The sequence below is a fragment of the Mauremys mutica genome, chromosome 21, assembly GCF_020497125.1.
Source record: "Mauremys mutica isolate MM-2020 ecotype Southern chromosome 21, ASM2049712v1, whole genome shotgun sequence".
NCBI lineage: Eukaryota > Metazoa > Chordata > Testudines > Geoemydidae > Mauremys > Mauremys mutica.
Window position 1 is genome coordinate 2,826,570 of NC_059092.1, and position 141,342 is coordinate 2,967,911.

Consider the following 141,342-nt stretch of genomic DNA (forward strand, 5'->3'; position numbering starts at 1 on the left):
TTACTGAGAGGTGGGTTAAGTTCAATATAGTTGATCGATGGCTAACTGAAGTAGGTCACTTGCAAAGAACTTTGAGTACCTGTACAAAAAGTGGTAACTCTAAGTGCAAATGGTTATCATCCCATACCTCTGTTCTGGCAGGGTGCATGCTGCCCAGCTGCAGCTGAATGCCCTTGCAGGGTTGAGAAGAAAAGCACAGGCATTAGGGAATTCTTTGGATCTGGTTCCTGCAAGACTAGTGCCTCTAAACGCATCTGTTGGCCACTCTTGCTAATGGACCAGACCAAAACCCTGGGTTCATAGTCTGAGGTCGGAGGTTTGGAATCTAAAACCAGATCTGAAATTCACACCTCATTTCCAACTCTACCATAAACTACTTTATTATAGAGGATTTTGTTAGCTCAGCTAGGGACCTGTTGGGAGCCAAGACCCATTTTTGGATCAGATAAGAACCAACTCAAACTGTGCCCAAAAAATGCAACTTGCTGAATTATTTGTGTAGTTGTTGACATTTATCTCACTCCTGTTTCCTGCTTCCAGGCATAAGTGAAAGCAGTGAAACACCACAAGAAAATCTGTTCACTGGATACTCCAACCCAGCCAGAGGGAGGACTGGCTGGATTTTCGCTTCAAGTTTTGGAACAAAATGGAGGATATTTATTCTCCCTCTGAAAGAGGACAAAATGATACCATGCTGATGTGTGTACTATCAGAATTTACTGTAGGTAGACGGAGAGGCAAACACTGATACTGACCCATAATGTCCAAAGACCATGTGCAAATGCCATTACTGTTATATTCTACAAACACACAGGGTCCTCAAAAAGCATCTTTCTTAAAAAGAATTTTTATCTGGATAGTGCATGAAATCCATCCAACTCACCATTTTCCTTTCAGGCATGACAAATAGTGTGAGCAAAAGTTATTGCAATAATTCCATCAAACCCCGAAACTGACAATGGAAAGCCAGGAAACCTCTTTGCCTATAGGGAAGATATAAAATGGTATGGGCCATGCCAAGACATTTGTCTTTGTGAAAGCACTCAGAGAGGCTGTAAGAATCCAAGAATAATTTCTTTATATATGGGAAAGATAGCTTTCCCCTCTGAATTACAGAGAAGCATCAGGGAAGGAGGAGACTGGGTCAGATTCTGCTTTCACGAAGATGGGTGAAAATTGGTCACTGGAGCCAGTCCTGTGATTTTACACTGGTGTAAAACCAGCGTGAGATCAGAATTATGGCTCTTCTATGACAACCCCTTTTGTGGTCTCTCTAAATAGCTCTGAGATGCTTTTTATGAAGAAAAAAAAGAGAAGATAAGAGCTACTGTACAGTGATGCAATCAGAGGTCTTACTAGTCACTGAAGAGACCCCCGGTTGTTAATGACTATGTGGGTATGAACTGTACAGTTTAGAACATGGAGCTGGTGTGGTTTTTCTTTTTTCAGTGTCATTCCAGAGCATGTGGGATACAGGCTGGCAAAGAATAGTTGTTGTACTCAAGTACCCTGGTTTCTAGGAGGTTCTAGCTTTGCTGTTTGTGGGTATTTACAAGAGCAGTGGGTTGGGCCCATTTTATTCAATATAAAGGCAAAGGAGTCTGGAAAAGGGATAGTATCCAGTTTGCTGATTTTTTTTATGTTATGATCCTGGGGAAAAATTAAAAGTTACTTTTAACTTATGACCCTTTCACTAGCCTCCTTGCTGTCTTGGGAAAGGAAACAAATACTACACAGTATCCAGGTGAGAATTTGATTCTGTAAAATCTAAGGCATCTTCCTGCTTTTGCTTCATGCATTTGGAAGCATATCTCTAGTTAGTCACACTTGCTGGATTACCTTGGGCCTTATACTCATGCTTTTATTAACAAGATTGTTTGCCATACAAGAAGCTTTGTTTAAATGTGAATCATGCATGACTGGAATGGCTGCACATAAAATGAAAGATGCCAACCATCAATTACCTCTGTCCTCATGGGAACCTCCAGCTTCCAGCCCTTACTTTAAAAAGGGAAACGAAAAACCTTGCTATGATAATTAAATATATGGCTCTAAACCACTTGAATGATATTGTCAGTATGGGAGATATACAACATCCTTTGAACATTTCCACTTAATATAAGGATTGGCACCAGTGAGATGTTCCCACTCAATAAAGAGATCTTGGCGTCATTGTGGATAGTTCTCTGCAAACATCTGTTCAGTGTGTATCAGACAAACAAGCTAACAATATTAGGAACCATTAGGTAAGGGATAAATAATAAAACAGTAAATATAATGCTATTATACAAGTCCATGGTACGCCCACAGCTTTAATACTGTGTGTAGTTCTGGTCATCCTCCCCTCCCCTCAAAAAAGATATATTAGAATTGGAAAAGGTGCAGAGAGGGGCAACAAACATGATTAGGGGTATGGAGCAGCTTCCATGGGAGGAGAGATTGGAAGACTGGGACTGTTCAGCTTGGTAAGAGATGGCTGAGGGGGGGATATGAGAGAGGGCTATAAAATCCTGGCTGGTGTGGAGAAAGTGAATGGGGAAGTGTTATTTATCCCTTCACATAACACAAGAACCAGGGTCACCCAATGAAATGAACAGGCAGCAGGTTTGAAACAAACAAGAGGAAGTACTTCACACAACCCGTGGAACTCGTTACCGAGGGATGTTGTGAAGGACAAAAGTAGAACTGGGTTCAAAAAAGAATTAGCCACTGATGAATCTATCCTCCGTGAACTTACCTATTAGCCAACATGGTCAGGAATGCAATGCCATGCTCTTGGTGTCCCTGTCCCTAAGCCTCCAACTGCCAGAAGTTGGGACTGCACAACAGGGGATGGAGCACTCAAAAGTGCCCTGTTCTGTTCATTCCCTCTGAAGCACCTGGCACTGGCCACTGACAGAGGCAGGACACTGGGCTAGCTGGCCAATTGCTCTGACCCATTCTGGCCATTCTTATACTCAAAACTCCAAAGTAGGTGAAATTAGACCCCTGAGCAGTTCTCTTCACTTCGTGTCTTTCCCTTTAAGATGTCACTGTCGGGCACCTGTAATTTGTCATTTAGGTGCAAGGCTGAATTACACTGTTTCCTATTAGGATAAGTCTAAATGGATCTTTAATGATAGCACACCGCTTTTCTACAGCTTGAGAAGCTGTAAATTAAGCTGGCCATCTCCGTGTAAAACCTCTGTCAGCTCCCAGATCTGTCTATTTCAGGCTGGGTGGTGGAGATGTTTAAAAAGGTCTTTGCAGAGGTGAGGAACTACTTTAATTACTAAAGACAACAAGGTATTTAGGCATCAGAAAATGACCTAATTGTTGCATGTGTTTGGAGCCGATAATCAATACAATACAAAGTAATAGGATACATTCTAAGCCACATGATGCTGCATTTCACAAGATGAGAGAATGCAATGTTATATCCCTCAGATGGTTCCAACCATGTGGGATACAATGAGAGCATGTGCAAAATCCCAAACCAGTTAATCCCAAAGCAGTTGTCTGTTACATAAGTTACAAAACTCAAACACTAGAAAGCAAAGATATGAAGACTGAAAGACATCTTAATTCACAGACAGATTACTCTGATCAGGTATAATGAAATGCATATTTCGTCACAACAGAACAATCTTAATCCTGTCCCATGGCATTTTGGGATTCTTTTTATTTATTAACTTTATCTCAGTTTTGTTATATTAAAGTTCTCTTTTAAGGGACTCTTCTAAATTGCAGACATATGACAGTGATAGGCACCTACATAAAATCATAGCCAGGAAATATCAATTAATATCAGCTAACAGCGGAATATTTGGTCAAATGCTGGTCTTTAAGAATAACCTTGTATCTGTAGATCAATAGTACAGGCATATAACATTGATTTATGATAAGATTGTGTCTGTGAACTTTCATTCGATGCTATTCAATATGCCATTAACCTGCACCTATGTACCTCTGTTTTATTTTCAGAAGCATTGTGTGTTGTGTTTGTATGTTGGACCAATTCTCCAACCTGGTACGGTACAAAGCAGCACTCATAAGGCTGTGCATGGGGCCTCTCATGTACAAATACCCTCCACCAGTGGAAAGCTGATGAAGGTGCTCGGCGGCATTCTGTGCCAGCTGCCCGGCAACCCTGATGCGTGCCTGATTAGTGGAGCAGGACTCTATTATGGCAGATCCTCCACTGCGGAAAATTAGAGCAGCAGGGGGAATAATCTATCTGCTGCTGAGTCTGGGCAGCCAAGGATGAGGGAGCTGCATGCAATTGCCATTCTCCACATCTGAACACAGGTCAAACAGAATTGAGCATCCTGGCCATTCAGTTTACTAGTGAGAACATTTTAATGTTGGGTCAGATTTAAAATTGTTGAGCTGTGATGAAATATCCATGTCTTTCTCCTTGGGAAGAACATATTTTACTGTCTGCTACTTTTTCTACATATGTATTTGTACATAGGTGGTGCATTTATAGCCTTATTACCATGGCTCACCTCACCGTAATTCTGGTTTACCAGAGTGGAGTCACTGATCAACAGAACTATGAGATTGAAGGAGCCAGGCTAGGATAGGAGACCAAAAATGTAAGAGGAGGATGGAAGCCTGGGTCTCCCTAACAGTGTAGTCTCTCAGGGAATGTTTTAATTTAAACATGATAAAGAAAACAGACTGTCCATTCTTATGTTTTCTCCTGGCCTAGTGATACAGTGATAGAGAAAACCCATTGGAAATGGCTGATGTTCACTTTCAGTCTTTGAATAAAGAGGAGCTTTCTGAAAGTTAAGGTCTTGTTTACACATTAAGGAGCAGTGGAATTAGAATGGATGCTTAAACAGTCAGTGCCTGAAATCATTAGCAGAAAACCACTGCAAACAGAACATCCTTTATGGTTATTAAAAGATTGAGTTTACATGTGGCTTAAGAGGAACAGCCTTGGCTTTGGCACATCAGAGGTTTGCAAGAAAGCAACTCTGCAAAGGTGTCAGCAAATAGGTGATAGCACTGCCTCCAAAGGCTGAGATTTACCAAGATGAGAAACTCTGGGTGCCCAAATTAGAGAGTCCTAATTTTCAGAAAGTGCTCAGCACCCAGTGTGAACACCAAGCCCTGTGACAGGATCTCAAATTGGGCACCTAGTCACTTCTGAAAATCTTAGCATCAGGCTTTGCTGTGTCAAAGAACAGCCATGCAGTCAGTTACGCCGAGGATGCCTGGCATCTTTTCTCATCGCACCAACATAACACTAGTGAGACAAACAAACAAACATGTCCAGTATTTTATGTTCTGGAGTTTCATATGGAATTAAAATGAGCATTGAAGAAAAAGGAAGAGATGAAAAGTTTCATCAACTAGTAGGTTTCAAGTTAGAGCTTTGAACCCCATCCCTACTGCCAACTGTTCAGGGGGCTTCTCTGATGTTGCCTGTACTCTGATTAAATCAGCTTGAAAACCTCCATCAATTGATATGAGATAGCACTGTGCAATTTTTACATTAAAATGTATTCTTTGAAGATTGAAATAAATATATCGTTTCCAGTTAATATGATGAGTAGAAAATGAGAAGCATTGCTCTGCAGCAATATCCAGATATGTTGATACTTTGCTTAATTATTTCTAATTTCATGTATTAATCACTATGTATTTGCAGTACAGAAATGTGTATTGATTTCTACTGCTTCTCCAGTGGTTTCTGTACACTGGGGGTACAATGACCAATGACCAGTGTTTCACTGTAATGAAATTTGTTCTCATCATAAATTACATTCTACAGCTGTTATTGTCTATGCCGATTAGCTAATACATTACCCCAAAAACATCAAACACCTTAAAGATTAGCTGTTTGTAATGTTTAAACAATGCTAATAACATTTGATTCTTAGTAACATATATTTGTGCTTCCAACCTTTAGTGTTTGCTGTCCACAACATCTAATTGTAAATGTATCAATGGTTTAATGTTATTATTGATACTTGCTGGGTAATGCTCAGTATTCCAAACTATCTATGAAATCTTTCAAATAGCAGTACACGTCAGAAATATGATACATCATAGACAACTGGAATAATTTTCTCCTTGTGGAATAGTTACATACTCTTCCGTTAATATGGCATTCACTGATGCACTTAAGACAATGACACAAGGTTGGACATGGGTTAAGTATCAGAGGTATCTGTTATAGAAGAAATTATTTGTTAATGAATAACTTGTTTGAATTGTGATTATTACAATTAAATGTACCACTTGCAATTCACTGATATTCATTGCTTTGATACAAAGGTAATAAGGAAATCCATGTGGATAGTCCTTGCCCCATCATAAATTAGAATTGCCAGCCATTTATTTGTTATGCTGATTAACCTAATACCATACATCTCCCCCCCCCCAACCCAAACATCTTAAAGAAATCCAATTTAAGCCTCAGAGAACTGTATAGCTCTTCTGGTATCTATGGGGTCAGAAATAGTAACCTCGGTTGCTTTTATAGGAGTTTTCTGAGAGGAACAATATTGCCTCCTGGCCAAAGAATACCTAAGGAATTTCACATACTGTGGCTTACAATGCTTGCTCTCTCCTAGGTGGGTTAGTCCCATATTTGGGGGGAAAAAAGAATTTGCTAGTGTAAATGTGCAAGTGGTAGCCAGCTTCTCTGAATTCACTGAATCTTGAGAGAAATTGTGAATTCTCCATTTCCCCAATGAATGGTTTGATTCAGAGCTGCCCAGTAATGCTGGAGTAAAATTAATGAAGAAGAAACAACATCAATGACAACAACAACTCTGGAATTCATTTGAAATCCTCCATGCAGGTAAATATTATTGTCGTAAAGTTAAACCATGGATTTAGATACCGATTTATTCTCAGCCTCCAAGCAAGGAGTGATAATTAGTACTTGCAACTTAAAACTGGCCTTTAATTAAATGCAGCGCTCTCAGTAAGAACAGTGATGAAGAGCTATGCTTCTAAGGTGTAAGTGCACCAAGAGCCTGGAACAACACACACAGATAAAAGCATTGAGCTCCATCTGTTAGATGACCATTCCAGAGCACAGCTCTCTGGAAATTCTTAAGCTAGTTTGAAAAACTCTTCCATAACCATGTGAGTGAAGCTGAGAACCTCTGCAGAAGGTTATCCTTATCCTTATCATGGGCAGCAGAGGGATCTATTAGAAATTGCCAAGACAACTTAATTTATTGCAAAATTTCAGTTGCTCACAATTGTAATATAAAATGCTGCTTAATTCCATCCACAGGGAGCCTACTGAAAGCAGAGATGGGATGGGGAGCTGCTGCTGTGACTTCTTGACTATGGTTTCTTGTTCCTCACTGTAGTACTGATGTCCTTGCCAACATGGGGATAGGGAGACACGGGACAGAACACATCCAACCATGGCTGCAGCTCAAAGTGCCTCAGCAGATTGCACTGTTAAGTGCAGCCACGCAGGTCTCCATGGCACTGGGTGTACAAGGGATGCCTGGCTTTACTATGGCAACGGTCAATTCTGAAACAGTTGCTGCTATTATGGAGGCAAAAAAAATTGTCCTCCCACCTTCACCAGAAGTAGCCTAAAAGAGGGGATAGAGGGTGTGGCTCCATCCAATCAGCAAGCCCATTGTAGCCTGTGGAGAGACCCAGTCATGCAACCTGATACAGATTTGGGCTCTGATAGGTCAAGAAGTGTGACCTGTGCTTGGGAGAGCAGGACATGAATGCACCAGCTGGCACTGTTAGGGATGCACTCTGCAAACTGGCAAAGAGGTTGCTTTGTATGCCTTTACCCAGAATGCTCTTCTCCCTGGCCATTATGCACAGGACTGCCAACCTCACCCTCCCCTCCCAAACCTGAAAGTTAGTAATTTCAAATATCCCTGAGTGCTACTGAGCCTGATTCTACAACCCATCTGCATGAGATGTGTGTATTTACATCAGTATTCCTAATGAATGCAGGGCATGCATCTACATTGAAAATTGCAAGAGATTCTTCCATCATTGTTAGCTCACTGGGGGTGATCCACCAGTGGTCACAAAGGCAGCTAATGTAGAAGGGATGCCAACATTTTGATCACCTTGTCCTCTAGACGTGCTCAGAGCAGGGTCAGGAGAGACTGTGGTTAAAATGGTAGCATCCACACATGCATTGTTTACAACAGCCAGTGTTATTGTCACTGGTGGAGCTGAACTTGTTGTAGATCAATGTTGGGACAATTCTCATGATGGACAAGTCTGATGGGTCTATCCATGTAAGTAAGTACTACTCATTGTGAGCGAGGGTTGCAAAATTTGGCCTTTAGAGATTGTGTGAAAGTCAGTTTGTCTTCAGTGCACAACCATATATTGTAATGAGAGCAGCCATCTTACACTTCAACTGTTAAAAATATTATGTTCATACATATGAAGGTTGTCCTTCTGCATGTCCTGCAGAGTAGTATGTGCCTTCTGCTTCCTGAGCAAAGCTACTCCACTCAGCTACCAACAATGGGATCCCTCTGTTTCTTGCTATTCTAAATAACCAAACAAGCAGAAAATAGAAGAGACTAATATTAAAAAGGCACTTAGAATTTTAATCAAGCTTTAGGGGGAAAGAAAGAGACATCTAACATGCCACTTTACACAGTTGATAAAATGTTTGACATTTACTGGTGTCGGTAATGAATCTTGTCTAAATTTTCCCTTTTAAAATGCCACTCCAGACACTTTGTCTGTGGGGTTTAGAAAGCACTTGTCCTACAAAGTGTTATCATGACTAAAAATATTAAACTATAGTTCCATTCAATCATACCAGCCGTATGATTTGGCTGAAATACAAATCCCCACTTCTAATGCAAGAAGAGAGCTCTCAATCTAGTACATGCAGGGAACTGGAAGAGACAGATTATTTTTCTGAAACTGTAATGCTTGCAGTAATGTTTTTACTTGTGCACTGCCACATAATGGACAGATGCTGAAGGTACACAGGAGGCAATTGAATAAATATGTCTGGCTAACAGGAAGTGGCTTTGTTTGTGCCATAAGTAGGATAATGTTGATGCCAAGATGTAATGCTGGAGCATAATGCCATTTGTTACTTCTTTGCCTTTGTTCAGATGGATTTGCTCTCCCCGACCCCCAGCTCTCTCAGTACCTCACTAAGTATTGCTTACTAGTTCGGTCTTTCTTTCTTTCTTTCTTTCTTTCTTTCTAGCAAATGGCATAAATCAGTCAGTGGGCAGGAGAGTGAAACACAACTAAATGCCAGGCTTAATAAATCCATAGACATTTAGAGATTGGGGAGGAAAACCTAGTGTATCATCCACTACTGACACAAGATTGTTACCTGTAGTCCATTTTGGAGTGCATAGACCCAGGCTACTTTTAAATGTGTCAGGATACATTGCTCCAACCTCTTTCCATGTCTAGAACTCACTTTTCAACAGTGCTTTTCTAGCAACTAAACTCAATGCCCCTTAGTGCTGTTTAATGACCTGAATTCAGTTATTTGTCCAAGGATCCTTCTGAACAGCTCTTCTCCCACCTTTCTCTTTATAACTCTCAAATGCTTGCACCCAGGGTGTCCAAAAGTTATTTTAAGTTTTCCTCCTCAAGGGTGATGCTGGAAAAAGAAATTTATGGTATTCTCCCAAGCTCCACCCATTTATGAATGGAAATGAAATGCCAATCACAGCAAACTATGCAGATATTCATTCTGTGGGACTTTCCTCTTCCGTTTCACATGCTTTGACTAGTAATGAAATTAGTTAGCAGTATTGACATTTAAATTCTTATTCACCTTTAAACTAGGCACTCCATTGAGACGTACAGTAAGAGCTCCCCCATCTCTCAGAGCTATTGTTTTGCTCTCTCAGGCATCGTTGCATTGGTTTACATTTTGTTCACATTTGAAAGTTACCTTTGAAACTATGGGGCCTAGAGACTTAATTTTTCTTTTCCTCTCAGGTTAGATTCTGGAGCAGAGAATGGCAGCGCACAGAGGTTGGCTCACTCAGTGGCTATGAACAGGCCAAATCCTCATAACCCAGAATATTTGACCCTCCATAAGGAAAGGATAGATATTTTGGAAATAATAATAAACTAGTTGGGGAGCATTTTTGCTTGATCTGAGGTCTGGTTATAACCATGTGCCAGGTATTTGGGGTTACGAAAAATAAACTTCTTACGTTCCTCACCTGTAATAAAGATTGCTTATCTGCTCAGAGGCTATAGATTTATCTTTATACCATATGAAGATAGGCAGATAGGTTAGAGAGATAATACATGGTATGTATGTAAAATCTCCAAGGGAAAACAGATGGTGCAGAATGAAACCAGATCCAGAGCACATCCTCTTCTGCAGCTGCTACCCACAACACAGGCTTTTCAAAGGCACTTAAGTCAAATCTGTCTGATTGCTCTCACTTCAACCTCCTCTTCTTATTCCTATGAAATAAGTATGGAGAAGCCTCTTCTGTCTAATGAGAACGCTACTGGGTTATCAAAAAGCAAAAGCAGCTTCCCACTTGCCAGACCATTGGGGTAGAAAAATAAACGCCTTGGTTTTCTGATCCCAGATGAATCTCAAACACAGTGCAGAAGGAACTAATCCAGCTCCCATTGAAGTCAATGAGAGGTCCCTCAAAGACTTAGAAGAAAGTTGCATCAGGACCAGGGGCGGCTCTAGGAATTTTGCCGCCCCAAGCACTGCAGTCAGGCTGCCTTCGGCGGCTTGCCTGCGGAGGGTTCGCTGGTCCCGCGTCTTCGGCAGGCGCGCCTGCGGGAGATCCTCCGAAGCCGCGGGACCAGCAGACCCTCCGCAGGCAAGCTGCCGAAGGTAGCCTGCCTGCCGCCCTCGCAGCAACCGGCAGGGCGCCCCCCGCGGCTTGCCACCCCAAGCATGCGCTTGGCATGCTGGGGCCTGGAGCCGCCCCTGATCAGGACCATAGCTGGCAACAAGCTAGAGAACCTGTAGTTGTTTGTTAAATTTGGTTTTGTACTTGAGTCTTCAATGGGAGTGTGATCAGGGCTTGTATGTATGCTACAAGACACATAGAGGAGGGAGGGAAGGAGAAACAGAGGGAGAACAAGACATAGGGAAAAAATTCATCTCACTTTCTCATTTTTTTTCTCATCTGCTTCTCTGTGGGAGATCTTGTCCACCATCTTGATCTTGCCATAGTGCTGAATGCTAACAGGACAAGCCTGAATCCAAACCTAGCAATTCCAGCTCAGATTCCCAATACCAAAGCCCCCTTCCCAGAGGACCCAGTGCCCTGTTCAATCCAGCATGCTGCAGACATCTCAACCCTGTCCTCTAGTTGAAAGTTTGAAACAAATAACCTTGACTCTTCAGCTCTGCTTGCACAGAATGTGGAGCATGACAACAGCAGATACTTTATATTTTATCAGTAAATGGCAGTTGTCTTGTTTAAATACAGCTTATGCTCCATGGCTACTAAATTACAGTTTATCTAAGGAGCATTTATGTTCCTCTCCTGGAAGGACACTGCAGAGAGAAACATATAAGCGGCTACTTCCTTGGCACTGCCACTGTGTCATGTGCGTCTCCTCATGTGGAGGATTTAATTTTGGGGAGGATGGGGAAGATAAATCAGTTATGCTTTGGAAGTTAGAGCATTTCTCATGGGCATGGTGTATAAAATGAGGTTTTAATAGCTTTGAAATTGAGGTTCCCTGTGTCAATAGGACAAGACACTCCAAGTCAAATGACAGATCTATTAGGAGAAAAATCTAATATTTTGTTAGTCAGAGGACAGAAAACAGTGTCTTAAGACATTTCTATGGTTTGAAGTTTTCTGAAATGTTTGGTAGTTACCAGAGTCTCCGTCTTTCTCTTATTTCTTTTAGGTATTAGCTGTGGGAACAGAACACTTAACCTTTCCTTCCAGGACATGGCTTGGAGTTCCTCAACTTAATTCATATATTATATAAGGAAAATACTTGACACTTCTAAGTCACCTTATATCGGATGCTCTCAAACATCTATCAGTTAATTAACCTAATAGAGTCCCTGCCATGTGGTATATATAATTTTTCCATCTGAGAGATGGGTAGACTGATACACAGGGAGATGTTGTGACTTGTCCTATGCCACACACTGGCTGGAATAGAATCCCATATCTCTGCTCTAACCACTGAACATTGCCACCTTGTTAGCACTGTCATAATATTCAGGTTCCACAATTTGTTTCAGGGATAAGTATAAGGATATTCCTGGCATCGTTAGAAAAATCCATGAGAACAGTGAAAGCAAATGAAGAAGGTAGAATAAACATCACTTATTTAGTTCCGAGGTTCTAAGAGTCTTGCTAACATTTATTCTATTAGCAATCTTTGAAAAGCAAAGTTGTTAAAATTAAAACACACCATCAACATTAAAAAAACCAGAGTGAATTATTTGAAGGGGGAACTGAAATGTGACACAAATTGACACGCTTTCAATCCAAAGTGTAAACAAATTGCAGAGATGGCTCTCATTGTAGGAGAGCCTGAGTCTGATCCCCCTTTTACTAATTAACAACACAGCAAAACCCAATTAAAACAAAACCAAGAGAGCTCTTGTTGCTTTCTGTTTATCCACAGACCAAGGATAATGCAGGGAAATGAACTGGAAATGCTCTGCACAGCGCCTCGGCAATTCATTTGCAGAATCAGCATGCTGTTTGTATCCTCAGAGAACCTGATCAGCCCCCTATGGGCATTTGGAAATCTAGCTGGCTTTCTTCTGATTTACCCATGAGAGTTGGCTCCCGCAAACAAACAAGGTGCACTAGCCTTCAGTGGGGGCTGGGAATCAAAGCAAAGGAATCTTCTGGGGCTGTGGTATGAACAGGCCAGAAGGCTACAGCCAATTAACGTAGGCTAGCAACCAGTACCCTGAGATCCCCCAGCTATCAGCCCTCGCGGCAAGTGGAACTGAAACAGAAGCCAAAGCAGAGGCCTTGAGTGACCAGTTTATAAACAGACCACACTGCCATAGCCAATTAACAGACTGGCAAGTTATTATCTCACTTATTTGTTTATCTCAGCATCTGCATATCTTGATTACCACTTTGTTTAAGACCAAGGATAATGAATTAGGCTGCTCTGAACTCCTAGTGCATTGCTCTAATTAGAGAATTTTTACACTCTAAGCCGGCAGGCAGGCAGGGGGATTGGGGACACAGCAGGGGAGGGGAACATACTTTCTTCCGATGCTCTGTAGTTCACAGGTGCCCATGTTCTGCAGGTAAGGGGTGCTCGTGAGCTGTGATTTTCAAAGGCTGTTCCAGCCGGTGATGGCACACAGACTCGGCCTACCTGAAGACAAGTGTCCTTCCCCTGTTCTATGCCCAAAGCAGGGAGCCAGGCAGAGATTGTGTCATGGTCACTGGATATCAAGAAGAACCCACACCACCCCCAGGAAAAACAGGCCATCAGACACCCCAGCCCATCACATCACTCCTGCCGTGCCTGCTCTGACCAGCTGCAGGTGCCAGGGAAGGGGCTATGGCAGTGCACTTTATCCCCCAAATGACCCATTTTCAATCCAAATGCTCAGGAACCACCCTGCGTTGGCAGCATTTCAGAGCAGGGAGCGTGCTCTCTGGGAGTCTTGCCTGCCCCAACCCACCATGGAGAGGCCGCAAAGCATCCAGCCTAGCAGGAATAGCCTGCTCACCTGCTCAGGTGCATATGGTGATGTGCCATCAGAATGATGGAGACACCTGAACCTAACACTTGGAAAGATGCAACAGCCATTTTAGTGCGTGTGAGAGCATTATCGTGTCAGTATTATGTCCTGCTGTCAGGGTTAGTGACAGGGGTCGGGAGCCAGGTTTTCAGAGGCTAATTTCCATCTCCTTAGGGAAGAAGAGGCAAAATAAGTCACAAGAAGTCTCTCTCCAGGCTGGGCGGGAGCAGGGCCTGGAAAAAGGGCACTAGGAGTGAAGCAGGGCTGGGGAGAGCCAGAGGAGCAGGGGAGCTCCAGGCTGGCAACTCCCCAGGCTCCAGGGCCTGGTCCAAGGCCCACAGAGATGCTGGGAGGCAGAGGAAGGCAGCAGGTCTGCACCCCCTTGCCTGTGATGAGTGGCTGACACTGCAGTCTGCCCCAGGGAGTGGGGGCTCAGTGATGACTGGCAATAGCCCAGACTGAGGCAAGGTGGGGATTAGAGGGTTGGGGGTTCCCCAGAGAGGGGAGACCCAGAGACAGAATGTGGGGGTATTGCCAGGGGGCAGCACCCCAGATAAAAGGGCACCGAGGTCCAGGAGGGACACGGGGCCAGCTACAAGCAGGACACCGGCCTGCAGAGGGCGCTCCGGAGTGCTGGGAAAAGAGCTAATTCCCTGAGAGACCAGCAGGAGGTGCTGCAGGGGTAAATCCCACATCCTTACAAGACTGTAATCTCTTTGGGGCAGGGACTGTCATTTATAATATATTAATACAGTGTCTAGCACAATGGGGCCTTGAAATGCTATTGCAGTACATGTTTGTTAATTAATAATGATCACCTTAGCCAAAGAAAGATGGCTTAAATCCAGTCCTAACACTAAAAAGCAAAGCAGCATCCCACACTTAGAATCACAGAATATCAGGGTTGGAAGGAACCTCAGGAGGTCATCTAGTCCAACCCCTGCTCAAAGCAGGACCAATTCCCAACTAAATTATCCCAGCCTGACCTTCAAAACCTCTAAGGAAGGAGATTCCACCACCTCCCTAGGGAACCCATCCCAGTGCTTCACCACCCTCCTAGTGAAAATGTTTTTCCTAATATCCAACCTAAACCTCCCCCGTTGCTCCTTGTTCTGTCAACAGAATATACTTCAACAGAACCTCCAGGTTGGTTTTGTTTGCTGGGGGAGTTTTTTCTCCAACATTTTGGATGTCTTTATTTTCCAGAGGGCACGGTGATAGTCTCTCTCAACCACAGCCTCATTCTTTTGTGAATATTTGTTTCACCTGCATCTCCCTCCATGGAGTATCAGCATACGTGCCCCACATAGCAGTCTAGCTCTTGAAGTCTCTCTCCAATAAGTCATGTCAACGTATGCCCTGAAAGCTGATACAGACAAACTGAGCAATAGTTTGGAGAGAGAAAGGGGAGGGCAAAAAAACCCCAGACTCAACTGGAAGAGATGTTGCTTTACATCAAATGAGAAAAAGACAATCCTACGGAGATCTTCTCCCTGACATGCACTAGAATTATTGATGACTTGTTACTAACTGGGATGAACGTGCGATAATCATTCCTAACTTCATATTCAGAGATCATTACCATCTCTGGCACGTGGGGCATGAAAAGTGAGTCTTTGAGACTCTGCAAGCTAGTTTAACTATTCATAGGAATTGAGAGAAATTGCTATGGCTGGAGCAGCTTCAGATGGGGAATGATGATGACAGAGGAACCAGCTGACTCCTGTATCAGGGATGCTTAGCCAGTATTAACATGGGATGAGCACCTGGAGTAGAGGGATCCATGAGTATGCAGTGCAACCATAATGACTTCTCTGTTGCACCTGCTTCCAGGCTGTCAGAACAGTGGTCCTGGCTGGGGCATCCCTACACCCCAACATCCCTACACTGCAGCTGCAGTAATGGCCTTTGGCAGCCAACATAAGTTGGAGTTGGAAGCCAGCCCAGCACAGAGTTTTCCCAAAACTGCAGTAGCACAAAGGTGGGAGAGTGCATCCCATTTGAGCTTCATCATGCACTCCCTGGCTGGAGATAGTGGGCCATATAATTTAATGAATATATAGCCCTTACGAGAATTTACACTTGAAGCGTTTTCCCAAGCCGTTCATTACTGTGTGAGTATGCTATCATTTCAGCTACAGGGAAGAGAAAACAAAGGAGGGATTGTATATATTCCCACCTTGATGCACATTAGTTCTCCTTGCACCATGGTGATATGATGAGAACATATCCCTAGGGAGCCTGGAGGGGCTTTAAGTTTATGTAGTGAGATAAACACAGCTGCAGCCCAGCTGACTGTGAAGTTCTGAATTCCTAGCAGGCAGCAGCGCAATAAAATCTTTCATTTCTATAGCGTGCCAAGTGTGGAATGAAAACACTTATGAACTCTGCGTGTCCACAAAGAGACACAGGACAAAGTCTCTTGATAGATCTACAATCTAAATTCTGTTATTGGCCTTTTACCCCTTGAGTACAATGGGTCATGTCTCCTCCATCCTGTAACAAAACACCCATCTCTCTCTGGGCTTGATGAGTGAAGATGGTGATCTTGACCCATTAGTGACAGCATGATAAGTTTGGCTAAAAGTCCAGAGCCTGAATAGTCCGAGAGAAGCTGTTGTATATGTCAACCCATGGCCTAATGTTAGAGTGATGCATTAGCCAAGTCCATCTAGCACCTTTGTCCTGAGTGTCTTGGAAAGCATCCATGAAGAAAAGCAAACGGGGACCCTTGTTATGTCAACTTGTTGTTATGTCTCTGCTTATTGAAACAAGACAGCACTTTCCCCTATCTGTGTCAGAAGTAGTAGGAGCTACAATATACTTGTCTAAATTGAATGCTGCTGTCATGGGTGCACTTACTGATAGGGTGCTAGGGTGCCTCCTCCTGGCTGCTATGGGGATTCGGGCTTTCCAGGCCCAACACCCTGTTCTGCTGCTCATTGCTGTCTCTCTCTTTCCCTCATGGGGGGTTGTGAGGATCAGCTGTTCAGTGTCTGTAAGCGACTTTGAATGTGTAAATTATAGAAACGCTAAGTGTGATTGTTAGCACATACTCTTCCAAAAACCCATTCAGCAGCGGCCCTGGAGGGCTGGGCTGCGTGCAAGCGGTATCTCCCACTGCACCAGGGAAAGGAGACTTTGTGCCTTTCATTGTGTTCCTTTTTCGAAGCTTACTGAGCAGGGACCCTATGCTGGGCCCAGCACTCACCCAGACCTCTGCTCTGCAGTGTCTGGGTGTTTCAGCAGGCCGATCCCCCAACAGTCTGCTCTTTGGCACAAACAAATCTTCCTGGAGACATGGTAAAGTTCTCTTCCCTCAGGCAGCTTCTGTAAAGCTGTGGGACCGGCTAGGCCCACTGGCGAGGGTAAAGGGTACAGTCCTATGACAAGGGGATCTGCAACAGGTCCTCCCTTCCCTCCAGCAAGAGTCGCTGGGCAGTGCTTGGCTGAGAAGTTTTTGCCTCTAGCCAGCCCTTGCTCCAAGATCTCCTGGCTGGAGATCTGCTCTCCTCCTGAGCTGCTTTGCCACCTGCTGATATGGGCTTTTCCCTCTGAAGCCTCCCTTCAGTTCTGATATCGCTCACAGGTGCATGCCCCTGAGCCCACATTAGCTCCTTAACCCTGTGTTGCCCAGTGTAGGGTCTGTACAAACCCCGTTGCCAACTCTGTCCACATATCTATTCAAGGGACACCATCATAGGACCTAATCACATCAGTCACATCATCAGAGTCTCATTCACCTGCACATCTACTAATGTGATGTATGCCATCATGTGCCAGCAATGCCCCTCTGCCATGTACATTGGCCAAACCGGACAGTCTCTATGCAAAAGAATAAATGGACACAAATCAGACGTCAAGAATTATAACATTCAAAAAGCAGTCGGAGAACACTTCAACCTCCCTGGTCACTCAATTACAGACCTAAAAGTCACAATTCTCCAACAAAAAAACTTCAAAACCAGACTCCAATGAGAAACTGCAGAATTGGAATTAATTTGCAAACTGGACATGATTAAATTAGGCTTGAATAAAGACTGGGAGTGGATGGGTCATTACACAAAGTAAAAACTATTTCCCCATGCTAATTTCCCCCCTACTGTTACTCACACCTTCTTGTCAACTGTTGGAAATGGGCCATCCTGATTATCACAACAAAAGGTTTTTTTCTCCTGCTGATAATAGCCCACCTTAATTGATTAGTCTCGTTACAGTTGGTCTGGCAACCCCCATTTTTTCATGTTCTTTGTGTATATATATCTTCCTACTGTATTTTCCACTGCATGCATCCGATGAAGTTTTAGCCCATGAAAGTTTATGCCCAAATAAATGTGTTTGTCTGTAAGGTGCCACAAGGACTCCTCGTTCTTTTTGCTTATATCCAGAATGTTCTTCTCAGCCTGCAGAACAATCACCCCGAGCAGCTAGCAGTGGTTCAGAACCTGAGCTCCCCTTAGGCCTTCCATTCCTGACTCTGGACAGATCTATGGGAGTCCAGAGGTTTGTTTTGCTCTGAGACAACCCTCTTGCAGGGACCCCGGGAGATGGCATTTGGCAAGACTATTTCTCATTTGACTGCAGGCTGGAGTCATACATGCAGGATTCCGATAGGAGACATCAATGATTTATACACTGAATTATGCCTTCCACACACACTTCTTTAATGTATGGAAATGTCACATTGCTTTAACTATTACACTGAACTTCTGTCCTCCAATAAATGGCTAATTTCCTTCCAAGGATAAAGTAGTACATTATTTTTGGCTGACCAATTTAGCTTGGGGCACTCTAATTTTTTCCCATCTACTCCGAGGACACATACTTCACCATGATTGCCTCAGAGCAATGACAGAACAGGCACATTTCTAATGACTGGCATAGTCTGTACAAAATACATTAAATATATTAAGTCTGGCACTGGCTGTGTCTCAGGAGATACTTGCAATGCTGCACATGGGAACATATTCCATACTCGCAGCTCCTTTCCTGGAGCAGCGGCTATGCTTTGCTATTTCACTCCGCTTAGAATATTCCCTGTCCCCCAAACTGAGGTGGGGTGGAGGGCACCAATATTTTCAGGCAATTCATATTCATGCCCAACTGTGCAATGCCCTGAAATCCATTGTAACCTGGGGAAGCATGTGTGGGTTGCAGATGGCGGCCAGCCTATTTGACAGCATCAGACCAGCTGAGACCTCACTGCAGATCGTATGAGATATTTACAAATGTACGGCATGGAAATAGGGCGGCCTGTGGGCAGATGCAACCCTGGAATCTAGTAAGTGAGAGGAAAGGGGGTAAGGGAAGGAGCTTACCCAGCTCAACAGAAAACGTCAATATGGCCAAACACTACAGTTTACTAACGTCCCACCTGTATAAAGGTCCAGATCCTGAAGTCTTGATTCAGTTTCTATTCAGGCTGAAGCCGATGTGGTAGGACTTAGGAGCACAAGCCCTGCTGAGACTCCTCCTACATCACTGAGGTTCTCACGACAATTCCAGCCCATTCCGACAGAAGTTGGTCCAATAAAAGATATTGCCTCACCCACCTTGTCTCTCTAAATTCCAGCCCAGGGCAATTGTGCCCAAGAAAGGGGGTGAATAAGATGCTCAGGGTTTGGGCAACTAGAAATATTATTCCTGTACTGCTCTCCCTCGGCAGGGAAATCGAGAGGGCTTCTACCAGCTCACTAGCAATTATTTCACCCACCACTGACCGGCAGTCTCCTCTGGGGTGAGTTATAACAGCCGCACAGGAGTTTGATTCAGAAAGTGAGGGAGAATGATATCATCAACGGAGAGTGGAGGAAGAAATTAGCTCCACAGAATGTAATTACCCAAGTGGGAAACTGGCCAGCCCACTGGCAAGAACATGCCAACTCTTGCTAAAAGCACTGTGGGTTAATTAATGACCACAAGAGGTTTACATCCGAAACAGCATCGGCCAGATTCACCCTGGCATTCCACCCCACAAGTCTGCAGGCCCTGGACGATAGTATGTCTGGCTACAGTAGGTCACAGCAATGCATGCCACTCATCCCCCCACGCATCCAGGGGCCCAGAGCCAGCCAGGCATCTGACAAAGTAGCTGGCCTGCTCAAGAGCTATCCAGGAGTTGCTCCAATTTGTGGTGTAATCTCTACCCAATTCAGTGAGCGTCGTCTGTAGAGTGACCATATTTGCCTATGCTGAATACGGAACACCTGGTAAAATTACTTATGTTCAAGTGAGTTCACTGGCAATCAGAACCACAACGTACAAACGTTCAAATTAACATCAAGTTGACTGAGCCCCTGTTAAAAAGAAATACTGCAGAGTTGGATTCTTTTTATTTACCTTCTTATCTTTAAGGCTTTAGAAGTGAGACACACACACTCCTGTACATGTCTCTTAACGGCGGGGCGTGGGTGTGATCGACTGACCTGACCCCTCACTGCCTGGCGGTCTCTGCTCTCCATGCCTGGCTGGGCCCCCGAGACGGAACTGCCACTCCTGGTAGCTGGCACTGTGCCTTCCTGAGACAATACGTGGGGGGCATGCAGGGTTACATGCCCCCCCGCCCCGAGATTTCTGTCAGGGTTCACATGAGAATGGCCAGCAGCAGCCTTTCGGCACTGTGCAGGAGGGATGGGAGCTGCTTCCAGCCGCAGGGAACGGGGGTGGGAGGGGGGAGGGATGACCTGGCCTGTGTCTTTGCAGAGCTCACTTCCCACCCCCTCACCCCCGGCTGGAAGCAGCTTGTCCCTTCCTACCCGCACAGTGTCGAAAGGCAGCTAACATACCCAAGCTGCTGCTGGCCACCGACAGAACCCAGCCGCCTCCTGTCCCCTGGCTACAGCGGGGGCAGGAAGGGGTTAAGCCCTCAGGCTGCATTGTGCCCCACGGCCCAGGGAACCTGACTGCGGGGGCTTCAGGGAACCAGCCAGAGAGGGGGGCTCAGCAGGGAGGGTGCCTAGGGGACGGAGCAGCCCCACCCTCCCTGGGGGCAGGACCCAGTGCGGTGGGGGGGGTGAAGTGGGTGCTAAGCCCCTGCCGTGGGGGTTACTGTACAATCTGCAGGTTCGGGGCGTGAACAGGCTGGAAATCACTCCCCCATCCCTCCCAGGGCATAGCTGAGCGGTGGAGAGGCTGCCCCAGGCCAGCGCTGTGCGGGGCTTTGGCACGTGCCGGGCTCAGCTCCTCCTGGCCAGCGCCCTGGGCTGGAGCCTCTTGGGCTTTCGCAGGGCACTGGCCCAGCCAGAGGCAGCGGGGGAAGGAAGGCGCCTGCCGGCCAGGCTGCTGGTGAGCTGAGCACTCTGACCAGGGGCTGGTCTCTGCATGGCGCTGGGAGCAGGATGTGCCCTGTCGGGGGGGGGGGGAGATATGGAGGAGCAGCGGGACTGGGGGGGCGAAGCAGGGAAAGGACAGAGACAGGGAAGCACATAAAGGGCTGATGGGTGGGCAGCCAAGGTGACACATAACCGCCATCACCTGGCACCTGCCCACATTCACCACCCACCGCAGCGCGCAGGCAGTGCCAGCCAGAAACGGGACGGGGGGTGGGGCCCTGTCGGCCAAGAGCCGACAAGCAGCAGGGGCAGCGCTGAAGGACCAGCAGAGGGAGCGGCCGGCCCCACGCGCTGCATCTGGAATATTGTGGGCAGTGCTGGTCTCCCATGGTTAAGGAGGATGAATTCAAACTGGAACAGGTGCAGAGAAGGGCTACTAGGATGATCCGAGGAATGGAAAACCTGTCTTATGAAAGGAGACTCAAAGAGCTTGGCTTGTTTAGCCTAACCAAAAGAAGGCTGAGGGGAGATACAGTTGCTCTCTATAAATATATCAGAGGGATAAATACCAGGGAGGGAGAGGAATTATTTAAGCTCAGTACCAGTGTGGACACAAGAACAAATGGATATAAACGGGCCATCAGGAAGTTTAGACTTGAAATTAGATGAAGGTTTCTAACCATCAGAGGAGTGAAATTCTGGAACAGCCTTCCAAGGGGAGCAGTGGGGGCAAAAGACATGTCTGGCTTCAAGATTAAGCTTGATAAATTTATGGAGGGGATGGTATGATGGGATAGCCTAATTTTGGCAATTAACTGATCTTTGACTATTAGCGGTAAATATGCCCAATGGTCTGTGATGGGATGTTAGATAGGTTGGGATCTGAGTTACTATAGAGAATTCTTTCCTGGGTGCTGGCTGGTGAGTCTTGCCCACATGCTCGGGGGTTTAGCTGATCACCATATTTGGGGTCAGGAAGGAACTTTCCTCCAGGGCAGATTGGCAGAGGCCCTGGGGGGGTTTCACCTTCCTCTGCAGCGTGGGGGGTCACTTGCTGGAGGATTCTCTGCACCTTGAAGTTTTTAAACCACAAGTTGAGGACTTCAATAGCTCAGACATAGGTTAGGGGTTTGTTACAGGAGTGGGTGGGTGAGATTCTGTGGCCTGCGTTGTGCAGGAGGTCAGACTAGATGGTCATAATGGTCCCTTCTGACCTTACGGTCTATGATTCTATCTTTGCACCACCATCAGCCTTGCAACCCTCCCCCTCATCGTTGGTGACTGGACCCCTCCCCTCACTCACCACTGGTGGGCGGGCGTCTGGCAAGCAGGGACCTGGCCAGCAGCAGGAACCACCAGTACTGATGGGTGGGGGGAGAGAGGGAAAATATGGGACAATTTGCCTATTTTTAAGAAAAAGTCAGGACACTTGCAGGAGGGCTTAAATGTGGGAGTGTCCCTTTAAAAATGGGATGTCTGCTCACCATAATCATCCGCAAGGTGAGCTCCTAAGGAGCCCTGGCTATACAATAAATCCCTTCCCCAACAGAAGTCCCGCCAGTGGCGCTGCCCCTGAGAACATGGGCAGGGGAGGGGCAAGGGGATGTCGTTTTAGTAACCACCCTCTGCTGCCCAGGGTGACCAGATGTCCCGATTTTATAGGGACAGTCCTGATTTTTGGGTCTTTTTCTTATATAGGCTCCTATTACCCCCACCCCATCCCGATTTTTCTCACTTGCTGTCTGGTCGCCCTACTTCTGCCTGTGTGTGTCTCTGGCTCTGGGCATTACAGCCAGAGGCAGGCATTGTGAAGGAGATGTGCTCCCTCCTGGCTGAGTTCGAAGCAGATTGAAACAACATGCACAGGAAGAGCAACGTATCTAAGCACAAGGCTAGTCTGATGTCTATCACCAATCTTGAGAGTGCACAGTGGGCTGATACAACTGATACTGTGTGTCAGATTACTTCATGCTAAGAATGAGTCCCACCCAGCACTAATTTTCAGCCCACATGCAGATTGTGATCTCACTGTTTTCATTAAAAAATGCAGTGAGATAACACCGTGACTGGGCCATTAACATGGGTTACGACTGACATTTAGATGTGAAAATTGTACTTTGTTCTTCAAAAATGAATCTGAGGGAAAGTCCTTTATAAACAGAAATTGTTCGCCAGGGAATGCCAAGGACTTCACTGACCATGGCTTTAATAAAGCTTTATCTGTGAAGTTTTATTCAAAACTAAACTTCAGACATTGGCTAAAATTATGGGGACACTGTGAACATGGGTTTATAAACTATCACATTTTCCCTCTGAGAAAAGCCAAAGTACAGACAGGACAGGAGACAGCAGAGACTTTAAATGTAATAAATAAGTCAATGGAGCTGATAAAAATAAAGAATGAAATATAATTCAGCCATCTAGTGACAGATCCCATCTTAGGTTTGATATACAATCTGGTGAAACTGTCATTGCTTCAGGAAATTAAAGGATGAGCCCATTAGTAAGGATATTTAAAGATGTTCATATTAAGATTCTGATTTTTCAGATTTATCCAGTATATGGGATCTTGTTCTGTTCTAAAATAATTTTTCAAGGTCCCTAGTTAGTCACACAACAGGAGAAATTCTGTGACTCTGAAGTGTACTATAGGAAACAATGAGACAGAACAACTTCAGATGTACTATATGTCTGTGAACGGTAAAAGTATTTCTGTGGGTTGTTTAACTGGAGAAACGAAGCTTTCCAGGCACACAGATTTCTTCTTGCCCTCTTTTCAAGAGACTCCTAACTTTTCCTCATCCTTGTCTCAACAAAAGCTCACAAACCTCCAGCTTCATTTGCCAGGGATGGACAGAAACCATGGATGGATACTAAAGCAGTGATCACAGCAAAAAGAGACTATTCAGTCTACCCTGCCCATTGAAAGCAAAGTTTAGAACAAGTTAAAATACCTTTTGGCATGTCCCTTCCCTTCTTTCTCTCATCCCCCTGCTCCCCACTCCCTCCTTCCCTCTCTTTAGTTCAGCAGGGCTCTCTACCCCAGGGTAACCATCATATACAGTGATCACCTTCCCTACATAGGAATAATCCAAGCCCGAGCAGCACCTTCGCCCAGTTTGGATTTATAAACAAATCACATGGCAGCTATTCTGGGGAGAAGAACTATGCTGAGATCTAGGGGCAAAGGGGCAGGGGATTTAGTAGGAAGGAAGGAGTTTCAAGAGGGGCCAGGAGAGGGTAGGAGGAAGAGAGGATTCAAAGGGATTAACCTCCTAAGGCAAGCAACCTCCTCCCCTGCTTCTGCAGTGGGAAAAGCAATTTTTATGGCTTCTACTACCGACAGAGGCCTGCTTTTTAATTCCCCATAGCTCTTGTGCATTCTTCCACCTCCACAGGGGAAATGGCTGGTGGCTCTATCTAGCTATACATCCACTGTCACTTGAATTATGTTTTGTCCACCTGCACTTCTTCTCATTTGCAAAAGATGCTCATACAAGTATTTCTGCTCTCTCTCTTACAGCTAGACCTTAACTAATTCTTTTCCCCCCTCTAATTTTATCCTGCTTAAAAACAAATGAAAATTAAAAAGAAGAGGAAAACAAGGAAATTTCAGAATTCTCCATTAATGCAAAGCCACAGTAAAGAACATAAATGCACAAAAGTCAGGAAAGGTGTTATCGTTGGATCAACTTCTGTCGGTGAACAAGACAAGCTTTCAAGCTTACAGAACTCCACGTCTCTCTCACCAACAGAAGTTGGTTCAATAAAAGATATTACCTCATCCACCTTGTCTCTCCAATATCTTGGGACCCACACAGCTACAACATTGCCTACAACATTTAGGTTGTCATAGTAACATAAATAATAGTCCCAAAGCTAAGGAGTATGTGCAAGGGGGGTGAGTTGATGTTACTATGAGAACTTTAATTTTTGCATTACATGATTCTTCAATTCCTCACCTGAATGTTGTGTTAACACAGGTTTTTTGATAGCCACATGTAGGCCTTGGATATTTATTCAACTTTCTAAGGCATTAGAAATAATCACTCTGGTTCCTTTTAGTTTCAGCTATGAAAACAAACATCACTGCTGGCAACACAGAACCAGTGGAAATATACAAAAAGCTAATAAACACAAAGTCCTGAAGTGCCACCCTGTTGAGAATGGAAAGGAGAAATGCAGGCAAAAAAGAGATTGGAATTGGGGGCGGGAGGGAAGACGGGGAGGGGGGCGAACAATGGCACTAAAAAAGGGTAAGATCTCCAGTCCTGGCATGTTGAAAAACTGATGGATAATTGTAATTAGCTTTCAGAATTTTTAATTATAGGAGGGGTATAAATAATCACAAAGCACAGCTTCACTAATGAGAGTCCTTGTGCTAAGAAACACAGGGATGCATTTGTTAGGGAGACTTTGAAAGCTCAGCCGTTAATTAGGTGTCTCACAGCCAGCAGGGTTTCAAGAGAAGGAGAAACATTTGTACATTTAAATCAGGCTCATTCTGAGAGGTATCCAATATCAATTATGGGATAGCAGGGTGCTAAAATAAAAGCATTTTGTAGTTAGTGAATGGATCTGGAAGGCATAGTCCAGGCTTTGCCTTGCTCTTCTGGTGTGTTTTATGGGTGTTTATTTTTGGACCAAGCACCAGTGAAAGACCCGACTTCTATTCTGCCTAGGAAATGTTAGATGAAAGGAAGTGACATTTTCCTCTGGACTCCATTGGGAAGGCCTTTGCTCACCTCTGGACTCACTGGTACATCTATTGGGAAGGATTGGGTCTGTGCAGTGCTAATTTTATTAGAAGAGGGAGAAGGCTTGCTGAGTTTAATTAGCATGTAGGAAGTGAGAAGTATGGTGCAATCGCTAGAGCGGGGGACATGGAGCCAAGATTTCCAGGTGCTCTGCCTGGCTGTTCTACTGACATGCTGCAGTGAACTTGGCCACCTCAGGTTCGCCATCCATAAAATGGGCATAAGAATACCTGTCAGTCTTGGCAGAACTAATTGTATGCATTGACCGGTGTGGTCCAGTTGCAAAGCTTGCAGCCAGTCCCTTCTCTGGCTTATTCACAGGCCTGCTTGAAATGTTTTGAATTTTGAAATTTCAGTGAACAAAAAAGGGGAAATATTTCTCCGATTCCCCTTGCCCTATTTCAGACCAGCCCTGAGTGCCAGAGCTCTGGCCAGGTGCATTGTGGGGGGGCTACAAAAACAACCTCCAAAGCCAGGATGATTCATCAAAATTTTAGCTCCAAAGAGCCGTTTTGAATGGGGACAGATGAACTTCCAATGCTTCTGAGACTCATGTCTGATATGCAGCCATGTGTTTGGATGATCTGAGCCTTCTGAGGCGGAAGATTTGGGCTGGATATCTCACTACAAGAAGTTTTCTTGCAAGATTTGCGGTACTTTCTGATTTACAGCTGAACTGGAAATACCACAGAAGTGCCCGCTCTTACATCGTTTCAGCCATCCTCCTCTGGATGGAGGCTGAACCAGAAATAGCCAGAGGAAGTTAAATAATAGAGGGGAAACAAAATTATCTAAATTTTGTCCAAATGTTGAGCTAGCTTCTCTTAGAGTTTTGAGCTAAGGTTTCAGGATTCTTGTGTTTACCTAACTGGGAAAGTTATTCAACAACAAACCAAGTTGACACATCTATTGCTAGTAGTTCATTTATTTTTCTTTTTGGTAGTAATCAGGCATACAAAAAGATTACAGAGGAGTGAGGGAGCCCCTTTAAAAGCGGTTCTCTTTAAATTTGCAGCTTTCCTCAACACATCAATCCTGACTACAACATCCTCCTTTTGGGGTGCTCTGTTTGCGTCAATGTCTCCCCCAACTTCTGAACCCTCAGGCAATATCAGAGAACATCGCACAAACACAAAGCCACGTGTTCACACTGCCACTCCCCATATTCTTCATGTTGTGCAGATAAATAGAGGGCTTCTTTCTCCAGGGCTTTCAATCTGGCACCTTTCACTAGCACTAAATTCATACATATGAACAAACATAAAGCTCATATGTACACAAAATTTCATGTGCCAGACTCTCTCCAGAGAAATTAAATATACCAGGGCAAAAGACTCCCCGGCAAAGGCGCTGAAAACCTATAAGCAAGCAAGGCTTAGCTCAGTGTTAGCAGCAAAGCTCATAAAACAGCAATATCCTTTTCATGCTCCCCTGCTAAGACCCAGAGGTCAGGTTTTAAAAACACTTTCTTAAAGACATCCATTTCCCCCTATATTTTTAAGCCCTGCCACAGCAGTTTATAGGAGTAATTATATTTAGCCTGTATTTGGCTAAAACTAATGAAGCAATGATCAACAACTCAGCATTTTCTCCCCTGTTGAATAATGAATATTAATTAGGCTGTCAAAAAAGAACCTGTGCTCATTGCAGAACACCATATCTGCATGTAGAAACATAGGAGGGGGGCTTAGCAGTTCAACTGAAAGGAGGATCACCATACCAAATTTGGGGTTTCCTTGACACTGGTTAGTGCAGTCACGTGATCTAGTCTTATGAATGCAGTAACATGATGCAGTCACATGATCCATTCTTATGAAACTAAAGGTGGAAGGAAAGGGAAGATGTGCTGGGTCCAACAGTCCTCATTTTCAGAAGACCATTCCACTATGCCTACTTTTGGGGCACGCCGTACCTACCCAAGCAGTGATCATAAGTATTAATAAAATACTGCATTACCTGATACATTCAAATAAATTCATATAGGAAAATTCTACATCATACCAGCGCTTACCTCTTCAAAAGGAAGAATATACATCATTCCACAACCCTGACTCACACTGAGTTACTTACATTAGCAGACAGATTAAAGATGCAAAATAAGGTCCCAGTTTTCATGGCTGGGGTCAGAACTAGATAATTTTCAGTTGCTTCTGGTGCTGCAGTTTACATAGTTTCTGTAGTGAAAAACAACCTTGGTTTTTAAGTGTTTTATTCTCATATAGTGAAGTGCAGGTGCTGAGTCTATGCATAACTCAGCACAAAAATACTCTTCCTTGGCAATAAGAATGCAACTATTGGTAGAAAGAAATCACCAATGATTCAGATGTAGTCACTATCAGAAAATAAATTCTATGTTACTAAGCAAAACAAAATGAAAGATTTATTTTCAAGATGCACTGTCCAAAATACAGCTTACGTATAAATAGTTGAGACAGAGATCCTTACTAAAATTAGTTCATACCTTTCTATATAAAATTAAGCTCTAGGACATGTTTTGTACCAACAAACGTATCGGACTGTCTCCAGAACAAGGGGCAGTATCTGCTGAATGATGAGCAGTAACTTTAATAGCAGGATTCTTTGCCAACATGCCAAATGTGTGGCTGGAACTAAACCTTGAAGGTACTGCAGGAAATATCCACCTAATCAGTGGAATGCTCATACTGTGCTATTAAATCAGGATGTATTTAGAGAAGAAACATCTTACAGGGACTTTACAAGGAATGTGAGACCCAGTGAAACAAATGTGAAAGGATAAAATCACTAGCATTCAAAGAAATATCTTTGCCCTGTCTCTCATATATAACACCTGTCACGGGAACATACACCTTAAGGTGCTGTACAGCAGTATTAATAATAACTGTAATCTTAAAAAGATGACCCACAATCTGCCATGCTCATCTTCCTTAAAAACCTCATACAAGCACCATGCACAGAATAGCTCATTTTTCCATTGCTGCCACCAGCTCCCGCACACACCCTCCTGTCCAACCTTCGTGTTCTTTCTCACCCCCATCTCTCCTCCTCCCTTCAAATCAAAGCCAAATCTCCACTAAATCCTGCCAATTTCTCCTCTGCAACATTGTCAAAAACAATCCAGTCCTCCCCATTCTCACCACTGAAACTCTCGTGCAGCAGCTGATCATCTGAATCTAAAATCAATGGATCTGCCCTCAGGTACTGCAGCCTCCTCCTTTCTGGCATCTCTGAGAAAGAGAAATACAATCACTGTAGGAGAAAAGCGATGGTGGTGGGTAAAAGGGAATAGCCTTCTGAGTTTTCAGAATAAAAGCCTGATCCAAAGCCCACTAACTCCAATGGAAAGATGCCCAGTGACTTCAAAGGGCATTGGATCTGGCCCTAATATCTCTTAGATTATCTGAAGAAATAAAAGAACAAAGGTAAAGCAAGGCCCCCTCCAATCACACATCTCAGCGGGTGACACTGTGCTACCCAGTATTAAGAAGTATTATGCTGCCTGCCATCGAAAGCCATGAGAGATGGACCATGAAGACTCCTTTTAATTTGGGCTCTTGCATTAATAGAGCTGCAGTGATCCATTTTCACAGAGTTAAACACAATATTAATACAAGATCCTGTACATCCTGGGGCTGATTATACTCTGCTTTTCATGTTTTACACAGACGCAACCTAAAGGGAATAGACTCTGTACAGGCATAAGTACAATCAGGCAAGAGAATAATAGAATGAACTTGTAGAAGCCTGGGACCATATGAAAGTAATGCTCATGATTATAATGATTTCCAGTGTAAGTTCCTTGCATTAAATGGACGGTTACAGATAAATGTCACAAGCACAGAGCTGCATCTTCTTGTGTAGAGTTTACAGATAATGAACTTTTGTCCCATTTGAATACAACTAAATTGGATGCAGTGGAGCAGGGATGGGCAGCACCACACAAGTCTAATGATTGCTTTGAGGTAAAATACAGGCCTGAGACAACAAACTCCAGCACAGACGTGCTCTCAAGATAACCAATTGCGGGAGAAGATGCAGTAATTGTTCTGGTTCAGGAGCCAGCCATTCTCTCACAACTAGATATTCCAGGAGGAAAAACAGCAACAAACCTCTATCCACAAGTCTGTTAAAAAACAGCAGGTGAAAGTCCCTTGTTACAGGCCTCCATTTAAATGAATGCACTGTTTTCATGAGGAATTCGTTTGGGCACAGGAGCACACCTAATGGTAAAATGTGCCTTGTGGTATTACAGGCTATTGAAAGTAGCTATCAGCCTTGCAGTAAAAAACAAAACAACCCCCCCCCACACACACACACCTCCCCCAAAACCCCACATTACTGTTATTAAGATGGTGCATAAAACACTGTGTATGTTACACCAATATTATTGTGTAGGGAATAGAATGGACCTTTTAGAGCAAGTGATGGCATCTCAATATTGTTCAGCAATAGGGACTGACACATTTGTGCAATTAAAACACAAGCATTAATGAATTTACTGGCCAAGTATTTATGATCAGTGGAAACCCCTGGGCCAAAAGGAAGCTCATTGCAAGTTCAGAAATTGGAAGAGGAAACTTAGTGGATGAATGTTGCCTCAGGAAAACATTTAAGTTCAAGGAATGTGCCCCAGTGGTGCTGTTAGGGAGTTTTTGACAATTGCAGGGACTTTAGATAGATAGATAGATAGATAGATAGATAGATAGATAGATAGATAGATAGATGATGAGGTTAAGCTAGTCATTGGGTAACCCCTTTGTAATTCAGTTTATTCATCTATAAAATGGATATAATTCCCACTGGGAGGGTACATGTGGAGACTCTTCATTAACTAGAGATTCTAAAGTCCTTTGAGTCCCTGAGCAATGTACAAAGAGGGCACAATATAATTATGACACATTGTAACAATTTTTACCAAGCAGCATTTAGCAGATGAAATTTAAGCTCAGGAAAGGACAGGAATTGATTTCAGCTTCAGAATCGCAGAGAGAGCTGAGTGCTGATCCTGATATATTTACATTTCATACACGGTAGTGAGCATTAAAAAAACAAACCCCCATGGGGCGTCTGCTGTACACATCTCTGGGCAGAATTTACTGTGACCTAACAATGAAAAATGATACATATAAAGCACAGACAATTGCCTATTAGATCTTATGAAAGATTCTGAAACGTTACCTGCATTCTCCTAAGCTATACATTATTTACCTGCAGTGCTAGACTGAATACAGCTGGAATTAACATCTGCAGCACAGTGGAACCCAGTTTCAGGAGCAACCAACACTGACAAAACAAAGGCTGAGGGTGCCAAGCCAAAAGCCTTGACTAGAGCAAGCTGAAGCCCTCAGTACGGTAAGGAGACAGCAAGTTTTTTGTGCAACAATACACAAAACAATGTTTCAGTGAAACTCATAAATAACTGAAAGGAATAAAATTGTTACAGTGACTAAATGTTCGATGTGCCAGAGAGCGAGCTATAGCAAAGCTATTTAATTCTTCTCTACTCTTTCAGGAGAAGACAAATATTTCATTGCTTTGATTTATTTACTTATTTCTAAGTGAAATAAAATTGTCTGTCTGAAGTTGTGTGTTAGGATTTCTGTGTATGTTTATAGAATAGAATAGGTAAAATCCAGGCCCTGTTGATTGGGATGGGGCCAGGATTTTACCCAATGCATTTGTTTATATATTCAGTAATAATATCTAGTTCTTATACAACACTCAAAGTACTTTAGAAAATTTTGTAAATATCATTATTCCCCATTTTATAGATGGGCAAACTGAGCCCCTGAGAATTTGAAGGGTCTCACGCAGTGGCTGAGAATAGAAACCAGCTCATATATCTCTATATCTGAGAAAGACTTAATGAGATGAGATCAAATTAGATCAGGGCAGGTGGGAAGTGCTTGAATATGTGTTTAAATATTGTACAAAATGGCCAATATTTAGGAAAAGTTTGGCTCTAGGAAATATATAATGTAGGTCTTCCCTTACATGGCGTAAGTAATTTTATTGATTGCCATATATCACCCTTTTATCATAATTCCCAATTAATATACAACAAACATCTGAGCGAAAACAAACAGCAGCTGATGCGCAAATGTATAGCTGGCAGGGGCACTCTTTTAAATGTCAGCAAATGCAATTGGTCAAGTAATCATTGAGGTATCCTGGGTTTGGAATGCTCAGTTCCAGATGAGGCTAACCCATGGCCTTGTTCCATTAAAAAAGAAATACACATGGGGAAGATTTCTCAAAGCTACAAATAAGTGCTAAGGACTGAAATCCCATTAACTTTCAATAGGGGTTAGGTGGCTAAGTAACTGCCATTTGTGCCTTTGGAAATCTTCCCCAGAATGCGGATGCAGATGGACAGCCAAAGAGAGGAGAGGAGTTGAGGATGTGGTGCACAGGGGAGCCAGGATCTGTGCGTTTTACATGCACATGAGGTTGAATTTTCAACCTGTCACTGTCCCACGCACACTAGGGAGTAGAGGAGGGGGCAAGCTGGGGAGGGGGAGCTCAACAACCAGAAGCCAGACCCAAAAAACATGATTTGTTGTTGCTGGGGGGGTTTAATCTGATGACTTTGGGGGGTTGGATTCATGATGTGTGAACTCTTGGGCTGGTGATACTGGCACAGTAGGGGACCATTGCAAAGTACACAGCTCCCTTGAGAGCACAGAACAGAAATTAACCTCAACCTTCTAGGAAACGTTGCTGGGAATCCGAGGAAATCTGCACGTCCTACACCATTTGGAAGCAAACCCTGCCCTTTTCAGCCTTCTGTGCTGTCCATGCGTTGGGAGACACACAGACTCCTCCCCATTCCAGCGGGGTCACATTTCCCTTAGACATCACGCTGCCCCAGAGCTCTCATTTGTATGATCCTCTCGTTCTCTTTAAACGTATGGAAACTTAGGTGGGGGAGGGAAGGTCCCCTGTGAGCATGGAGGTTTCTGCAGCATGAATTATTTTTGACACTAGTTTTGCTGTTGTAATTGCTCATCAGGTTAATTTCTTTGAAGTGTAGAGATGAAATTTCAGTCAGAGTGCTCTGATCCTCTGAGTTAACTGCACTTAAATTGAGAGACGTCGCTGTGTTATATGCACACAGGAGATTTTTGTTCAGGGATTTTTTTCTGGGCTTTTCACTTCAGGACACTCCAAAGAAAATAATAAAATTAGAGGAAACATCCAATGTTCCAATATACATTTGCTCTTCTTGATCCCAAGGTTCTTTGATTTTTAGGTTAAAGCATCTTTCAAAGGAACATATTCACCACAGTGCTGTATATTGTGCCTGATAAGGAATTTCCAGTTGAATGTTGTTTTACATGCTGTATATTTGGAGTGGAGTTCACAGGTGCTAATGAATCAAATCTCCATTACCACGCTCTCCAGCTACACAGAAAAACATAGAAAGTAACCAACAATGAAATGGGCTGCCCTATATTGGGGAATATGGCTGGGATGAAGACCCATCCTTTCTAATCCCCAAATCCCTTGCCCAGTGTTGTAGAGCTATGTTTGCATATTTTATTTGCAGCCAAAATCAAATAGCCTAGCGAGATGATGAATACATATCCGGCATGAGACAAGCCTGCTGAGAAATCTTTTCTGTTCTTGAACATTTTTAAGCACCTGGCCTCTCCTATTGTCATATAGTAACTTTCTCATTTTTGTATCTTTTTATTTCCTGCATTGAGGTTGGAGACCCACTATTATAATGAGTCCTGAGAATTATTACCTTTTGCTTCCCATCTTTAGAAGAAGTGGGTTCTCTCTCTAACCCAAAGTCCTTTCGCCTCCCACAGACAGAGATGGAAACCTACCAGTTTCCAAAGCCGCCAGTGAAAAGGACGAGATCGTCTGAGGTCATTCTCAACCTGAGGACAAACCTTGGTCTCCCAAGGTCATCCTGAGTCTTAGGCTAAACCATAGCATCACACGTGCTTCCAGGCCGTGAAGCTGGCATGACATTCTTTTAAAAAAACAATGTAGCATGCATTTTTGTAAGGGAAAAAAGCTTTATACAGGGTAAAATGGATTTATTTGGGGTTTAGACCCCATTGGGAGTTGGGCATCTGAGTGTTAAAGATAGAAACACTTCTTAAGTTGCTTTCAGTTAAGTCTGCAGCTTTGGGGCACGTGGTTCAGACCCTGGGTCTTTGTTGGAGCAGACGGGCGTGTCTGGCTCAACAAGACAGGGTGCTGGAGTCCCAAGCTGGCAGGGAAAGCAGGGGCAGAAGTAGTCTTGGCACATCAGATGGCAGCCCCAAGGGGGTTTCTGTGATCCAACCCATCACAAAGGGCCAAACAGCTCTAGATTGATTAATTTCCCAACTGTAACAATAAAAGTAGAGCAGTACTTTCCTTTCATAGCAGGCATTTCATCAAATGTCTCCCCTCTCATTAGCGGAAGTTATGTTTTCAGGGTCAGCATTATCTTGTAATTCCTGCGCCTGTGCTCTCTCAGCAAAATATTTACAGCTAAGGGAACTACCAAATGGCTGCAAAATGCCCGTGTAAGTTCCAGACCGTTCTGATAGCTTCCACAATGCATTAGGTACTGTCTGCTCACTTGGGAAGAGGCAGTCCCCGCCGCAAAGACCTTCCAATCTAAGAATATAAGCAACAGACAGAGGCTGGGGGAGAGAGGGATTAGATACATTGGGCCAGATCCCCGGCTGTTGTAAATCACCATAGCTCCATTGACTTCACTGGAGATCTGGCTCAGAGTGACAATAAAAACTCAACTAACCCTAACTCATGCTTTATTAATTGGCCAGCATTCCACACTGGAGAATAAAGAAGGGCTAGATGCCTTGCTGATCCAATATACTAAGCTTTTCTATTTTGTGTGATCTGGGATGAAATGGACACAGCACTGAGGTACATGGCAGGAATCTCATCTACCATCTCTAGCAGGACCAGTTGGACTGGAAGTCTGAGTCATTAGCTCGGCACCAGCTGTTCTGTTTTGTGGGGACTGGCCAATGTGTGGGAGCTGCTGGCGGAGTTGCACTGCAGAGCTGTCATGAAGAAAGACCCTGTTGCTTGCAAAAGAAAAGGGCACATCTGTGCTATGTTTGGAAATGCCGAGATGCAAACAACTACAAGATGGGCTAGGATGCCCTGGAATAGCGTGGGAAGGTTCACTTTGCTTTGGGAGCAAGGAGAACAGAGTAAGGATTCTTAAAGAAACAAGAAGATGATGGTAAACGGGCTGTTATCCTAGCAAAATAATTATCCTTTGCCAGCCTCTTCCATCCAAAGCTCTCAAAGCTTTAAAAATGTTACTGAATTAAGCTTCATAACACCCTGTCAAATAAATATCACTATCCCTGTATTACAAAAGAGGAAAATCAGGGCCAGAGAAGTGACGTGACAGCTCAAGATCACACAGAAAGGCAGTAACACAGCTAGAATTAGAACTCAGGAGCCCAATCTCCCAGTGATGTGCTCTAACCACTAGACAGAGTCCCTTATCTGAGAGATGTAACAGACTCATCTAGTCTGGGGAACAGACAGAGAATGAGATACAGAACACACACTAAACAGTGAAGTTCTATGTGCCTAAAATGTAAACTGTTACCAAAATGTGTTAGGTACAGTGGGGATGTACGTTCCTTACCTACCATACTGTGAATCAGCTCCTTTGCCTTTAATAATAGTGGGGCCGTTTTGAAATCATAAAATCTAATGCACACACACCGGTTGAAAATATCAAAAGACATGGGGCTATGTAAGCCTTTACTCCCTGGCAAACTTGTAACAGCAGCTTTTATTAACATAGCACCAGTCATTTTTACCTCTACTAAAAGCTTGTACATTAATCCTCAGAAAATGCTCAGACCCACCACTAGTTTGTTATGCTTCATAAAAAAGTTAATGGAAAATAAAATGCACTGTTGTGTGTAGATCAATATTGTTATTCTCTTTTGGCAAACTATGACATATATTGTTTTCTTAATAAAAAAAACCCCATAATGCCAACATAGTGGTATTGACTGCAGGGCAGGGAGACTAAGGACCGAAAAGAAGTATTTAATATTCTCCCTGCATGCATGTTCTCACAATCATCCAGGGTAGCATGATGTCATTCACCTATCAGTATTTAAAGACATATCAGAACAATGCTGACATTTCAACTGATAAAGCAGACTTACAAACAGGGCAGGATTTTAAAAGAGCTCAGCACCCAGCATGCTGAATTCCTTTGAAAATGTGGCCGCACTTATTTGCACACCAAAGAGTACCATTTTTAGAATGCCTCAGTGATTTAAGCTCTTTTGAAATTTTGATCCTAAATGGGTCTTTTGCTCTTTGACAAACCTTTAAAGGACCCTGATTTTCAGAAGTGCTGACCACACCCACTCTCTCAAACTCCACCTTTCTGGGTTCCCAAGTTAAGCACCCAAAGACTAAAGCACCCCAAATCACTAGGTTGTTTTTTTTTAAATGTTGTCCAAGGTCATTCTTTTTTTTTTTTTTATAAAGCAGGGGCATGGAATGCAAAATTGTGCATCTAAAATCACCAGAGTCCTTTGGATCAGTTTCTAATTTTGTAATACTGTATCAACGGGTTTGGGGTTTTTCTTCCCCCTAGAGATTTAACTGATAGCAGTACAGTTCCTCATGCTGTGCAGGAAGTTATCACACACATTTTCAAAAGCCATGTGGAAGGTTATCCTTCACCACTGCCGTGTTTCAGAGTAGCAGCTGTGTTAGTCTGTATCCGCAAAAAGAACAGGAGTAACTGTGGCACCTTAGAGACTAACACATTTATTTCAGCATGAGCTACAGCTCACTTCTTCGGATGCATAGAATGGAACACAGAGACATGAGATATTTATACATACAGAGAACATGAAAAGGTGGAAGTATGCATACCAACAGGAAGAGTTTAATCAATTGAGATGAGCTATTATCAGGACGAGAAAAAAAACTTTTGAAGTGATAATTAAGATGACCCATAGAAGGTGTGAGGAGAACTTAACATAGGGAAATAGATTCAATTAGTGTAATGACCCAACCATTCCCAGTCTCTGTTTAGGCCTGAGTTAATTGTATCTAATTTGCATATTAATTCGAGTTCAGCAGTCTCTCTTTGGAGTCTGTTTTTGAAGTTTTTTTGTTGCAAAACTGCCACCTTCAAGTCTGTCACTGAGTGGTTAGAGAGGTTGAAGTGTTCTCCCACTGGTTTTTGAATGTTATGATTCCTGATGTCAGATTTGTGTCCATTTATTCTTTTGCGTAGAGACTGTCCGTTTTGGCCAATGTACATGGCAGAGGGGCATTGCTGGCACATGATGGCATATATCACATTGGTAGATGTGCAGGTGTACGAGCCCCTGATGGTGTGGCTGATGTGATTAGGTCCTATGATGGTGTCACTTGAATAGATATGTGGACAGAGCTGGCATCGGGCTTTGTTGCAAGGATAGGTTCCTGGGTTAGTATTTATGTTGTATGGTATGCGGTTGCTGGTGAGTATTTGATTCAGGTTGGGAGGCTGTCTATAAGCGAGGACTGGCCTGAGGATAGGTTGTAGATCTTTGATGATGCGCTGGAGAGGTTTTAGTTGGGGGCTGTAGGTGATGGCTAGTGGCGTTCTGTTATTTTCTTTGTTGGGCCTGTCCTGTAGTAGGTGGCTTCTGGGTACTCTTTGGCTCTGTCAATCTGTTTTTTCACTTCAGCAGGAGGGTATTGTAGTTTTAAGAATGCTTGATAGAGATCTTGTAGGTGTTTATCTCTGTCTGAGGGTGACTCAGGAGCACTCCCAGGTGAACACCGTGGGTCTGACACCCAGCAGTGGGACCCCTCAGTCCAGCCACCTTAGACCCTGGAGTTCTTGCACATGCCAGGGGTCTGGCCTCTTGCTCAGAGAAGCACCTCTCTTTTCAAACAGTCCCCCTTTTGCCCATGTGCTTTAGCCAAGGAAGTTCTGCGCCTCCACCAGTCAGCTTCTGTGCATTCAAAGTCAATGGCCTTAACTGGTGGAAAACCCATTGTACCTGTAGGGCAGGGGCGTCATTTACTATGAAGCAAGGGAGGCAGTTGCCCCTCCAGAACGTACTTTGCCTCCCCCCAGGCTTTTCATACATCTATATACTCCATTATGTCTTCCACTTCCCCCCCGCCCCGACTTTATATAATATAAGCACATATAATATTCTATAGGCTGAAACAACTGCTCCCTGCCCCCAGAATTTTTCTGAAATGATACCCTCATAGTAAGGGAGAGTCATTCAGTGTTGGTGGCCATTCGGACCTCTGTCCTAGCTTCTCGGCTATAATGTTTCCAGTCTTTGTCAAGCCCCTGCTAAAAATGGATGCTCTAATCTACAAAGGGGAATGCAAGGCCCCATGAAGGTTATGCTACTAAGATTACAATACAAAGTACAGCCTCTGAAACAAAACTGGGTCCACCAAACCACATGGAGTTCACACTCTGACACAGACATACCGGTAACCTCGATCTGTCACATGTCCATAACCATTGATACATCCTCACACGGCCCAATGTTCTTCTTCTCCCTCTACTTCATATATGAATTCTCAAGACAACATCTCTCTTGTCCTAAGTCACTCTGTTATGTTTGAATTTCTACAATTTCTCTTTCTCTTTAAAAAACCACTTAATAAGAACTGCAGATGTTGGGATAAAAAACTTAAACTACCTCATCTTATTGCAAAACTGGGATCCTTATTAGATGCCATTTCTGAAATACCCACCATTCCAGGCATCATGCAGGGGGCAGAGGGATCCATTCTTACAGGTTATAATTGAGTAATTCCCACATCCAGAATGTGGCCTGAAAAGAACAAACTGTTGAGTCCAAAATGCCCCTGGCTTTGGCAGGTGTGGCAGTCGCAATGTTGTGTTCTGACAGCAGCCTTCCATGGGTTTCTATTTCTGGTTCTTTCTTGTTTCTGTTTTAAACAGATACAACCCCAAGCCAGAACTTTGGAGATAGAGCCTAGCTCTTTGGACCCACACACATTTGTTTATTGTAAACCCCATTGTGATGGTTGTGTCTACCATTGTGAGAAGTGCAGAGATGGAGAAAGAGTTTGCTTCTCTGAATAGGTTTGCTGCTGCTGTGAAAGTCAGAGAGATGGGTACCATGCAGTATCCAGCTTATCAGCTGTGGGGATCAGTGTCATGCTAATTACAGGGCTGGTTTGATTGCCTGAGGACCCTCTCTGCCATTTTCCATTTAAATTTGATGGGAGGCGGTCTCTAACTTTGCCTCAGTTATGCTTGTATGATTTTACCAGAGTCAATGGCATGGCATAGGGTGAGTGACAACAGGATTTTGATTCACGGCTTGCAGCCAGTGTTAAATGTTCTTTATGTTTTTTAGGAGTGAAGGCTCAGTGCTGGAATCACGTTAGTCTGTTTCTAACTTTAAGCAGTATGTGGGCTGCAGCGACATGTGGCTTCCACTTAGCTTGAAGGAAAACGTGTGGTTTCTCTGAGAGAAGAGGCGGGTGTGAAAATGAATCTGCCCCCATGGGTGAGGGAAATAAGACACACAGCTCTCTAATTCGATCTGTCCCCAAAGTGCATGGAATTCCGGGCAAGGCTTTTTTTTTCTCTGAGTTGAGGGGAGGATACATATGTCCTAGCTCCTTAAAGCCTGAGGAATCTTGCAATGGTCTCTGGGCAGTCAGCGGGGAAGAGGAATCAGCAGGGCATTGCCTGTCAGTGAAATCTGAAATCACTGCAGAGCAATTAGCACTTGTGTAGTAAATGGATTCTTACTGGACGTACAGGGGCAGGGAATGGAACGGCAACATTTCCTGTTTGGAGACAAAATTTAAAACCATGCCTGGGAGATGCACCCAAGTCCTCAGAGTTAAACAGGATGTATGCGGTCAGAGCAGCTTTCCTCTGCACAATTTGGAAAATGCATTTCATCTAGTCCTGCTGGAATCTCATTTAACTAATGTGCTGATCATCTGCTTGAAACATTGGGTCAGGCTCTGCTCTCACTCAGACCTGGATACATTTAGAATAACTCTATTGATTCCTATTTTTTTTCCCTCTGACTAGATTCTTGGTTCAGTAGCAGAGCCTCCATGGGGTGCCAGTCTAACACCCCAGCTCCATTTGGAAACCTGTGAACCGTGCTCTGATGGATACAACCTCCATCTGCTACTGACCTAGGATGAGCACAAGGACGATGGACACCCTACAAATAATGAACCTGTTCCCATTGTGGCCAGTGGCAAAAGTCCCACTGATCTCAGCAGTGAAAAACTGGGCCCGTGGGTAGAGAGTTAAAAAAGTCTTATTCTCATTTACACTAAGGCCACTTGACACCACAATGGCAATGTCCAGGGGTTTTCAGTGGATCTAACTCACATTTACAGGCCAGAGCAGCCTAAAGGGACCTTAGCTAGTATATAGGGGAAAGGACTTGTCTTTAGTATCCCATTCCTAGCCATTCACTTGCTTCCAACCTCATGTTCTATTAATGTCAATGGAACACCCATTTAATCATCCACAGCAGCATGCAAGGAACACCCTGCAGTGTAGCTGCTAGAAGGAGATGGAAGAAATTACATTTGAGTATTTTTAAAAGCTTGGATTAGAAAAAATGAACAAAGCCCAATTCTGCCTTCAGTATAATCTAGTGCAGATCACCAGTGCCTTAAAGAAAAAGAAGGGCCATCTCCTTGTGCATTGCTTATGCCATAGGCGGGCAAGCTCACAGTGCGGCATGCAAACTGCTTCAAACAAGCTGGAAAACCCATAAGCAGTATTTGCAATATAATGGAGCCCATTATTTGCTTTTCTGTCCTTATAGCTCTCAGACAATGGAGACTTTTACTGAAAAAGGTAGAAAACACTGAAGAATACTTTTGCAGTCTGATTTAAATGACTTAATGATGCTAAAATGTTTACACATATCCCTGAGGCCCTGTATCTCTCTGCATTCCCAAATGATTCTACAGCACACCCAACTTTAACACATCAAACTTTTTTTCACCGGCTTTTCAGATTTCTGTCTTCATAACAGGCATATTTGGGTAGTGGTCTTGCTGCTGTGATTATGAGTATATATCCTCGGAGCTAAAAATGGGAGAGAGAAAGAGGGTACCCTTGTCTATGCAAATAAACTCTGCATTCTGATTCAAATAAAATTATAGGAAATAGAATCTGAAGCATTAGAGATAAAAATGGTAATGAGTTTTAATAGTTCACTTTGATTTCCTCTGTTGCAATGAACTCCAGAAGGATGATATTGTATAAGGGAGATGTTAGCTCCCGAGGCACATATCAGACAGCAATAGAGTTTAAAAATATATATAAGCATCAGCATATCATTATCAGTGTAACATCGCTTGTCAATTGTGATGAATACCTGGTAGGAGATAGCAACAGCCCCCATAACAACAATATAATCAAATCAGTTATTGATTAGTGATAAGATGTATTTTCAGACTGGATGCAGTTCTTGAGAGTTTGGGGTGTAATTTTGCATTAGTATGAAGTGTCTGTAAAATTTTCAACTATATAGCTATTGCAGGAAACGGGCTCATGATCTTCCGTTGAATCCCTGCTCCTCAAAGGCCCCACACCCATCCATCCCAGAAAAGCTGGCTGGGATTCCTGATGAAACCCATCAGTGGTTCTCCCAGGCTGCTGACTTGCTTGACAGGAGTATGAGCTGTGTCTTCCTTACCCCACTGCTCAGAGTATGCATGAAATGTCTGTGAATTACTGACTTGCTGCATCAGGAGAGGTGTGACCAAGCAATGCTCTCACTTGGAGGTAGAATGTACTACTTCCAGGCCACAGGGCCAGCCACAGACAATCAGCTTTCAGCACTGAGCCCCCGTCACATCAACGATATGATTATTATTTATTAGTTGTATTTAGGTAGCACGTAGGAGCCCCAGCAGTGGACCCGGACCCTATGGTGTGGGATGTGGCACAAACACAGAACCAAAGGATGTCTCTGCCTCACAGAGTTTACAATCTAAATTAATGATATGTATACAGAAACTAGGTTAGGGAGGGGTGAACAAATCCAAACTTGTAACCTCCTGTTTACCAATAACATCTCTTATTCCCTCCATTGTGAGATTAGAAACAGTAGCATTAGAGAACAGTACAGCAAGATAATTACAGGTTAATTATTTCTGTAAAGTTTGAGTCACAAGGTTTCTGTTAATCTGACAGTGAAAAAAATTGATAATGTCATTAATTGTTAAGTAAAATCAGATTATTTCAACATGTGGTTACACAGATCACAACTCTACTAAGACAGCTGCAATCTACAGCAGCTCACTCCTCCAAGGGATTGGTTATTGTGAAACAGTGGCAGGAGGAAATTTTGGCTTGAGACCATCTCAGTGAATCTATATAATCCTCTGAGTTTACCCTGGAGGACCCGAGAGCGTTCTGCAATTCAAGGAATTAGATGGCAACATTAGGTACAAAAAGATTCTTCTTGTTCCTTGTTCCTTTTCTCCGGTGAACTAAGTCATTTTACAACAGCTCTTGTGAGGAATCCATGCCTGCCTGAGTCGAAAGGTCTACCACACGAGCTAAGAGAAAAAGTCTATTAGCTTTCAGGTGTAGCACCCTCTGTTAGTGCTGCTAGCTTCTCTCAGGACTTCAGCCATTAGAAGGCAAGGCCATTACAAACTGCAAAGCAGGTCTAATGAAGTCAGGAAACAAAAGGTGAAAGAGAATGAACCAAGTGTTCATTTATGTAATTCTCATGGTACGTGCTGTTAGATGCAGTCCAGTTGTGTATTAACACCGCACAAGGAAGTGCAGTCAAGTGTATTGAACAAAGGTCTAGGACAGGTGCTCCTGAGCAGAGCTGGTTGGAAATTTTCCATCCAAGAAAAAAAATGGAGATTTTGAAATTTTGTCCCAAATCACGATGAAAAGCCAACATTTTGAAATTTTTCATGACATGGCATTATGGAAAAAATAGGTTTCGGTCAATTGAAATGTTTCATTTTGATTAACTCAATTTTAGCAATTTTCCCCCTTTTTTTCAGAAATACAATAAATTTATAAACAAATAGTCATTTTGAAAAGAAAAAGAAAAAATGTCCATTCTGAAAATGTCAAAACAGGACACTGACATTTTCAAAACCTTTTTTTCCCAGTTTTACTCTGAAAACAAAAATGTTGTCAAAATCAATATGATTTCACACACAAAAATCATTTCAATCAAAATAACATTTTCTGACAGGCAAACTTATCTCTCAGCACTGCTGTGGGTCTCTTTTTTGTTGGTTGGTTTTGGGGTCTGATCCAAAAGTGTCCAATGGAAAGACTCCCACTGACTTCAACAAGGTTTGGCTCACTCCTTAGTTTTGATCATTTCTATTATTTTGTAAAAGAGAAACATGCCGTACTGGGATTTTAAGACGTGCCTGACGTGGGTTTGAAAATCCTACTAGGATTTTAAATAGGACTGTTTTAAATAGGGTACAACACAAGTTCAGACATGAACATTTAGGTAACATACTCCCTTGCCTACGCCTACACTACGAGGAAGGGGTGTGATTCCCTGACTTAGAGTGAGTATAAACAGCGGAGTAGCTGCAGTAGCACTGGTAAAGACAACAGAGGCACAGCTGAGCAGTGCCGAGTACAATCCTGCCTGAAACCGCTGGGCATGTACTCAGAGAGAGCTAGTGCAGAATGTGTACATGAGCCGTGGAATCACACCCCTAGCTCCTAGATTTTCCAAATCTTTGGTCTTGAATGAGCTACACATTCCTTCCCAATCAAATATGCCAAGGAGTGGTATAACAGACAGACCTGTATTACACACTTTAATGGGTGTCCAATAGAAAGGAAAGGTCTGAATGGCAGATGCTAATCTCTGTATTGTGAATGCTTTTCTAGAGGAGGGATAGTTCTTCACTGGTGCTTAGACACCATGAATAAAAAAAGATAAAATAAAATAAATCTTAGCTGAATGGATAAATGTTGAGGAGTCCATCTGACAGATTTCTGGTAAGCCCAGGGGTGGGTTAGCTGAACTGGGATGACTGCAAATGGCTGAGACTAGATCAGGATTTGATCATTATGGGACTGACGAAGACTTGTGGTAGGTCCACCATCTAGCCCTGGGGTGCCAAATATGTGTATATATATCACTGGGAGAGCGGAGTTGGATATTGTAGATTAGTTACACTCCTTGGGGTGTAAATACCTGAGAAGAGATTACTGAACCACGCTATAATTAGAGCTGGTTGATATTTTAACATTTTGCCAACACATTTTTGTGAAAAGTTTGGAAATATTTTATGAAAAAGAATACTCCTTTCCCAACCAGCTCTGGGGGTATTTTTGTCACAGATCTTTGAGATAGATTCTACCACCTTGTTCAGGCTGAGTAGCCCCGTGCTCTGTGAGAAGCTGGACTCAATGGGACTATGGGCAGAGTAAGGGTCATGTCAGCATGAGGTAGGGTTGCAGACATAAATGAGAATGTGTTCCCACTGGAACGCTGGGGGAACTCCCATTCACTTTCCTGTGTGAGGAATCTTGTTCAGATCATTTTCTATATTCTTGGCAAGGATGAAAGAACTTTGGTGAGGTTTAGTTTGTGCAAACACAGCTAGAGACATGTGACGTACAGGCAGCATGAAAGATTTGCAGCATGAAAGATTTACTTTCGCTTCATGCCAGAAATAGTGTGAACCACAGGTGCCGACTCCATGGGTGCTCCAGGACTGAAGCATCCACAGAAAAAAAAATAGTGGGTGCTCAGCACCCAATGGTGGGCCCTGCTGATCAGCTCCTCCCCCTCCCTCCAGCGCCTCCCACCCGCCGATGGGCCCCACCAATCAACTCCTTCCTCTCCATCCGCAGCGCCTGCAGCCCACCGAAGATCAGCTGTTCAGCAGTGGGCAGGAGGTGCTGGGGGTGAGAGGGGGAGGAGCAGGGCGGGGAGAAGTGGAGCAAGGGTGAGGTGCACTGGGGGAGGGGGCAGAATGGGGTAGGGGCAGGAAAAGGTGGGGCAGCAGGGGTAGGGTTTGGGGGGAAGGTGTGGAGTGGGGATGGGGCCTGGGGTGGAACATGTGAACCATGGCTTCCTTCTCGGTATTTTGGCCCTTCAGGATCAGATTCTTCATGGACACTGAACAGGATTTGGTGGTGGAGAGGAACGTCTCCAGCAATTTCAGAAACTCTAACAACTTTGAATTCAAAGATTTGTTCTAAAAATGGGGAAAGGTTTGGTGGGAGTATTGGGCCCAACTCATCTCTTAGCTGTTTACTTCAGTGAGCATCGAATAGGTGTGTCCGGGGGCAGAACCTGGCTCTTTATGTTCTGTGAATCGACAAGCAGGCAGGCAACAGAGAGAGAGATTGGAAAACAGGTTGGGAGCCCTGAGAGGCATAGTGGCAGGAGTAGAAAAAGCAGTGAGTACAAACATGGGAAATTCAGGTCCCCAGGACAATACTTGGAATGGTGAAATCTGAGTTGATGAAGGTGTCATTTTGGGAGATAAACAAGTGATTCAAGGAAAGACAGTGAAAAGTTAACTCTACAGAGGCTGGAGAGAATTAAACAGTTAAATCTTGTGAAAATGTTAAAAAGGACCATGTTAAAGAAAAAAAAATCTTGGTTTCTTTGCAGCCATTCTGAAGGAAAAATGGGCTCTTTTTCCAAAGGAATGTCTGTAAATATGCTCAAATAAATCTGTCAGTCTCTAAGGTGCCACAAGTGCTCCTGTTCTTTTTGTGGATACAGACTAACACGACTGTTACTCTGAAACCTTCTTTTGTCTTGTTAGCCAGTCAAGTGCAGCACCTTTCAAAAGGAAGAGCATTGAAATTATTTCACTCTTGGGGCCAGGCAAGGAGCTAAGCACTGTGATCCCTGGAATTATGCTGATGATGTGAATGGAGGAGCCGTTAGTATGCACATTGTGGATTCCAGACGGCCCTTATCACCTTGACTGACAAGCCGAATGTGCTTGTAAGGAAACATGTAGGTCAGATAGCAGGAGGAAATCTTGATAGCTTCATTTCTTTGCCCAGCAAGTGCAAGGACAAAACATGAGCATCAGAGGAAGAGAGAGACAATTCTGGTGCTGATTTGAGAACATCTTGTTGAGGAGCCCAGGATCAGATCTAAAAACATTTTAGTGTTGCAGAGAATGATTCAGAGAGTCATCTGGGTTACCAACCCCTTGCTGGGGATGTGATTGAAATGTTTGTGGCTCAATATCACAAGGGAAGTGATATATAAACTGGCATGCTAATATCTCAGAACCGCCTCCTCTTAGGTGCAGCTGTGAAGGTAGCATACATTACATCACAGATGGCATTCTGCACTCCTCTTTTTTTTTTTTTTGCGCTGCCAGGATAGAGAATATTTTCAGTTTTAATCCTACTAAAACAAAAGGATTCTTCAAATTTTGATACAATCCTCCCAGGGTACCTGACTCTAGGAGAATGGGACAAACCCCTTTGTTCAGATTTGTCCACACAGAAGGATTCCTCCTGAATAGTTAGCAGAGGACATTTCCTTTATGCTCAGTGCCCTCTTTTGATGCCAGACTTTCTAGAGCACTTGAAACTCTTTACTCTACCTCTCAGAATTACTGAGCTGTAAATATATTTTTTTTTTAAATCGAGATTTGGATGCATTCCATGTATGTGACACACTCCAGCCTGGGTTCTCTGGCACCCTTACTGAGGATCCCATCAGATGGTGGCTTTGATCTTTGCAATATCCCTGTGATAATGTGGTGAATTGCCTCTCAAAAGAGATGGTATTTCGGATATGCAAGAAATTCGACAGCAGATTAGGTCCAAAATTTTGGATTTAAACTCCTCTCCTTGCTGCTCTCCTCTCAGCAGATTAACATATTTCATTAGATTAAAATTTGATTAGTAAAGGTGATGATCTCTGGAAGAGGAATAATATAATAGTATAATAACCAGATTCATTGTTGCTTTTGGGAGCCTGCAGTAGTACATAGCTACTTTCTCCTTTGCATTCATCTTCCTCTGCCTGAGGATGAGGGTCTCCATCTCTTAAGGCACCAACTCCAAACAAACATCAGCCTTAAAAACTCAAAAGGGAAATGACAGGGTTCAAAATATACCTGCCAGTTCTACTCAGTGCAATTAAGCTGCTAGCAAAGGAACTTTGACTTCCCCACATTAATATTCTAAACAGATCTTAACTTGATGGTCTCTAACGTTTAAAGTAAAAAGGTCTTTGTAACCTATCTGAAACTACTGGAGTACAATAATCCAAAGGAGGCTCCTGTCACTTCTTGAAACTGAACCAGACTTGTGGCAATCAAGCTCTTTCATTTTAGTTTAAGGTTAAGCTGGGCCAAGAATAATGTGTCTGGAGTGTGACAGCTGCAAATTAGCAAGAGATTGAGGGCCAAATTCAGAGGCTGTTTGTAAGGTGGTGTCAGTCAGATCTCTTTACACTAAATTAGACTCCATTATACTTACACCTTAGACCTTCTCTGCTCATGTGTGAGAGAACGTGTGCTGGCGTAATTTACACAGAACTAAAAGCAGGTGCACAAAGATGTAAGCTAACGTAGCCCACACCCTACTTTAACTTAACACACATGCCAAAGACCAGCAGAAGATGTGACACCAACTGAGACTTCCCTAGGCATTAGTAAATAACTCTAAGGTACGTCACCTCTGGATGGAACAGGTCCTCAAGGAATCAATCCTGAACCACTTCATGGAACAGGTCCTCAAGGAATCAATCCTGAACCACTTAAAGGAAGGGAAAGTGATCAGGAACAGTCAGCATGGATTCACCAAGGGCAAGTCATGCCTGACTAACCTAATTGCCTTCTATGACGAGATAACCGGCTCTGTGGATGAGGGGAAAGCAGTGGATGTGCTATTTCTGGACTTTAGCAAAGCTTTTGATACAGTCTCCCACAGTATTCTTGCCAGCAAGTTAAAGAAGTATGGGCTGGATGAATGGATGGTAAGGTGGATAGAAAACTGGCTAGATGGTCGGGCTCAACGGGTAGTGATCAATGGTTCCATGTCTAGTTGGCAGCCGGTATCAAGTGGAGTGCCCCAAGGGTCGGTGCTGGGGCCGGTTTTATTCAATATCTTCATTAACGATCTGGAGGATGGTGTGGACTGCACCCTTAGCAAGTTTGCAGATGACACTAAACTGGGAGGAGTGGTTGATATGCTGGAGAGTAGGGCTAGGATACAGAGGGACCTAGACAAATTAGAGGATTGGGCCAAAAGAAATATGATGAGGTTCAACAAGGACAAGTGCAGAGTCCTGCACTTAGGACGGAAGAATCCCATGCACTGCTACAGACTAGGGACCGAATGGCTGGGCAGCAGTTCTGCAGAAAAGGACCTAGGGGTTACGGTGGACGAAAAGCTGAATATGAGTCAACAGTGTGCCCTTGTTGCCAAGAAGGCTAATGGCATTTTGGGTTGTATAAGTAGGGGCATTTCCAGCAGATCGAGGGATGTGATCATTCCCCTCTACTCAGCACTGGTGAGGCCTCATTTGGAGTACTGTGTCCAGTTTTGGGCCCCACACTACAAGAAGGATGTGGATAAATTGGAGAGAGTCCAGCGGAGGGCAACAAAAATGATTAGGGGGCTGGAGCACATGACTTATGAGGAGAGGCTGAGGGAACTGGGATTGTTTAGTCTGCAGAAGAGAAGAATGAGGGGGGATTTGATAGCTGCTTTCAACTACCTGAAAGGGGGTTCCAAAGAAGATGGATCTAGACTGTTCTCAGTGGTAGAAGATGACAGAACAAGGAGTAATGGTCTCAAGTTGCAGAGGGGGAGGTTTAGGCTGGATATTAGGAAAAACTATTTCACTAGTAGGGTGGTGAAGAACTGGAATGGGTTACCTAGGGAGGTAGTGGAATCTCCGTCCTTAGAGGTTTTTAAGGTCAGGCTTGACAAAGCCCTGGCTGGGATGATTTAGTTGGGTTTGGTCCTGCTTTGAGCAGGGGGTTGGACTAGATGACCTCCTGAGGTCCCTTCCAACCCTGAGATTCTATGATTCTATGATTCTATGATGTGGTCCAGTTTATTTAGTGGGAGCAGACCTGAGCCACAAAGTTCAGACCAACATATGGACTTCCCCAAACTTTGGGGCACAGGGTGCATCTGGAGTCTTGGTTCAAACCACTGTGGAGTCAGGCCACAGCTGCAAAGTTTGGAATGATCTTCAAATTTACCCCAAATCTGGAAGGCTTGGAGATAGCCCTTCTTGTTCTGTGTAGTGCTAATCTATTTCCACTTGTGCAATGGGCACCCTAAGCAGGTGCATCTCAGTAGCAATAAAGGAACTGAATTTGCATTCTTGTGACTCAATGTAATTAGATTTAAGCAGCATGGTGGGACCTCCAGCTCCTGTCTAAGGAGGTTTTTTTTTTAAATCATCACTACCATTTACTGTATGTGACCAGGGTACACTATGCTCCCTAAATATATGTTAAAACATATCCTCAAATGGTGCAGATTGTGTCCTCCCTATTGGCATGTTCAGATGAAAAGGAAAGGGTTTTTTTCCCCTCTCTGGGCTGGCAAACCAGCTGCCCAAAGACAAATTGTCCTCCCTAGGGGCACAAATTATAAATGGTTAAGCAAATTAGCCATAAATAGAAAATGTAGCATATGGGTCTGTAGATAATGTTTCATTATAAATTATCACATTCTGCAGGGAGACTTGCCTCTTCCTTTCACCAAAGACTTTTTTATTTCTTCTTCTTATGCAGATTTATTTATATTTTTATTTTTTTGCCGCTCTGTTTCCGGCAATAATTGGACTCAGTAGTCAATTTTAGGGCCAAACTGTGAAATCCACTGCAACTGTAAATCCTGCCCGAGTTAATATTCTCTCTGAAAAAGTTAGCATAGTGCTGGTGAAAGGAGTTATGACGGAGAGCCCTGAAGATTAAACTCTGCTTCTTTACCCACAGGGATAAACAAGGAGAACAGCAGTAAGACATTCCCTCCACTGCCCACGTTCCCTCCATTGCCCAGCGTACTGAACACTGACCTGGAGGAACACAGGGCCACCCAGAGGATTCAGGGGTCTGGCGCAAAGTAGGGGAGCTGCGGCGGTCCGGGTCTTCGGCGGCATTTCGGCGGCGGGGGCTCCGCGTCTTCAGCAGCACTGAAGGGCCCCCCGCTGCCAAAGACCCGGACCAGGGCTCGTGGGGGCCCTGGGGGGCCTGGGGCAAATTGCCCCACTTGCTCCCCCCCCCCCCCCCCCGGGCGGCCCTGGAGGAATGTAAAGGCTAGCTGGAGCCTATTGAGATTTTTTTTAATGTGATAAGATCCATTGTTCTTAAGGGATTGGAATAAGAGCAGCTCCTCTCAGAGAAGCTACAAATCTGCCATCAAGAAGTAAGGATGTTAGTTCTCTACTGATCTGGGTGGCATTTCAACCGATGATCTACATGTCAAATCCCCGTGACACCAGAGCTCATGGAACAATTCAATGTCAATAATGCTCATTACAAACCATTCCTCTCTTTTGGTTACTTATCCATCACAAATTGATCTTCCTGAGTTTCTTCAAATGTGTTTGCTATTTGTGAGTATTCACTGAGGAGCCTGAATGAAGTATTTTCAGCCTATGAACTGCTCTTCAATGCTTCATTATTTATGCTCTGTGGTTAAGTCTTTAAGTCACATGCTGTTCCTCTTTCCTGATAAACAACGGAAACTTTTTTTAAAAAAAAGAACTGAAAGCATTCACAAACATATCCACAAATACATGTTGGCTGTCCTGATACCCATGAATCATTCATATTATGATCCCCAGGAGTCACAGCAAACTTCACCCGTAACTTTTTTTAGTGAAAATATTTGAAAACCATTTTTATTTTATTATTCAAACAGCTCTAGTCCCATAAAGAGAATAGTAATCTCTCTCAACAGTTTCATCCTGTCCCTGTTGAACACTGAATTTTCAATTGTTTTTGACTCTGTAGGCTCAGGGTTATTCTCAAACTGGTATGGACACTTGTCTTCACTACCAGCCACTTGGAAGGTTTCAGCTTGTCAAGTTCAGCCATTTTTTAATTATGCATGAGCAAAGAATTCAATAACCTTTCACAGCAGAAAATGTGTATGTGTCTCCCTTCTCACGTAACCCTTTCCAAACAAATTCCCTTTGGGGGCTGAGACCAATACAAAAATGTCATCATGAGCCAATATTTTTCAGAAAGCTTTGAGCGGATGACAATAGGGGGGTTATGACAGATGTTTCGATATAGCAACTATTAAGTAATACATACATATATGTACACGTCACTTCTGTGCAAAGCATGTTGAAATGTTTTGGACCACTTTCACTGAGATTATTATAGACTGAGCACTTCGTCTGCCTGAATTAGAAAAAACTATTGGCACTTACACCGTGAAGCTAATTGGTACCATCTAAGCATTGAATGATTCCTAATTTTGCTAGTTAGAGTGACACCTGGTGCCTCTGTCTTTCAATACCCAACGATTTAGGGGAAAGAGAATATCTAAAGTAACATCTGCCGCAATGCACACATTTCAGAGGAATAGAAGATTAAAACTGCTCATACACTGTACACTTTCTAACCTAGTGGCAGATACATCAAGTCCATCCACTAAGGATTTGTTCATGTTTGTTTTTTTAATGTGATTCTTTGACTGCCACTGGGACGCTAAACACTTGTGTCACACGTGACAAGGAGATTTGAGATTCTTAGCTGTTGTTGCAAAGCTTTTCCTGCAACAGGACTATGATGCTCAACAGTGGCAGTTCTAGGGCCTCATTACTAAGAGAGGGGACAGTGGGTCTCTGGGGGGCCCTGGATGCTGCTATTTAAAAAACAAACTTCCAGAGTCCAGGGGTTAGTTAGTCCCCTGGAAAATCTTGGATTTTAAGAAAGTTTAAAAAGGTAAAATCTGGCTATTGTGTCAGTATTTTGTCATGGTCACTTCACTCCTTAACATTGGATAACTTTGTACCTATTTTGGCCTTTCTGACCATAATTTTGGAGCCGGCCCTGGTCCCAAACCCCAGTTTGAGAACCCCTGCTCTAAATCCTGCTGGTTAGTTAAATAAATCTGCAGCCATGGAACACAGCAGTGCATGTAGTTAACAATACGGCTCTCCCCGCCCACCTTATTCTCCTCCTCAGTTGTCTGTGTCGCATATTGTGCTGTAAGGAAGGATTTTTGGTTTGCTCTCTCTATCTATCTGAAGGGTTTAAAAGCTCTGCTATTAAAGCAGGGCCCAGGTGACTTAACTAGGTCATGTGGCTTTGCGCTAAAAAGGCTTAGGCCAAAGTATTAGCCTCCTTAGCAAATTTCCCAGCAAACTGGAAAAAGGAAGGAAGGAGATATTCAGACTAAACTTCCAGCTCAATCGGAATGTAGCTCAGAGGAGAGACACTCTTGCTGTCTGCTCCCTCTTGTAACAGAGACCGTGCCTGCAAAAGGGGCAGCACTTGCTGATGCCGACACATGATAGGCCTGACCTTGTTCCAAAATGAGATGCCTGAGGGTTTTGCTTTTCATTCTAACAGAAGCAGGAGTGGCCCCTGAATCATTCTATCCCTTTCATTTTCCTACCTACTATATTTATAAGTGGGAATCAAAGTGCTGTCAGGAGAAAGTACTGTGAGATCTCTGTATTTCTTTTCCAGGAACTGATCATCTCTTTCAGCCTTTTGGTCCATGTCAGATCCCAAAAGCACAAGGGCTGGTCCAGCTCCAAGCAGATATACAGATATGAATTCCAGTTGCTTTGCAGACATCACATCAACATCTGTGCCAAAGAAACTACAGTGACAATTCTGATTCCTTTCTCCCCCACTTTATGTAGCTGGTATAATAACATTGCAAAGCCCCTGTCACTGGGTTTTACTTCAGTCAGGGTAATTTCAGACATTCAGAAACCACTGAAGTGCTGCTTCCTCAGATTAACTACTCTGGGCATGAACTTTTCATAGTGTGACGAGTAATACTGACTCTGATAGTCTTTTGCAGTTATTGCCACATGTAAATGTCCCTTTGCCAAGCACTTAGCCGAATTAGATATTTCTTCTGCAGCATTTGGCACGAGATGGCATTTACTGATCCAAGATACTGCTCATTCTAACAAGGCAGCCATACTTGGTGAGAACTTTGGTGCATCCTGGTGTGCTGTGTATCAACTGTCTTCACACCATACTTCCCTTGCTCTCAGTTTGTAGAGATGACTGCAGGGGACGCACACAACTAAGAGAGAGAGCTTGGTTTATTTGTACCTCGCATACACCGCAGAATAGGAACATTTAAAAATGGGGAAATTAGCATGAAAATGACAAGAGGTCACCCTGTCGCTTGGCTCTCCTTGGGCTAGACCTTCCATTGGTGTAAATCGGCAGACAGCTCCATTGATGTTCTTACTTCTGTTGTCCATTTTCCCTATCCATTCTGTTCTGACATAGAGATCTGTATGGATGTGGTCTCCCTGCCTCTCTCTTCCTGCCACTGCCCAGACAATGGATACTTTCTGATGACTGTCTGTGGATGCAGAAACGTACATCTTACAACTGCAAGTCAGAGTAATGAGAGAAAATGGGGCTGCTCAGACCGGCCTGGAGCAGCAGCAGCATTAGAGATATGAGAATCTACAGTAGTTTGAATCAAGTAGAAACAAAACGACCTAGTTTTGCTGGTAGATGCTTCCTCTGGCTTTCTGTTAAGAATTTCAAAACAACAACAATTAATAATGGTGGTGTACAGCTCTGCTCTTTAAATCAGTTTGTGGTGAATTTGTGCACTTCAGTTTTTACCAGTGCCTATACCAACAGCATAGTATTAAGCTAACCAGCCTGCTCATCTAAAACAAATAATACTCAAAGTTTGTTCCTATAATTTTCAAAGCCTTGATTTATTGTTCTAGTCAAGAATTAATTATAGCCCCGAGGTCTTGCAAATGAAAAAGAAATAGAAAACCAGTATGACAATTACACATCTGGTGGAAGAACAGATGCTTCTGTTCAAGAATAGTACCCCCTCCTCAGCCCCCCAGAACTAGAGCAAATGGTCCTTCCTCTCAGCCTATCTACAGGGGCCAGGGAACCGTCAGCATTTGGAACATCATTAGCATATTTTTTCCCTGTGGGTTCCAGGCAGAAAATTACATTCTCACTGCAGCTGGCATCTGTGTCCACAGTTTTTAAATGAAAATATACAGACAGTGGTCTATGGTCCCATTCAAAGTAGCCTCTGCTGACTCATTGTGCCTTTAATAAGACCTCTTGAAAGGACAATAAAATGGCTTTGTCCTGAGATATAAGAACAATAACAACAACAAGGGGATTAGAGGATTATTTTAGAAAGAAAACAATAAATTTGTTTTCTCTATTGCTAAATTCCAGAGCCACCACCTTGAGCATCAAAGGAATGGATACAAGGTAAGGACTCTCCTTAGTCCAGATAAGTTCCAGTCAACAAAGTGCACCATGAAAAGAGCCAGATGGCAGTGTCAAATCCTCCTATAAAGGTAACATATCAACCCATTAAATTATTCCCCATTGCTTTTTCTTATAGTCTCCCATTTAAAGCCATTTTAGAGTCATTAAAAGTGGGGCAGCTAAGAACACTATAAAAGACCGTTCCTGCCTGAGCAGTTAATCTCTATCTCTCGGTCAGGTTTGTAGTGCTGCTGGCAGCTCTCTGAGCAAGTTTGGGTAGGAGACATAACACCACCAGTGGGAAGAGGAAATGGTAGCGTCTTTGTTCTGTTTATACTTCCACTGCCACTTCACTGAAGAAGCCACAGGCCTCAAGATAAACATTGCTCTTCTAGAAAGTGTAGCAGGATGGAGCTATGTGGATAAGATGAGTCCTTGTACAGATGCTCGTGGGCAGGTGTCCACAAGACAAAAAGGCACCATCCTAGCTGGCGGAGTTGCTGGCAGTCTTTACAGAGACTAAGGATTAAAAGGACTGTGGAGACTAAACACGTCTCTTCCGGCTCCATGGAGGCACTGCTGAGACCTAGACATTAGTGGGTCAGTATGGGAGAAACTTGTACTGAGTCTTCCTGTTCCCGTTTCCAGGATGCGTAGAGGACTCCATTTCCCAGGAGCATCAACCACATTGATTTAGGGAAAAATATACCCCTATGCAGAGAGCCCAGCCCAAGTTTACAAACCACTCAAACTCATTTAAGCTCTATTTTGAGGACTTCAGTAGTACACAGGCCTTTTTTCTGGCCTTCTGGACATGGGCATGAATTTCAGTCTAACAGAAGAGAAAGCAAAATTCATCAGCTAAAGTACCCATTATGAATTATTCATCCTATTCTAGTCTGTATTAACATTCCAAGTATTGTCTCAATAGTAAAAAAACACTACAGATGTGGCAGAAATTAGAACCCTGCTCAGCCTGTCTTTGGTGTCCAAAATATGTCAGCATGTCTTTTAACACTAATGAACTGTCTGGCTATCAATGGGCACACATCCAGGAGGGGACTACAGGTGTACCTGGCACATCTAAGCAAAGCTAGCATATTATGCAGGTTCTTCAGGCCTTTGAATTCACATGTCATTTTTTTCAGTATAAGTATAGGTTTATATGGGAGGTAATTATAATCCTTTCAAGCTGTTAGTGCAGGGGAAAATGAGATGGAGTATTATTTTTATAATTTCATTGTAAATCAGATGGGCCATAATAACCCCCAATTAACACATTAAAATATGTTGAAGATTTGTTTCATTGTTTCACTGTAAACAAGAGAGGCAGTAAGAACACCTATTGACAAAACAGCCCCGGGTGTTTCCCTTTAAGAGCAAAGAAAATCTAATTTTAAAACTCACTGTAATTTTTTTATAATTACGTTCATACCAAACAAGTCATTAGAGGTTCCATATTTTCCCTTCTGGCTGCAAACATCCCCTAAATGTTCTTCCAGAAGTCACAGGGATATCGCCATTACACTCCAGCAGAACAGGAGTGTCATTAAAATGACAGCTCTGATTTTCCATTGTGTTATTTCAGGATTACATTGGAACAACCCTTCTGGAGTCAGTGGGATTACACAAATGCCAAATTGAAGTAATGCAGTGGAGAAGCAGGTTATGAGAATTTCCAAAGGGCTTGCAATTAGGTCTCTATTTGGGAAGACAGTTCATTATGTTGAAACTTTCAGTGGGTTAGATTGTGGCTTGGACTGCATGGGTATGCAGAGGAATAAACCAGGGGATGGAGGGGAGTAATAACACAGTGTGTATGCTCCCCAGATCTTACAATTCCATATTCTGACTCTAACCAATTAATTTTTCAACTCCCAGGTTCCAGCCAGGGCCAGAAGCAAAAGGTACCTTAAACCTCACAAAGAAAGCCTCTTGCACCATTGTGAGCTCTGTACTAGAGACTTGGAAAGGGTGTGGATAATTCAACTAACATTGTGACAATCATCTGCGCTTTCAAGTGCATGTCAGAATCACAACCACACTTCAACAAAGCTGAATCAAAATGCCAATTACCAGCTGAAGAAAACTACCAGTTATCAACAAGGGGAAGCTCAGCTTAATATTAATATTGTGAGTATCTCCAAGCACAGGACAGAAAGGGGAGCATTATTCTGGCAGCTTTGTTATTCTGGCTGGATGATGGTGCTGACACAGTGAAGGTGTCTCTATTTATCCTTTCTCATAATACAAGAGAAAGGGAACAGCTCAGTAGCACAGAAATGCGGCCAGGTTAAAGCTGATTAAAAGAAAAGACATTTTAAAGCCGTGCATAACCAGCCTGTGGAACTCCTTGCTATACCATTTCACTGAGATCAGAAGCTAAGCAGGATTCAGACAGAGATTGGACCCTGATATGGATAATGAGAACATCCGCCGTTGCATCAGATAACATACAATCTCTCTGTATTTCATGTAAATCCTTTCATGATTCAGTGCCAAAGTCAGCCACCAACTGATGGGGATTAGCAAGTAATGTCCTGTCAGGGAAGATTATTTTGTTCTGAGGTTTCTTGCACCTTCCTCTGGAGTATGTGCTCCTGGCCATTGTTGTAGACGCGATACAGGACTTGATGGACCACTGGTCTGATCTGGCAGTGTATTGCCATAAGGGGAGCTCAGTACTCAAACAGCAGCACCCAAAGCAGCAGATGTCTCTATCACTCCCACTCTTTCTGTAAGTCCTGCATGGCACATGAACCCAAATGTGTGTGTGTGCATGCAGGTTTTTTGTACAATCCGCAATGTGCCTGCTGCTGTTGTCATAGAGGTTCACTTCTGGGGGACTGTCCAAAAAATCAGCATCTCCAGAAGAACCATCCATTATCAGTGAAGAAAATCTGAGATCCCACCGGACGGCATGGAGCCTGCTTGCTTTGCTTTTCCGCTGCCATTAAACAAATGGTTCTGAATGGTGACACGCTGGCTGTCTTTCCGCTCTAGTGAGAAGACTCCTGAATGAAGAGCATGATTTATGTCATTGCCCATACTGAAACAGCCGGAATGCTTATTCTAGTAGCTACTGCACTGAGAAAGGAGATGGAGTTTGTCTTGATTACTGTGGTTGTTCTGGGTGTATACACAGCATTCTGGAGCAAGCAGAAGCGAACCGAGTCCCAGACTTGGGCAAGCAGGACTTGTGCTAGCGCTCTAAAAATAGCTATGTAGACAGCGCTTTGAAGTTGCACCTTGGACTCTGAAGCCTAGGGAATGGAAAGCTCCAGCCCAGGCCACAACTTAAAGTGCTGTCTACACAGCTAGCCTGCATCTGTCATCCTGGGCTCGGAGGCTCGCTCCTGCTTGCTCCCAAATGCTGTGTAGACATACCTTTTGAGCACTCCACTTCCATTCAGAATGAATGTGACTGGCTCAAAAAAACCAAAACACCTTTCTATATTCCTGGCATATATCCACACTGCCAGCATACATAAATATTTTGATGTATAAGTGTTAGTCAGAAAGCCCAGTGTGTTCCTTGAAAAGGAAACTGATAAGGTCCTTTGAAAAGCATCCAATGCATATTACTGCATCAGTGTGCATGCTTCCTCTGAAATAGGAACAGGCATCACAACCCCTTTCTAATACAGAGGGAGATGTTTTCAAGGGGGAAAAATTAGAAAAACATCTCTCCTTGCTAACCATAATTGGGCTGCATGGCTAATTCCCTGCTTCCTATGCTAACTTACACAAACACCTATATGGGGTTCTGTCGTTCGTGCTTCTTTATTTGTCTTTTATTATAGAATTTTTTTATTCAATTGTCCCCTGCGATGCATTTTCCAAATAGCTGCCAGGCCCAAATCAATTCACTTAAATGAAGAAAGAAAAAAACCTGTAGACTTTTAGTGTGTTCCTCTTTCCTCAGAGTTTAAGCAAAACTCTAGGAACATTGCAGTTTCCTACTTGGAATCAGAGAAGAAATATTTGGGAGAAAGCAAAGAGTTGGAGAGAAGCAGAAAGACTGACTCAGAACGACCATTAACCTGGGTCTCCAGTTATAGAGTTAGACTCAAAGGAAATAGCTAAGTACACAGCATCTTTGATTAAACACCTAGGGATAACAGGCAGCATACGGTGGGCCTAATTCTAAACTCACAGCAGGATGTGTCAGGAATACCCTTACTGATGTCAATAGAGTTACACTGGAGTAAAAGAGGTAAGAATTGGGCTCTGTCTGCTTAGTCTGTGGTACCACATTGCCAACGTTTGGGAGGGAAGACAGAAACACAGCTCCTGGTTCAGGGTGCACTCGTGGGTATTGAAACGTCACAAGAGCGTCGGGGGAAGGCAGAGTTCCACATCACTGTCCCTGCTGGGTAGTATTGTGAATGAATCACATCTGTTCCACTGTGTAACAGTTCCCTCTATTTCTTATGGCAGTGTTGTGGTTCCTCCTGCTAGGTGCCTGTGGCTTTTGAGCCAAAGGTCTCTTCACCACATGGCATGTGCTGTGTCTGATTAGCTGGTGATGGTGGAGTCTGCATCTCCATCAAAGAAATGTCACTGTTTACAGATGCCAGCAGAGACCAAAGGTTTGGGGGTATAGAAAGTTCCTCCTGTTTGCCCAAGTGGCCAAGTGAGTCGAAACCAGAGGTGATGACTCAGAATATGATATTACTGTAACTCCTTCCTAACAGCAGCACAGCGGATTGGAGAAAAGGGCAGAAAGTAAGTACAGTGCTTCCCTGATCTCCTTCCCCAGTGTCGGGGTGGGGTGGAATCATGAGGTTCAGTAGGGGGGAGGCAGAAAGGCTGGTGCTCTGTGCTCTCCCCTTTCCCCAGATCTGCAGGTGCGTCCACAGCCCCTGAACCCAATCAGGCCCCGCAGTTCCGGGAGCCTCGATAGCTTTGGCCCCAAGCAGGGAGTTACGTGTGGCACTAAGAATAGCTGCTGTGAGATATGCGTCAGATAATTTCTTGTATCAGATGCATAGTGAGGCATGATGCTGAGAACTGAGCACCTGTGGCAGCCAGCAAATCCATCTTCTAAGAACCGATCAATCACATATGCATTTCTGGCAAGGTATCAAATTCTCATTAGAGCAAGAAATACTTCCTCTCAGGACACACGTTTCTCCTGTGTGAGTCTCCACTTCCCACTCCATGCAGACATGATGTTGTGAAGGATCATGGACTGAACATGCAGCTTATTGCCTTTGCGTACAAACTCTCTGTTCTTCACCGTGCAAGGACCAGACAAAAGCCCGCTGAAATCAGTGCAAGCCTTTTCATTGACATCCATCGGCTTTGAATCAGGCACAAATGAAGGAAGCAGAATATCTGTCATTTGGCAGCTGGAATTTGAGTCCAAAAGTTACATTTTAGTCACAGCTAATAAATATTAATCAACTTGTCCTCACTTTGCCCTGCTGAACGGTTAGAACAATTGGCTCAGAGATAACAAAGTTTCTGTTGATTTATGTAAGTACGTAAAGAGTAAAAAAGGCCTAAGCCTTTCCCAAAGCCATGATTGCAATTCTCAAGGGAGGCTCATTTTCAAATGATCTTGTTAGACATTGTTAGAAACTGACATATTTGCATAGCATGAATGTTAAAACTCAGAAAGAACTCAAATGCCAATTAGAACCAGAGTTTTCACCCTAATTAATCAGTCATAAAAGAGCAGCTCCAGGTGTTTCTAACGAAACACCAGCAAAAGTCTATCATTATTAATCTTAATGACCCAAGTATCATCAGCATATGCAGATTCCTTCAAAGTGACTGAAGACTGGAAACATTTTAAGACCTCTTCTGAAGACCAAAGCCATGTTCATTTAGGGGAACATTCCTTGCATATTATGAGCATAATCTATTATTAGCATAATACCCTAACAACAACAGCAACTACAGCAACTCAAAGAGCCCAAACTTCTTAGATAAACTTTTGGTCAGCCTAAAATGATAGTGAAGGATATTTCCATTCCCTGCATTCTATTCAATAGAGCTGGTTGGAAAAACATTGAAAGAATCACTTTCTGTCAGAAAATGCAGTTCTGTTGAAATTGAAATGCTTTGAGAATTTGCATCAATTTGGACAAAATTTCATTTCACAGAAAAAAAGGGAGGGAAATTCCAAGATTATGAAAAAGTCCCATTTCAACATTTTTGGAATGAATCATTTCAACTTTTCATTTCAAATGACTTTTCCTATTCATGCAAATACAAGCATTCACATGAAGAACAGCCACTCCCCTGTGTGTGTGAGCCAAAAACTTGTCAGCACAGATTTTCACGGAAAAATGAGCAGAAAAGGGTGTGAATGTGGTCAACATCGAATTCACCAATATGTTCACGAATGAGCAGTGCCATTGTTTTTCCAGGTTGTTTTTTTTTTTGCTGGCAAATGCTTCTCTGACAAGACTGATACTTGAAAGAAGGCAAGACGCTGTGTCAGTGCAGGATCAGCCTAGGGAAGGAGTTATGACTCAAAGAAGGAAGGAAAGTGATTTGTTGAATCTGCTGCCCAGAAAGGAGGTACCACTCCACCAGAGCCTGCACCCACCATCACACCAAGTGAGGGAGAGTTTTGTGCAGCCTGGGTCAAGAAACATTTTTAGCTAACTTTCATACATTAATGATAGAATTTACTTCTCACTCCCACTGAATGCAAACATTATTAAATACTCTGTCTGGACAATTTGCCTTTTTTACTTCAGGTGACTGCATTTGTCCAGTGTAGCTATCTGGCTAATAACCTTGGATTCAGCTCCATAGTATATCTCACACTAATGAGTTTCGTGCTCACTAGACTGCTTATCAAAAGAACTTCCTTAGTATTACAAAGTTGCAATCTAGAGAGTTAGAGAAACACGGAGCGTTTCTCTCCTATTCTTCTGAAGTATGCAAACAACTCCTAGGATGCTGTATTTTGCATACTGTTGCAAAAAAAAACCCCAACAACAACAAAAAAACGTGTTTTCTTTACAAAGAAGAAGAAAGTGATGAGTCGAGTGAGAATGAACCAGTCTGAGTCAAAGGAAATACACTTGCTGAGGAAAGTAATTCAAGTTAATGTTCAGAGGCAAGAAATATCACACACAGGTGACTGGGATGACATTTTCACAGTAAAACATGATGCAAATAGAAATAAAATGTGTGTACTGTAGGCAAGTGGTTTGTGTTAATATTAATAAAGAAAATACAAACATGTAATGTAGTCAGAAGGATTTGTGCGGGTTTGCTTTTTCTCTTTTCCAGGAGCCAAGTTACTTACATAAGTGGCTTTGTTGACGCTTTGTTCATTTCCTTGTTCTTTACTGCTTTGGTGTGCTCATCTAGAAGCAGAGCGGATAAGGAGCAATTGGCCAGATTCTAAGCTGCTGTAAATCACCATAACACCATTGGCTTCCACTGAGTTACACCAAATCAACAGCAGCTGAGGATCTGACCGGATGTATGCCCGTTGGCATTAGATAATGAAGGAAATGGGCTCAAGCCACAGAATTCAGATTTCAATCTGGCTCTCAAATTCTGCAATGTTCGTTGGCATTTGGAAGGGTGTTTTGCATCAGCCCGACGTCTGTTCAGATTTGGCTTCAGATTTTTGCAATCTTCTACATGGCAGGCATTGTTCTGAGGCAGGGTTTAGGTCTGGATCCTTTGAGTCCAGCCTACACCAGTTCTCTGGAGGAGGGGAGACAAATTGGGGATTTCTGCAGTGGCTGAGTGCAAGGGTATCCAGGGAGGGAGAGTAAGAAGGAGCTCTGAACACGTGAGCTTTTGGGACCCTTGACACGCCTAAGCCCATTCGCTGGCTAACTTGTTCTGCTTCCATCACATTCTTTCATCCTGCCTTCCTCACCCTTCATCGTCGTCGTGGTCAGGAGACAGATTTCAGAGTAGCAGCTGTGTTAGTCTGTATCCGCAAAAAGAACAGGAGTACTTGTGGCACCTTAGAGACTAACACATTTATTTCAGCATGAGCTTTCGTGAGCTACAGCTCACTTCTTCGGATGCATAAATGTGTTAGTTTCTAAGGTGCCACAAGTACTCCTCTTCTTTTCTTGGTCAGGAGAAGCAGCAAGGATTCTTTTGTTTGTTTGTTTCAAGGAAATGTGTCTTTTTATCCTCAAGGAAAAGTGCCACGTGATAACTCCTGAGAGGACCCGTTAACGGCCAGCTCTGAAGGGAACATTCCTGTTGCCCTTGGAAAGTCAGAGCAAGCTGGTTTTATAAGAGTGAAACAAACAGCGGGGAAAAGATCAAATCCATTCTCCCCAGAGCTGGAAGCCAGAGAAAGGGGCTGCAGTGATGCCGCCCCTCTAGGCACTTCTCCAGCCTATGAGTTAAACCAGCAGCTACAGCCCCGCTGTGCCCCCTGTGCAGAGTATTAAGGCCACTGGTTATCAGTAACTAAGATCGTTTGGCCCTGCTGCGTGACCTGCCACCACCACTGCATTGCACATTGGGCTGGGCTGGAGTTTTCATGCTCTTCAGGGGTGCAGTTACTCTGTCCATCAAGCAGCACTCCTGAGGTCTACAGTGTTCAGAGGGCCTTGCCTAGGTCTCTGGGCTAGGCGGAATTATACCCAGAGTCCAAAGTGCACAGGGAAATCCTGCTCCATGGCCAGGAGTTTGGAAGAGAAAATCATGAAAAGCTTTACCAGCCTCACCATCTGTCATTCTGTGGACAAACCGAAGACTGTTCTGGCGGGTGTTTCTGGGTCCGATTCTCCCCCTCTCACAATAAAATCAGAATCCATACAGGAGTGCGACTGGCAATGCTCACTCCTGCATGCTCTCTTTCTTGAAGAAACAACTCATGTGATTTTCTCCACATATTTAAGCCATGTGGATAAAAGATCTCTAAAGGGCTGGGATATATGTTGTTGGAATGATGAATATGGGGCAGCATGCATATTGTTGCGTTCATGATTTGTATTAATACATTTATACTCATTTTTAATTTTCTTTGTGTCTTTTATTTATTTCCTTCCTGCCTATAGTTTTTCTTTTGCTGAAAATTAATAGCATGTTCCAAACCCACCAGGGTGTAGGAATCTCTGCAGTCTATACCCTTTTGGTCTCTAACTCTCTCCTGGTGTCATGCTACTGAGACTATTTTCTTGTTATTACTTCCATTTTCTAAGTAGACCTCAAATGGCATGATCTATAGCACTCCATTCGCAGTTTAAATTAGCTGCTATTTCTTTACCCGGCATTACAGTCTGGGTGTAATTTGTTTATGAAGCAAAATGTTTTCTTTGCACTCTGATGGGAGGTTCCGATATGCCTTCATTTTGGGTGAGTCATAATCACTATGTCCAGGCTTCACACCTCAGGACAGATCAATGGTCCACTTAGTTTAGGATCCCAGCTCTTGCCATACTAGGACCAGGAGAGATGAATGATCCACCCATGCCAATATCCTACCTCCACCTGTAAGCAATACTTCTGAAGAAGGTGAAAAACTAAGAGATGAATAAATTTCTAAGCTGAGGGTGCAAACCCATTCAAACCACATGGTGTCATATCTCAGAAGCTAGGGACTGAAGTGACCTTAGGACATTGCCGGCCTTACAAGCTTAGTGTCTGCAGACTAAAACTCGTGATGCTATCATTTCTCCACACTCCCTCGGAGCAGCTCATACTCTGGTTTGAGGAGAGGGTTTGCAGCCAGACAAGATGCGTCCTGCATTCCTGGTGGCCATTCCCAAATCATGGATAGGAGCAGAACACTGTTGCTTTCTTATTCCACCTGGCTCTCCCCTGCCACATGAACATCACCCTGGAGTGTAGGCTTTACAAGGGAGCATTGGAACTGTTCGACCCTTACATCACACCAAAAACATTATGGCTCTTGGGCTCAGGATCCACTGAGCTTTGCAGATGAACCCCAGCCTCAAGCCCACCCCTACAACAATCGTGACTGATCAAATGTTCAAGAACTTGTAAATATGTTCCCATGATATAGGTTTAATTTGCTCATTTGGGGTGAAATTCAACTCTGTTCAGAGAGCAAGCAAAGGCTCCCATTTATTTTGAGGACTTAAATGGTTGGTTCCCAGGCCTTGAGGTGAATGTCACTCCTTAACATGAGTGATTCTTTACGTCTAGTTTATAAGAATTCCAAGCGTAACATTCCCTTTAAGTAGCATTTCCCCGGAGGTGGTACTGGAAGTAGCAGCATATCTATCACCGGTAATGCTGAGCAGGATTTGCACACTTAAATACCTTAAAGCACACATGTGATTTGTTAAGTTCCAATTAACTGAATTCCCTTTGCACATCTCATTAGAAATGATTTTTTTTTTAAAACATAAAAATATCCTCCCGCGAGAGAAGTGCAGGAGGGATTAAAACTGATAACAACAAAAGTACCATTCAACTTATAAGGTAATATTTTTATATGCAGATTTCAATAGACTTTATAAATTGTCTAAAAATAGTGTTAAATATTAATCCTATCACTATTTATAAATGAACACATAATTAATAGAGGCAATTAATGTAGCAAGAATTTGTTAAGAAGGTTTTTTAGAAATATTTGAATAATGATATATAATTATGTTTTGATGTGAAAATGTCAAAAATGCAGTGAAGTATTTTTATATTGATTTACTTTATTTGAATCAGAGACGCATGATGGGAAATATTTGCATCGGGAAACCAGTTACATGGCATAATGCTGTTAATTTTTTGCACTCTGATGCCTTGCTGCCACAAAGCCTATACAAGGCAATGGTAGTTGCTATTGCTGTCAGATGTTGATGTTTATTTTGAACAAAAATCATTGCAATCCAGTTCAGGGTTCATTGAACTTAGTGAGATTTGAACTCAACCCCAACGAGTACTTAGCTCGCATGCTCCTCGGGGCAGGAACTGCTTCTACTGAGTGTATATATGCAGCACCTAGCACAATGGGGTACCAATCACAATGAATAATAATAAATCTGACACCATCTCTTTGAGTTCACCCATCCCTACATTATTTGGTTCCATCACAAAATGGACCCTGAGACAAAGCCTTCCTAGTTTATATCTATCAGCAATCAGCAGGCCATATCAATACCATATACTTCAGAAACGTCCTGGTGGGCTAGCAAACTCTGCTCTGCCCATGTTGGACTTAGAGTCCATAGGTGCCTATGCTTCTGGATGACTTATCTATGATTAAAAACACATCACACGATCCATTGTCTACAGCCAAGCTCTAAGATACAACCGCATTTGCTCCAATCCCTCAGACAGAGACAAACACCTACATGAACTCTATCAAGCATTCTTAAAACTACAATACCCACCTGCTGAAGTGAAAAAACAAATTGACAGAGCCAGAAGAGTACCCAGAAGTCACCTACTATAAGACAGGCCCAACAAAGAAAATAACAGAATGCCACTAGCCGTTACCTTCATCCTCTGACTAAAACCTCTCCAGCGCATCATCAAAGATCTACAACCTATCCTGAAAGATGATCCCTCACTCTCACAGATCTTGGGAGACAGACCTGACCTCGCTTACAGACAACCCCCCAACCTGAAGCAAATACTCACCAGCAACCACACACCACAGAACAAAAACACTAACCCAGGAACCTATCCTTGCAACAAAGCCCGATGCCAACTCTGTCCACATATATATTCAAGTGACACCATCATAGGATCTAATCACATCAGCCACACCATCAGGGACTCATTCACCTGCACATCTACCAACGTGATATATGCCATCATGTGCCAGCAATGCCCTTCTGCCATGTACATTGGCCAAACCGGACAGTCTCTATGTAAAAGAATAAATGGACACAAATCTGACATCAGGAATCATAACATTAAAAAACCAGTAGGAGAACACTTCAACCTCTCTGGCCATTCAGTAACAGATTTAAAGGTGGCAATTTTGCAACTTAAAAGCTTCAAAAACAGACTTCAATGAGAAACTGCTGAACTTGAATTGATATGCAAACTAGATACAATTAATTTAGGCTTAAATAGAGACTGGGAATGGCTGAGCCATTACACATATTGAATCTATTTCCCCATGTAAAGTATCCTCACAGCTATTTGTCAAACTGTCTTAAATGGGCTATCTTGATTATCACTGCAAAAGTTTTTTTGCTGACAACAGTTCATCTTAATTAATTAGCCTCTTAGAGTTGGTTGGGCAACTCCCACCTTTTCATGTTCTCTGTATGTATATATATCTCCTCACTATATGTTCCATTCTATGCATCTGATGAAGTGGGCTGTAGCCCACGAAAGCTTATGCTCAAATAAATTTGTTAGTCTCTAAGGTGCCACAAGTACTCCTGTTCTTTTCACTTCTCCCTTTGGCACTCACTAAATATAAACTGCATTAAATTTAACAACAAACCAATGTCTTTCAGTTAAACAAACAAGTGAATGCACTTGAACCTTCCTGATGAACTTCAGACTTTTCAAAGTGCCATGAACAGGGTCATCATGTTCGGATGTGACAAAACCAGAGCAGCTGGGTCATTACTGTGTGCTACATTCAGCATAGGCTTGATGTGCCTGTCAGCTGTGTACTTAGCTGGGAAGAAAATACATTTATTACAAGGGTCAGTAGGAACCAATGACCAATTGGGCCCATCTGCTGTCCTACTCACATCCCAAATACTGCAAATAAAAACATGCCACCATGAAAACCCCCCCAACGTACTAGATCCAAGTTACTTTCAAGGAATATCCTCCTTAAAAGAGAGTTAGTAGATAAAGTAGAATCAAGGGGTTAGAGGAGTAGGAAGGAAGTGAGGACTCCAAAGCTCTCGAGCTGCTGTGTTTCATGATCGCTGCGTCAGGAGCACACGATTTCAGGTTTGCCCCATAACAGAGATGTGACTCCCATCTAGCATGGTTAGCATAACAAAGACAGAACAGTTGCAGAGCATGTGAGGCAAAATGCATGTGTGTTTTTAAACAGGGTCATCGTGTTCAGATGTGACAAAACCAGAGCAGCTCTGACTGGCTCCCTGAGAGAGGCTTAGTGCACAGAGCTGCTGTCTATGAACCACCAGGTCCCAGTCTGTGTCTCTGCTGTTTGCAAGCTAAACTTAGAGCAAGTCCAGCCACTGAGGAGGATACTGCACTCATTAGTGTGCAGCCAGGACACCAGCTGTCTGACATGGCTCCTATTTACCGATTTCAAGGACTGCTCCTGCTTCTCTGGACTGAGATGGAAGCCAGAGCAGGCTGTAAGTGTGTAACGATGAGGCCCCACTTCCAGACAGTGAGTTAGATGAAGAGAACTACCTTAAGGCAAGTTTATTACTGCATTCTAGAAAGACTGCATCTTTCAGATCAGTAATTCTCAGCCTGTGGTCCGCAGGTCCCTGGGGGACCACAGACTATGTCTAAACGGGTCCACAGAAGGTTGCCATTACCTTAGAACAGTGGTTTTCAGCCTGGGGTCAGCAGATCCCTGGGGGTCTGCAGACTATGTCTAAGACTTCCAAAGGGGTCCACACCTCCACGTGAAAATTTTTAGGGGTCCACAAATGAAAAAAGGTGGAGAACCATGGTTTTAGATAATGCTTTCTATGGGATTTCTCACTCGGAAATTGCTGCTGATGTAAATCCTATTTAATAATAATATACAATAATACTTAGCTCTTATAACGCATTTTGCATCCATGGATCTCAAAGCACTTTACAAAGGAGATCAGTATAATTACCCCATTTCACAGATGGGGAAACTGAGGCACAGAGAGACAAAATTGCTTGACCAAGGTTACCCAGCGTGTCAGTGGCAGAGAGCCCAGAGCTCCCGAATCCCAAGTTCAGCACTGTATCCACTAGGCTACACCACCTATTTCACACAAAGAGAAAGAGGTTTTTACTCCCAATTACCAAGCCTCTGGTACAATCCAACAGCAGCTTTCATTGACAGGAAACTGTTTCAATAATTCCGAAGGAGCTTAGTTATATGCAGCAGGAATGTAAGAGAAGCACAGAGAGCACTGGGTGCTTTGTGTGAATGAATCATTTGAAATTGGTCTGAAGGCCCAAGTATACTCGATAAGAAAGTAAATCCGAGGCTCATGTACTATCAACAAGGAGTGAAAGAATAAATCATCCAAAACTAAGCTTGCTCACCTAAGGAGAACCTTCCCCTGAATAAAAGAAAAGCTATTTTGACACACAGTCATCATTGTGGGTACCAAAATATATTAGCCAGTGCCAAAAGAGCTAACATAGGCCAAATGCGCACACAGCCCCTGTCAAGTGTGCAGAGACCTTTATCTACAAAGCCAGCATTTCACGGCAGAGAAAAGCCGCCTGTGCTTTGGGCACTTGACACACTGGGCTAGATTTCCAAGTGAGGCCAGATTTTTATGGGAGCTGCTGGGTGCTGAGCTCTTTTAAAAATCTGCCTACTTCACTGAGACATCTGCATGGGAGCGAAGCTCTCTGGAAAATCAGGCCTAGGAGTAATAAGTTAGCATGAAGACAAGACATTTGCAGCCCCCTCAAAAGGCAGAGCCATTGTGTGAATTCAATATAGAGCACCATACATACATTTCCTGTTCTCTGGCACTTCAGAGGTTCACAGGGAGGATATAGCAGGAAGCACAGACATAGCAGTTCCTGATTGCGTTTAAGCCTTTATGGGGGAACTGAATATCACATGAAGAAACTGTGCTTTAGAGTCATCCAGTGAAGAGAATTTCATGCTCTCCACTTAGTACTCTGTGCTTAATGCCAGAGTGACCTTGACGGGAGGAAAAGTGAAACTCTCAGTAATGACATGTTTGCAGAGGTGGGTTTGCCTCTCTATTTTGGTATGAGTTTCAAATCAATCTGCACAAGATGGGTAGGATTTCAGAGGGACATTTCAGCAATTCCATTTTATTTCTCTCTTGGGAAAATAGATCTGGAGGAAACTTTTAACCGCAAAGAACAAAAGATCCCAGGTACCCAAATGACTGAAACCGCTATGACGACCAGCCTTTTGGTAGCAGTCTCAGAAGTAAGAACAAGGACAGAAAAGACCATACAGACTCAACTCCCTGTGCATACAGGAGATCATCGTATACAACCCTGGGTGTATACCATGGCACAGCACAACCTCCCTACACGTTATGGTGGTTGGTGACAGCAACAGAGTTTAAACTATGTTTATAACAAATATAAAGAGCTAGTTCCCAGCCACACGCATTGAGACACCCACAAGGAAATTGCAGTTGCAAACCTTGGATAGGAGTCAAAAGCTCCTCAGAATCTGTCATTTCCCAGTCAAATGCTAGGAAGGCAAAATTGGGACTGCATTCTGAAATGTCAGGCTGTGACATACTGGTGTTTGCACACCACTCTTCCACCTAATCTATTATGCCCAAATGTTTATCACTCTTTCACTCTCTGTTCTGTTCTATTCTTTCTATTCTGATTCTATTCTTTCTATTCCAGTGTTCACAGCACACCTATCACCATGCTATCTAAGAGCCTTCATGATGCAGGCTTGAAAAGAGGAGATAAGTCCTTTTACTAGACAGTTGATTATGTTTCTGCATTAGCGCACATGACCGAGGCCTGCAGTTTGGAGAGAAGGAGCTCCTGAGCACTCCATCCCTGTGCACATAGCACTCTATCACCCACACCCGTGCTGTCTCTGACTATGACGGTTGGATGGTTTGGCACAGAATGATTGTAAGGAGAAGCCATCTTTATTGTCACTCTTCCTTTCCTTCTCTAGCCCGTAAACTGGATGCAGTATCTGACCCACAGTTCATTAGTACGAACCTCTGCTCCATCAAAACAGATGGGAAAAATAATTCACGTCCCACTCTGGAGTCTGAAGAGAGGTACATTTGGTTTAGATGTCTGGCTCAGTTGTCTCTCTCGTGTGTCGCCTCCCCATGGTACCGAGAGAGAGAGAATGGAGCACAGCTCCACTGCCGTCTCCTAATCTTCTTACTGCTTACATGCTGAGGAGATTACTGTGCTGGATTCCAGCATACAGATTGATTCATGTTTGTTCCTTTGTCCAAACACTTCCTTGAACAGTCTCTTGCCTTTTTACGTAGGGAGAGAAGAATAGACTGTCTACTTCTTTCAAAGACTCCTTGAACTTGTTCTTTGTTTTAAATTCCAGCATGCTGATTGCTGGCTCATATGGACACTGTGGCTCCACAGCCACTGACATATGCAACTGAAGTCAGCAACAACTGCACAGTAGCCATCAGCATGGCTGGAAGACATTCGCTGCATACAATGCATCCATTCCATTGACTCTCTAGGTAAGTTTTTTGTATCAGTGAGCCACATTAGTATGAGTACATTGACCACCTGGGGAACATAAGAACATCAGAACGGCTATACTGGGTCAGACCAAGGGTCCATCTAGCCCAGTATCCTGTCTTCTGACAGTGGCCAATGCCAGGTGCCCCAGAGGGAATGAACAGAACATGGAATCATCAAGTGATCCATCCCCTATCACCTATTCCCAGCTTCTGGCAAATAGAGGCTAGGGACACCATCCCTGCCTGTCCTGGCTAATAGCCATTGATGGACCTATCCTCTATGAATTTAAATAGCTCTTTTTTGAACCCTGTCATAGCCTTTGCTTTCATATGGCCAAGTAGAGAACACCTCTACTTCAGAAATTCAGCTTCTCCGAAATGCTACAGCAAGACCTTACCCTGTCTCTCCTCCCGTTCCTCCTGCACCCAACATTTCCACTCAGGATCAGGTTGGCTTTTAGTCATGCAGCAGTCCTGGGCATTTCTATAGGCCAAACCAAGCACAGTGAATTCCATGCAACCATCAAGCAGAGCTGGAGGGAGAGGCAGAGGCTCACAGCACCAGGACTGGATTAAGTAAAGCTTGAAAAAACCACACAGGCCAGTCAGTATGGTTTTCCCTTTAAAACACCTGCATCCTCGTCTGGTGCTAGAATGTAAAGGTGCAATGAAGACCATTTTAAGGTCCACATGGTCGCCCTAAGCACGATGCTCACAGTCACTAATAGTCACACTTCCAACCAGCGTGTTTGGACAGAAGTCAGATTTTGAAGTTGTAACTGAAGTTTCACTTTGCTGAAACTTAATTACAAAGTAAGCTTGGATTACTTTTGTCTCCATTGCCAAATCATTTTATTCTTGTGCTAATATTGTCTTTTAGCTTAAATAGCTGTTCTCCCTGCCTGGCGTTTACCGTCCCTGAGGTACTTACAGCGCGCAATCATACCCCCCTCTGAGCTGTATTTGCAGAAGTTGGATGAGTGCAAATGAGCAATAGGCTGAGGCCCATCACCCTCATTTTTCATTGGTGTGCTAGGGTAGGATTTGAACTGGGATCTCCAGAAGTGAAAGGTGATCGCTGTCTTTGTCACACTGCCCTCCTCAGAGCTTCGCCCTCTTATTCCCATTTTACTTTCTTGAGTGAATTGGAGGTGGCAAAGGCCACGCAGTGGGAGAGGAGAGTGACAAACTCTTGATGTTCAAATGCTCCCCGGCAGCAGCAATTTGGTCTAATAGTCACATCAGCCTCCTCCTTCCAAGCTCCCTCTGTTGTGACAGCGAGCACTGCTGATTACACACAACACAATTTGGAGTTTCTAAAACAGCACTCGTCTGAATTCCCGCTCTGAGTCTTTATTCCCCCACTGTCACTAAAGCGCACAGAGTCAGATTGGCTAAAGCAAACAAGCTCTTCTGCCCATGGAAGCAAATATTAATTTCCATTGAGAGGAAAATTAACTAAAATGCCCCTTCCTGTTCTACTCTTTTGGAGCATAACTTCTCTCCCAGCCACCTGGCTGTGCCTCCCAGCCCCCGAATGGACATGGCTGGATGTCAGAGGCAGCCTTGGCGCCTCAGGTTTTCATTTTTTACAGCGAGCGCTATGGCACAGATGGGAATTTTCCCAATTGTTTATCCTGTGTGGCTGCGAATTAGAATGTTTTGGCTGAGTCCAGCCTGTTGATGGATGATGATTAACTTTAAAGGAGAACGGTGATTAAAGCTCATTCATGTGCTGAGGTCTCCTTTTGCTGCAGCACTAAGGCTGCTGCTGGCAGAGACGCACATCCCAGTATTATGCACAGTGGGACATGCTTTAGCTTCCCCTTTGCTAACGACCCTCAGAAGAGAATTGTTTGTCTTCTTCCTCTGCTCACATCACCACGGCCCTTCTCACTGAATTCCCTCCCTCCCTTCCCATCACATTGTAAAACTAAGAATAGGCTTAAAGGCAGTGCTGGGCCAGGACCAGGGGTTCCACACTGAGAGCCGATAGGCAGTTTCACCAGCTGGGGAGGGGAGGAAACCTTTTGGCATCAGTCCTTTTAAGGCCCTTTCCTCAGGACTTGTTTTTATTGTCCACAGAACAAAAGAAAATTAACCAAGAAACCTTCCCTAGAAACCTTCCCCCACCCCAGGCAGCCAGGAGAGGAAAAGGAAGATTCCTGAGGTAATCTAGTGGATGTTAGCACTGTCATAAAGAACTTTCTAAATTGTGAACCAAATACACCATGAAGAGATCTCATTATAGTCTATGGAATGTCTTTCCATCTTGATGTGTGGGGTTTTCACGCAGATCTGCTATTGGCATACATCTCAATGAGGAACCCCCTCTCCCTCTGTTCTTCCATTCTATGTTTTCTCTTTGATTCTGGAGCTGGGTTTCTAAGATGAAATTGCTTTTTTTTTACCTTTGTCTTTGGTTAAAAGTCATTTCCACCTAGGAGATGCATTATTTCACTCCTAATATAGTATTTCAATTTTTTTTCCTGGGACAGAAATTCCTGAGCTGCAATTAGAGGCACTACTCCCTTAGTTCTATTTTTAGAAACCAGTAGTACCTGCATTCTTCCAGTTGTGCCCAAACAATGTGTCCACCTGTTAAATCAAACCTGACTTAAATCTGAATTTAGCCAAATTTGATTTCACTTTGCCAACTCTGCCCTAGACATCACAACATGCTTAACAAAACGTTGTGGACTCGCTAGTACAGTGACCAAGCAGAGATATGCAGGTCCCCAGAAACTCACCCACAAGGTTGGGCACTCAACCCGTACTTAATTAAGTATGTTTGTCAGGACCCCTGGGTTCTCTCTCACTGTAGATCTTTAATCTTCATCTTTCCACAGAGGTGCCCAAGACAGATAATGGATTAATGGTTCTTCCAAACTCTGCAACCACTTAGCATGGTAACGTGTAGCATCAACAAAAGGGGTCAACCCAAATTCGGAAGACTTATTTCTCCCTTTCCTCCCAACTATTTTGTAGCCTATACTGTCAAACAGTTGTTTATCTCTTGCAAAGAGCTTAGAAGACACAACTACCTGATAAGGCAAGTTCTAAATTGAAGCTGCTGTTAAATCTTAATTTTAAAGAGAGAGCATTGAACTATGAAGTGTGAAGGTACAACAAAGGCAGAGAGACATTTACTTTCATTTTAAAGTTCCATGTTCTGCTAGTTCTGATAAGAGACCCTTTGGGCTAGTGGAATGATTTTACATTTTCTATCAATAATGCATAAGCAGTTGTCCTACCATACTCCTGTTCTTAAAACTACATGTGCCATACTGTAATGCTAAAATCACCCCTAATTATGGATGCAAGGGATTCAGACTCATGCGGTTATTGTTGTCATTTTCAATTTGTTTTGGAGTTGGGTCTCCTCTGATAAGGGAGAAGTTCATTCACCCACCCTTATTTTTAATCTTTCAAATAGAAGCATGACTAGATGACAGAAGCCCTCTGAAATGAGAGAAATTGGAGCAAAAAAAGCCATTCCAACAGGCCCTGCAGACAGGTAAATGTATGGTGCTCCTGAAAACAACCTGAGATCTCTGTCCATCCCCACCAATTTGGCATAGATATGTATACATAATCCTTTCATATGTATAACAAAGACTTCTGTGGAGATAGTTCAACTCAGTCAAATACATCTCAATATTTTTCCTCTGCTGTTCCCACCATCTCCAGTGCTCTCTCTTGGGATTCACCTGCACTGCCCAGTAGCCATCAACCCTATACATCACACGATCTATAGAGGTGCATGAGGTAGTCTGTAACATGGTCACCATGGGCTCCTCTACATGAGCAGAACTAGGTGAGCTTTTTATCCTTACTGTTACCCAACCTTAGCCTTTCTGATTTTGTCTGTGCGTGCTTGTGCTCTTCTCTTGTACACATCCTCATGACAATAGTGCAGAGCTGTGTAGGCTGCAGGCTTCTGTCACTGATGGCAGTCAGTGAGACGTGCCACTCAGTTTTGTGGGTTTTTTTTTTAAAAAGTCTCAAAAACTAGGGAATATGGATGACATTATGGGATGGAGAAAGCTGCAAGATGGGAACTTGACCCCTTGCTCACATCACCCTTGCACAACTCATTTCTGCTGCACAATGCATTGCCAAAATTTCCCCAATGACAGTGCAATGGATGATGGCAATTTGTTCATGGGGATACCTACCCGTGGTGCACCACATTGTACATTGACACAAGCACTCCTGGTGAGTACGTGCAGGGAGCAAAGTATGCACACACATGGGTAATATATTAACTGAGGCGGCTTTTACCAATATAGCTTGTGTCAATCCAAGTTTGTAGTGTAAACACGGCCTTAGCAATTTGTCCATGTTTCCTCTTTGGGTAGGATTTCTTTTTGATTTTCAGGTCATTAGAGAGCTCCTCATGGAGCCATATTGGCCTCTTACTATTCTTCCCATCTTTCCTTCGCATCAGGATCGTTTGCTGTTGTGCCTATAATATTGTCTCTCCGAGAAACTGCCAGCTCTCCTGAACACCGTTCTCCTTTAGATTTTCTTCCCATGGGACCTTATCTACCAATTCTCTGAGTTTGTTAAAATCTGCTTTTTTGAAGTCCATTGTCCTTATTCTGCTGCCCTTGTCCCTTCCTTTCCTTAGAATCTATCATGTCCTGATTACATTCATCCAAATTGCCTTCTGCCTTCAGATTCACAATCATTGGACCCTGTTAGTCCAAATCAGCTCTGAGATGGCTGTCCTCTTGGTTGCTTCCTCCACTTTCTGAAATAAGAAATTGTCGTCGCTAGGGTGACCAGATGTTCCGATTTTATAGGGACGGTCCCGATTTTGGGGTTTTTTTCTTATATAGGCTCCTATTACCACCCACCCCATGTCCTGATTTTTCACATTTGCTGTCTGGTCACCCTAAGTTGTCCCCAACACATTTCAAGAACTTCCTGGGCATTTGGTGTTTTATTGTATTATTTTCCAACAGATGTCTGAGTAGCTGACATCCCCCATTACAATCAGGTCTTGTGTTTTGGATATTTCTGTTGTTTGTTGTAGACATGACTCATCCACTTCCTCCTCCTCCTCCTGATTTGGTGGTCTGTAGTAGACCCCCTACTATGACATCACCCCAGGTTTTATTTTCTCCCACAGATTTGCAGCTGATCTGCCTCCCACCTCCTTTTGGCCCTCAGAACAAATGCCTGCAGCCTGGGGGTGTGGGAATATGGCTGATTCTATCTTACACTTACAGTGGCAAATGGGACTGGATTCAAAATCCCTCTCCAGAGATTTCCTTTATTTTTCTCCCACCCTAGCCAATGTTGTAAGTATTGCCATGTAGAAGGGGAGGCTACATAAGGACGGCCATACTGGCCCAGACCAAAGGTCCATCTAGCCCAGCATCCTGTCTCCCAACAATGGCCAATGCCAGGTGCCCCAGAGGGAATGAACAGAACAGGTCATCAAGTGATCCCTTCCCTGTTTATTTCCACAACCCCCAAGCAGATACTCATTTGTTACCAACCTACTGTTGTGCTCAGTTTTTAAGATTATCATGGAGTGTTTTCTTGTAGGCATTGAGTTGACCTAATATTTGCATTGGAAAGACAGCAAAGCTACCAATCAGCTAACACAGAACCTGACCTTTTCGGTAAGAATTGTGCACAATAAACCCCCATCCACCTTACTGAACTTCTCTTTATCCCCTCCCGCTCTGGAAGTATGACATTTTCTGATTCACTTTGAAGGTAGATTGATAGCGCTTCCATACAGGCTGAGAGAAAGACTATCACTACCCTCCCCTGTCCAAAGTTTCCAGTAATAAATGGTGTGTAAAGGATGGGAATTGTCAAAGTAATTAGGTCCTTAGTAGAAAGATTGCTGGTGATTTATAGAATGGTATCTATACTTCCCTTCTTCCTTAACCTAAAGTCAATAGTGAGAATGAAAGAGTTTTGGAGATTCATTGCCACTTCATTGGGACAGCAGAAGTTTTGCTCCTGGTAAAACAATGCATAATTTTAAAACACAGTCATTCATTATACCTAATTAGAAAACCTCTTTAGTGCACTGAAAAAGGACTTCAGAGCAGCTGGCTCTCACCATCATCCTCTTGTAAAATTGTGTTCTGGAGGGGGGCAGGACCAACACTACTAATTAACTTCTATGAGTCTGGGTTCAAACCCTGAATGATCTCAAAGTAGAAACTAGGTTTGTTTCCATCTAACTGTCCATCTCTGGTCTCTGGGCTGATAGAACAGAGGGTGCCGCGGATGAGGACTGAGGTCCGGAGGAAGAATTTATGTGAGAGCCTAGGCCTGTGATACAATAGCATGGCAAGCCTGCAGTGTAGGATGGAGGTGGGAAGGAGAGAAGATGAGAGAACTTTCTCCTGCATTCTTAAGGCTCCACTTTCTCAGTTCTGTTTGAGGGATGTTGGATTTAGTGCCATTGGAAACACCCAGCACAGCTGAGCTAAGCAGAACTTCTAGAACTAACAAATTGATTTGGGAAGAGTTAGATCTCTTTTCTTTTCGCTCTTTTCGGCTTTCTGCAAACAAAACGTCCCAAGCAGCTTGTAACTGAAATGGGGTTTAAATCCTTAATTAACCTTCCACATCAAATTATATTCAAATCAGTAACACTGATTCAATAGCAGCTGACATTTCCCTGCTATGCTGACTGCACATTCCGTTCTGGAGCTGGCAGGCTCCCTCTGCTATTGGTCTGCAAAACTGATAAGGATACATTTTTGGCCCAGTAATTCAGCAGCTGGCTTTTCATTTGCAGCATCTTATTTGCATTTGGAATCCAGAGACACATGGGGACTCAGAACCTGGGGATAGGAATGACTGAAATCCTTTGGGTTTTCTGCCTTGTCGCTCTGGCTAGGGAGGATTTTTTTTGAAAAATCAGTGTATAAGCAGTGCCACCTGTTAAACTTCTTCCCTTTTCGAGTCTTTTGTGTTCCGAGCTGTGTCTAGCAGGAGGAGTGTTGGTGAACTGCAATTCCTCCCTCAGTCTTTTCCTTGGTCTTGGTGCAGCTGCGCTTTGAGGGGACTCAACCAGCTAGTTAATTCTCTAAACAGTAAAACATAGCAGTACAATGAGGAAATTTGCTTTTCTATTTCCAATATGATGTGCCTCTACAATCTCCCCAAACACTATTACCTGTCAACCCTACCAAAGGGTGCAGACCCACAGTTTTTAGTCACAGGACCTACTTGTTCATGGGGAGAAAGGCTGAAAGATTGGTCCTGAAATCTGGGGAAATGATTGAAAAAACGATAAGATGTTGCAGGCTCACCAATCCGGACAGAAGCTTACTAATAATGCGGTGGCCAGTGAGAGCTTCTGCTTTGGACTCTTCCCAAAGTCCATGCACTTCGGCACATCTCGGACTCTCTTATCAGCCATAGCAAGGGGTAGTTCCAAGATGGAAGGTTTTCTTCTGGAAGAAGAGCAGGTGGTATATACAAGCGAGGAAGACATGTGCGAATGTTATGGCATCCTGCTCTCCCTCTCTGCCCTTCCTGATTGCCAGGGTAATTCTGCTTTCATTGACATGCTGCAAATCCAATGGTGCCTGCTTCAAATATCGGCCTCCTGCTGCCTGGGGGGATCCAGTTCCCAAAGTTCCTGCCTTGAAGATCCAAGAACCATGCCTTAATCCTCCCATGCTTGCAGCGCAGAGAATGATGTGATAAAAATAGGTCTTCAAACCCTGAACAGGAAGCATAATCTGCCTGGGGTTGCATGGATGTAAACAAGAGCACAATCTGAGCCACGATACCAAACAGCTGTCCAAAGCATCAGACCACCCAGTTGGCTCTGGAACAGGAATAGTCGCTATTGCCATCATGCGTGGACAGGAATTCATTCTGAGCACATGCCTATTATTTTAGTGATTTCTCCTAATCAATAACCCTGCCAGTTGTGATTCAGTTCGGGCGCATGGAGCAGAAGACACAGGCATTTAATTAATCACCACATCCTGAGTAGTAGATAAACAGAACTCACCAAACTGTATTGAAACTCAGGGAGCACACACACTTGGCCAACCATTTTTGTATCAGGGTCGTATTGTAATGATGACGACCTTACAAGGATATAGTGCTTTCCACATGGAATGATGCCAAGCCCTAGATAGACACAAAGTATCAGCCATAAGAGTGAGCTAAATTGAAATGCAGAAATCACCCAGTGAAACACAGCAATGGTACGACAGCACACAATGGTATGGCACAACAGCTTAGTACAGGTCCCAAAGAAGAAGGCTGTAGCCAATTGAAACTGGAAGGTGAATACAGCTTTGAAGGAGATTGGCCAGGACTCTGGAGTTAACAGAGCGATCAGACGTCGTAACTTTGCTTCTCACCTGAGAGTTGGTACTGTATTTCCAGAAATAAAGTGGCCCAAACACCAGCCTTGGAGCTGACTCAGGGAGAAGAGTGATGTCTATTGAGTCACAAATACCACTTGCTGCAGTGCATTACGAGATCCTCTGAGGTGCCCCATCCCATTACTGGGCTGGTCCTACCTTGCTCAGCTTATGAGGCCTGAAAGCATCACAGCACAAGTGACTTAGGGTCAGTGGGGTTAAGGGGAGGAAGCAATTAACTGATTTTTAATTAGGGAAGTGAATAAGTAGCGCAACTGGAAGTACAGATCTAATCAAGTAGTACTACAAGCAAGATGATACTTGAGAGGAAAGACAGTGTAACCTTGCACACCTCCAGTTTTATTTAGCTCAGCCAACTGATTTATGCCCTTAATTATATTGGTTATGTTTCTGGAAAAACCATTGGTTAAAAGATACATAATTCTGTTTATTATATATCATGCCTTGTGTACTTTTTCCCTCAGCTTTAATTGCAGTTTCAAGGACAACAGCTGAACTGTTTTAAGTAGATCAAAGTGTATGTACGGTATCCCGAGTGATAATGACTCATGTAGCTAAGTGAGAGAATATCAAAAATATTTTTCTACTTCACGTCCATCCCAGAACCTATCTCAGATTTTATGCACCATAAATAAATGGATGGTTGTACAGAAATCCTAAATGGTAAATTACTGAAATCCATCACTTATAGGATGCTCTGCTGTTTTGAGAAAGGTCCAAAGTCCTGCCAAGCAGATGGGAAAACAGCCATTGATAGCGGTGGATTTTGGATCAAACATTTACACAATACAGTGAAACAAAAAGACATAATTGGGACTCACTTGGTCCCATCATTCTACAGTTCATCAGCTCACATGTGACGTAGGAGAAGACCAAGTAATTACTCATTTTGTCTTGTCCATACTGGCCCTTTTAACTAATGCGTCCCCTTAGGCTGATAGGAATCAGGTGCTGAGCACTCATTGACCTCAAGGGAAGTACTACATGTGCTTAAATTTGAGCATATGGCCAGAGTGCTCAGCACCTCCAGCAGTGGACTGAATGAGTAGGGAAAGTAACCTTCCTTCTCCCTTTTGGAAGAGAGACTGCCAACACAGGGGCGAGACACAGTGGACAAGGGCATTGGGAGAGCTGATACCGCTTTTGCGGGGCTAAACGGCTGACTTCAGTCTCTCACTACAGTGTCACCAGCACTGAATTCACCTAACTTTCTTCTTTTTTAAAAATCTCCCAAGTACAGTATATGGTCTGTGAGCACCAACTTGTTCAGTCACAAAGCAGTGTCTGATACAAGAAAAGATCTGAAAGGCTATTTTGCGAAATCACAAGAGAGAATGTTAGGTGGCCGAACCCCCTCTGCACTAGTTGTACAGGGTGATGTGGTTTCTGAAGGAGCAGATGGAAAGAAAGCTACGCCAGACCGACAGCTGTGCAACCTGAGCCTCCCAACCCATTCCTGATTTTCCTTAGTATCAGGAGTTTGAAGTGCAGACACGGTTGTCCAAAGACAAATACCAGTCAGAGCTCTCGGGAAGCTTAGGGAAACATTTAAAATATTTTGCTTCCACGTTTCCCTTTGATAAAGTTTTATTGCAGATGGATTCTAAGCTGTTATGCCTCTTTAATTCACAGCCCCTGCTGTATTTGAAGTGAAAATGCTGTGACTGGAATACACGTACATTCTTCAAAGCCTGATTAATGATTAGGCTGAGGAGAAGCGTGGGAGATAAAGGCAGGCATCTGACTTGATCCCTCCGGCTTCATGGAGATTGTGTTCAGCAATTGAACGAGATGGAATGGTCTCCCCATTCCCTTTTTTTAATCGTCAAGCAGGTATTGTACACTCTGTTCTACTCTGCGGCGGGAGGTGAAATGAGCGTTACAGCAAGTCTAGCACTTATACCAAGCTACACTTTGCAAATGGAATGACCACTGGAACCTAAGTCAGAGCTTGTCAAGCATCTCTTACATGGGTTTGCTGCACTGAAAGCAATGTAAATCACATGCCCCTTTCCAGGAAAATAAAGTACATTTTTTTGCACTTTACTTAAAAGACCTTTTTGCCTTAAATATGCAATTTGCTCCCAGTGAACAATGAATTTCAAATACGCTAAATTTCCAAATGGCTCTTTATAGCCAATTGCTTCGTCCCAAAAAATCCTTATTGACTCTCCCCATCTCTGTTTTGTATTTGTTGATCCAGAGGCTGATTTGTGACAATGGCAGGTCCATTTGATGGTCAGTGTGCTGGGGGATAAGCACAGAGAGACCTCTAGCTAAACTCTCACCACCTCTTGCCCCTGGTATCTGTGGGAGAGAACATCCCTCAACGTATGTCTCCAGAACTTCCTTTAGGGGTATCCTCTTCCCTTCCTATATACCCAACATAATCTTCCTCTTTCCTTGAGCCGGCCTTTCCCTTCCTAGCACTCACAACCCTTTATCCCCAATACACCATAGGACCCCATTTGACTCCCCCTACCGATTCGCTCTCCTTGAAACTCCATCTGGTTTAGGTGGTGATGATACTTTGTTTGTTTCTCTACAGGAAGGGTTAACATTGATCCGCATCTTGTACAGAGCTGGAACATGCAGGTCTTGCTCACACTGCAGAGCACTTGCAGGTATAGTCGCACGTGTCTGTAAACATTCACCAATGCAAGGGATAGGGAGTCTAGCCAGGGGACAGGTAGGGGGTCGGGTGCTAGGGGGGCAGTCAGGGTGGGGGTGTCTCAGGAGGGGCAGTCAAGGCACAAGGAGCATGGAGGCTTATGTAGGGGGTGAGGTCCTGGGGGGCAGTTAGGGGCAGGGGTCCCAGGAGGACAAGGAGCGGGGGGAGTGTCCTGAGGGGGGAGGGAAGTGGGAGGAAGTGAATGGGGGCAGGGCTCCCCTCTGTCCTTTTTTTTGATTGTTGAAATATGGTAATCCTAAAAAAGCGGTGTCCTGGCCTGGAAGGGAGGAGCCACTTTCTGGAGGCACTGAAGAGCCAGAGCGTCCCACTTGCGGGGGCGGCGAGCCCCAGCCAGGGAGGAGCCGGTGCGGCGCAGGGGGGCAGCAGCCCTGCAAAGGTGGTGGCACCGCTAGCAGGGAGCAGCCGCACCCCCTGTCCCTCCTGCCCAGGCTGTGGCCCAGTGCGCCCCCCGGGGGCTCCTGCAGGCTGCAGCAGATGCATGTGAGCGGCGGCCCCCACGCACCCCCCGGCTGGGCTCAGGCTCTGCGGGTCCCAGGCCTGTGAGCCGCTGCCGGGGTCCGGACCCTGCTCCGGGAGGAGCAGCAGCAGTGGTGGCTCACACTCCCGGGAGGCGCAGAGCCCGAGCTTGGTCGGGGGACGCATGGGGGCCGCCGACCACATGCATCCAATGCAGGAGCCCCCCAGGGGGTACCGGGTGGGTTGCAGACCAGGCAGGTGCACTCCCCGGCTTCCCCCTCGCTGTGCTCGGGTTCTGCGGCTCCCGGGCGTGTGAGCCGCCACTGCCTCTCCTGGAGCAGGCTTAGGGCCCCACGCCCCAGCGGCAGCTCACATGCCTGGGAGCTGCAGAGCCCGAGCATGGCCAGGGGGAGCCAGGGGCACATGGGGGGCTGGCGCCTGTATGCGTCTGCTGCAGCCTGCAGGAGCCCCCGGGGCAGGGGAGCGGGCTGGGCTGCAGCCTGGGCAGGAGGGGTGGGGGGCACGGCTGCTCCCCGCTAGCCGCGCTGCCGCCTTTGCAGGGCGGCTGCCCCCTGCGCCACACTGGCTCCTCCATGGCTGGGGCTCGCTGCCGCCGCAAGTGGGTCACTCTGGCTCTCCAGTGCCTCCGGAAGGCAGCTCCTCCCTGCCGAGCTGCTGCAGCGGCCCAAGCCTGGCAAAGCCAGTGAGTAGACTCAGGGAAGGGGCTGCCGGAGTGGGGTTGGAAGGGCTCTCAGGTGAGCTGTGCACCCTCCAGGGGAGTTCAGGGGGCAGAGAGGGGGGAACCTGGTCTGGGGAGCAGCTCCTGGGCACGGCTGGCCCCTGGGGTCTATAAAGGCTCACTGGGATTTGCTCCTCAATTAACTGATGTGTGGGCGGAGCGGGGGGGGCGGGGCGCAAGGTGGAAGTTTCATCTAGGGCGCAAAATTTCCTTGCACTGGCCCTGCTGTAGATAACTCACTCGAATATACCCTGAGGTGGGGGAAGCAGATTTTGATGAAGGGAAAGAAATGATATAGAGGAGAAAAAACTATTCTTTATCCCATCCCAGAATGAAAGTCGGAGATTGGAGTGGGAATTAACTACCACTATGCTTACAATAAAACATTTCAGATACATCTCCGGTTGCTGTACTTTATCTCTGTGGGGATTCTTCAGGCAGAGGCTATTATGCTGCACTCCAAACAAAGAATCTTTTATTGTGCACTTACCGTGGAATGTTAAGACTCAGCACAATACCATAGGTAAATAATTTGATCAGTGTTAAATATTTGCAGGGAGGCAGAATATAACCGGTCCAGTTCTCTGCTAATATTACAGAGCTGGACTGTTATGTAATACCTGCTTGGTGGTAATAAAGTCCTTTCAGAGAACAAGGTGGAGTAAAACATGAAGAATTCAATAGGAGGTGTCAAAGAAATGAGACAGATTAATAAATATTACACAAACGTAATTTGCAGTCATTTCCCAGCAAGAGTTCACATCCCCAGAGCCTCCTACCACTATCTTAAAAATGAAACTTTCTAAAACTCATGCATATTAAAAAGGAGAGTGGGTATGTGTGTATGCATTTAAGAGGTGTAATATGACTGATTATTTAAAAGAGAAAGTTCAGCGCTGCTTTACAGAAAGGTCTTTTTAGTTTTGAAAGGGTCATGGCAGTGTCTCTGTTTTATGGTACTTTAGTTTAAAGTGAAGAATAGTATCTTAAAGTCAATTCCCAAGAACCACTCTTCTGCATTAAAGCACATGGCTGTCTCTTAACGTACCATGGCATTGCTTCCTCAGCAGTTAATATATTACTATTTAAAGGGGGAGGAGGGAGGGAAATTGACCTTAAAATTTTTACTTCTGTTTATAGTAAAAAAAAAAAATATTCAGAAAGAAAAAATGCACACAGTCATCGCCGATGAAATTTTCTAATTAACAGTTTGGCACAGAACATAATTAGTTGGATAGTCTGTTGCCAAAAATCGTTGGAAACTCTATTGCCTGAGCATCTATGTGTTACTCAAAGAAACACTCTGCAGCTAGAACTTCAGAAAAGAAGTTAACGGTATGGAAGGAGGCAAAAAGACCTTCCTATGGCAGCTTTGTATCTATGGAAATATTCCATTGGACTTCAGTGGGCTTTGAATCAGGCCATACGCGGGCACTAGATTGTGGCCCAAATTAAGACTTGATGCAAGGAAGTGACACTCCCATTTCAGTCATTGGAGTTCCAGTTGTTTTGCTGTCTGAGACTCATTCTACTCTCTAAAAAAGAACAGGAGTACTTGTGGCACCTTAAAGACTAACAAATTTATTTTAGCATGAGCTTTCGTGAGCTACAGCTCACTTCTTCGGATGCATAGCTCACGAAAGCTCATGCTAAAATAAATTTGTTAGTCTTTAAGGTGACACAAGTACTCCTGTTCTTTTTGCGGATACAGACTAACACGGCTGCTACTCTGAAACCTGTCATTCTACTCTCTGTTACAGTTTTACAGCACTGGAGAAACTCCAGTGACTTCAGTGGGGCTGATGTCAGTGTTACTGACGGCACAATTGCCCTCTTTTATATCACTAATTACGGTCACTTTGTACATAGACGGCCAGACTCTCAGCTATAAATCGGAGTAGCACCATTAGCATAGATCCATTTCAGGTTAATTTACACCAGCTGAGGATCCAACCCTTAGAACACATTCTATAGTGCATGGGAGAACATAGAGAATTAGTCCCTAAGGGAGAAAGGATTCCATAGACTTGCTTCATTGGCGGTGGAAAACCCTGCCTTCCATCCTGTTGAGTTTATAGTGCATCCCAAATTGGTATGGCTCTTGCAGTAAAATTCACACCAATTACAACTGATCAGTTTGTATTGCACCCAGTACAAAGGGAGCTTCAATCTTGGATAGGAATGAGCGTCTAGCCCATTGTCCTCATTCTACGGCTCTGTTTGTGCATCCTGGCCTTTGGGTTCATAAAGTCAAAAAAAGGCAGCCCTAACTAGTTTAGAGCCTGCAGGCACAGAAATTGTTCTTGCAGATGCAGCCATTCTCCGACTTCCTCCTCCCACCCCCAAAAATTACAAGATATCAAAAACCGTGCAAGGAATGAGCTGTCAGCCTTTGTGCTTGAGTTTTATTGAAAACGGCCAAAGCAAAACACATAAAAACATCCTTTATTCTACACCCATTTCCCAAAAGCAACGAGTTAGCCCTAAGGTAAAAATCAATGTTCAAAGCCTGTACCAAGTTTCAAAAAGATAAATGCCATATTTAATACTGTGCAGAAATGATGGTTCAAGAAACTGGCCTTGCTTTAACTAAGGCTTGTCTGCATTACACAGCTTTTAGCGACGTGTCGCTAAAAGTCAGGCAGTGTAAACGCTATTTGTCGGCACTTTTGCTGACAAAATACTTCCACCCCCTACGAGCGGGGTTCGCGCTGTCGATAGGAGAGCACTCCTGCCAACAATGAGCTATTCACACTGCCACTCGCCGCTGCAAAACTTTTGTCTTTCAGAGGGGGGCTTTTTTAAGCACCCGTGAATGAGAAAAGTTTTGTCGTTCAATTGGCAGTGCAGACAAAGCCTAAGACAGTAGCAGCATGTGCCACTTATTTTCTGTGCACTAGTAAGGAAAACTCTCTTGATTGGTGAAGGATTTGAAAGACAGTGGCTTGAGGAGCAGACATAAGGCATAATTTTCTTTCTTTATCCTCCCACACCCTAAGCTGCATTGGGCATCCACCAGTTTCCACCATTTATTTTGGTCTTGTGCTGGTCTGGTCAGGCTTTTGAGTGTCATGTTGATGGACTGGATTTCTTTTTCTCGTTTTCTGCATGATGTTTCTCTAGGTCACCCTCTTTTTCGCTTCCAAGGGGGTGTCCATATTATCACTAGACATGGAAGTCATGTTGGTGGCCTCCTTAATGCATATCCTAAACATGCCCATTATTGTCTTCTTACCATGTTTGATGCTTTCAGTTGCTTTGCACTACTTAAAATTTCGGATGTTGCCAAAACTCTTTTCAACGGACTCTGAAGATCTTCCACAGGCATTTACTTTGGAATGAGGCACAATGACCTCATGCTACTGATCTATAAGGAATCTAACTTTAACCTATTTTAAATTGACAACTTTAAAGAGATGTGTCAATTCAAATTGGACTCAAAATTTAAGTTTTGTAAAATCAAACACCAATATGTATGTTTTTCTTGTGTAATGCAAATGAGGAACTTTAACAGGAAAGTGCTAATTCCTGCACCACTGAAGGCAAGTAGTTATTGTGTATGATGATCAGAAGTAAAAAAAACCCTCTAAATGCATTCCTCTCTCTCTGCCATCAAAGAAAGACCCCACATGGGTAGTGACCCTGACAGCTTGTTTTCTCGGAGAAGAAGCTATAAGTGTGGACACAAGGGAAAAAAATTATAGACTGTGACTCATCTGAACATATATTTTACCTGCTTTAATCTAATCTGTCAATATCCCTCATTCCTTTTCCCCAGGTAATAAACCAGTGGATGGTTTATTATGGAATTGGCTACCAGCCTTGTCTTTAGTATGAGATCTAGGATGCAAATTGACTTGGGTGAGCGACTGGTCTCTTGGGAGTGGGTGTAACCTGGTATATTTGTGATTTTTGGTGTAAGTGAACATTTACCACAGAGTCCAGCTTGCCTGGATGGGAAGATAGACTGGAATGTCCAAGGGAACTGTCTGTGCCTGCATTATAAGACTATTGTGGTACCAACTGTGAATTCCCAAAGTACTGGGTTGGTAAAATCTACTTATAGAACATATCACCAGTTTGGGGGTGTGCACCCTGCTTTTGACACACTGCCCTGAGACAGACACTCATGGTGATCCACTCCAGAGAACATGACACTGGCAAGACCCGCTGACTCCCAGTGCATTCAGTCTGACTCCTGCAATGAGGTTTGGATTTGCGGACTGACTCGGGGAGTTTGTCAGCTCACTGAGAGGTGAGGATACTCACCAGCTCACACGGGAGCTCAGACTAAGGGTGGAACTCACCCCTGTGCAGAGGGCCAGTGTGAGACCTGAGGCCACTCCTTACCTATCTGAGGACTAGTTTGTGCTGGTCCTGTGCTTTAGCTGAATTTCACCCTCTGTGAGGAACAGCTCAGGACACCAACAGTTATCGCCAGCTGATTCCTTTAAGTGAGCATAGACAGACTCACACCATGAAACCCTCAGATCAAGTCATCCCAACTCATTTTCCCTGGCTCAGATCCCCACTTCCCCCCCACCCCCCAGTTGTAAATCTAATCTAGTTACACATCAGAGCAAGCTTCATTGTCCCGACTTCATTTGTTTTATTTTGACTTAGAACAATGAAAAGCCCCTCACACCCTCCTCCTAGACTCATAGACTTTAAGGTCAGAAGGGACCATTATGATCATCTAGTCTGACCTCCTGCACAATGCAGGCCACAGAATCTCACCCACCCACTCCTGTAACAAACCCCTAACCTATGTCTGAGTTATTGAAGTCCTTAAATTGTGGTTTGAAGACCTCAAGCTGCAGAGAATCCTCCAGCAAGTGACCCGTGCCCCATATATATTATATATTTTATTATTATATATTTTTATATATATATATATATATATATATATATATATGCTGCAGAGGAAGGCAAAAAACCTCCAGGGCCTCTGCCAATCTGCCCTGGAGGAAAATTCCTTCCCGACCCCAAATATGGCGATCAGTTAAACCCTGAGTATGTGGGCAAGACTCATCAGCCAGCATTCCTCTGAGCACCCAGCCAACTATTTCATTACAAAATGCAGTTCAGGCAGGTCAGCTCCTTCCACCAAGCAACAGCGCCTAACTGAGCACTACCAGCCCCATCCACCAGCACAGAGCCTCAGAGTGAGTGAATCACATGAGCCCTGCAGCATGCTCTTTAAATTAGAGCAAACTTACTGCCTTGTTCCCCAGCCTTACTGGGAAGAAGACAAAGCTGATAACAAAAGATAAATATCCTTCAAAATCAATTGCTTTCCATATTATAATGCAGGCAGAAGGATTCAATCCAATTTGTTCTAGTGGGTGTCCAATCCACCTACCAACAAGTTCCAAAGCACCAGAACATTAATTAGTTTTCTATCTCTGGTTAGACAGATTGTAGACTAGGAACAAGAGTTGGACAAAATCCACCCTGAACATTTTCCACTAAGTTCTGCATAAAGAGAACCGTGTTTAGCTTTGAAATGCTGAAAATAGAGATTGGAAGCCATAATTAAAAAGTCTGCTGTTATCCCCAGTGTACCTGCAGCTGAGGTGCAATGATTGGTAGCCCCATATCAGCACAACCCCAGATTGATAGTGAATGCTGTATTATTTAGCAGTATCCTGTGTGATTTGTGGTGAATAGTAAGATGAGGCTTCCATACTGATACAAGATTACTTTTTAGCCCGCAGCTGTTTAATTACTTGTTGCCAGGATGTCTATTCAGATTGGAAACAAGGGGCTTGGATTCTCTCTCCTTTTCCATCTCGCAAATGCTGAGAGTGCTTCTAATTTCTTATTTTCACATATAACCCTTCCCCACCCCCGCCCCACATTCCTATTGTAGAATAAAATACTGGGGAAAGGAATGAGGTGAAATACAGAAGCAATTATTGCTCCCTGGTAGAATTTACTGCAAATGCATTTTCAAGCTGGATGGAAATAAATTCTATTTCATTCTAAGCCATTAGGGGAAGGACGGTTGTTAATACAGAGCCCAACTCTAAGCTTCTGCCTGATGGAGGAAGCCCTTGGTCTCCAGTGGAGCCCTTATGAGCCAGAGAAATGAGTTGAATCGCAGCATTCTCTGGCCACGCGAGCTCCACCCACTCCGGAGCAGTGACACCCACGTATTGGTTGGTGCTGGTCCTGTGTGATCCTTTCAGCGGAGGGCTGGGGCCACTTTGCATCAGAGCAGAGTCCTCCTGGCAATTTTTCTGTGACTGAGGTTACACCAGCCCTGGGCTTAGAACCAGTCCAAAAAGCGATGAACATTTTCAAAAATTTTCCAAATCCTTTTCATCCTGCAGGAGCCAGGAACAATTTTCCCTTTGTTCGAAAAGTTTTGCAAACTAATAAACAGGTTTGGGTTCTGAAATTTCAGTTTTGAACACATTTGCGGGATTCTGGTTTTCATCCTCTCTTCCCCCCCTCGCCCTTTCTGCCCTGGAAACGGACAGGGGAGGAGGGGGACAAAGGAGGAGGAAGGGGAGGGAAAAACACACACCAAAAATTGGAAAAAAAATAACCATTTACGTTTATTTGAAAAAAAATGGAACAAAAAATGAGCATTTGTCAAAAATCGTCATTTTTTAAAAAGGCCACTTCTGATGGGAGGAATAATTAGTTTTAAAAATTATGACTAACTGTGCATTGGAGTAATCTAGCCAAGCAAAATTCTGTCCTAGATGCAGCCAAGCACTTAGGTGATTAACACTAATCATGTCCCATATCAAGTCAATGACCTTCCTCATGTGCTTAAAGTTAAGCACGTGCTTAAGAGCTTTGCTGGATTGGGGCCTTCTGAGCAACAATCCTAGCCTGGGCTGTGCCTAAAGACCCTGCACAACAGGCATTATAATACCTGTCTACTGCCAACAGCATTTTCCCATTTCAAATATAGAGATGTGGCTGATCAAACCTGAAATAATAAACACTCCTTTGGGCCCAGCAACAATCTGCCGGTTTAGTTAACAGATTTCTAAGTTGAAAAACAACTTTTTTTGATAGATTCCAAGCAGGCTAATTGTATTTGCTGTGAAGTAAAGTTAAAAGTAAATTGCACAAAATTAATATTGATTCAAATTAAGCCCTTTATCTCCTTGTGCCTTTCGACTCCACATCAAATACTATTATTGCTGAAGCTATTCCACAGCAAATAAAGTGACAAGCTAAGTTGCATCTTGTTTTTTCTGCCCTCTCAGAACAAAACACCAGCACCTGAATTGACAGCGATTTTTCCAGTTAAATGGGAACACGCATCACTTTGAGGCTGAGTCACGTCATTCTGATTTTTGAGAGTAACACACTTGTGAGAGTTGCCCAACAGCTTCGCCTAGAGGCAAAATGCTTTACTAATTGGACTAACAAATGCTCCCCTGGAATGCACATGCCAGAGTTCCTAGGAAGGCAGGATTGTGGTATGCTCCTAGAAACACATGTACCATATAAACGCATCCCTTATTGTTTACGCATGGGTCTAATCAGGGATGATACAGAAGAGAAATAAAGCGACAGGCCCAGCTCTGATTTGCAGAGTTCAGAGCCACTTCCCTTCTGTTTATCTCTTTCTTTTTACTGCCTCTTATAGTGATAATTGAGAAGGGAGGAAGGAGCTATAAATACTGCCTGAAATTAAAAGGAACGTGCACTGCCTTGGTGGAGACAGCAGCAATTCTTGGTGGTTCTGGTTCCTCTCCAAAGGGCTTACCTTTGAGACTTTTCCTTTATCTCCCTGGGGAGCATGCTTGAAGCAATATCAAAACAGACCAGGAGAAAAAAAAATTCTATGGGGTTTTGTTTAGCTCATCCAGGATGGAGATTAGAGACTATTTTAAAATGAGTCTCAGTTACAGTTGCATGCTTTCAGATCAAATAGTAAATGACTGAGGGGGATGTTAGAACCCCCCAAAACCTTACAACCTCCCCTTCAGATGTGTGTGTGATGGAGCCGCCATCCATGGTGGAGAAGGGAGTGGTTAAGGGAAGGAGAGGAAGACTGAGGTCCTGCAGAGCAATGACATCAGAAGCCAACACTGGAGCTCATGGAGAATGCAGGGTTCTGACTGCGTGTGTCTCCCTCTCTTTGTGAGCGATCGCAAATAAGCCCTGTGCCCGTCTAAGAAGCATGTCAGTCCATTGCACTGTCATGGCGTGACCTGATTTGTCACATGATACTCTGTTTGTTTCACATATCACTGCACATATTTGATTATGTGGCTTTTTGTGCTCATTATTGCAGAGGAAGAAACTTCTAATTGAAACACTTTTTTTGTAGGATGATGCAGCAAAGACAGGCCATGCACTTTGCTGCATCATCCTACAAAACCAGAGCCTGCTGGAATGATGCATAAGGTTGTTGTTCCCATACATTTCTGCAATGTAATGTGTGCACACTGCTAACTGTGTCTGTCAGAGTTATTGAAATCACCCTCTTTGGAACAGATTCTGGTCTCGGCTGCACCAGTGTAAATCCAGTTATTACACTGACCTCAAGAGAGTAACTACAATCAGCATCTGACTCTTCAGCTTCTTCACAACTCACTGTCAGTTTATGTACATTGGAGCATTGACAGAGGCGAGCCAGCTTCAGTCTCCATCCCAGCTTGTGCAAGCAGGAGGCCTGTACAAAGAAGCCTGAATATTAGGGATAGGCAAATGTGTTTGGGTAAAGAAAGACGTGAGCTAGAGCTTTGTCTGACACTTGTACCAAACCAGAACTCTTTGGTGAGCTTCAAACGGGTTGCGGGGAGCGCACAGGAACATAGTGTGGTTGATTGATACTGAACCCAAAGCAGATAAAGTAAACTAAGCTGTAGCTGGAATCAATTTTTTATACGAAAGCTAAGGGAAAAAAACAATCCTTGGAAGTGAGGGATTTACCAGAAATTCAAGCCCAGACGGCATCCTTCCCCATAAATAATTGACGAGGCGATGCAGCTACCATTAATGGAACATCAAGTATGGTGCATGTGTCCCTCCCAGAGTAAATCATAATACGCTCAAAGGCTCCCAGCAGGTGAATATAGGAAAGTATAATGCAACTTTATCTTGTTGAATGTTTTTCATACAAACTGGATCCTGGAAGGTTTGCAGGCTTCTATTGCAAAGCCAAAAAAGTTAAATAATAGTACATCACTCACTGTGTACATCTATGTGATGGCTACATGGAAAGAAAGAACAGCTGAAGGGAGAGAGAAGGGAGGCAGGAAAGGGTGTTTAAGCTGAGTATTTAAATGAACTGGAGATACAGGGAGACCATTCCTGATGGCAGGAAGGTACAAGAGGAAAAGGCTCATGCACCCAATATGCCAAGCATGTGTGGAGGTACAGAGCAGAGCTGTGTAAAAGGTAGCAAGTTCCAGTCACAAGGATTCACATGCACATTTTTTCTGGTTTCTGTCTGTGTGAATTAGCCTCCCCTGAGCCTGATGCTGATTTCACTTGCACTGGTGTCACTCTCCTTAGAGCAGTAGCATTTCAGCACCCAATAAGCATCTCGCACAAAGGACAAGGAGTGGAGCATCCTTTTGGAGCACTAGCAGCAGTTCCACTGTTCCTAGGGTGACCAGATGTCCCAATTTTATAGGGACAGTCCCAATTGTTGGGTCTTTTTCTTATATAGGCTCCTATTACCCCCACCCCGTGTCCCGATTTTTCACATGTGCTGTCTGGTCACCCTAACTGTTCCTGACCTCCTAGGGTCTGCAGCAACTTCCGTCACATTAGACGCGGCTGGTGTCAGAGAAGCAGCAGTAGGCAGCAGTTTCTCTTGGGCACAAGCTAGTGAGCTCAGGGTGCAATGCAGAAAACCGCCATGAATTGCTTGCTGGAGACTGCCAAGGAGAGGGTTGGAAGAGTAAGTTTCCCAGGAACACATTTATAACTTGTAAGACCATAAAAGAGTAATTTCCAGCCAGCTCAGTGCTGTTCCTACAGGCTCTGCCAAGAGTCAGCTCCCTTCTTGCTCACCCAGTAACATTTCAACTACTCGAGCCACATGTCGTAGCTGTTGCAAGTCAAAAAGGGTTTAGTTGGGCAAGCTGAGCACATGCTCATTACTTGTGACACACATAACCCTGGGATACTGCACCTGAAAGAGTTGTGTTAGCGTCACAGAACAGCAGCAGCAACGTGGGATTCAGGTTTGCACATGTACCCAGCATGGTGCCCCTTTCCAGCCATGTGGACACTCGATGCAGGTATATGGAACATGCACCAGAACGGACATGGTCAAGTAGCTGAGCATGGGTACCAGTGCAGATGGAGCCTTGGAGGCCCTTTATCCTCCTCTGTGATTGCTCAACTGTCCAGGGTCCAGGCACCCTCCCTAAAAGTGCTGTGGCTCTCTCGGAGCCCCCACCCTGTCTGCCTGGGTCTGGAAGCACAATCCTGCCAATGCAATAGTGTGAATGGTGCACGAGGCCGGGGTGGTGATCATTCTGAATTCACTATGGAATGGTCGAAGGTGCCTGGTGTTCCCAAGGCCAGAAATCCTGGGTTCGTAGCTGCATGAGGCGTGCAAGTGCAGCACGGGCTGGAGTTAACCCCCGTGGTGTTACTGGAGCAGCTCCTGTGTAGCTTTAACACACTAGGACTGGGCTGGAACAGAATCACAGAGCTGGTTGAACTCCTGGTTTTGACACTCACTAGAGTGCTGTGATGGGATCCAAATGCTGAATCCCGTATACCCTTGAGCTTGCTGGATCTAGGCAGAGTTTAGGCCCTTTCTTTGGGCGCGGGCCTCTAGGCAGGCACTCCAGGGGCAGACCTTATGATGGACAGCCCTCTTGGGACTGGGGAACCCTTTGCCAATTTCCTGTGCTCTGAAGCTAGTGCCATCTCCCCAAGACTCCGTCACCTCCTGCACGTTCTCCAGAACCCCACTGACGGCGTGAGCGTACTGGTTTACATTTCACCTCCTCAGGGGTATCTGATAGCAAAAGCCAGGAGAGACACAGAGTTTGCATGGGATTCTAAATACCATTGCTCTTTACTTAGCACAACTATGCAAAGCTATACAAAATAATGAACATAGCTACACATATTTCCCTGCCTCCGGTTCCTCACCATTCTGAGGAGCACTTTGGGCTCAGGCAGAGTCCTGTGTAGAGCCACATGCCTTCTCCTGCAGTTCATCACTTCTATTTAGAATCACAGAGCCTTCTCTAGGTCAATTAACTGTCTGAACCTGGCTGGCCCCACAGTTGAAACAGATCCACCCTGCTATGAGATCATGCCCATCTCGTCCCCTCTAATACCCACCACTTCCTGTTCCTGTCTCAGGCAGTCTCTCAAATTTATATTGCAGAGAAACTTGTTAGAACTAGTTTCCTAAGCTTATTGTCTCAAGGTACTACCACCTGGATTGGTGGCCAAAGCTCTGATGATCCACCCTTGTAACTGGTCCAGGACAGACATGGTACGGCTCTGTCAGCAAATGGTGGATTCCACACCCACACAGAGCCATCCCAAGTAACACACATTTCATAGTAGATACTTCATAACATAAGCCATTGTACAGAGATTCTCCAAGGAGTCACAGCCATAACTGGCTCCAGGCTGTCCCTCCCATATATTGAGTGGAGCTTAGACTGAAGGGAGAACGATGCTATTTGCTCTTTCTCAAGGCTGGTGTTCCTAGCCAGTTTACTCCTTCTTCCTTTAGATTCTATAAAAGATTAATGTAAACTGTGCCTAGTGTAAACTTCTCTTACATCACTAATGTAGGACTCCTTGTTAGCTATGAACACATAACGGTGTAATGTTGACTCCTTCAGTAGTTCAGATGGTTGGTGTAAACCATCCTCCCCACCACCCACTCTGGCTTCATTTTTTTTTTAACCTTCAAATATGTCACTGGTTTGATTAACATTATTAATTTCGGGGAGGAGTGCAGGGGTGGGGAAATTGTCTCACAAGCTACCAAAATCCCTGTACATAAGTGGTTTCTAAACTGAAAGGTACCCACTCTCGGTGCTCCATCCTACTCAGTGGAATTCTGGCAGATGGTAGTTAAGTCTATCAACATGGTTGCAGCTGCTGCTGTGAAAAATTAATTTTATTTTAAATTAGCACCACACAGCATCTCCGTTAGCCAGGCTCCCAGCTTGAGCTGTGTGAAGTATTTGCATTGAACCACATACCCATGTTGTCAGAGACTGGAGTTTGATGTTCAGTGTGTTTGTAGACCCACCCCCATGTTCACAAAAAAAAAGTGGAAGGCGAAGTGCTGTTTTCACAGAATTGAGGAAGGTATTCCTAATACTTCTGTTCCATGCCTATGTCAAACCCTTGTCCACTCAAAATTGCTCTTTGCATTATATTCAGCAGTGCTTTAACGTGACTAAATTAAAGTGCAGTTCCACTCTGAAAACTCACAAAAGCAATATGTTCCATGATTAGTATTTCACCATGACTCTAAAATTATGTTTGTGCAGTTTACAAGTAAAAAAAATAGTGCTTGTAGCTGCCAAACTTGCAACCTGGGATCTGAAAGTCAAGCTGGTTCTCTCTGTCTTGCAGCACCATCATCTTTCATTGTTGCCCTTTGTTACATTCTTGCCATCCCCACTATGTCCAATGAGGTGGCACATGTGTAAGGAAGGACAAGATCGGGTGCGTCTGTTAAAATTCAGGCCGTGTGTATGCTAGAATTTCAATGACTGGTGTAGGTGCACTGTACAAACTCCTTGTGCAGCATGTTTTTGTACTGGTGTACACCGTGTCTGCAGTAGGGGTTAGCAGGGATGCTGGCTGAAATCCCATTGTTGTGCCAGGCGTTAGCTAACACTTCTGCTGACAATTCAAGCCTGAATGGAATCTGGTTCCCTGCTGTCATACATGTGTTGGCTCCATGGAGAGTAAGTAGCTCTGATTCTGAATAGGGGTAAAGTTCTGGTCTTACTGACTTCAGTGGAAAAACTCCCATTGACTCCAGTGGGACCAGGCTTTCATGCAGAAGGCAAATCTGATGAGTTAGAAGGTGCTTTTTTACATAGGCACTGCCTCAGAGTAAACCCACCCTATAAAATATCCCATTTTGTAGTCTAGTATCTCTAGTGGTTAGGACAGGTTTTCCTTGTCTGTCAGCCTAACATTTTCAGCCCATTATTCCAAGTTAAACCCCTGGGGAATGCCACCCTATTTAACCCCTCTTCATATAAGTGATCTTGTCAGGCAGTGTTTAGCTGTCATTAAACTTCCAGATTTTGACATCCAGAGCTTCATTCTCCCCACGCTTGCAGTCAGTCATTCACACCTGTGCAAAGTGGGTGCTCAAGGCTGCCCTGCTGAGTCTGTAGTATTTTTACACCCACTTTGAACAAGTGCAAATGACCGCATAAGTTCTAAGACTGCTGAGACCTAGGACCCCAAACCTTGGACCAGGGCATTGAGGAGGTGGTTGAAATCTTCGCTTCAAAACCTCACCCTGGTTAGCTCAGAAATATATGTCTGTCTTTCACTTTTGTTTACAGAAAAGTATTAGGTTTTGGTAATGCACAAGGAATGAGAGAAGGGCCTTTAAAAATGGGAATTACACAAAAGTTCCTTAGTTTTTGTCTAAAGATAAATAAATATCTAAGCCAACTATTACTTCATTTCTGAATTTAAAATAAAAAAAACAAAGAAAGATTGAATTGTCTAAGTTTGGAACCTCCTCTCTCCAAAGAGAATCAGGTTTAAAAAGGAATGAGCACCAGAGAGGAGTAAGGCATCCTCAAGGCCCAGAGAAGAGGTGAAATTAAAGTTACACGTGAGTCAGTTAAGTAATAATAGCTACCAAAATCCACCTCGACACAGAAACAAGGCACCCTATATCACGGAGGGAAATGGACAATTTTATGCCCATTCTGGGAGTGCACTTAGAGGGAATGAGGAGTGTAATTCATGTCTCTGCATTGCACTAAAAGCCAGCGTGAGGACAGAATGTCAGCTGTAGAGCTGGATTTCTCTGGTTTAGATCAGACCTTGATAAGATATGTTTAAAATTTAACTTGGAAATACAACAAATAAATGAATTCAGTACTGGTGGAAGATGGGAAGCCCTGGAGGCAGAAGTGTTTGTTCACTCCTAGAGCACCTTCCCATACGGCTGTGCAGCGCTCTCCAGCTCCAGACCGGAGAACAATGTTTATGAGTGAGGGGTTAGTTCAGTCTCCACTGATGCGACAAGGCAACAACTTTTATCCTGAACTTGTTTTATGCTCACTGCGCTCATGCAAGTGAGAGCGTCAAACCCTCTTTCCTCATTTGCACTTCCACACCCCGTGAATTTAGGGCACCCCATTTCTCATAGGCTACCCCCTCTATTGCCCAGATTCTCATTAAGATCTATGAGAATGAAGTGAGCAACCTGAAGTTATTACAGAATCCCCTGAAATCTTATTATCAAGCACCTTGCGGCATTAACTAGCACATTGCAGTGTGTTTTCCAGTCCAGTCCTGCAGTTTCCAGATCATCAGCATTTAACCCCTGTACCTGTAAACTACAAGATGTGTTATCTCCTGGTCAGCTAGTCATGCCGATCTATTTCAGGCCAGAGACCTATGGCCAAGCTACCTACCCTTACAGACCTAAAGCCTATAGGCTTATCTTACTTATATAAATAGCACACTCTTATCAATCCTATACCCCATATTATCATCTTACATACTCCTGCACTTATACCTATTCATCACATACGTATTGCATCCAGCAATAGATAATACAATGAAATGATTTTATAAGATGATTAGCTGCACTAGCATTAAGAGAAAGGGCCCTTTAAACATTTCTCATTTGCAGAGGCGGAGTGGAGATTCTTCTGAATTCCTTTACCATTGCTGCTGGACAGAGGTTTGACGAGGGCTATAAAATCAGAAGCGGGAGGCAGTGAGTGAATAAATAAGGAACCTGAAAATAATGAAATGGCCCCAAAAGTGCCCAAAGGAACAATCAATTACTGCAATGAGAAATCTTATAGTTCATTCAATAAAAATGTAGTAACTTATGTTTTTCACCACCCTAAATAACTTCAACAGCACATTTGTATGTTCATTTCTCTGCTGGCACAAGTACCTCCCCATGGACCAAACTGTACAAGGAAAACCTTTTCTGCTGGGCAATGATTGATTTTATCAATTGCTTATTTGATTTCCCAGCCGCAATGGTTAATTAGCACACAGAACATTACTGTGAAACAGCATTAAGGCTTAAGCATAAACTAACAAAAGCCAGGGACTCAGATGTACTTTGGTATTTATTCAATCCCCTCACTGGCCTGTGCTTTCTCTCCTAAATTCAGCAAGGTCGAGGGGACTTAAGCACACGTTCAAGCACTTTCCCAAAACGAGGCTTTCATTTGCCTCACAGCTGTGTACCATGCATTTCTTTATGAAACTTTCTACAGTTCGAGCACTTTTACTATTTGTATTTGCCTTGTTTTAAAAACAAAGATTTCCTGGTATAAGGGTACATAAAGTGACCAAGGCTAGAATAACTCCTTTTTAATGTCGATTTACTGTCATTTTAAAACATGTATCATACAAATACTATTCAGTGACCTTTCCAATGTGTATTATTTACCAGATAGATGTTGCTTTAAGCTCTCTGGAAATGCACTCTAAGGAAGTTTTAAAACCTGGATTATTTCCATGAATAGACCATAATGGTTTTTTTGCAGCTGTTGTGTTGTGTAAATATTGCAGATAAGTATTTAAGGGCCTTTAAAATAGGAATTATTGACTAGATTGTCCATGAGAAATCCAGTGGATCAGTAAATCCAGCTTCAAAGCTAATAAATACTTATTGTCTGGTGAGCTCTGGTTTTGATACATTAAATACTTTTTTAAAGCACTGAAAAATGGCTGACTGTGTAAAAGAAGCCCCACTTGTACCTTAACCTTTGAAGTAGGACTAAGAAATAATAGCCAAGCTAGATAAAGTAGCAATAGTGAACTAGAAGCAAATAAATATAGTGCCCTATAATTGAATAGAATACTCCAGGCTAGTAATAAAGTACTACTACATATTTTTTGTTGTGAAATTGGAAAAGCAAGGACACGTTTTGCCAGATAAACCCTGATCCTGTCAATAACAAATAACTGCACAGATGTGAGTAGTTCTATTGTGTTCAATGGGCCCAGAGTACTGGGGGACTCAGTACTAAGGTTTGTTGCTTCTCTACAGAGACAAATGCAGTTTGTTAGCTCCAGTTAAAGTAACAGTCACTTCAATTCAAACAGCACTGGGTTGGTTTAGATTAAAAGTAAAACAAACCCTCTTTTTGACTAAATAATCTTATGTGAATTCCAGGACAAGGGCTAAAGATAAAACTGGTTACAAGCAAATAAAGTAAAAATATGCTTTCTAGTGTCTAAGACCTAACTTAACAAGTCTTTGTTCAAGGTACATTTCTCACCAAGCTTTCTTCTTTCCAGCCATCCTGACTTTTTCCTCAGAAGTACAAGATGCTGGTTTACCTTGTCTTCCTAGGTGAAAGAGAGAGAGGCAGAGAACCTGCACACTCTTTCTAGTCCAGTAAACCTTTGAAAAGTATCACTCCCAAAATACATTAACCCTACGTCAAGAGGCAGGATGGCCTCATGCTGTTCTTCCCTACTTGTGGGCTTCCCATTCCACAGCTGATTCCAGTGTAAATAGAGTTTGCATTGTTTTGATTCCACAGTGCTTACTTTACATCGAAGATAGCTGCCTTCCCTCCTGGCAGCAAACCCGTTTTGCCCTGTGTTTGGTCACAGGTTTTAAAGCAGAATATCAATGAGTATCCATAATTCCTCATATATAGCATTAACGCTTACTTTCACAATGTGATATTGACAATTGTGTCACAAGCTTTCATAAAAGACATTACTTCATACACTTGTATAATGCACTAATATTGTATACAATCAATATTGGCTCAATTGCTCCTCATTTGAGGTTCAGACCCCTATGAGAGGCTACCTCCCCAACTGACCAGGTTGATGGTTTTGTTCACCTTTTATGGTCTCTGCCTGATGACCAGGCTGGTCAGACAAACAGATACCAGTTTCTTTGACTAGGGCAGACTGAGCTTATAATTCTAGGGACAGATCCATAACTCTGCACACACTCCATACAGACATCATGCTGTATACTGAAAAGGCGGCATGGTATATATCAAAAGAGTTTGTTAAGTGTAGTGAGTGTGTCAGGCCTGATACAAATTGCTGACAAAATAGTGAACCATCACTGGGCCTCTGTGTCACATCCTGCATGCATGGAGAGAATAAAAGGACAAATTGAGCACATTTTGGCTTTAATGCTTTTATATGGTACATAATTATGTATGAAAGCAACACACACCACATAGGCAGTAAAGCCATCTTTAACAATTAATAAAGTCTCCTGACTTGACCTCTCTAACTTTGTCATAATTTAAAATTCCCAGTGTGTTAAGTAAAAGCCATCACCACTGCAAAGTAGCTGGTTAACAAAAGTACAAAACAACAAAATGATCAGTTTTCCATCTGATTTTTCTTGAGCAAACAGGAACATCTAAAAAAGGGTTATAGAGGACACGTCAACTATTATTGCTACAGGGAATGGACGTTGTAACTCCGAGTACGTCTACATAGCAGAACTCCACATTCTGAGTTTGAACCAATACTCAGAACCTGATGGTAAAAGGAACCATGATCTGTACTACTAGAGGCAATGTGGGAGATTCAGAAAGAGATTCACATGTGTAATAAGGACATAGGCAGGGATTTTCAAAGGAGCTTGATCCCATGGAACTATGCTGGGAGTTAGGCACCGAGCTGCCCTTTATCCCTCTGCAAATCTCCCTGTAAGCTTGGTGTCTTCTGGGATAACCAGAAGTTATCCCAGTCCTGTTACTTAAAGCTCCCCCGGCACTCTGAATTTGGGAAGTTGTTCTTACTTCTGAAATTCCTGTGTCCTGTCATTGAGTGCAGGGAGTCTGCATTCTGAAGTAGAAAAATACAGAAGTTGTGGCTCAGAGCAGAACAGGTGAGCAAGAGGATATTTAAAAGCAACTAGCATAAGCTGCTGCCTGGTTATGTAACGCTTTCAACTGAAGTGGTAAAACATGTATTTAACAGCAAGCCAAGATAATGAAGCTAGCACTGGTGAAATGTGCTTAGTCTTTTTACCCTGAATTTGAGCCTATCTGCTGGAATTTTTGCTTTTCCGGTATCCCTTTGAAAAAGCATTATAGTAATCTAAACAAGAAGTGATAAAAGCATGGATTAGCTTTTCTAAAATCAGTTTTTTGTTTGGTTGGGGTTTTTTGGAAGAGGTTTGATCCTGCCTATACATCTCTTCTGATAGTAACTGGGTTTCAGAGCGACCTGTGTTTGCTATTTAATAATGAACCTAGGGAGTTAAAAAGCCACATTATTGCAACCATATTTCTAACCATCCAAATCCTTAAGCAGGAAAGGCAGCTGGTGATTACAAAAGAAGAATGTTCTTCATTGGATGTTTACAGCCCAAATGGAACACCTGAGTCCTAGGCAGATTTAACTGAAATAAACATTTAGTTCGCCTAAAGTATTACAGGACTTCAGCTCTGGAGCAACAATAGCCAACAATGCTCTGGCCATTTCAGTTGCTCTGCAGGGGGCACTGTAAAATAATTCTATTATTGATCCTTTGCATAGGTCTGAATATACTTCCCATCGTTAATGTCAGCTGTGAGTGAACAGGATAGTAAAGTTGGCAAATTGCGTAAGTGAGCCTGATTTTAAACTCTGGAGTTTCCTTATAGCAATTGTGTGTATAAACTAGGTAATTACATCCATAAAGTCACTAGGATTAGCCATGTGTGCTCACAACTGGCTGTTTTGAACTTATAACTGTAGTACTTGTGACTAATTTACATATACAGCAAATTTCAAAAAGTCATGGGAGTATTTGCAAAATAGACATTTTAAATTCATATGCAGAAGAAGTTGTACGGATCTGCTTGCACGCTCAGCCAATCAGGGAAAAGGGAAAAAATAGCATCTGGCACATGACCAATAACCAAACATAGCTAGAATTTTCAATGACGGCTTGTTTTCTCCTTCCATTAATTTTAACATACGTATTTGTCAAATCAATTAAAAACAACAAATAGATTTGAAGCAATTGTGATCTGGTTGCAATATCCCATGATCAGGAAAAGGCTAAATTAATTGTCTGTAAGTTGTTTGCTCCTTGATTTTCAACACAAACAAGCAAAGAAGCAGCACAAACACACAGTGCCCGCTACACTAAGGTGAATTAGACTATTTCCCTGTACATAATGACCTTTACACATAAGATACAGTGTTGGCATCCATCAATTTTATTCCTTTTGCATAATCCTAAAATGGCCATCTCCTGGATGCATTGCTATAAACTATTGCAGAAGTGAGCTACTTACATTGGAAATAATAGCTTAACATGGCCATTTCTTTGCAATAAGTATTATAATTTTTAATATGTCCCTCACTTTGAATCCCACTCCCTGAGTGGAGTCAAGTTTTCAAACCCTTCAAACTGATCTCTGATGGCCACCAATATATCCTTCATAGCAGAGAAATGCCCAATGAGATCTTAAAAGCATGGAAGGACTCACAATTTTCAGTGGATGCATTTCAGCAAGACATTTCCTTAGTAAGTGGAGGAGCAAAGACTAATTTCTTTAATACGCTAATAAATTATGTGGCCAATTTATCTTGGAAAATGTCAACATGAATATTAAAATCCCCCCTGAAACATAAATCTATCAAACTTCAATAAAAAGTGATGCCAGGAAATCAAAAAGTCCTATTAACAAAAACTGAATTAGCACTTAGGGGTCTATACCTAATAGCCAAAGACGCCATTTGTGGTGTGATCACCTTGAATAATAAGACTTTCATATTGACTGTATTCTGGCCTGGATTCAGATCTTAAATCAAATCTGGTCACAACTATTGCCCCTTCCCCACCTTTCCACCCTATTGATCAAGGTTTATGTGGACATGAGTAACCACTGGATAATACTTCATTTAAAATGACTAAAATAATACCTATGCCTGGCTGTATTTCAGTCAAGCAAATGACATCAAACCCATGATATATTCAGAAACCAATGCCTCATTCATTGCTGAGCTATTACTACACTGAAACCAGATCAATTGGTTCTCCAGTATATTATTGTCAATGAATATGGGTTCTCTGTCCGATTCTTTGAGTTTTTACCCAAAGGGCAAGATAAAACCATATCAAAGTATTAAATTACAAAATGCCTACATACATACAAGCATATAGGGGCTGATCTGAAGCCCACTGTAGACAACTGAAAGACTCCCACTGATTTCAATGAGCTTTGGGTTGGACCATATTAATTATTGAGAAGCAGCCTTGTAACTGCCTTTCCATTAATTCTGGTTTGCCTCTCCTAGAATCCACCAAAAAAGGTCATCAGAGCCCCCAAAGGGTACATTAGACTTGGCGGTGATGTGGAATCGTTCTGCAAGACAAGGAGTTCTTGAGCTTTGACCACTCATTCAATGTCAGGTGAACCTGGAGCAGCCAAATGTTGCCCCTGGAGAAGTCACTGTGCATCAGCAGAATCTCCTCTTGATATAAGGGGAAGCAGGGGGCATTTTGGGGGGCAGAGGATGGTGTCACTGAGTAATCTAATTCTTCACTTGCATAAAGCCCTGACCTCTTTGCAGCACTTTAAGTGCAAGCTGCTATCCTGTGCCTTTGAATTATGCTGGGGCTAGTTTGCTCAGACTCCCCTTTCCAATGAGCTGAGCAGAGATCACATGCATTGGAGAGTAAAGCCCAGTCTGTTAACCAGATCCTGGCTCATCTGTAGCCAGACAATGAATGAATGGATGCAGTAGAAAGACGTAGTGAGGTAAAGTGGTTACACTCTACAGAAAAAGGCAAATAAACTCAGGATTAGGGTTGCTGCTGTCTGCTATGAAAAAAAAACTGACTGGCTGTGGCAGATCATTAAACAATCAGCACTATAAACCGATCAGAAGAGAGGAAAATTTGATTCACCTTTGTGTAATGCCCATTATGAAAGAAGGGTTCCCCACCCTCTTTGCATCGGGTGAGGAGAAATACCTTTTTCTATATAATGACTTAGAGGCAAATCCTTGGCTGGGGTAAGTTTTCAGTGCTCCATTGAATTCAGTGGAGCTCTGACAATTTACATCATCTACCCATCAATGTGGCTTTGGAGAAAAGAGGGTCAAATTTCCAAAAGCTTCAGGGGCTCAGGCTAAAAGGAACCAAGCATGTGGATGCTAACCTGTCCAGACATCTTCTGTCCAGCTGTCATGCAGGAACACTCCAGAGAACGTTTCCTTTCTCCTGAGTTTTTGAGCACTTCTTAAGTCAAAGGGTACATAAGCTCCAGAAGAACTGCCATTCTTGTAGTGGAAATATTGGAACACTATCTGAAACCAAGATACACAGGCATAGGTGATTATGAAAAAAAACACCCAAGGAGTAATTGTTTTTTATGTTCAAGATGAGAATAAATTCAGTTAAAATTCTGAGTGAAGACTGAGCTGCTGTTCTTTCTAATCTGGTTCACCCATCCCCAGATTCCACTAGCACAAAAGCTAATGGGCCCTGAACTCTAGCAAAATAGTTAGGGTTGTGGATGTAAGGCTTTCAGCTTTCCCACACAGCGCATCTGTCTGTAATGCCACATGTCAGATCAAATCCATCATCACCTGGACTCTCTCATGTAATGTAACACAAATTGATGTGACCTGACAAGATACAGCCTTATGCAACACAAAGATGGGAAGAACAGCATCACAGATATTAACAACATCACACAATGCAGTTTAGTTAAACATGTTTCTGACATTTTCATTATAAAGACTGTATCTGAGAGCTTATCAATGCTGCTTTCCTCCCACCTGGTGCTCTCCGTGCTGTCCTATGAGATGGTCACTTGGGAAATCACTGCTAACCAGAGGGAAGAATATACATGATTCAGCCTTTCAGTAAAATGAGTTAAATTAATCTTCATTTTATCCAAGCCAGTGAGATCCTCTTTAGACTCAGTGCTACCGCTTACAGTTATTCCTGCCACTTCTCTCTTTGCCAGCTATGGGCATCTTTGTGGTAACCAGTATCAGAGGGGTAGCCGTGTTAGTCTGGTTCTATAGAAGCAGCAAAGAGTCCTGTGGCACCTTATAGACTAACAGACGTTTTACAGCATGAGCTTTCGTGGGTGAATACCCACTTCTTCAGATGCAAGACTTCTTCTTGCATCTGAAGAAGTGGGTATTCACCCACGAAAGCTCATGCTGTAAAACGTCTGTTAGTCTATAAGGTGCCACAGGACTCTTTGCTGCTTTTGTGGTAACCAAATGTGAGCCACATTGAAAGCGATGGAGGCCTTGTTGCAGTAATATTAGTGGAGCAGTTCTGGACAATGGCATCTGTAGGCCATTCAGAAAGGAAGAACAAGTTCACAATGTTGACTGAGTTCTGCCTTTAGCACTGCTAGTTAGAAGACAAATGTCCAGGAAGATTTGTCTGAATTTAAAGGTAAATTTCAGTTAGACTGTACGTGTACCCAGGATCTTTTCCAGTCAAGATTCAAGCACTTTTGCTTTTCAATGACGAACACTCACACAAAGAACATGATTAGCTTGAATGTCAGACAAAGCAATTTTCAAATGTTATATTCAGCTGTAAAAATTGTAGTTAACTGAGGTAACTAACCAACAAAGCATGAATTCAAATCGCAAATAAGGCAGTCAAATACGTAATTCAAAATCTCTGCTGTATTGCTTAGTTTAGTTACATAACTATAGGTACAGCATCTAGATTTTGGTGATTGGGAGTCTATTAATATGCTGAATTGACCAAAAATAGAAGTGGCTTGTAAGAGGGGGAGGAACTCACCCCAGTGCCCACTACTCTAGCACTCCCTGGGATGAGGGCAACCATACCTAGTGGTCAGAGCTAGAGTCAGCAGCAAGGGACACGGTGAGGATCAGAGTTGGAATCATGAATTGAGCAGCTCAGGAACAGACTGGGCAACACAGGAGAGAGCTCACAGCTGTGGAAGTGTGTATTGACCAGCCAGAAGTCAGCTGTTGCTGTCAGGCTTAAGAGAAGGACTGTTGGCTTCCTTGGCCATTCAGACAGAGCAGTCAATCAGGTGGCCCTGCTGCAGCTCAGCTGTGCTCAGAGGCTGCCCTGAGACTGGAGGGGCACAGCTGCAAGACTACATTCCTTACAGCTATTGTCTGTTGTTCTCAAGCCACATCTTCCATGGCCCAGCCCTCCAGCCTGGTCCCTTTCCAGTGAGAAAGTAACCCACCAGTGCTTCAGCCCCCTTGAGCTGTGTCAGAGTGCTCTGCTCTTTACCCCACTCCCAAGCAATGCAGCATGTGTCTTAAGCCGAGCCCTGCCTCCCAGCATTTTCCCCCTAGAAGCGCTTTCCCACCACCTCCCCTCTCAGGGCCCTGCCTGCTTCTTTCAGACCCTACCTCAGGCCCTCTCACAGAAACCTTTTTATAAGGCCCAGGTGTTCCCCTTGGTAACATCTGACTCCATTAGTCCCACCCCTTAATTCACTGGAATGCAGTTAATTGGGGGGGAGAGGGGAGGAGAATGGCCCCGTTTTCCCTTAGAGGGGCCAGTCACCTTGTGACAGGCTTGCAGTCTAATAACTATTCCCTGAAGTCATTCAGTTAAAGGATAATGAATTTCAGGGGCCTTTTTTGCCGAAGTTTGGGAACAAGAAAAAAAAAGCTGAACTCTCTTGAACAAACTGTGTTGAGAGAACAGCTGGCCTGAATTCTATACAAGCCTGCAGTCCCGTTAGCTGACTGCCCCCATGTCTGCTATGCCTGGAGCCACCTTCCTGACCACTCTGCCACATCTCTGTCCTCTAAAAACAAAATAAGGTAGCCCCCAAGATGTGTGCACTACACCTGACCAACCACATGGTCCTATTTCCATCCCCTTTGAATGAAACCCCCTGCAGTCTCTCTTTATGCTTGTCATCTCTGTCAGCTGTTCTTGTCCTAATTTAAGACTTGACCATACAAACCCTTAGTCCTGAGAGTTCAGCAGTCCTCATCCATAAAAGCAGTCTCACTGTAAGCTCTTCCAGGCAGGTCTCCAGCTGCACTGATTTTAAAAAGCATTAACATGAACTAGGTATCTTTTATAATGACAGGTTTCAGAGTAGCAGCCGTGTTAGTCTGTATCCGCAAAAAGAACAGGAGTACTTGTGGCACCTTAAAGACTAACAAATTTATTTTAGCATGAGCTTTCGTGAGCTGCAGCTCACTTCTTCGGATGCACTTCTATGCATCCGAAGAAGTGAGCTGCAGCTCACGAAAGCTCATGCTAAAATAAATTTGTTAGTCTTTAAGGTGCCACAAGTACTCCTGTTCTTTTTGTAGGTACCTTTTAGTTCACACCAGCAGCATCCATATAGGGCAGTTAGAATGCAGCTCTTTGCAATGCTCTGCAATTCACAATCCCATAGTCCATACTACCTAGCAGTACAGGCCAAGCCTACTAGGTCATAGCCTAGGTGCATGGTTTCTGTGGCAGAGAGCATAGCTTCAATTAATGAGGGACATGGTAAATCCTCTCCTTGCTCAAAATATGCTCCAGGAAGCAGCTAGCATCTGCCAAGGATTTGCAGTCTGGAAAGTAACAAAGAAAATAGAGGTTCTGATGGATATTAGAAAGAGGATCTATCTACTAAATTCCCCCGCCCCCTCATCTTCATCTGTCAAAAAATTAATTTGGACTTTCTAAGTTTGTGTTCCATTTGAGACCCACTGGGGGTAAACTTTTACAGTTCTTTTGACAGTGTCAGCAATATCCTGTTCCTCTTAATGATTCACTTGCCTCTCTGCAGTATCAGAAACATGAAATGGGTCTCATAGCAACCACCAAATTAAGACATCTTCCTAAACCAGACTTCTTATTGTGAGATGAAAGTCCAAATGCTCACACCCACTTGCACATTCTGGAAATACTGAATCAAACTGAGAAGGACTGTTCATTAAATGTTTCGTTTTCAGAGTTTTTGACATTAGCAAAGGAAAATCAGCTAAGAAGAAAAGCAGTATTTGCATTTAATGTAGGAGAAACACTCATATGTTCGCTGGAAAGAGTGGCTGTGGCTTCTATGGAAGAGATCAACTCAGCAGAGCTCCAACTGGGCTATTGCCATAGGAACAGTCCCGCTTGGCTCACTTGGTTCAGCTAGAATATCAAGATCTTGTTCTGAGTCTCATTTGTGGTAAAATATATGACACATACACAGCAAATCCAGATGCCAGATTGGAAACTGGCACTGATTGGCTAACTCCACTCTAATGGAACGTTGGTTATAAAATGCAAAGCAACTTAACATTCAAAGTTTTCACGTATTGGATTAATTTATAATTGGACAAAAATGTTGCTCAGCTTTAGACATTTAGAAAAAACTAGTCAGCTCCCCGTCTCATTTATTTGTTTATCATTAAAGATAGCTGTTGCATTGAAACTGTGGCGGTGCATTGCACTAGCAGAGTTTTGGGGAGAGCAGAAGAACAGCATCTGTGGGTGCATTGCACCTCATGTGGTCATTTAAACCTGTGCAATACATACCTCTGTTTACATAATCTACTTAGACTTCTGTAAGGCGTTTGTCTTGCTACCACACAACATTTTGATTATAAAACTATAATGATATAAATGTAACATGGTGCACAGTAAATGGATTACTGATTGGCTAATGGGTAGGTCTCAAAATGTAACTGTAAATGAGGAATCGTCATCAAGCAGGATTGTTTCTATGGGTGGTCCACCCAGGAATTGGTTCTTGACCCTACGCTGCTTCATATTTTTATCAATGGCCTGGAAGAAACCATAGAATCATCACTGATAAAGGTTTCAGATGATACAAAAATTAGGGCAGTGGTAAATAATGAAGAGGACAGGTCACTGATTCAGAGCGATCTGAACTGGGCTTGAATAAAATGACTAGATCAAGAAATAAACTCACTGGCTATGTCAGTCCTCCTTGAGCCAGCTCAGCAGTTACTTCTTCTGGGTACAGAGAATAACTGAAGGGTCCTCATTTGGAAACTGTTTTTAACCCCAATAACACATTTTCCTACAATATAAAAGCCAAAGGCTTCCTGGGGCATTGGCAAATGCCTGTTAAATGGTTTTGTTATCACTCTAATGGCTCTTCAACAGTTTCAGTGATCTGCTACTGCCGCCTTGTCTACACTGCCACTTTACAGCTCTGCAACTTTCTCACTCAGGGGTGTGAAAAAACACCCTCCTGAGCGCTGCACGTTTCAGCCCTGTAAAGTAGCAGTGTAGACAGTGCACCAGCTCTGGGAGCGTGGCTCCTCCCCTCGTGGGCGTGGGGTATTTACAGAATCTCCCAGCACTGGTGCTGCGACTACACAGCCACATTAGCGGCTAGTGAAGACGTGCCCATGGTCTCTGGAAGGCTTTTACTCAGGGATCCCCTCCGCTCACCTCCTCACTCCCCTTCCCCCTGTCTGCCACTGACTCCCCACTCGTCGCAGTCTCACTCACACACACACATACACCCCGCGGGGAGGGGGGAGGAGAGACACGTCTGGCAGCCGCCGGGACCTCCGAGGGGGAAAGGGGTTGTGGGGGGGAGAGGAGGGGAGGAAGATTCACCCGAGGCAGCAGCTTCACTAGGCAGAAGATTCACTTCCTTCTCCTCCAGCTGGATTTGGAATGGGATCTGGTCCAATCAATGTGCTCAGAGGCTTTCTACTGCATCAGGCCCCACACCTGACTTAGATGGACATTAGCAAAGGAAAATGCTTGTCTTCCCCCAGTTCATGAATGGCTCTGGAGCTTAGGTGGAAGATGACACCAGGACACTTAGCCTAGGGAACTTTTACAGTGGAAAGTTAGATGCTGAGTGAGTTTAGGCTCCTACAGAGTTAGGCAGCAGCCAAGCAGGAGTTTTGTGGATTGCTGTGGTGCTGCACATGGGGACTTAGATGCCTAACTACCCTTTGTTCTTTAGAAAAATCCCTCTCTTTGTCTTCCTCCAGCCTTTGCTGCAAGCTAGTCATTCCTCTGAGCACCAAATGTGCACATAGCTTTGAAAATAAAAACAAGCCATGATTCTGCCTGAAACTAACATTCCTTTCCACTCTTTGTAAGGTGGAGAATGGAGATCATAGAGACATGTTTGTGGAAGATTATAATTTAGAGACGCTCCCTCCTAAGGGACAGTATTATGAAGATGGGAATTTAGGCCTGTGTGGGAAGCTGGGGTTGAGAACACAGTGGCTGTGCACAGTATAGTTCACCACAGAAGCTCTCTAGTTTATTTTACTCCTTTCTCATTTGCTGGTTTGTTGTTTAATGAATCCCCCCCGACATTACAGAGATGAACAGTTATTCCTTTTCTTTATCAATCTCAAAGAGACTTTTCATGGTTCTGTTTTCCCCCTTTACTTTCCCCAGCAGATTTGCTGGAGCAGGGCATCCTATGCAGAAGCCTCAGCTGGGGAATAGTCTCATGGTCTCCCAAGAGTCAACACTTGAAAACTGTGTGGGGTTTGGCAATCCCTCTTAGCAGGTCTTTCCCCTCCTAAGCCCTAATTCTCTTTTTTCTTGTGCAGCGTACGGAGCAATTGGGAGAACCAGCTATTCCTTCCTCCCCAACCACAGTCAGGACAACATCATGGATCAGCTACTCCATTCTGGCACTGTGCAGTTTAGAAATGAAGAGCTGCATTTGCAGACTGGCACACCCAGTGTATGTTGCAGAAGTGTTCTAGGTGAAGACTCTGACTGGAGCTTGGCAGGGAAGAGAGAACCTCTCTGCACCCAGGTGAAGAATATGGCACAGCTGGCTGCACTGATTGCTGCCATTACAAAGAAGGGCCAGCTGTGGGGAATGAATTAGTCTTCCAAGAGCAGACTTCAGAAGAGCTATTCAGGAGGCCTGGTGTTTAGCAGGGTAGCCAGGGAAAATGCAGCTGCAGCTCTTTGAACAGGGTTGGGACTAAAAAGAACAATAGAAGCATAGGAATATAGAGCTGAGAGGGACCTCAAGAAGTCAATAATCTCCCTGTATTAAGGCAGGATTAAGAATAGCTGTTAACTATAATTATGCTGTTCCTCCATAGCCTCTAGAGCTTGGCTGTAGTGAAGTACATCTTTGCTTTAGCTGAGGGAAGTCCAGTTGTATTTGTCCAGCCTTTAGAGGAGCAGAGACTTTCCTGTTTGATAAAAATCTAAAGGTGTTTAAAGTCTACTTAGCCAGGTCACGTCCATTACTGCTCCAGGAGCAGCTCATGTTCTCTGCCCCAGCCATACCACCACTTCCACACCACTGCATATGGCTGCTGCTTACATTTTACATGTGCATTATGTTCAGGGTTTTGCTTTGCTTTCTGCATTCTGCAAAACCCCAGGGGATGGATGGGTGGGTGTGAAAAGCCATATGTTAATTTTCACACTCTGTGTGACCATGTTTGTGGTGTTAGCGCTGCCTTATATAGACAGCAGTATAAATCGCTATCATGCTGCGTCTACAGAACAAACTAGGAAGCATTTGCTACATCAGTATTTTATAGCCAGGTAATAGAGTGCAGAAATGGATATCTTGCAACCTCAGGGTACCTTTAGGGCAAACGAGGCTTTAAAATACCAAACTGCTTAAACGTATTCACTAAGACCTTAAACATTTATTGTGGAGTATTTGTTAAATCCTGGCTGCATGTAGAATCTGATGACCTGCTCTAACATGAGCGGCCCTGGGTTGTTATATCTCCAGGATTAGACTCTCAGTGGAAGATGTCTCAGTGTTAGCAATCACTGGCCGTGATAACAGAGAAGAATAAAGAGTTCTGACTTCAGTCAAAATCCTCTTGAGATCAAAAAGGCATTTGACTCTGACTAATTTAAAAGTACCTCAATCCAATCACTTGGCATCCCAGACAGAGAAATAATTCTGTTGATATTGCTGCTGCTGTTGCCATGAGATGCTGAAGTGTATGTATACAGTGTACATGAAATATCCTCAAGGGGAGGGAAAGATGGGGTCTGAGTTACAAGCTGGCTGAAGCCACATGGGCTTTCAGTGTGTAATTGCCCCATCACAAGAAAGCAAATACTATGTCTTCATGTTCCCTGTTTGGCTTGAATGATATCACCACCATTAAAGCAGATGCTTTAATCAAAGGATGTGTCCTTTGGAGGCACTGATAAGCTAAGGCCCAGCATGACATCTCCTAATACTGTAACTTCTCACCACTCAAAGTGTAGAACCTGGAACATCTCATGGGATCGGGGTGGGGGGATGTCCTGAGATGCCCTGAAAACTCCCCCAGGGGGCTGGTGGGAGCACTCCACAAGAGAGAGCCTGCGGCAGACCCACAGCGGCAATGCTCTTGTCTCCTACAACTTGTATCTCAGAATATTCTGCAGCCCATTTGGAGAGACTGAGCAAAGCACGGGTCGAGAAATGATGCTCTAAGGTCCGGATCCTGCTTCCACTGAAGCCAATGGCAAGAGTCCTGTGGACCTTAGTGCTGCAGGGATAGTGCAGCTCTCACTGTGAGTTACATACACTGCATCTTCATAGCAGAGGAGAAGGCTGATCCCGTCGTGCGGGTCTCAGACTAGGCCATGGGTTTCAGTCCTGCTGCAGCACAGACATGCAGTGTGATGCTGGGCAAGTTACTTAGTGGCTCTGTGCCTCAGTTTCCCATCTGTACAATGGGGATAACAGCACTGCCCTGCCTCACTGGGGGGTTGTGAAGATAAATACATTAAAGAGCGTGAGGTGCTCAGTTAGGGGCTGGCTAAGGTAGAGGTCTCCTGGCACTAATGTTCCCTCGCTGTACCCATATGGAGCTCGCTCTCACACACATCCACAAAATGCAGCGGGTACAGGCTGTTCTCTCTGCCTCTGGAACAGCTTGGCGCTGACAAGCCCTTTGAACTGCTGTGCACTTGAGAGCAAGAGTTCAGCCTCTTTGACGATTTCCAGGGGCTTTGGAGCCAGCACTGACTCTTTCCTCAGTCGTGGCTCAGATTGAGAATGGGGCCAGCACCTTCACCATGCGTCCTGCACCCGGGCCGCTCTCCCTTTGATATGGGAACAGTGCTGTGGTCATGTGAGCTGTAAAGACAGACACTCTTTGATGGTGGCCCAAAAACTTATACATGTGGCAGGAGGGTTCCCATTATCCCAGAAGTGAATAGTGTTTTAACACCATATCTCCCTGCCTTCTCCGTCCTTCTATCCCCTTCAGTCTAGTTCACCACCTATCTGGGGTAATTTTGTATGCTGTTCTTACCTCCAGTGAGTTAGCTTGTAGGCGTCCAAGCCACTGCAGGATATAGATGATGCTGAGAATGCAGCTAACACCCCTGCTCTGCTTCAGGTCCTTGTGGAGAATACCTAAACTTCCTAATGTTTTGCTTTACTCTCAGATGTCTAGATGTGTCTCTTCTCTCCATTCATCTGACTGCAAAGAAACTCAGAATTGTGGATCTGGGGCCAGGAAGTCTGGGGGTGGAAGTGGGAGAAATTGGAGTAAATTACCTCTCTGGAAAGCACATGGTAATTGAAATCCCTATAGTTTTATTTACTGTTCCCGAGTCAGAGCTACTCTTCCCTCTTTCTCCTGGGGATGTTATACTGTGTAGTGAGCATGCAGAACAGGCTCTGGATTACACAAGGGCAATATTTCTTTTTCAATGTGCAAGTTCCTGGAGAGGTGGTGAACCTTGCTCTGTCCTGGCCATAACTTAACGATTAATTCTACCTAAGGACCTGTCGACATGTCAGATCAAATCTGCCTGATCCCCTGCCACCCTGCAGGTGCTATGCTGAGCCGTGACATGGCACGCACACTTTGTTCCAGATCCTCTTTTTGGTTCGGTTTGTTCTTTAAAGTGAAATTAATGAGATTTTATCCCTCCCACTTGGAAGCACTCAGCGACATTATTAAGGGTTTTATTGAAGTGAAAGTAGGAAAAAATCAGTAGGCTAAAATGACATCCATAGCGGAGTGTGTGCTGCATAGAGAAACCCCCTAGGAACCTGAGACTAAATCCAGAGCTAAATTTCATCTCTGCCACAGATAGAGTTTTTGTTCTATCTCTGAACAAACCTAATTCGGGGTTGTCTGAAAGGTTAGACTGATGCTCTGGCGCAATCAGTGACATGAAAAACCCTACGCAGCCAGAAAGATTCAGATCTGGAGTCTGGTTTTACAGCTCAGGCCCATCTCTGCCTTGCAGTGGGCACCTCCTTCTCCAACCCAGACACATCATCTTCACCACCCCCGAATAGGTGTTTAATTCACTGGCAGTTAAATTAAATTACCTTCCAAGGAGGGTTTAGCTCCTAGGCCCTCCTTTCACCTCTGAAGTGCGTGAGAGCGTTTGGCTGGGTGTCTGGGTTATTTATGAAATGTACGAATGAAGCTTCTGAATACAGTTCTCTGCCTCAACCACAGCCTCCAATGCAAGGAAAGATTTTTTTGTGGTGAGACAAACTTTGAATGGTCATATCAGGAGCATTTTGTATCCCGGTTGGGCTGCCGTATAGAGAAAACACACACACACACACACACACACACACACACACACACACACACACACACACACACACACACACACACACACACACACACACACACACACACACACACACACACACACACACACACACACACACACACACACACACACACACACACACACACACACACACACACACACACACACACACACACACACACTTTTATTCAGGTGTAATTGCAACTAGGAACTAGTTTGTTGCCTCACCCATTGCATATGTGTCATTGGCCAGTTATGCTGGCTTTTGCTCGGGGTTTCGCCTACTCTCTTCAGCAATACCCAGAGCAGAATAGAGACACTTCTTCAGGAGGTTTGCTGAGGCAATGGGTGCTTGGATCTCAGGTTCTTCTCTGTGGGACTCATGAGCCAGAAGAGAAAGGGGAGGAACTGGAGCATTACTTTGTGCTTGGAGCAGAACAAAAGCTGCCCTGGTGATGTGGACTGAATTAAGCTGAAGGTGGGACACCCCAGAGCCCCGTTCACAGGGTGTCTTCAATCCTGATCCTGTTTCCTGCTGGGTGTTCCCTCTATCTGCCCCTCTGCTTTCCATGCCCTATTATTTCTCCTACTGCTCTGCACTTTCTGAGCATCCCCGTTGCTCCATCTGTCTCGACTCGCTCTAGGTTTCTGCTACTTCGCGGTCCCTCTGTCTCTCACTGCGTCACTTCTCTGATTCCTGATGTACCAGCATCTGTGGCCTGCTCCCAGTCATAAACAGCAGACCCTAATTGCTGGACATGGGGAGTCCCTAGCTGTCCCACTCACTTCAGGGACAACCCATGTGGAGTGACACAGCTGCGTCACTGATCTCAATATCTACTGAGGCAGCTGAGTGACTGCTTGTATGGGGTGATCTCACATGGGTGAGTTTTACTGCTCTTTGCAGCAAATACTTTGAGTGTGCTGTAAACACTTGTGCTATTATGCCATTCTCGGTGCCTAATTTTCCATTCCATGCCCTAACATTTCAATTTCCCCCTTCACTGATCTTTGGCTTTAATAGTGCTGAAGAACTTTGTTAGAGTTGTGGAGAAGTATCCAATCTGGGCACAGATTTTTCCATTTCTTCTTTATCCTCCAGATCCCTCTCCTCCGCCTCCTTTTCTCTTGTTTCACCTCCTTCTTTTCTCCCTATCTCTTGCCTTCTCTTTATTCTCCATTTGTTTCTTCTCTTGGTCCCTATCCTTATTTGGTGAGCTCTGTACTGTCTTTTTCATGCCCCAGTCCACTATGCAGTTTTTCTGCCATGATCAATCTCCCTTGTAATGAAGTATCTCTGTTAACTGTAACTAGAGGTGAGTGAATTCCATAGAGTTCAGGATCTGGTGAACCTTATAAACTTTTTTTGAGTTTGCAAAAGTAGCTCAAATTTGCAACCTTTTTTTCCATAGGACCAGATCCTCAGCTTCTTTAGCAAAAAGTGATGCAGCAAACAGGCAGAGTTGTATGAACAAGGTTTTGTTCTTCACCAAGTATGCTGAGTAGCTAGTGTTACATGCTGGGCATTCCTGAGCCACCTGGTTCTACACTGAATCAGGTCCTCCGTAACTGTGACCCTTTCTCCAGTATCAGAGGGGGTAGCCATGTTAGTCTGGATCTGTAAAAAGCGACAGTCCTGTGGCACCTTATCGACTAACAGACGTATTGGAGCATTAGTCTATAAGGTGCCACAGAACTCTTTGTCCCTCCTTCTCCAGTTCCACTCACACGACACTCAGCTGGTGTAAATCAGCACACCGAAGTCCGTGGAGCTACACCAATTTATGCCAGCTGAGGATCTGGCCCATAATCTTTATTTAGAGCAGGACTTCATTGTTTTGAAACTGTCTTTCTACCTAAAGGGAAGTCTGTTTTGTGTGTTAGAGAAGCAATTTTCCAACCCAGGATGTGTGAGTGACTCTGAAATTAGCCCAATTAAGTCTGACCACCCCATCTGGGGATTTGCCACAAGGACAATGGTGCCGATGACCGAGAGTGGGAACAGGTCTGAGTGGTCTCGTGAGCCTCTAGCAGTTACCTGGTGCATGAACACTCGTTTTTGGCTTGATCCACCTGAAAGGCTCCCACTGGGCTGTGGATCGTCCACTTTACTGATGTCCTAATTTTGTTTTGTTTCAGAAAAATCAAAGGAAACCGCACCGTAAATGTAAAATCTCAAAATCCCCATTGAACATGTTGCTAAAGGCTTGTTCCCTGTGACAATACCCAGCAGTTTTTTTGTTTTTTGTTTTCTGCCGGGTCACAGGTAATTAATTAGCAAGTCCAATTTTTGTCTGAACCCTGCTTCAAAGATAAAGCCCCATTTGACTGTGCTCCATATTTCCTCCTCAGCGACTGTCAGCCAAATTTCAAGTGAGACCAACATGTCAGATGTTGGCATACTGTGCCCAGGGAGGGTTTCTATAGCAACGGTAACATTTGGAAACACGCTCCCCAGCTCCAGACTCCTCCTCCCCTTTCAGGCTTCTCTCGAAAGGCGGAGAGGAAGGAAGCCCGCCTGGATGGAACAGCACCATGCTTCCCCAAGAGATGCTGCCTGCATTGTACTGAACACCGCTCACATTCATTATTAATGCTACATTTATATTTCATGCACTTATGCATCTGATTAAGGCAAGTTTGTTTATGCATTGAGGTCTGATTCGTGGCTCTGGGATCGTGGGTAGATGGAGGCGGGGGCAGCTCTAGGAGCTGAGAGGAGTCTCAGGGTAGCGCGATACGTTCTACTCTCAGACTGCTGGAGAAGCATTTTTCTCCCCAATTCTGCCCTCCATGGTGCACAGGGAGGCAGGGCTCCGGCCATGCTCCCATACATAGAAAGGGCCTCTCATTTTTACATGGTGCCCATGGGTGGTCAGCAAGGACTGAACTTGGGACCTCCAGCACAAAAAGAATGGCCCTCTACCACTAAAGGAGTAACTTATTTCCTGCTAGTAGCACTTGACCTTTATCCCATCCTGGGGCCCCGCACTAGAGGGGTGTGTAACACACACACACGGAATCAGTGGGTTTAATAGCTTGATACATATGGAGGCCATAACTGGGGCCCATTATGGTCATCCAGTCTGACCTGCTGCATCATACAGGACAGGGGGTTTCACCTGGTTGGCATAAGCAGACACTATATGGCCCTTGTTTGGCACATAATGAGAAGCAGCGTATAGATGGTTACTGAGGACCTAGAGAGTATCGTGGAGATGCAGCAAGGACAATGATCTAAGCAGTGCCTACTCTGTGCATTCTTTTTTATGTATTATTCATATGGGCAAATCCTGTCCTAACAATACCACTTTACATTAGAATAGATACTTATCCTGTTAATTCTACATGGCAAAAGTAGTTACATTATTTATGTGCAATGACGTGTGACTGGTGTGCTACATTGACTTCAAAGGCCTTGCATTGGCATGAATTTTTGCAGCAAGGGAATTTCATCCTCTTGTGTACAAATATTTGCAAAACAACCCCAGGATTTTACATTTGTAACCACTAGTGTTCACTTGTGCTCATCTTTCCTTCACACAAGGCTTTTCACTGGAAAACTCATCCAATCAGAGAACAGAAAGAATACCATGTGACCTACCTGACCCATCACAGCCAACCAACAGAGCTTGAATACAGAGAGAGGTCCTCCAAATCAATCTAGAGAATTAAGTAAAATTAGTCAAATGATTTAAAACAACAAGTACATTTTGTTGTCCTTTGTTCAGTCACTCCATTCTCTCATTAAACATGCCTTTGATCTGCTGCCATCTGAAAGTTTGTGCTGTTTCCTTGTTTCTTCCCAAGATCCAAGGAGAAGGGAGGTTGCTGAGATTTGACATTTTGTCACTCTGCAGACGGACAAAGAGCTCTCAAGTGGTTTTCAATTTCTTTCAACGGGAAACCAGCATTGCTTGGTGCACCCCGGCTTTGCTTTGTTCCAAAGGTCTGTGCCATGACTGCATGGCTTTTACATGCACAAAGTCTTCTATGTCCTTCTCATTGTTTCCAGAACTGAACGTGAAAAAGGACAGAACTGGCACCATAAATAATTAACTCAAAGTGAAATACTGTAATGAAAGGCCTGTAATCTTCTCTCAGGAACACAAGTTTTGTCTTTGAACAGACCTTCTATGTGAAGGGCAGCTCAGGCAAACCAGAAGCAGTAATGAGTAGCTATCATCATTAGTACTTTCATTTTCATCAGTGGGACTCTGCGCTCCTCACTCCCCACCTGAATGACGAGCCTCGGAGCTGGGACCAGTTGTTCCACAGAAGCCCATCTCGATTCAGCTGTGAAAACGGAATATGGAGAAGCACAAGCTTCACTGAGTGTGACCATTAGAGCCAGATTTTGTTTTTGTTGAGAAACGCCGATCTGGCAGAACCAAAGCTGTTTGAAACAGGACTGGTTTGGACAAATCTCCAGGCTCAAAACGATGTGTGTGGTGGGGGAAGGGTGTAAATAAAGGGGATGGGAGTGACATTGCCACCTGGTGTCTGGGGCGGCAGTCCTGTGACACAGTGAATCAGACCTGGGGTGCACACCTGCCTGGCTGCTGACTGCGTCTGGATTTTGTTGACACCATTGCAGCACTGCGTCTCAGAATGAGGAGCTGCCAATAAGGGGTCAAATATGCAGCCAAGTGCATTCAGCTCCTGCCAGGAAAAGGACAGTCCTTCTGCAGGGGGCCCAGTCCTGAGTGAAACCAGTGGGAGGGGAAGTTCTCCCCCTGTGCTAGGATCAGGTACGGTTCTCTATTTGCAGCTATCAAATGCACAAGTTGTCATTTCCAGGGGAGTGAGTTTGTAGGCTCATTCTAGAGAAAGTCAAAAGTATCAACCTTTCCTCCAATAAACACAGCTTTCTGTGGTCCAAAGCAATGAGACAAATCCCTCTCTCTTCCTCCTGCACTCCTCAGGACAAAACCGTAAACCATCATGAATTTACCCCATCTGGAATTTCATTGTTGTCACAGCCAGAAATGGCCTTTCATCCCAAACTAAATGAGAAAGGCAAAGCAATACGCTGCTGAGAAATAGAGTATATTATAAAGGGCATGTTGATGTGACCCTACTGTGTGCCTATATGATCATGTAATTATCATATCATTTGCTTTACCAATGTATCTAAGCCACAGCTTTTGCTTAATAACTGCAAATAGATCCCAGCTAAGTATAGTTCAGTTTATTCTGCTGAGCCTCTAACATTGCTGTCCTTCTCTCTGCTCAGCCAACTAGAGCAAGGAAGAGCAACTGCTGTGATCATTTTTCTATTCCAGCCTCTTCTGGTTTATTTTGTAGGAACAAAGCAATGCAATGAAGCAAGCAGACAGTGATTTACTTAACCCCATGTTTGGAGGTAGTGAATCTCCCGTGGATATCCTTGTCCGTCTTTGCTGCCGCCACATGTTTCCTGACAACTGTGTGCCCTGGAGCAATATCAGAAAGTCTAAATTGCCATTGATTTGCTCCCTGTTTTCTCATTCCTTGTGCTGTCTTTGAAATATGCTACATTTTATCTCTGTGAATCACAGAATCATGATAGTTAGGAGGGAGCCAGAGTGTGGTGTTATCCAATCTACCCCCTGTCCTCAAGCTTCCTGGGGGTGGATCGGGTTGGGGTGGAAGAGAAGAAGGAAAAGTGTTGTTCTTGGTGGTTTTGGAAGAGCTTTACATGGGCGTCATTCTCTATTAATGTTGTTTGTATTTTTAACAACAGAATAGGTCCCAAATTTCAGGATAATCCATTTAGCCATTCAAATAGAGAAATTAATATAATCTGAAGTAAACTCTCATCCAGCTCAGACTGGAAGATCTGCAGTGACATGCTATCCACCAGTCCTTGTGGACTGATAGCTAGCCAGATTATTAAATGGGCACCACTCCATTAACGTCAGTGGTGTTTCAGCCATTTACAGTAGCTTAGAATTTGGACATTTTCCTCTGCCATCCACACAGATTTGGAGGGGGGAGGGGTTAATGCTTATTTTCATCTTATCCTTGCTATTGAATAAGAACAATTTCCATCCCACAGCATCCCGTCAGGTAGTTTTGTGCCAGAATTGTATCCATACTATTTCGAGATGAAAACAGGAGACAGACTTGCTGAAAGTTTCTGGGTAAGGGTAAAAGGAGTGAAAAACAAGGGTGATGTCATGGTAGGGGTTTACTACAGACCACCTACCCCGGAAGAAGAGGCGGATGAGGCTTTTTTTAAACAACTAACAAAATCATCCAAAGCACAGGACTTGGTGGTGTTGGGGGACTTCAACTACTCAGACATCGCTTGGGAAAATAACACAGCAGGGCAAAGATTATCCAATAAGTTCTTGGAATGTATTGGAGACATTTTTTTTATTTCAGAAGGTGAAGAAAGCTACTGAGGGGAGGCTGTTCTAGATTTGATTTTGACAAATAGGGAGGAACTGGTTGAGAATTTGAAAGTGGAAGGCAGGTTGGGTGAAAGTGATCATGAAATGATGAGTTCATGATTCTAAGGAATGGAAGGAGGAAGAACAGCAAAATAAAGACAATGGATTTCAAGAAGGCAGATTTTAGCAAACTCGGGGAGTTGGTAGGTAAGATCCCATGGGAAACAAATCTAAGGGGAAAAACAATTGAAGACAGTTGGCAGTTTTTCAAAGAGACAGACATTATTAAGGGCACAAGAGCAAACTATCCCACTATGTAGGAAAGATAGGAAGTATGGCAAGAGACCACCCTGGAGTAACCAGGAGATTCTCAATGATCTAAAATTCAAAAAAGAGTCCTACAAAAAGTGGAAACTAGGTCATATAACAAAGGATGAATATAAATAAATAACACAGGTATGTAGAGACAAAATTAGAAAGGCCAAGGCACAAAACAAGATCAAACTAGCTAGAGACATAAAGGGGAACAAGAAACCATTCTACAAATATATTAGAAGCAAGAGGAAGACCAAGGACAGGGTAGGCCTGTTACTCAATGAGGGGGGGAAACAATAACAGAAAATGTGAAAATGGCAGAGGTGCTTAATGACTTCTTTGCTTCGGTTTTCACCAAAAAGGTTGGTGGTGATTGGATGTCTAACAGTGAATACCAGTGAAAATGAGGTAGGATCAGAAGACACTAAAATGGGGAAATAACAAGTTAGAAATTACTTAGACAAATTAGATGTCTTCAAGTCACCAAGGCCTGATGAAATGCATCCTAGAATACTCAAAGAGCTGACTGAGGAGATATCTGAGCCATTAGCGATTATCTCTGAAAAGTCATGGAAGATGGGAGAGATTCAAGAAGACTGGAAAAGGACAAATCTAGTGCCCATCTATGAAAAGGGAAATAATGGCAACCCAGGGGTATTACAGACCAGTCAGCTTAACTTCAGTACCTGGAAAGGTAATGGAGCAAATAATTAAGCAATCAGTTTGCAAACATCTAGAAGATAAGGTGATAAGTAACAGTCAGCATGGATTTGTCAAGAACTGATTAGGCCTCAACTGGAATATTGTGTCCAGTTCCACGCGCCACATTCCAGGAAGGATGTAGACAAATTGGAGAAAGTCCAAAGAAGACCAACAAAAATGATTAAAGGTCTAGAAAACATGACTGCTGGGGGAAGACTGAAAAAATTCTGTTTATTTAGTCTGGAAAAGAGAAGACTGAGGGGAGATATAACAGTTTTAAAGTCCATAAAAGGTTATTACAAAGAGGAGGGAGAAAAATTATTTTTCTTAACATCTGAGGACAGGACAAGAAGCAATGGGCTTAAATTGTAGCCAAGGAGGTTTAGGTTGGACATTAGGAAAAACTTCCTAACTGTCAGGATGGTGAAGCACTGGAATAAATTGCCTAGGGAGGTTGTGGAATCTCCATCATTGGGGATTTTTAAGAACAGGTTGGACAAACACATGTGAGGGATGGTCACTTAGTTCTGCCTGGAGTGCAGGGGACTGGACTAGATGACCTCTTGAGGTCCCTTCCAGTTCTATCATTTTCCCAGGCTGCATGAGTCTGGTGTTATTAGAAGCAGAGTCCTTCAGCACTATAGCTATTACTACGGAGAGCTGAGCACCTTACTGGATCTTGCTTTTGGGGTGACATTTTCAAAAGTGGTCAGCAGTTATGGGCCCCTAGCCTGGAAATCTTTGAAAAATGACATATGATGACTGACGATCCTGAGTGGGGGTGTATGGAAATCGCCACGTACTCTCAACGGAGTGCTATGTGCTCCTTCTTGGCATGGTGATGTGTCGTAGCCTGGCTCCCTTTGCAGCTAATATTTAATATCAGAGCCGATGTATTACAGTGATAGGAATTCGGAGGGTGTTACCAAGCTTACATCATCCCCATCTCTGCTGGTGCAGCTCATCTATCAGCCTTCCAAACAACTGAGAAAATACCAGTGCAAAACTAACAAATAAAACATTCCCAAACCTAGATGTATTTGGCTGATTGTAAAATGAGTCCCTTCTGGGTAGCTCTCCGGTTCACTGGAAGTGAATGTTTGTCTGAGATCATGGCTAACTGTTGCAGTGTGCTGGTTTATGGCCTGTTACAGGAATATTGCTCTTCTTATTGTATAAATGGATTTGGCCACATTCCACTCTGGTATGTTTACAGCTGCTGGTCTGGATGTCTGCACAGCCTCTGAGGGAAGAAGGAGGGAAATACGAATGAAATAGGAAAAAAAAATGTCAGGCTGGAATTTTTATAGACTGAGGACAAAATGCTGAGGCCTTTTAAACTCCGTGAGGTGGAGAAGGATGTGGTGGTAACTGAAAACATGAGGCCAGAGGGTTAGAACAGAATTCAGCTCTTGTTAGCAGCAGGCAGATCTAGCACCGTGTTTGGCTGTTGTATTGATGTTGAAGGAATACATGATCCCAAAGAGTTAAAGGTGTTAGCATGACCCTGCTTAAACAGTTTTAAACAAGGCTTGGGGTTTGGAACACAGAGACCTTAGCCTGCTTAGTACCATGGCAAACACATTATTAATATTTTAAAGTTTATTAAAGAGCAAGAAAAGAAGGAAACAAACTATTTGAAGTGTAAAGTATTAAGTAAGGCTTTTATGTTAACATTTGTTGCTCCCTTTTTTCTTTAATTTTAGTCAGTTTTTAGAAAGACTCTGACAGTGTTTTAAATGATATTGAAGATGGCACTAGCCATTCTTTTTGGGGAAAAGAGAAAAAGTTCATTGAAATGGGCTGGATCTGTTGTCGCTAAAGATGGATCCATTTCCCAGGAGACAAAGCAAGGTGAACACACACAAACGAGGAAAACAAAAGAACAGAGACAGAAAATGCAGCTTCTGGCTTCGGCATTGACTCTCAGTGGCAGCCTCACTGTTGGAGACACACACACGCAGCACACAATCTTGTCTGCCACTGAGATCTGGCAAAGGTGTGCCAGCACTGGGCTGTTTAGAACATTGCTGTGTGTGACAGAGCTTCACCGGGAGTAGATCAGCATCACTCCACTGAATTCAAAGGGGAGACTTGATTTACACCAATGGAAAATCTGGCCCCAGGAGGCTTTGGCTGGGTAAACTGCTCTCAGCAATGAGCAGATTAGAACTCACTACCGGAATTAGGTATTAACATTGCTGCCCCCTTGAAACCTATGGTGATTTTCCAGCAAAAAGAAAATGCTGACTCTGTCAGTGCCGCCTGGTACATGTTTTTCCCACACCAGCTTGATGGGCTTTTGGGGCAGCAACCAGAAAGGAACTCATGGGAACCAGCCCTTTGGGGTGGGTCTGGGAGCACTGGGGAGGTACTGGATCTGTGCAGAAGTGCCTTCCGCAAATGTCCTGATGGTGTTCACTGGAGGCCTCCTACACGGAGGACTGCCCAAGACTAATGCTGCTTAGATTTCAAGGCCTGTGGGGAATCATGGCACATGGAGGCAGCTTTGCCAAAAGATAGAATAAACCAGATTAACATTGGAGAGTGGGTGCTAGATAGAGCTGGGTGAGCAAAGTTTCAGTATTGCTCCCTCTAGAAACCAAAGTCCTAAGTTAAAAGTAAAGAGCAATACTCCCAGGTGGAATCACTACGTGATATACTGACCCATACTCTGCAGCTCAAATCATTAAGCAATATACTCCCCAAAACTCCCCAGTTGGAATCACTAAGCAATACCAACCAGCTGGACTCACTAAGCGATAGACTCACCAATACTTACCATTTGGAGAACAAGTACTAGACAAAGCAATCAGCTGCTCTCTGATTTAAACTGACTGAAATCAATTGTAGGAGGAGGAGAGAGTGGTCAACCATGTTAAAGCCCTTTGACAGGTCAATAAATATTGCACCTGTCAAGAGACTTTAATCCACACAGCAGGAAATGTTTCCAACAATGTATTTGTTTTTCAAGTGAATAGTGTGTGAGATGCTTGGACGGAGTGTACCAGTACCAGGGCCGGCTCCAGACCCCAGCGCGCCAAGCAGGGCATGGGGCGGCATTGTCCTGGCAGGGCGGCATTTGGCTCCGGCAGACCTTCCGCAGTCATGCCTGCGCGAGCTCCACCGGAGCCGCGGGACCACGGGACGGTCCGCAGGGACTTCTGCCCCGGCCGCAGGATTGGGGAAGGGCGGCGCGAGCGGCGCAGCGCGCCGCCCTGCTTGGGGCGGCGGAATTTCTAGAGCCACCCCTGACCAGTACTATGTACTCCATCCACCCCGCAGCCTATACATCACAGAGCTCTGACCTTCAGCAAACTGCTAATCAAGTCACAGGCTCCACACACACATCTCTTCATGCCCTTCAGTGCTGGCCTACAGCACCCTTTCTTTTCTAGTTCTAGGCTCTCTGCACAACTCTGCCAATGCACCACTCACTGCATCTCCATATTCCAGTACTGAGGCCCCTGTTCTCCAGTGTTGATAAAGCACCGGACTCCTGCACTGCACATGTAAGGGAGAGCTCCCTTGTGCAAACCTGGCTTTCTTTTTTTCTTGGAGGTAAGAAACCTTTTCAACTTGGAAATGTGGCAAAGCCTTCGCTCAGCTCTTCCTGGCAAGTGCAGTCGAAGCAGGAGTTCAGGTCTCTGGAGTGAGTGCTGACAAATGCACTGTTCCTCCGTGAAAACAGGCTGGGATCAGCAGCTCCTGGGAACCACCTGCTTCCCCATGCATCGCAAAGACAGATCTGCTGCCCCTTCTCCAGACTGTGTCCACACATTGAAAACAAAACAAAAGGGAAAGGAAAGGACTGATCTTCACTCTATCACATTAACTTTACAAGTCATGGTGAGGCAGACGTGATTCCTCATAGCTGGGAACAGTCATTTGGTGGAGAAATAAATTTCCTCCAGGGATCACAATTTGACTTAGAAATCAGTTGAGTACCTACTGGTCAGTCACATTCAATTTCCACTCCACATTCATCTTCTTAGTCCTGGATTTTAGGAGGCAGTCTCCTGAGATGCCTGTAAATACTATTTCCATTTCCCCTTCTCCTAGGGAGCCGGTTTGAAAGAGAGCCTGGCTCAGCCAAGCTTTAAAGAAAAGCAGTGAGTGGTTCTGATGAGCCCCTCTGAGAGATCCATCAGGATCCCTGTCATGGAGGAGAAAGATGCAGTTCCAGAACAAACCAATACAGGGATTTCATGCACAGTCAGTTCCTGGGCAGGCCTCACAGGTGCCACCTTTCTAGTCTTCCCTCCATGTTCTCCACAGCATATCTGGTGCACAGCCGACTCCCACTGCCCAAGGCAGAGCAGTTCATTGCCAAGTGAGATTTGCTTGGATGAGCAGCCGGTTGGGGGTGGCGAGCAGATTGCTCGGTGCGCCATTCACATTGCTTCATGTATTTCACATCCTTAGATACTCATCACTCACGCTTCAATCTCTGTATGGGACAAAGCCAGCAAGCCCCCAAAATGTGGCCTAGTGAAAGCCTGACATGAGGCTAAGATAAATGTGAGTTCTGTGATTGCGCCTTTCAGTTAATAGTATCTCTACAGTATAAACAGATCTAAAAATACAGAGAGAATTTCATTATGGTAAGTTTATTAAAAATATACAGACAGGTCACTCCTGGCAGAACTCTGAGCTGGTCAGAGCCTGTGAGATCAGATCACGTCATCCTCAGTAGAACCACCACTGGATCTTAAATCAACATGGCACTTGCAACCCTGCTAATCCCATTCACACGAACTTCCTGAGCCTTCATTTTAATAAATCACAGCCGAATAGCAATGCTCATGTTTCAAGGAAACATCTCAAATCATTTATATGCTCTTCCACCTCCTTCTCCATTTCCCATTTTCCCTCCTCATACTCTCCCTGGGAGTGGCTGTATTAAGCAAACCCAAATTTGGAAGCCACTGGTCCAGAGAGACCATTTTAGGGAGGAGAATGATTTTGCTTGGACTTTTAGCTTTGTCTTTTTGTCCCTGCAAAGGAGATATGTCGTGCTTATGGACCCAGTCCTGGACCTCTACGTCAATCAGCCTAGCTTTTGAACGAGCTGTACCAAACAAGGGCTGGGAAAATACCTCTGAACATGGCCAAGTTTCTCAGCTCTGCTGAATTCTCTTCTCTTCCACCTGACACCCTCTTTTCCACCACTGGTATAAGAAAATAATTTACACTGTCAATCATTCTGTCCACCTGTAATGAAAACTTCAAGACAGGCTGCCTTTCTGGAAGACCTGATTTAGTTAAACACAAGTTATTAGGCTCGAGACAGGGGGTAACTGGGTGAAATTCTCTTGCCGGTGTTACACAAGAGGTCAGACTAGGTGATTTTATGGTCCTGTCTGACTTAAAATCTATAAACATAGGCACAAAAAGCATATCCGTTTGGTGGACTGGATCCATTGCTCTGTTAGCCCACAGTCAGGTCTAGACCACCTAGTTGACACGAGTAGGACTGGTGAAGTCAATGCAGCTGCTTTGGTGAGTCCTAAACTTGGCTCCTACATTTATAATCCTCATATTTGTTGGTAGAACCTTTGTTCACAAGTGCAACCTCACAATACGAGCATCAGAAGCTTTGGACGGGGATTTGTTTGGGGAAGAGAAAGCTAGAGAAAAAGCCTCCCCTCTCAGCGACAGGTGTTCTGTTCTAAAAGCTCACTAAGCTGCCATCTAGGGATGGTATTTGGCCTCTACTCCCATTATGATTTTTGCTCTGGTGTGTATTATCATTGGGTAAATACCTTGTGACATACTGTTGCCTCGGCCTGCAGCTCACTGACCTGTGCATGCCTTCCCATCCTCTAGGAACTCCACAAATAAATCATCAGCTCCACACCCCTCACAATGCAAGGTAAGTTCTAATGTCTTTTGACAAAAGTTTGATTGTGGATAACACAGCTAATTTAGGGCCAGATTATTCTCCTTGCTATGCACAGCAGCTCTGTTTGCTGCAATGTAGTTGTCATATTCTGCATCTGAAAATCTCTAGATTTGCATTGCCTCGATGCTTCTCATGTGGAATTAGGAGAGGACACTGCAACACAGACCTGCAAATCAGAGAGGGGAATTACTATGTCATTGCCCAGATACAGTGATATGGTGACTGGCACTCTGCAAATACTCTCTGTAAATTGTTCGCTATAAATATATCGGGGGCAAAAACACCAGGGAGGGAGAAGAGCTATTTAAGCTAAAGGACAATGCTGCCACAAGAACAAATGGACTAACTAGGCCATGAATAAAATGCAGGCTGAAAACGAGAAGAAGTTTCTAACCATCTGACGAGTGAGGTTCCAGAACAGCCTCCCAGTATATAAGTAATGAGAGCAAACAACCTAACTACTGTAATTGTACACAGGAGCTTGATAAAATTTTGAAGTGGATTATCTGATGGGGTTCCTGTGATAGCATGGAACTGGAGTCGATGATCCAGGAAGTGGCTTCCAGTCCTATGTTCCTAAATACCCCAGATAGACAGACAGAGCAGGCCAGATGGATTTTGCATGTAGCCACTGAGTATGATAATGAACTCAACTGCAGAGGCTGCAGGTGGTTTTTTATGATTATTATAATTATTATTTCCCTCCCAAAATTGTCTTTAGCTGTTGCTCTTTCAGAATTCCTTCTCCTAAATGAATTTCTTCCATAATTCAACACTTTGCTGAGAGACTTTGCAGCTTGAAACTGCTTATTACCAGCAATTGCCTTGAAGTAGTAAAGCACTTTTGCAATGTTAGCTATTCACCAGGAGTGCACGTTCCTTAATATGAACAATGTACATAGAAAAAGGAGCCTTGCTTCTTAAGCCAAGTGCTCACGAGACACTTTGAGTGCCTCAGATGGGAACTATTATAGGCATTTACGTCAGATAAACATTCTAAACCTGCATATGTATTCTCTCACAGCAGGTATAACTGTGCATTGTTCCATTAAATCCATCGGACCTTGGCCCATGTACACCAGCTGAGGATCCATCCCCCAGTCTCCATCAGTGTAAAGTCAATTTTCAAAGTGGAGGCAAGGGATGCAGCACAAAAATCACATTGACATTAGTGGAGGAAATTAAATTGCACATGCAACTCCCTTGCTGGTGCTTTTGAGGTTTATTCCAGACAATTGTGCTAAGCCTATTAATGTTAGAGTGTCTGGTTTTACTCTTCTTAGCGGGGGTTGTGTCTCATCCCCTGATTCCAGGGTACATTCAGTAACACAGTACAATGAGAATGGAGAAGCACTCCATTCCTAGATCAGACTTTCCTTTTCCAGATCAGAGCTTTTACCAGGAGGCTCAGCACTTAGAAGAGTCTCCTTGAACTGGCTGCTAAGTCTGGTGTCCTTAAGCAATGATAAAACTGCCTCTTGCCTTCCAGAGATAGGAAAAGAAATGACCTTTTGTGTGTATCACCTTTTTTGGAAGTCCTAGAGCTCACAGAGTTAACAATCAAATGTCACCACATTTAACCCATACATAGAACAACTTCCAGCAGAGGCAACTGCAGCATAGACCCAAGATGATCAGCTAGGAGGAACTCACCTCCAGTGCAGCTTCTGCCTGGGGGCTCTGGCGTTGCAAGTCAAGTCTCATCTGCAATAACATGCTGGACATACAGAGAAGGTGTGGTCAAGGGATGGGGCATCTCTTCTTGGTTGCATTGACTCCAACATCTGGCCACCAGCTGGCTAACACAGCACTACATACATCTTTCCCAAAGATGTTATTTAAGTGGAAGCAAGGCTGACAGAGAGTCTATTACATATCAGATCCGCTGATGTCTTCATGGGACTGTATGTTTTACTATACAACTAATGACATTTGAAAATAATAGGACACATGGAGATCTTGGATCTAAGACCCATCAGCTCAGATGATGTACTAAAACTTTTAGTAAGAAATACCACTCAATTTAGCACATGTGCAGCATCTAGTGAACAGAAGCACCTTCTGTTGCTTCAGTTCTGAGCCCTGATGCCTTTCCTGGATGAGTTAAGAATGATCCAAAATTATATAGACAATTTGTAACATCCAGCCAGAGAGCCATAGAAATCTCAATAACAAGCTTACATTATTTTAACATCATTAAATCACTCTGTACCCGGCCAAGCTTCCTCAAATATATTACTAAGGGTACAGAGAAAATGGACAGCCAGGTGCACTCCATGTTGCTCTCTCTCGCAATTTTATCCCCAGTCTCCTGCTGTTTGATGTTTTTTTCTTAAAGCCTCATGGTTGCCGAGAAAAGCTTGAAACCATGACACAAACATATCCTGACATCTCAGTAACCAGTAGGCCCACCAGAGACACCCTCAATTTGTATTATTTTTTTAACTCATGATTTTAAAGCCAATCGCATTATTTGGGGAGCTTGACTTGTTATTTTTGAACCCTTGATGCAGGCAATACTGGAGAGTTGGATGGCTCAGCGCCTTGTTAAATCGAAAACAATTTTTCAATTCTAGGTTGCTGGTTTGCTGGCCTGATTCCAGCCCTGGCTAGTAGTGCGCTAATCACTACATTATCAGCTCATCTGATTATTTCCATGACTAGTTTTTGAACAAACAACTTTATTAACAGCAGTTAACACCTTAATTTAAAAGTGTAGAGTCATTTATTCACCACTAGGTGGCAATCATACATTAATTGTATCTTACTTAAAAACATACGAACATAAGAACGGCCATAATGGATCAGACCAAAGGTCCATCTAGCCCAGTGTCCTGTCCTCTGACAGTGGCCAATGGCAGGTGCCCCAGAGGGAATGAACAGAACGGGTGATCATCTTGTATAATCTCTGCATTCTGTATCAAGGAAACACAGTATTTTAGTTTAAATACAGTTAAGCACGAGTGGAGAGACTTGATGGAGAGACATACAGGCCATTATCTCAGTAACTGCAGGAGAAAATAAATCAAGTTTTCAGGGAAAAAACCAAACAAATAAGCCAAATTTGAATCAATTTTACACTACTTCATACTGATCGTCCACATTTCTTTAAGTGGTGTTTTGCCCAGAACTGAGTGTTTCACTGTCTTTTGTTGCTCCAAGCAAAGCCTGACGCCCAGGAGTGAGGAAGACTGCCACCCAAATCAGCTAGCCGAATGACCTTGGCACCGAGTGGGTAATGGGTACCGTCTATTAATGCCTAAGCTCTGTGCTAGTTAACAGCTTGTGCTGCTGCCAGACTTCATAGTGGCTGGGTCAGAATTCAGTGCAGGATGACAGCTTACATATGGCACTGAGACGGTTGTGTGGCATTTGCAGCTGCAAAAATTCCTCTGCTGACATCCTTCTTGCTTGACATGAGAGGATAATGGCACACATAATTGCACAATCTGAGCACATATTGCATAATATGAGCAACCCCTCCATCACCCCAGATAAAATGCTTTTCATGTTTGCTAAAGGCAAAGAGGCCAAATTAGGTATATTTGAAGCGTGTGTAGTTACATGTGGGCGGTTAGTACCTGCTCCTGGAAAAATCAGAAATTCCTTTTTCAAAATAATATGTTGACTGATGCTTAAAATACCTCTGGCAATTACTTCTCTCTAGTATAATTACAATCATTAAGTGTGGATAATGGTTAGCGCTGATGTTTAGAAGAATAATGCATCAGTATAGTAAAGCTTTATTTTCCACTGTATTCCTACAGTTGTGTGAGCTAGGACTTGCTGTAATGCCTTTTATGGGAGCTAGTGTAGTCTAGTACTAGGGATACATGGTCAGAACTCCAGGGTTCCATGCTTGGCTTTGCCACTAACTCACTGCATGACCTTGGGTGAGTCACTTAATGACTCTGTGCCTTGGTTCTCACCTGAACAATGGGGATAATTCTGGCCCCATGAGATTGTTTTGAGTTGTAATTAATTAATGCTTGTTAAGCACTTGGAGATCTTTGGATGAAAGGGGCAGCTGCATGAATATTCCTGTCACTTACTGACCATGGATCCAAGAAATGCCAGCTCTAATTAACAGGGAGCAAAGTTCTCGTCCTCATAGCTGATCTGTGATGGGTTTGAAAAGCACAGCCAGAGAAGCTGGTTCAAACAAAGACTCTTACAATGGCCTATTAACATTGACAGTGAAAAGCAATCTCACTGGGCCAGCACGGAGAATTGTGGTAAGTGTTTACTTTGACTGGAAATGTTTATAGGTTGTGCTGTGAGCAGCGAGCTATGGGGATCTGGATTGACAATGGGGTGTAGAAGGAGGATGCATCACAAAAAGTGCGGAACTCATTCCTGCTGTCACCATAAGAGGAGCAGGTGTTAGGGAAATGCGCTGTGGGTAAACCCAAGGCCTGGCGGGGGAAGAGGGCATTTCCATCAAGGGAACTGCCTTTGGTTTCTGGGCCTGGGCCACTTCTGGGTAAGCAAAGGAGCCTTAGGCAGGCACACCTGGAAGGGAGGCTGGGGTTCGCATAAAGAGACTGCTCTCTGCCGTAATCCCTCTGAGTAGAGTCAATTCTTGGTACAGAGTTGGTCCCCGGGAGCCGGGCAATAGCACCTGGCTAAAGGGAATGCTTGTGTCTGACGGCTGATCGCCTCTGTTCCAGGCCTTGTGCGCATTAAGAATATACCCAGCCCCTGCATCCCTGATTTCTCTGACAACAGGTAACCAACTTCAGGGCCTGACATCCGCTACCACTCGGCAGACGGGTGACTGTACGTGTGCGTCCTCCTCCCCAGCCCTGCAGACTCTGCCGCTGGCACGCGGAAAGGGGTCACCTGGGTGAAGGATGCCCTGGCCTGGGAGGAATAACTGCTCAGTGTGCCCTTGGGCCAGACACGGCCTGCCCAGCTTTCTCCAAGGCAAACACTTTATTTCCTGATTCTATTCCAGCATCCATTATAAGAGGCCCCAAAATCCCCTGCCCTGCACTGAACAATGGCAGGGCCTGAACGCTGGGTCCACGCCCTGCCACCCCCAGGGACGCGGCTGTGGCCTGGCTTTGCAGTTTGCAGGGGTCAATGAGCGCTGCCTTCCTGCCTGCAGTGCCAGGAGACTCACACTTGTTTGTGCTTTATGGGCTTGATTGCAGCAGGGGCCAGATCTTTCCCACCCCCTGTGCTTGCCTCCATCCTGGCCTGGTGAGGTGCGTCCACGGGCTGTTTCACCAAACTCTCTCTCCTGGGCCAGCAGCACAGATGTTGTACAAACAGCTGTGAAGATCCCCTCCAGGCCAGTCACATGGGGATGCTGAAGCTGGGCCATTTGTGCTGTAGTCGTATTTCCTGGGCTCCCTTCTCCCCTCAGCTTATTGCTGAGGCCAAGTATCTCAGACTCCACGTGGGTCTGGCAGTGCGGCCCTGTTCTGTGTGGCAAGCGCAGCTCTCCCCGAGCACTGCACAGAGTCCCCCACTCCCTCTGTAAACGAAGGGTGGCTGCTGCAATAATCTGTGTCTGTCGCTCCTGGCTCCCCACCCTTCCTTCTGAGCCACAAGGCACCAACTTGTCAAGACAGAAGACGTTGCTTCGATGTGCTGCCCACCCGCACAGCCACGTACGCCGAGCGCTCTGCCAAGCGATGAGGCAGAGCATATGGCCCATAGATATTAAAAACTGCAAGAGGAGGAGGACTGACTGGCTCAGGGGGATTGGGAATGGGAGAAAAAGCCTTTTCCCCTCTCTGGTTCTGATTCCAACCTGGCCCAGGTGGAGAACACCGGAACGTGGCTGCCCTGGGGTGCTGTGTGCGATGCGTCCAGGGGGCCAGCTGCTGTGGGGAGAGATGGATCAGCACAAGCCAGGCACCGCTTATCTCTTTTGCTGGCGGTCTGTGCCTGGAAGCCAAAGTCGGAGGAGTAATGACTGTCTGTCCTGCAGAGACAGGGCTCTCCTGAGGCACAGAGAGGAAGGATGGTCCCAGCGGTTTGGGCACTAGCCTAGCGCATGGGAAACCTGGGTTCAAGTTGCTGCTCCTCCACAGACTTCCTGTGTGACCGTGGGGGAGTCACTTAAGCCTTGTCGGCACAAACAGTGAGACTGTGGGAGGCTGGGATATGACGGTCTTCCCCCCACTGCCCGCTAGCCGACTGCAGTCTCATGCCGGCGGGCACACTGGCAACGCTAGCGCAAAGCACCTCACTGAAAGGTCAATGGGCATCCACAGACCATGGCAGGCTAGTGTGGGCCGATGGTTGCTGCAGTCTAATTGCTTGTGAAGCCAAGCCCTGTGTCTCCCCGTCTATACAGTGGGGATAACAGCACCACTCTGCCTCACGGGCGGGCTGTGACGATATAGACCTTAAAGACTGAGAAGTGCGCAGGTCCTGCAGTAATGGGCGTCCTAGAAGAACCTTAGATAGATCATGTACATTATTCAGGAATGTAGCAGAAAGGCACCGGTCGTCCAAGGGATTCTTGGGCCAGTAACTGAGGCCTGTCTAGTTCTGTAGGAACTGTGGTGGCTTCAGGACTGTGATCTTTACTGGGACATACATATGAGGCAAAAATAAAGCTGCTGATAATAAAATGGCGACACGTCTGCTGCTTTTCTCTTGCAGAGTTATTGATTGCCTAAGTCCATTAGAGAAGCTGTATTCTGTATGAAACACATTCAACTATAGAAGAGCACAGAACACAGCATTGCTCCAGCCATTCATCTCCAGCATCAAATTCCATAATATCTGATCTCCTGTATCGCAGAGCTCAGAATAATATTTTTCATTTGCTCTTACAGAAATGACACTCACAACAACTCAAGCTGCTAAATACGTCTCCTGGTATGATAAATAGCCAGGAATGGAATAAATTCCAGCACAGTATTTCATACTCTGAAATTTCACTTGCATATCGCTGTACAGTGCTGCCCTGATTGAGATACACAGCGTCATGTTTAGGCTCATTCTGTTAGCCTGTACACATCATCATGGTGCTCAAAGCGGTCCAAAAATTAGCATCTCGTATTGCCCCTCACTTCTTCCCCATCCAACAGGGTGTTGACAAATCAGGATGTGTAATATCCACAATATCCAGCTCCACTTTCCACATGCCATTGGGTGTCATGTTTGGCACAGGAGAGGATAAACATTCATGTTGTTCCAACTTTTTTTTCTTTCTTCCTCTCTTTCCTTTGCTACCTCTGCATATCCAAATCACTCCAACCTTTCCTTGATAGTAAGGAAAGACCCAGCTTTAATGTCTATGAAAATTAAAAAGCATCTCTTTTATATCAGTCTGCAGGATAGAAGGTGTTCCCACTTCCATAGCCCTGCTGATCACTGGCTGAAAGTATCAGCAAGGACTGCCAGGTGAGTCAGTAAAGGGTTCTCAAAACAAATAGAGCCAGATCCTCAGCTGGTGTAAATCATTCCAGCTCCAGTGAAATCAGCCTAGCTCTGCTGACTGATTTCCAGCTGAGATCTGGCACATAATTTATTAGACATGTAAAATTAAAGGGAAAAAGGCTTTAGCATGCAGAGTGTCTGATGACATGGCATGGTGCACAGGAAGGTTCGCTTTGCCAAGAGTTTGTGGTGCTGTGAGCATAATGGGAACAATCATACTGCAGAGCTGCAGTAAAACAGGGTAGTCTGCCTCCAACACATCTTTGCATCATTAATGAAGCAGGAATGCAACCTAATTAACATGACTGGAGCTTCTCAGAGTCACAGCATGGATTCCTGCTTTGCCCTGTGAGGGCAGCTTGGCCGCAGCCACAGGCCAACAGAGTGCAGCAATTACTGAAATATCATCTCTTCACTGCATCCATGCTGCTAAATCATGCTGCTGGTCTACTACAGCATTTATCACCGTGCTTTATGGTGGGCGAGTTTATAGATTGCAACACAGCAGGCAAATGGGTCACTTCTCAGAGGGAGAACCCCCCAGAGCAGGAAAAAAAACAGATGGAAGGAATTAGTGGGATCGCAGTGTTAAGTCAACAAATGCATCTGTATCATTGGCTGACATTAGCACAGCTCTTCTTGCAGTGAAGCATACAGGAGCTTTCTAGTTTGGTTACTCAGCCTACGTTGCCACAGGCTGCAGTGTGCAGAAGGCAGATACGAAGCAAGGAAAGTTGAAAGGCAAATACAGACGCAAAAAAGCTAATCAGTCAGAATAGCACTTGCAGGTGGCCTTTAAAATTAAAAAAAAAAAGTAGAAGCTTTTATCCAGAAGTTACTAGGCCATTTGATTCACATCCCTTGGGCAAACAGACACTACTGGTGCTGCAAGGAGCCATCCTTATCAGGGCAGGCAAAGCCATGCTGTGCTTTGAAAGCCGCCAGTATCATGGCACAGCTTGGGTAAAGAGTGAACCTGGGCAGATAATGTGGAGCATTTTCATTGGGAAGATGTTTGTGAAATCCAAATTGCAGTGTGATCTGCCATGCTCCAATGCGGTGCTGCTTTTCTTGTGCAAACAAGCTTCAGTGTCCGGGAGGATATTTTGTTGGTGCAAGGATGGGTAGAAATGCATGAACACACACATTCCTGGGTTGATTAGTGGATTAGTACCAGAAGCGGCCCAGGCTCAGGTACCTGCTATGTACTGGCTTTAACCCTCTTCCACCAAAGCACTAAAGCATGTTCTTACGTTCCTTTGATTTTAAAATTGAATTTTTGGGGGACCTGAGTGTTTCTTCGGTTCCACTGTGTATGTGTGCTGGCCTGAGACATCCATAGATATGTAAGATATTTGGCTGACATAAAAGCTCTTAGAGGCTCTAATTCTTCAATTCTTCAGACACTAAAACTGGATGCAGCGGTTCTCATTTATCTTTCATGTGAGCTATAAGCAATGCCTTCCTAGGGAAAAAAAATAAACAGCTGACGAAAAGGAGGGTCTAGGATGATGTTCAGTAACAATCTTCAGAGCAACTGATCCAAACGTTTGATTTAAACCATAGAAATTGACTTGCTACTGTGCATCCTGAGAACAATAAAGCCAGGACTCACACGGTGCATCCATTTGTTTTCACAATAGATTAGGGATGCTGTTTGACTGTCTTTAGAATTGCCTTCCAAATGATGATGAACAGGAGAGAGCACAATAAGGATCCAACACACCTTCTACACATGGATGTGTTTAGGAAACATGCTCTCTGTACATACACAGTTCTGCTTTCTGGCTGGGCTCCACTCTCCAGACATGCTGGGTTTCCATGTAGGACAGTTTGTCCTCTCAAAGCACACTGGCTTTGTGCAGCTCTTTTCTACTCCCACAGAGGTAGCTGTGTTTGCAGACATTCCAACTAAAAAGGAAATTTTGTTCCTCACCTAGACATAATGATGAACCAAGAAGACATGGAGCTCAGAGGATTCTCTCAGCATCTTGGCAATGGGACAGGATCAGGAGAAACTCAGAGTGGGTTACTGAACTGTCCCTGGCACCACCTCGGATGCTCATACTCTGATTTGGCACCTGGATGCTCAAATGATCAGTGTCTCCTCAGGTGTCATCCAAATGTGGTCTGCAGTGATATCATAGGAGGCAGGAACATGATGGAGCAGGGGTGTCTTGCTGTGACCCTTGGTGTGCTGTGGTTTTAATGATCTGGGCAAACAAAGATTGCATGAGCCAGTCAGAAACAGTCAAAATAGGTTCAGTCTAAAGGCAAGAAACGTAAAACACAAATCTCAGTTATTATTATCCATTTCATCCTCAATTTGCATATAATAAATATCACTTTAACTGTAAAATATACATCAACTTGCAATAAATATCCACTTTTTATGTATAATGTGTATCTAGGTTAAGCGGTTATAGAATAGATACTTATCTTATTGCATAGTTGTTTATTTAAAACATCTTTAATGATGTTCAATTAACTTGATAACCATCCTATGAAATTTTAAGTGACTTCCCTGTTTCAGGCACTTTAACCCCTCCCAAAAGGACTCTAGGGATCGATGGAGTCCCATGTTATACAAGGGGAAGAAGACCTGATGGATTGCATGGGCTCATCCATAACAGTGAGAGCTTTGTTTGAACAGCACATGTGCTGAAAAACAACCCGGTGAAACCCATGAGAATACTGTTAATGCGCTTGGATTGCAATGATGCTTTCAGTGCTGGCCCACCAGTGGCAGGACAGCTATGCTGTTTGCTGTGATTTACTTAATTCAGTGTCATGCTGACAGGGGACATCTGAGGCACTACAAGTGCATTGCTCAAGCATCAAGATCTCGTGACACCACATGTAACGAAGTAGCACATTATGAGGTGCTTTAATTTCAGATTCAGAGGGTAGAAATACTACAGGCCGAGAGCAGAGATTTCTCAAGCAGCAGCACTCAACTTTTGTACGCAAGATCCCTGAGTTCAAATGTTATCACTTAGCTTTTACTTTGTAACTGGTCTATCTCTGCCACTAAATGAGCTAATTTAATTCTGCAACATGCTTCGTTAATGTGCGGCCAAGGGAGCACACGCAGTTCCTCCATGGTAATTGCAAAGGGGCTTATAAGGAGTAGCCTGGACTGCACTAGCATGGAACAGCTTTCGACTCCCTAGTTATGCTGTCCTCTTGCAGCTTCATGGAGATAATAGGGACCAGGACTTGGAATTTGCTGGGAAAGGCTGTGCATGGTCAAAACATTGATCTATTTACTGAACGATCTGTGTTGAACAGTGTGTGTGTGTTTTTCTGCAAACATTATTGACCCCGAAGTTATTTGAACCCAAAGTTCTTAGCAGAAGGGTCAGCCTGCCCTCCCGCGCCCATGCATATAATGGGACTGCTCCTTCCATCATCCTCCTTAATGTCTCCTATAGCCTGTCCATGCCCCTCTGTACTCAGGGTGCTGTGAGCACTTCCCTATGCTGCTGCGCAGGTGCTTGGATGGTAAAGTTCCCACGGCTGGGCTTGTCCTGTTGAATTATTTCCATGTGTCTTTCATAGAGCCATAACTGGCCCCACTGGGTGTCAGGGAAGGCAGGGTACAAGAGAGCATTTTGTAGGGACAGTCCTGGATTAGCCAGGTGGGGAAAGGCTAAACGTCTTGATAGATCTTGTCTGCCTCTAACTGTAGCAATTTGAGAACTCTCCCTTTCAGGAAACATCAGCACCTTCCAGCCTGACATGACTATAAGAACTGGACTGTTTCCCGAAGGTCCACTGCATAAAGACCATCTTCAGCTCATGCTTGTTAGTAAATGAGTTTAGTTTAATTGTGTCCAGGCTTTTTTGTTGGCTTTTGTTTTAATTCGTTAGAATGACCAAAATGGTCCTATTGTTCTGCTTGTTGAGGACAGTGATGAGCCTCATTCATCAATCTGTCTGGGGTCATTATGCCTTTTGGGGATTAATGAGGCTCTTTCCCCCCTTTTGAATAGGAGGTTATTTCTCGGCCATTCATCTGAGGAATGCACAACTCTGAAAGAAAGTAAAAACCGCTAGGAAAACAAGCAAAGACAATTTGTATGGTATTGTGTAAACTACAGATATTCAGCGTGAGCAGAAAGAAACCATTCATGAGGGGAGCTGCATAAATTACTGCAGTTCTCGGGCTGCTGCAGGATGCAGCGCACGGCTGTAATTGACGAGGCTATTAATAATCCTGCTACAGAATGAAATTGCAGCCTTACCTTTGCCAAGTCTGGCACTGCCCATTCCACACTTTGGGTTGCTTCCGAGAGAAAGACAGTCACAAAGAAAAAGGATGCGTCATGTGGGCTTATGCCTTTAGCTTTTCAAATGCAGGCACAAAATGTGTGTATGCAGCTTGCTGTGTTCACTAGTCCCATGTTTTTGCTTGCTGATGGTAGTCATGTGTGCAAGCAGGTTTTGACACACAAATCCTTGTGCCTATGGTATTAGTGAGCAGCTATCCAATCAGCATACAGAAGAGCCCCTGTATACATGCAAATATGGGGTGTGCGCTCACTATCGATGCAAGTCAATAAAGCTGGTCAAAACACTTACGTTTTTTCCTCCATGTAAAATTTTGAAATAAATGATTTTATTCTAAATTTTAATTTTTTTGCAGGAAATTTTTTAAATGAAACTAAATGGAATGTTTGTTTCATTTTGTTTCAAATTGAAATTCTCTCTCTCTCCTTTTTTTTTGTTTCCTTAAAATAACAAATATTTTAAATTTCATTTTTTTGTTTCCTCCCCTTTTTCACCATTGGCGGCAATAGAAAAACTTGTTTCTAGAGTTTGTTTTTTTCTCCCTTCCATTTTCCTTTTTCCCCTAATTTTCTTCAACTCCTTTTGAAATCGCCAACATTTTTCAGTTTGTGAAAACCAAAATGAAACAAAAAATTCAGTTGGACATGAAACAGAATGAAAACAAATTCTTTTACTTCATTTCCCACTGAAATCTAGGAAAAAATATTCAAAAATGACAATTTCCTATGGAATTTTTCTTTAATGAAACCACATTTTTTTGGCAGGAAAACTTTTTGACTGACAATTCTCAGCCAGTCTGTCAGTCAGTCTCTTGTGGCAATGCGGGCCCACAGCACTACCCCGTAGTGGAGAAGGGATGACCCATGACAAGATGAACTGCCTTTTTCTTCTTTTCTTTCTTTTTTGCTTCTGTTCTGGTGAGAAAGAGATCTACACTGTAAATACAGAATGAAATGGGAGACAGGGGATGGATCACTTGATTATTACCTGTTCTCTTCATTCCCTCCGGGGCACTTGGCATTGGCCACTGTCGGCAGGCAGGATACTGGGCTAGATGGATCCTTGGTCTAACCCAGTATGGCCGTTCTTGTGTTCTTACAAAATGAATGTGGAGCTTCAAGTCTGAGCTTCTTCCCCTTGCTTGCTCTCTGTCTCTGACTACATTGCCCCAACCCCTCTGCTCTGCCAGTGGCGCCAGCTTCCTCCACCCATCTGCCTCTCATAAACACGTAGAGCCTTGGCCCATGCTGTCCCTTACAGAAGGGAGGCCCACTCCTAATAAGGCCTCCTCCACATCCTTCCGTAAGACTCCCCTCAGCCCGGGTGCCCAAATGAAGCTGGCTTGAGGGGCAGAAGGGATCAGTTGGCATTTTCACAGTGCAGGGAGTGTGGTAACTTGATGTAGGCCAGCAGCAAAATAGTATCCGCTAGGAACAAGGAGAGGACTGTGTTCTCAAAGGGACAACTCCTTCCCTGGGCTATGCCTCAGGTGGCACCGCTACACAGGGCTCGTGCCACATCCCCGAGCTCCTCCTTAGCCTGCGAGCTCTTCAAGGCAGTGGCCAGGCCTCTCTGTGTCACTGCCGAGAGCCATCAGGAACAGGCCCTGATCCTGACCGGCCCCTTTGCACTCCCCATTTGAAGGGCCACATTCTGTCTTCCTTACTGATGCCAAGGGGGGCCTGGATCAGTGTTCACGTCACACTCCCCGTCAGTACCCTGGGCCAGGGAAGCTAATGATCCAACCAGCGGACCAAATTCGGTGATGAATCCTAGTCATGTGCCACTTGAGGCACATTGCACATACACTAAGAAGACGACTGATGCGGAGGGTACGGTCCTGTCCTGACCAGTGGCCCTGGATTCCATGCAGAGGAAGGTACTAGTGCACACCAGCAAGGCTGGGAGCATTTTGTGTGGGAAGTTGCTGACACCTCAGACTGTGGAGAGAGCCGCGAGCCAGAGCTGAGCCAAGTGTGCATTGCCACCCACACAGACACTTGTGTACATCTGTGTGGCAGTGTGTTCCAGAGAGGCAGATTGTGCCATCCATCAGCCTCTCAAAGCCAGCCAGCCATGCCTCTTACAGACATAGATCTTAGCTGTCCTGGGTGCAAGGGCGAG

General features: G+C 44.0%; 1 long non-coding RNA gene across 2 annotated transcripts; it reads right to left on the reverse strand.

Moving 5' to 3' along the window:
* Positions 1–52,423: 52,423 nt before the first annotated feature.
* Positions 52,424–106,114, reverse strand: LOC123354163. Of its 2 annotated transcripts, none has more exons than XR_006574643.1 (3): positions 105,576–106,114; positions 103,910–104,057; positions 52,424–53,365 (listed from the first exon to the last, which is right to left on the reverse strand). It is a non-coding gene; the product is annotated as an uncharacterized LOC123354163 (long non-coding RNA). The 2 variants fall into 2 exon arrangements; XR_006574642.1 differs by having other exon boundaries at positions 52,424–53,190; positions 105,576–106,111.
* Positions 106,115–141,342: the final 35,228 nt, after the last annotated feature.